The 125,135-nt window shown below is 46.8% G+C and overlaps 9 protein-coding genes and 3 long non-coding RNA genes across 15 annotated transcripts; 7 read left to right on the top strand and 5 right to left on the bottom strand.

The window, feature by feature from the left end:
• Positions 1 to 5,275: 5,275 nt before the first annotated feature.
• On the bottom strand, positions 5,276 to 39,936 carry gon4lb (gon-4 like b). Of its 3 annotated transcripts, none has more exons than XM_088014044.1 (31): positions 39,765 to 39,936; positions 39,509 to 39,622; positions 36,585 to 36,702; positions 36,327 to 36,469; positions 36,182 to 36,256; positions 35,793 to 35,843; positions 35,677 to 35,715; positions 29,020 to 29,115; positions 28,745 to 28,843; positions 14,496 to 14,627; positions 14,201 to 14,429; positions 13,010 to 13,111; positions 12,902 to 12,942; positions 12,722 to 12,804; positions 12,036 to 12,294; positions 11,825 to 11,911; positions 11,481 to 11,667; positions 11,250 to 11,400; positions 11,020 to 11,170; positions 10,829 to 10,945; positions 9,919 to 10,755; positions 9,624 to 9,843; positions 9,386 to 9,534; positions 8,832 to 9,029; positions 8,393 to 8,536; positions 7,980 to 8,279; positions 7,412 to 7,490; positions 6,112 to 6,234; positions 5,750 to 6,038; positions 5,571 to 5,673; positions 5,276 to 5,492 (listed from the first exon to the last, which is right to left on the bottom strand). In XM_088014044.1, exons 3-31 carry the CDS (start codon positions 36,700 to 36,702, stop codon positions 5,379 to 5,381), a joined length of 4,716 nt encoding a protein of 1,571 aa, XP_087870170.1. In that variant the 5' UTR covers positions 39,509 to 39,622; positions 39,765 to 39,936; the 3' UTR covers positions 5,276 to 5,378. The 3 variants fall into 3 exon arrangements, with proteins under 3 accessions (XP_087870170.1, XP_087870168.1, XP_087870169.1); XM_088014042.1 differs by having other exon boundaries at positions 6,112 to 6,232; positions 7,407 to 7,490; positions 39,765 to 39,934; XM_088014043.1 differs by lacking the exon at positions 39,765 to 39,936 and having other exon boundaries at positions 6,112 to 6,232; positions 7,407 to 7,490; positions 39,509 to 39,703.
• On the top strand, positions 17,288 to 19,942 carry LOC148154938 (uncharacterized). The gene is made up of 2 exons (XR_015765648.1): positions 17,288 to 19,130; positions 19,434 to 19,942. It is a non-coding gene; the product is annotated as an uncharacterized LOC148154938 (long non-coding RNA).
• Positions 26,263 to 27,481, top strand: LOC148154937 (uncharacterized). Its single transcript, XR_015765647.1, has 2 exons — positions 26,263 to 26,543; positions 27,183 to 27,481. It is a non-coding gene; the product is annotated as an uncharacterized LOC148154937 (long non-coding RNA).
• A 1,549-nt stretch (positions 39,937 to 41,485) lies between the features above and the next one.
• tmem79b (transmembrane protein 79b) lies at positions 41,486 to 47,634 on the bottom strand. Its single transcript, XM_015011545.2, has 5 exons — positions 47,516 to 47,634; positions 42,601 to 43,068; positions 42,331 to 42,525; positions 42,020 to 42,251; positions 41,486 to 41,905 (listed from the first exon to the last, which is right to left on the bottom strand). The coding sequence occupies exons 2-5, from the start codon at positions 43,064 to 43,066 to the stop codon at positions 41,701 to 41,703; spliced, it is 1,098 nt and encodes a 365-aa protein (XP_014867031.2). The 5' UTR covers positions 43,067 to 43,068; positions 47,516 to 47,634; the 3' UTR covers positions 41,486 to 41,700.
• Positions 47,635 to 49,292: 1,658 nt separating this feature from the next.
• arhgef2b (Rho/Rac guanine nucleotide exchange factor 2b) lies at positions 49,293 to 64,666 on the top strand. The gene is made up of 22 exons (XM_015011543.2): positions 49,293 to 49,493; positions 52,201 to 52,351; positions 53,416 to 53,483; positions 53,566 to 53,629; positions 53,704 to 53,836; positions 54,054 to 54,157; positions 54,237 to 54,380; positions 54,891 to 55,141; positions 59,800 to 59,925; positions 60,040 to 60,157; positions 60,229 to 60,477; positions 60,548 to 60,624; positions 60,728 to 60,900; positions 60,988 to 61,055; positions 61,154 to 61,363; positions 61,480 to 61,557; positions 61,626 to 61,681; positions 62,569 to 62,610; positions 62,724 to 62,774; positions 62,852 to 63,130; positions 63,198 to 63,351; positions 63,419 to 64,666. Exons 1-22 carry the CDS (start codon positions 49,434 to 49,436, stop codon positions 63,451 to 63,453), a joined length of 2,691 nt encoding a protein of 896 aa, XP_014867029.2. The 5' UTR covers positions 49,293 to 49,433; the 3' UTR covers positions 63,454 to 64,666.
• Positions 64,667 to 68,804: 4,138 nt separating this feature from the next.
• Positions 68,805 to 80,812, top strand: LOC106932708 (uncharacterized). The gene is made up of 9 exons (XM_015011541.2): positions 68,805 to 69,026; positions 71,939 to 72,082; positions 72,942 to 73,075; positions 74,760 to 74,877; positions 77,361 to 77,431; positions 78,195 to 78,270; positions 78,497 to 78,559; positions 78,721 to 78,790; positions 80,290 to 80,812. The coding sequence occupies exons 2-9, from the start codon at positions 71,948 to 71,950 to the stop codon at positions 80,370 to 80,372; spliced, it is 750 nt and encodes a 249-aa protein (XP_014867027.1). The 5' UTR covers positions 68,805 to 69,026; positions 71,939 to 71,947; the 3' UTR covers positions 80,373 to 80,812.
• Positions 80,813 to 81,167: 355 nt separating this feature from the next.
• On the bottom strand, positions 81,168 to 83,331 carry pmvk (phosphomevalonate kinase). The gene is made up of 5 exons (XM_015011540.2): positions 83,111 to 83,331; positions 82,321 to 82,384; positions 82,099 to 82,251; positions 81,844 to 81,973; positions 81,168 to 81,761 (listed from the first exon to the last, which is right to left on the bottom strand). Exons 1-5 carry the CDS (start codon positions 83,203 to 83,205, stop codon positions 81,586 to 81,588), a joined length of 618 nt encoding a protein of 205 aa, XP_014867026.2. The 5' UTR covers positions 83,206 to 83,331; the 3' UTR covers positions 81,168 to 81,585.
• A 127-nt stretch (positions 83,332 to 83,458) lies between these two features.
• On the top strand, positions 83,459 to 88,893 carry decr1 (2,4-dienoyl CoA reductase 1, mitochondrial). 2 transcript variants are annotated; one of them, XM_088014246.1, is made up of 10 exons: positions 83,459 to 83,476; positions 83,570 to 83,649; positions 85,731 to 85,927; positions 86,011 to 86,068; positions 86,140 to 86,226; positions 86,312 to 86,459; positions 86,525 to 86,624; positions 86,695 to 86,767; positions 86,947 to 87,093; positions 88,676 to 88,893. In XM_088014246.1, exons 2-10 carry the CDS (start codon positions 83,608 to 83,610, stop codon positions 88,733 to 88,735), a joined length of 912 nt encoding a protein of 303 aa, XP_087870372.1. In that variant the 5' UTR covers positions 83,459 to 83,476; positions 83,570 to 83,607; the 3' UTR covers positions 88,736 to 88,893. The 2 variants fall into 2 exon arrangements, with proteins under 2 accessions (XP_087870372.1, XP_014867025.2); XM_015011539.2 differs by lacking the exon at positions 83,459 to 83,476 and adding an exon at positions 87,618 to 87,680.
• Positions 88,894 to 88,969: 76 nt separating this feature from the next.
• On the bottom strand, positions 88,970 to 95,084 carry pnp4b (purine nucleoside phosphorylase 4b). Its single transcript, XM_088014247.1, has 7 exons — positions 94,999 to 95,084; positions 94,679 to 94,851; positions 93,888 to 93,991; positions 93,516 to 93,691; positions 93,254 to 93,438; positions 90,600 to 90,679; positions 88,970 to 89,185 (listed from the first exon to the last, which is right to left on the bottom strand). The coding sequence occupies exons 1-7, from the start codon at positions 95,019 to 95,021 to the stop codon at positions 89,048 to 89,050; spliced, it is 879 nt and encodes a 292-aa protein (XP_087870373.1). The 5' UTR covers positions 95,022 to 95,084; the 3' UTR covers positions 88,970 to 89,047.
• Positions 94,988 to 95,492, top strand: LOC148154936 (uncharacterized). Its single transcript, XR_015765731.1, has 2 exons — positions 94,988 to 95,070; positions 95,164 to 95,492. It is a non-coding gene; the product is annotated as an uncharacterized LOC148154936 (long non-coding RNA).
• A 276-nt stretch (positions 95,493 to 95,768) lies between these two features.
• ankrd34a (ankyrin repeat domain 34A) lies at positions 95,769 to 99,857 on the top strand. Its single transcript, XM_015011532.2, has 2 exons — positions 95,769 to 96,569; positions 97,360 to 99,857. The coding sequence occupies exon 2, from the start codon at positions 97,437 to 97,439 to the stop codon at positions 99,030 to 99,032; it is 1,596 nt and encodes a 531-aa protein (XP_014867018.1). The 5' UTR covers positions 95,769 to 96,569; positions 97,360 to 97,436; the 3' UTR covers positions 99,033 to 99,857.
• Positions 99,858 to 100,895: 1,038 nt separating this feature from the next.
• iqgap3 (IQ motif containing GTPase activating protein 3) lies at positions 100,896 to 121,928 on the bottom strand. The gene is made up of 38 exons (XM_088013736.1): positions 121,706 to 121,928; positions 120,493 to 120,580; positions 120,260 to 120,416; positions 117,694 to 117,771; positions 117,535 to 117,611; positions 117,395 to 117,462; positions 117,153 to 117,266; positions 116,904 to 117,082; positions 116,749 to 116,827; positions 115,893 to 116,056; positions 115,722 to 115,809; positions 115,492 to 115,655; positions 110,822 to 110,982; positions 110,623 to 110,738; positions 110,358 to 110,521; positions 110,192 to 110,282; positions 109,900 to 110,067; positions 109,688 to 109,830; positions 108,014 to 108,184; positions 107,863 to 107,946; positions 107,316 to 107,387; positions 107,164 to 107,233; positions 106,137 to 106,345; positions 105,907 to 106,059; positions 105,572 to 105,735; positions 105,266 to 105,490; positions 105,059 to 105,199; positions 104,840 to 104,924; positions 104,346 to 104,578; positions 104,139 to 104,271; positions 103,328 to 103,430; positions 103,077 to 103,200; positions 102,917 to 103,004; positions 102,630 to 102,842; positions 102,399 to 102,562; positions 102,193 to 102,318; positions 102,016 to 102,124; positions 100,896 to 101,711 (listed from the first exon to the last, which is right to left on the bottom strand). Exons 1-38 carry the CDS (start codon positions 121,731 to 121,733, stop codon positions 101,598 to 101,600), a joined length of 4,908 nt encoding a protein of 1,635 aa, XP_087869862.1. The 5' UTR covers positions 121,734 to 121,928; the 3' UTR covers positions 100,896 to 101,597.
• Positions 121,929 to 125,135: the final 3,207 nt, after the last annotated feature.

The following is a 125,135-nucleotide window of genomic DNA, read 5'->3' as shown; positions in this document are numbered from 1 at the left end:
TTAATGATCAAATTAATTTTAATGAAATTGGGATGATTATAAGTGTTATGCTGATTAAGTTATACATTGATTAACCCTCTTACAACCAACCTGTTGGCGCCGACGGGATTCAGCTGTTGTACTTCCATTACCATAATTTCTGAACAGTTCAACATATCAAAAAAAATTCAAAAAGTGCAGAAAAGATGACATTGTGCTTTCATGGCATATATGATATATTACGGTAGCCAGTCAGGAAAGTTTGATATGAGGTTGACCAATCACAAGAAAGATTCTCAGTTGTGTCATATTTGTCACCCAACCTACTCTGTACCGTCACTCCTGAACGGTTGGTCGCATTCAAAAGTTAGAAAATTCATAAAACAATCTACGACGGTGAATCACAAGTGCATGATGCAGCAGATGGAGTAAATATTTTCGTCAAGGAATTTCTCTGCAGAGCTTTGTACTGTATCAGCGGAGTAGCTGTGCGAGAGAGAGAGAAAACGGCAGAGGACGAGTTGAAATCAGGTATAAAATTATGGAAATGTCTAAAAAAAATCCAGACTTTTCAGAGTGTGACTAGGACCCAGACATTTTACTCCAATGGAAAAAGCACCCAGTGAAGGAAGTGCTGCATGTCTCAGTCCACGGAACAGCTAATGCCCATATCCCAGAGGCAGCAAACTTGAAAAAGGGAATGCAGAGTACAAGTGTCATGAATTGGAGTGCAGTGAGGAAGACGTCGTAGGACCAGGTTGAGATGAAAAAAGTTAGTTAATAAAAGCTATCCACAATGGTTCCAAAATGCAGGCAGCACAATTGAGCTGACAGTAAAGCTCTCACACTGGTAGCACTGGCTAACAAGGAACATATGATACATGGACTGACAGGTCCTTGTCTAAGTTGTAGTTCCAAACAAGGAACAAAGAAAACAGGTGGGTTTAAATAGAGAGGATAATCAGGGAATGAGAAACACCTGGGAACAATAAAGGGGAAGACAGAACATGGAGACTCACTAAAGAAATAAACCCAATATAAAGACAAAAAATCCCAAAAGCACATCAGAACAAATTGAGTGCAGTTTTATTTGCAAGGTGCTCTGCTTACAGGCAGATTGCAATTGTTACAAAGCTGTTTATATACAAGTGTTAGCATGATCCCATAAGGGGAAAATAGTTTGAAGTAGATTATTAAGACTGAATTAAATGTTTCAAGTGTCATATTTAAAAATTTTAAAACTGTTTAGAACAGCAGCAATGCAATTTACTTTGAGGAATTTTACTTTTTAGGGACCCATGTCTTCCCATATCTGTTGGTAGTATTTTGAATGTGCCACATTGCTGAAACAGTCACAACTACTGTGCATCATTGTGTTTCTGAACTCAGAAATAATGCTAATGTGAACAGAAACTAAAGAAAGGTTTTGGATTTCATTAATCAATTGTGAGAATGTTTGAAATTTAAATTGAGTGGACATAATTTTTCTCAACTACATCATGTAAAACAAATTTTATGAGCTGATCAGGACCTAATGATTGTAAAAATCAAAGGATTTAATAAAGGAGTTCAGGTCTTAGGAGGTCAAGGCTGTTTAGCAGACCTTTAAGCTGAAGATTTCCTGAAATGAACATTCATTCCTTTTGCAGTTGGGAGTGGAGCTGTAAGATTGAAGAGAGAATACCAGTTGGCGTGCATGTTGTGTGTGCTCATAGAAGACTGGACTGCATTTAAGACTCTTGAGTCCTAGAGTCACCTTTCCCACGTGCTGTTCCTATAGGTGGAACCTGGGAAGGCTGATACGTACCGGGCCCCTGGTTTCAAAAACACGCTATCCGTTAACACCGCAAGGTGGAACTAGCATGCCCAGGAAGCAGAAGCGTTCTCCGTTGATTCTGTCAGTCTGATCTCCATTGATTGCCCTGCCCCCCAGATGGATGAGCAAAAGGAGTAATAGCAAGGTGTCATCACCCAGCCATCCTTCCAGGTAATGAGAACCTGAACCAGCCACAGCAAGCTGCTTCCTTCCATGTCTCCAGACACTTGCAAGGGTTCAAACCATCATCCATAAAATTAGATCAAAGAGCAATTCTAGTGCCATCATACACCGCAAGACCTCTAGAAAGCTCATTATATGTGGTCCAAGAAGGGTGCATGACCACATTAACAAAGTGAGGAGACTTACCCAAACCTGCCAGCAGGGGAGACTCCTGTGATCAAACTTCCAGCAGGCAGCAGTTCAACATAGCACACCCTATTCTGAGTCATGGTGCTGATTTTCTACATGTCTCAAAACTAATTATCAGCCATCTAGTTTGACAGAGGTCATGCTGATCACAACGGTATATAGTTTGTTAGTGATTGCAGCAAAAACAGTCGAAATAGAAACTAAAATCTAAAATTAGAATGCACCATGCAATGCATTCTGGGTAATGCTGACAGAAATTTGAAAATCCATTTTTGGTGCCAACACACATTTCCTGCATCTAGCAGAAGCTCAGAGATTAGATTAGAACCTAAGTTGGAATTTCTGCCAGGAAAACAGATTTTGAAGAAAAATAAAATGACATTAAAACTGGTTAAAAAAGCAGACTTTCAAAACTAATTCTTATCTTTCAGAGCGGCATTCAGGAAAAAGTTAATCCAACAGGAGCTCAAAGATGAGATTTTAAAGCTGATCTGTGGTTTCTTTAAAAAGGGTGTTCAGAAACAAATAAAAATTAAATCAGATCTAGTAAAGTTGAGGTAAGAGTCTACTGAGGTTTGGGTTAAGTCCAGAAATTTTCAAAATAGAATTTTTTAAAATTCTATTTTGAACATATATCTATGTTCAAAATATAATTTTTAAACTATGGTAACTAGGGTAACTAGTAACTAACCCTAACATTAATTACTAGCTACCCTAGCAACTAATGTATTCATGCCTCAAAATATCAAACATTGACACTTTAGTAAAAGAGGTGCTACAAACACAGTGGTGCAGTTGGTAGCGCTGTTCCCTTGCAGCAAGAAGGTTCTGGGTTCGATTCCCGGCCCTGGTCTTTCTGCATGGAGTTTGCATGTTCTCCCTGTGCATGTGTGGGTTTTCTCCAGGTACTCTGGTTTCCTGCCACAGTTCAAAAACATGACTGTCAGGTTAATTGGCCTCTCCAAATTGCCCCTAGGTGTGTGTGCATGGTTATTTGTCCTGTCTCTGTGTTGCTCTGCAACAGACTGGCAAATGTAAAATATTAAAGCATACTTTTTTTTATACTAGGGCTGTAATTATTATTATACTGGCTTTTCACCTATTTATGATCCGTTAATCATATAAACTTTTCCAGGGACAGACTGAAGGTGGAAATTAGCATTTTTTTCTATAACCTGCTGCCATCCATCTATCCTTTTTAAATGTTAGTGTTAAGTTAGAGGAATAAAATGTTTGTTTTCCTCTACTGTCCCGAATTCAGGGTTCCTCATGTACAAAGTGGAAATCAGACAGAAAACAACCAGTCGCCATTCAACTTCAGACATATCTAGTTTTATTCAGACAATTAAATGGATAGAAAAACAGATCAGCATCACACCAAAATCATCAAGAAGTCCAAACCAGAAAACAGACATTAATTACCTGAGAAAAGTAGAAAAATTAACAAAATACAAAAAATAAGAGAAAAAGCAAAGGCGCCTTTGGGAACTGCTCTTGCTGCTGCAAACAAAGCAATTCGATTTGCTTCTGTGGAGTGGAGGTTTTTATTAAGAGGTGTAGTCCTAATTTTAATATATGCATTGAAGGTGTGTCCTCTCCTTTTAAACCTCTAAGCAGTTTCAAATGACCTAGATGGGATGTCTAAATGATTTTGTCACCTTCTTTGAGAACTATTCAAAACCAAAGATGAAGAGAGAGAGGTCATTCTCAGAGGATTTTCTCATGTCGGTTACATCTGGAATCTCTCCTGGTCCTCCCTTTCTAAACATCTGAACAAAGACCCTTTTTCTCAGAAAGAGATTTATTTTTCACCTAGACCTTGTTTTTTTCTCCAGGTTTTAAGTTTCTTCCTTACTCCTAGAAAATCAACAAAGAATTTGACTTGTGAACAGACAACTTGTCTTTCCATCCTGTTTTTTTCTGAACTGCCCAGCATCCGTTTCCTTTTCTGAGCGATTCATCAAAAAAAAAAAAAGATTCCTGCATTAAACCTAAAGTAACAAATAGGCAATTTGGAACCCAGTGTTCTTATTTTAAAACGCTGATGATTTGATATAATATTGTCCATATGGTTAAGTTTAAAACTAGCATATTTTATTTTCCTAACATTAGTAAAATGTTGTAAAATTGACTCTGGGTGAATGAACAGCATAAACAATATAATTTTATAGTTATATATATGAGTGTCCTTTTAAGTATTATATTTATCATTCAAAATCTAGAAATTTTTTGTTTCAAATTTTTTAAATTAAGTAAAATTTGGCCTTTGGCAGGTTTTTTGTCTGCTTTCAAACTTGCTTCAAATAGTGACTCGTACTGTACGCAGACCGTTGCATATATTAGTCACTATAACAATTTTATAGTTTTTGCAGTCATAGTTGTGCTAGAACCTGTTGGGATCTGGGTTGGTAGGGTCAGGGTCTGTTCTGAGTGGATCTTGGCCACAGCTCAGTTCCAGGGTGTCAGCAATCCTCCTGTAGCCTTGGGCGCCTTCATGCGGTGCAACAATTCGTCTTTTAGGATCCTCAGAGATCTTTGCCATGTTGGACCTTCAGTGACCAGGACAGAGTGAGAGCTGCACTACAAAACTGAACAGACTGGCTAACTATGCACAGCTGAGGCCTAGTAACACGACATTTTGGAGGGAAAATGACAAGCAGTGCTCAGTTTGGACATTTACGGGGTGTAGTCTCTAGGGGTGTACTCACTTTTGTTGACAATGGTTTAGGAATGTCTATATCTAGAGTTGTTTTGAGGGAAGAATAAATTTAGTCATAAGCTGCACACAGACAACTTTTCTTTGTGTCAAAGTGTCTTTTTGTCAGTGTTGTTAGTATCATCCCATGAAAAGACATGCTTAAATATCTGCAGAAATGTGAGGGGTGTACTTACTTTTGTGATACACTGTATCTACAAACTGCTCATTTATGGATTAGCAGTTTCCTGGAGAGTCCAAATTACAAACCGAGAACCGGGGGAACAGAACGGCGCCGGTCCCTAAAGGTTGTTCCCATCTCCTTCTACTACCCACAATGCATTGCAACCTCAACATTCACCTTTAAGAATTAGTGGTCGTCTACCATCAGAGTAAGCAAATTCACGACAAGCTTTTACAAAATGTTATTTATTGTTACGAAAACATCAACTTGATAAAAACAAAACCTAAATATTCAGATTCACAGACTGATCCTTCAAGAACTGCTCTGATTGGTCAGTCTGCAGTTTCATTGGCTGTTGGCTCAGTGGGCAGAGCTTCTTCTTCTGCGGTGGCGTGACGAGCTGCAGTCCGAAACAATCGCATCAAATCCCTAAACCTCTGAGAAACCTGAGAAGAGGTCAAAGGGTCAAAGTCTGAAAACTGACTGGCCAATCAGAGAGCTGCATGGAAATAACAGCCAATTACCTCACTGGGAGTTTTGTTGCCAAGCAGATTAGAAATGGCTTGAAAAGCATTCTGATTGGCTCCTTCCTGCTGACACATTGTCAATATGACACGATCCGCTTCCCTGAAGAAAAACAAGAATTATGAGGAAATAAGAGGAGGCGGAGCCAAACGGGGGCGGAGCCTAACTGGAGTCTCACCTGGTCCAGAGGATCACCTTCTCTCCACTCGCAGTCAGAGAAATGTTCTTGGCACAAACGGGGAGGTCAGGAGGAAGGCTGGGCCGAGGCGAGGAAGAGGACGAACAGATGGGAGGAGCGACTGAGGAAGAGGAGGTGTTGGCGGTGATGAAGGCAGCCGGCGGTCGGAGCTCTTCCTCTCTCCTCCTCTTCGAGGTGGGGCTCTCCTGCTCTTCGTCATTTAGCTGCTCCTCTTCCTCCTCCTTCTCATCAGTCATAGGAAAACTTTCCCATGATGTAGCACTCTGATCTGCTGACCCAACTGATAAAGTCAGAACACACCTGGGTCAGGGTCAGCCCAAACAGGAAGTGACATAACTCACCTGGCCGGGGGCTGCCGTGACCCCCCTTCAGCTGTGTGTCACCTGGCGGGTTGGGGGCGGAGCCTATCTGGGCGTAGAGAGGATCCAAACTCTTCAGAGCTCTGGACACACCTGGAGAGGTCTGGGAGGCAGCGGACAGGTGGGTCAGTTTCACCTTCACCTGCCAGACGACACCTGAGCTCCGCTAGAGTACGGCTCAGGGGGTCAGAGGTGGCTCAGAGGGAGAGGTTAAAGGTCACAGGATGAAAACGTCACAGAGGACCAGAATAATCAACATCAGATACAACGATCAAACTCTGAACAGGCTGAGGCTTTTAGCCTGAAAGAAACTCAGAGTTTCAGCACTTTTCAGTTTTCTGGAAGTTTGTTCCAGATCTGCGGTGTGTAGGAGCTGAATGCTGCTTTTCCATGTTTGGTTCTGGTTCTGAACCAGCATGTTGATGCAGCAGCAGCTCTTTAATCCATTCAGTAATTTATAAACTACCAGCAGTTTACTGTGGAACCAGGTGGTGTCTCTATCTTCCTGGTTTTAGTCAGAACGCCAGCAGCAGAGTTCTGGTTTTTTAGGCAGACCACACTGGAACTGGAAGTCATTTAAAATATCCAAAATAAACAACAGAAAAAAACCCCCTAATAAAATCAATTATGAAGCCTCTGTAAACAACATCATCCTTCAAAATAAAAGCAACACAATGAAACTATCATCCAATTTTTGGTAGAAAAAGAGAAAAACTAAAAACTGCAAATGTTTTTAGTTTGCACAGTGACATGATGGGTTAAAAGCTCAATAAATTAGCTTTTATTGAGCTAATTTTTTTAGCTCAATAAAATAATTATTGAGCTTATTTTAATTGACCATCTGTTCAAGTTTCAAGAGAAACCGATCAATGTATTGATCAGTTTCTCTTGATCAATCAGGAACATGAGTTGTTTAGTCTGGCAGAGTTCCCTGAACCTCTCCATCACTTATGATTCCCTCATTAAGTTAGTCTGACAACAAACATCTTCATCTTCATCAGCAGCTCCACTGCCACCATATTTGATGCTCTCTGAAATTTTCGTTAGAGGCAGGAAGCCCTCTAGTGGTCGCTCAGCTGAATAACGTTTGTTCACGGAAATAAGGCGGGACATATTTACGTGCAGAAAGGAAACATAAATAAGACCCTAAACCAGCAGAACTCGATCTGAGAACCTTTATTGATCCCCAGCTGATGACAAATAAGAGAAAATATTATTGAAAATTGAATTAAACTAATTTTAGCTAAAAGTCCTGTAACAGTGTAAAGGACTCAGACCTTGTTGTCATGGCAGCGAGAGCATCGTTTCCTCCGATGTCGGCTGATCGATGCATCGTGACAGAGGCAGAGCCAATCAGAGCCCTGCAAAAAGAAAAAAGCCTTTAAACACAACTAGCTGATGATGAAGACTCTGCACCACCATCAGGGGTTCTAATGTAGAACCCCTGATGGTGATGATGATGATGAAGTTATTGGATCGTCATCATCTCTAACAGCCAATCAGCAGCTTGGGTTTCGTCTGTCTCTGCGCCTCTAACAATCTTCTTCTCCTGCTGTTTCAGGGCTTGCTGACTGACGTTGATTATTTTCTGCCTCCTGGTGGCGCCACCTGCCTTTAGGGTGGAGCAGCAGCCTCTGGAGGCACGTGGCGCAGCGGGCAGTGCTGCTCCACCCTGAAGCTGTTTCTGAACTCCTCCTGTCCACTAGGGGGCACCGATCCTCTAACTCAGACTCTTGGGAGGAAGTTTAATCTTTGCTAACGTCAGCAGCAGATTCAAGTTTTATAAATTAAAATCAGGCCGTCTTTGAAGGCCAATCACAGCCTTCGGTCTCTGTGACATCACCAGGCACCTTGTAGCTGTGGTGGGACTCCATTTTCCTCCTCTGGCGCCGGCTCCTTATTGGTGGGATTTTATGCCCCTCCTCTTCCTCCTCCAGGTCCGGCAGCGTCACTTCCTCAAAGCCGGCTCCGCCTCTCGACACCTGACCGTTGGCCCCGCCCCCCTCCGCGCCGTCTCCTTCCTCCGGCAGGTGAGCCTCTTCGAACTGTTCGGGCCGAGCCGCTGGTGGCCGCAGGTCGTCAAAGAATACCCAGAATTCAGCCTGTAGGTGGGTGTGGCCTCTGAGCAGCGCCGCCATCTGGACCTTCAGCTGGGAGGAAGGTTAGGATTACGGAACCGGACCGGAACCAAGACCGAACCAGACCCAAGACCGGAACCAAGATGGGAGTGGAACCATCTGAGCGGAACCAGAAGCTCATGTACCTCCTGGATGTGGGCCGGGCTGGGGTCGGGTCCGGTCTGCAGGGCTCGGATGATCTTGTGGTAATGAGTCGGATTGTCTCCGAAGCTGATCTCCAGCTGCCGCAGGAAACGCCTGCTCCGCTCGAACGCCTGCTGCTCCTCCAACTGGACCAGAATCAGAACCAGGTAGATCAGAGAAATCAAGCTCTTTCAATGTATTGATATTTATTAACAGTTTTAATAATTTAGCATCCAAAGCTCTGCTAAAAGCTGCTTTATATTTAAAAAAAACTGAATATAAATCAAATGTAACATTTGCCTCAGAAAAATGAAAGATCAAAAGCTGTTAAATCTAAATAATTTAAGTTTTAAATTTTCTCTGTTTCTATGCCAATTCTGACATTTTAAAAGTCTCAGTGGTGCCCTCTGTGGGTGGAAACATGGTACTGCAGGCACTAACCAGCCCGCACTGCAGCGCCTCCTCAGGATGCAGGAATGCAGCAAAGTCCCGCAGCAGGTCCGTGTGTTCTCCCAGGATGCAGCGCAGCTTCCTGAACAGACTGGTCACTTCCTGTCCGTCTCCTACCTGTTCGAACTCGCCGAGCAGAGAAACGAACTCCTGCACCTGCTCAGGTGAGTCCTGCAGCGCCTCGCGCACCTGGACAGCAAGACATCACAGAGAGCAGTCTGGACCAGCAGCAACGCGGTTCTGGAAAGTTCTGGTTCAAATTAGTCACAGAAGCAGCTTAAATAATTTTAATGACCACCCCTCCCCTACCTACTGCTGGTCAGTTGACTGAAAGGCCGGTTTAGCGGCTCCAGCTCAGGTTTATGCTATATGTTCTGCTAACATTTAGGTTTTTAAATGAAAAAATATTTACATTATTAAAACAGTAATGTGTGATTCTGTAAAACTTCCTGCTGCAGCTTGGAGGTGGTAACAGCAGCTGGATAACTGACCAATCAGAGAGCAGCACTTCAGATTTAATCCAGGCATCGGATTGGGCCACCCACCCTGTTTAGGTAGCTCTGGGCGAACGCCGCGTCCTTGCTGTCCCTCAGCGGGTCATTATCCAGCAGTTTCTCATCATACAGCAGGGACAGCTTGGACGCATCCTTACTGAGACGCGTCCTCGCCAAGCCGCGCAGCGGACGGCTGCGGCCTGAGGACAGACAGGGACAGAGACAACATGGCCGGTGAGGTCGGTGGACTCGTATCGTCCAGCACAGTCGTCCCTGCGGACGGTCTCACCTCGTCCCCGCCCCGCACCCCGCCGTCCTCGGGGTGTCTTGTCTCCGGATGGCATATCCTTGTCCAGGCTGGTCTGGAAGCTCCGCCCCTTTGCTGGCTCCTCCCCCTTCGCCTCATCATCCTCCTCGTCCTCGTCCTCCTGCGAAGACGGGTCATCCTCCGAGTCTCCGTCGCAGAGTCGTCGCTCTGCTGCCAGCCAGGTCAGCTGTTTCATCGTCTCCTGCGGGGGACACCGCCGTTGTCATAACAACACGGCCGAAGAAGTGGTCGCCGACTCACCGACCCCTTCCCTCACCTGTAACTCAGGAACCGACAGGACGGACTCCTCAGATGCTGATGACATCACTTCCTCCTCGTCCTCATCTTGGGTTAGGTCGTCAAAGTCTTCTTCCTCCTCCTCTTCGTCATCCTCTTCCTCCTCTTCCTCGTCGTCACCACGACGATCCTTGTCCCCATTGTCCTCTCTCTCCCCCCCCCCGTCCTCCCGTCCCCCATCCTCATCATCCTCCTCTTCCTCCCCGTCTCCGTCCAGCTCCTCCTGCTCTGCCTCATCCACTGTCCTCTCCTGCCCCCCCCCCTCCACCGCTCCTCCTCTTCCTCCTCCTTTTAGACCGACTGCCATCTTTGACCAGACCTCCTCTTCTTCCTCTTCTTCTTCGTCTCCTGCGCTGGACGAGAACGGACTCAGTGATGATGAAGAATTGTTCCTGTCTTCCTCTGGAGGAAGGGCACAGCTCTCTGGTTCCTGCCGTCTGATTGGTCGGAGTACATCGGGCCCCGCAGCATGCTGGGAGGAAGAGGAAAGGGTCCACAGCTGCTGGCCTGCTGCTGAGAAAACCATCGTGGGGGCTGATTTCTGCTGGATGTCCTGAGGCAGGGAGAGACAGCGGCTTGGACGAGGGGCAGCCAATGGGAGCGTTCCGCTGCGGCTGATTGCCTGCCCTGCTGGGGCTTTGGCGAGCGGCAGCAGAGATGCATTATGGGCCAGCGTGAAGAGGCGGCGCTGGGTGCGGCGGGACACCTGGGACTTCCTGCCATAGGAGGGGTGGAGCCTGAGGGCGACGCCAGGGGGGAGCGACGGGGGGTACGGGCCGGCGCCTCTCCTGGTCCTCTGGATGATTGACTGGCTGTTCTACAGGGGACAACCATCACAGGTGAGCTGCTAGCTACAGAAAGGTACAACTGGCTAGTGGGTGACCTCTGACCTTCAGCCATCTGGGCATGGTGGAAGTGTCTCTGTCCACCGGGGGGCGCTGGTTGCCTGGACAGACCCTGCTGCAGGCGACGGGCAGCGGAGGAATGACGCCTTGCGTCACAAACACCTGGAGGAAATGCAACATCAGAGACCTGTGTTGTCATCATTCCTCGGTGACATCACACAGGTTAACAACATCACCTTGATCACGCCGTCCCGCGGCGCTCTGGGGCCGCTCATCTCCCGGATCCGCCTCCTGAAGTCAGAGCAGCTCCTGCAGAGCAGGAAGGAGCTGATCAGCTGGTCAGCCTTCAGCGCCCCCTGGAAGTGCTTCAGACCCAGCACCGCCAGCCTGCAGCAAGGCATCATGGGAAGAAGGTTACAGGACCCACTGAAACCCGCTCTGACCTGTGACCCACTCTAATCGTTACCCGTCCTCTCCGGCGGTGTAGACTCTGCGTTGGCGTCTGCTGAGCTTGGCGGGGTCCAAGCTGCAGACAGGAAGTAGTTCTGGGTACAGGAAGACGGGTCGAGTGGCGAACAGCCAGGCGGCGTCGGCGGGCAGCAGCGGGAAAGCGTGACCTGAATCGGACCAGAACAAAAACTGACACCCAAGAACTGGAACTGTAGCTGAGCGGTCAGAACCGAGGCTTGAGTCTTACTGCTGGTGGTGGGAATCATGGTGGGCAGCAGCCGCCTGGAGGCTCCAGAACCAGAACCGCAGGGCAGACTGGGCTGTCTCTGATCCACCTCCCTCAAAAGGTCCAGCGCCCCCTGCAGGTTACACGCTCTGAAGTGGCTGGAGGGACAGAGGTCGTCATGACGACCAGCAAAGTGCTGCAGCTCCTCCTGCAGGACGAAATGAGTACTGATCTGATCCACTCCACTGAAACATCGTCTAACCTGACAGGAGATATCGTGAGGGACAGAGACAGGACCGTCCTGGACACAGAGACATTAAGACATTAGGGCCCTGAATCCTGCCTTACAGGTCCACTACACTCACCAGGTAGCGTTTGGTCAGGTGTGCCTCGTGGTTCAGGGCGTGGACTCGGCGGCTCAGCAGGTGGACCTGAGTCAGCAGCTGGACGTGCTGAAGGACAGAACCATCAGAGGGTTAGGGGTCCATAAAGTTCTGCTCTGCTTCACAACTTAACATGATTCTGGTTCTCATCACTTCCGGTCCATTTTTTCTTTGATGGTTTTAGAAGACGTACCTGTTGCACCTGCTGCTGCAGCTGCAGTTTCTGGGTGCGGTCCAATCGGAAGGAGGGACCCGTCTTAGGGGCGGGGCTTAATCGGAGAGCGGGACCAGTCAGGTTTCCCAGGACGATGAGTGGAGGGCCGGGTAGACCCTTGGTGGTCCTGGGATGGTTGGTGGTGTCCTGCAGAGCTCTCCTCTGCTGCACGGCTTCGTACTGTTTCCGAACCGTCTGCCGCCGCTCCGTCAGCATCCCGGCTAACGGAGCCTCAAAGCTAAAGACGGCAACAAAACAATGAAACTGATCTAAACTAAAACACCATCGGCTTCAGGCTGGATCGGATCCGATCAACCCGGGGCTGAAACTGATGGAAATAAAGTCAGCAAACCGACTTGTGAACCTGGGTTCTGGGGAAAACAGACCCGCTTCAGCTAGAACCTGAGGCATCAGGATGTCCTCCTCTTTGCTCAACTCTTCTCTTGGCATCTTTAGTCAGAGAACCAGCACAGGACATTTCTATTCCTCCTGACCCAAACGGTGCCAGCACTGCTCTGCCGGACCGTCCCAACAGGAGGACCGGCTTTCACCCGTTGCTAATGACAACCACCCACCAACAGATCCGACACAATTGGACCTTCTGGCAGTTCGCCACCACCTCAGACATTCAGGAGGAACTACCCTCTCCTCAAGGTGAAGCTCACCGTAAAACCTGTGGGACGTTAAACTTGGGCACTGATGGGACTTCCTGCTCCTCCTCCTCAGCTAGAAGCTCTTCCTCCTGCAGCTACAGAGGACAAACCAGTCAAAGCAACATCTGGACGGGACCAAGGTCCACTCTGCATGTTCTCCAGAACCAGAACAAGAAAACCAGAAAGACACACCGTGTCAAAGAGTTCCTCCAGCAGCTCGTTGACCTCCTTCTCTGGAACAGAAGACGGAGTTCAGATGGACCAACCGATTCACAGCACCACCCCACCCTGAACACCTACTGGTGATCTGGACGGCTCGGTCCGTCCGGTAGTCCTCCCGGTCCGGCTCATCCTGGTCCTCCAGGAAGTTGTACTCTGGGTCATCGTCATCATCAGCTTCCTCTGAAAGCAACAAGATGGAGTTAAAGAGACGGATTGTCAATCATCCAGCCTGGTCCAGGTTCCACACATCGTCCCTACAGTCGTCCACCGAGGACACGTCCCACTCTGTCCACTGCTGTGAGCGCCACCTTCAGGCAGATAAGGCAACCATTTGCAGACTACAGAAAGATTTCTGACAGAACATCTCCTGAGGTCACCTGAAAATTCAGGCAATCTAACCCGTAAAAGTTCAGATGTTTCCATCGGAACTGAGACCGACCTAAAGGGTCCTGGACGGACGGTCGGGATGACATCAGTTGTCATCAGTTTCATTCTCACTGCAGGTCTTCGTGCTAAAATCAGATTTACTGATTAAATGTGACCGCAGTCAGACTTGTGTGTGAACAGTTTCCAACCCAAAAGAACGTAGCCGTCACCCAGGAGCTCCCTGCTTATGGAAGTAAAGATGGCCGCCACCGTCTACAGATGGATTTTAAAGTTGTTGGGAGCTTGACAGCATGGTGACCCAATCAGAACTAGACGAAGGCAGCTGATGAAACGAAAGCCCAGCAAACAGCAACAGCCTTCAGTGCAGCACTGACTGCAGCTTCTGTTTGGATGTGGAGAAAATGGCTTCAGCTGCACACTTTGAAAACCATCGGACAGCTTTTAGTTTCACACATGCAGTGGCGGTTTCTGATATGGGCGACATAGGCAACTGCCTGGGGCGGCATTTTGTGGGGAGTGGCGTGAGCGCCTCCCAGCCCACCCCTGCACCTTTCCCACTTCTTCCCTCTGCCTCCTCCGGCTGTCAAATCAGGGGATTTGACCGCAGTCAGACTTGTGTGTGAACAGTTTCTGACCCTAAGGTGACCAGCACTTAGCCCAGAGCGGGCTGGGGGTGAACATTTTAGGCTGGGACCGCCTCTGCACGCATGGATGGGGAACAGATTCACTAGAGCTCAGCTCGCAGCATCTGGGTGTGAAAACAAACGTCCTGCGACCAGGTGACGGCTGGGCTGCTAGAAAGGTGCGATTACAGCCGATGGTGGGCGCTCTGCCCAATACTGCGTCACTGAGGAACCCCCAAAAGATACCATGACCTCTGACCTTCCGGACTAGGTGCCAGGAGACCCTGCAGCCACTCGGTCCAATGACGGTCCTCCAGCTGGGCGGGGCTCTGGTCGTACATGTCGGCGGTGATGTCAGGGGGCAGAAGCTCCGCCTCTAGGCGGTCCAGAGGAACATTGACCAGAGGAAGCTTGGAGCGCGTCCGGAATGCCAGGCAGCCTTTATCACCGCCATCCTCTTCATCGGCCACTGGCTTCCTGTCCAGAGGCTGAGAGAGAGAGACGGGTGAGAGGCAGAAGGGAGCTCCGAGACAAAGAGACAGGTGAGATATTACCTGGTCGTAGGGGTAGGCGGAGCTACAGTCTAGCTCCGCCTCCACAGCGTTTAGCCTCTCTAGGAAGGAACTGTCAGAGGAACCAGCACCGGAGGAGCTGCTCACCTGGTCTGTCACCTGACCTGCAACACTCTGGACAAAAGGTCGGAGGTCAAGTCTGACCTTACATAAATTTGACTGCAACCAATCAAGTTTATTTGTGCATCACATTTCAGCAACAAGGCAGTTCAAAGAACTTCACATCATAAAAACACAAACATACAAAGTGAGAGAAACAGCAAACAACTGAAACATCACATTTTCAAATTGTTACACATCAGATTATTGATCATTGGATTTAAAGGATTTTAAGGTTTTGGCTGTTTTTCAGTTTTCTGGAAGCTTATCCTAGATCTGTGGTGCATAGAAGCTTCTCCATGTTTGGTTCTGGTTCTGATGCAGAAGCAGAACCAGAACCAGCAGGTTGATCCAGCAGCAGCAGATCAGTGATTTCTAAACTACCAGCAGTTTAAAGTCTTTCAGTGAAGGACTGTAGAACTGGGTGGTGTAGAACTGGAGCTGGTAGAAGGCCCACTTTGGAACCATCTTTAAGTGGCTCTGAAGGGTCAGGTCAGAGGTCAGAGGTCAGCCTGATCTCTGGTATCCAGCAGGAACAACTGAAACTGACTCCAGATCTAAAGCTCTAGATCTATATCTCTAGAAGTAACTTCAGCTTCTTTTCAGAAAGTTTTGTCTCATCCACACATCTCTCTGATCTCTGTTCAGTGATGGATGGGGTCAAAGGTCACCTGGTGATATACCGTAGAGCTGTGCATCATCTGCGTCGTCATGGTAACTGATCTTATTTCCTGCTGTAACCTGAGCCAGTGGGAGCTTATAGATATTGAATCAGAGGGTCATAGACTGGAGCCTTGGGGAACCCCACATGTGACCTCTGACCTCTTGATGGGACGTTCCCTATGGAAACAGAAATCCCAGTTCTTCAAGTCGGACTGGAACCAGTTGAGTTCTGGACTGGAGAGTCCAACCCAGTTCTCCAGTTGGTTCAGTGACATGATCAGAACCAGAACCAGAACCAGCTCTGTGGTTCTTCTACCGTCTGTGTTTATATGGATGTCGATGAACACTTTGACTAGGCCGGTCCCAGTGCTGCAGTAACCATGGAGACCAGACTGAAAGCGGCTGTTTAACTGATTTTCCAGTAACGGAGGCTGGAGATGGGCTGAGATTCATCCAGACCAATTCCACCAGTTTGATACCTGCTGTGTTTAACACCTGATCAGAGCCCAAAGTTCAGATCCGATCACTGAAGGCTGGACTTCCTGAAAGAAAGTGGTGGGTCAGATATCCAGACAGCAGGAAGAGGAGATTAACTGATCTATAATTTCTTTTAGGCTTTTATAGTTGAGTTTTTAAATTGAGTCATTTTTTCTGCATGTGTTATGTTTGGCTGCAGCATTGCCACTGCATTTTATGTGGATGTGCAGATTAATTTTCAGATTTTTATCATTTTCTCTGAAAATCCATTTCAGGTGTTTCAGTCTGGATTCTATCAATGTGGCAAATAAAGCTTCAGCATCGCTCATGTCTTGATTTGTGTAAAGAACGTTTCCATATTTTAGTCTTCATAGTGTTGGAAATATTAGTTTAATTTTGTTAATTTTAATGATGTTTAACTTTAGTGCATGTTGAAATAATAGATTGATCATGATTGTTTTGAGTCTTAATTTAAATTAGATTTAGATTCATGATTTAATGAATACATAACTTACCCAGATAGCACATGATGTTAAATCAACGTTGAAAAATAGTTAGAATCGTTGATTTTTGGTTGAAGTCGACAAATGACGGTGGATCAACCATCAAACAACCATCCAATCAAACCGTTGAAACTGTGACATTGAATCAACGTTGTTTGGTGGTTGAAATCTGATCACTGAAATGCCGAAGTCTGATTAATGGTTGATTTTTGGTTGAAGACGACAAATGACGGTGGATCAACCATCAAACAACCATCCACCTCTAGCCAAGTAACCAGTGTTGAAACTGTGACATTGAATCAACGTTGTTTTGTGGTTGAAATCTGATCACTGAAATGCCGAAGTCTGATTAATGGTTGATTTTTGGTTGAAGACGACAAATGACGGTGGATCAACCATCAAACAACCATCCACCTCTAGCCAAGTAACCAATGTTGAAACTGTGTCATTGAATCAATGTTGTTTTGTGGTTGAAATCTAATGAATGAAATGCTGATGTCTGATCAACATCTGATCAATATTGAATCAATGTCAGATGTATTGCCGCACCCCTTCCCCTCCTCTCCTCCTCATCAGCGCTCTGGGTCAGAGCATTTTTTTACTGAGTGGGGGTTATCACATTTAAATTAACCACTGCAGAGGATAGTCGGTGGTGATTCCTTTCTGTACATTTTCTTACTTGTTCATAACAATTCTCACTGACTGTGTGTGTGTGATATATTGACACAAAAACATCTACAACTTACTACAAGGAGTGGAGGGGTCCACCCCCACCGTTTACATGAGTGGGATGTCCCAAACACACAGCTGCTTTGCTGTTGGCTTGTTGGAAAATATGTTAATTCAATGTTGAATTATCATCACAAAGGTTGCATGTTTGGTTGAGGTCGACAACTGATGGTGGATCAACTATAAAACAACCATTCAATTCTAGCCAATTAACTAATGTTGAAACTGTGTCATTGAATCAATGTTGTTTTGTGGTTGACATCAAATAAATGAAATGCCAACGTCGAATCCAGTGTGTTTCAGCACTGGTCCTACAGGCCCTACAAGTTTTAGGCATTTCCCTAATTCAACACACATGATATTAATTGACGTCTGATTAACGGGGTTTTGCTGAACTGAAAAAACGCAGGTCAGTTTGATTGACGTCAAGGTTTGGGGAAGAACTACCCAGATAGCACACAATGTTAATTTAATGTTGAATAATGATCACAAAGGCTGCATGTATGGTTCAGGTCAACGACAGAAGCTGGATCAACCATCAAACAACCATTCAATTCTAGCCAATTAACATTCATTGATTGAAATGCCACATCGAATCCAGTGTTTTTCAGCTGTTACGGCTTCAGTGGGTCTCTGCCCTTTTTTCCTTTTAGGGTTCTGCAGACAGGTCTCTGCAGGTGATGCATGTTGCCCTGATTGGTGTTCTGCAGCTTTAAAACTGCCAGGCAGGCAGCAGTCAGGAGGCTTTTCCCTCCTCTCTCCTCAGAACCCCATTTGGTTTGGTTTGTATCTTTTGGTGGAGATTTGTTAGGTTTGTTTAGCATTTGTTTATTTCTGGTCACTTATAGGTTCTGCGTTAATCTATTTTGGTTTCTCATTACAGGTATTCTTTTTTCAGGGTTATTTCTTTAATATAATTTAATAAATTCTATTTTCATTCAGTTACTAAATCCTTGTGTGGTCTCCTTTTAATGTTACCCCATCAAACGAGCCTGGTGGACGTAACATTGTGGGAGCTCGTCCAATTTATGTGGACTAATTAGGCTTGTTTGGCCTCATTATTGGGTTCAGGTTGCAGTTACATGCCCCTGACTTTGGTTTGCCTGTATTGCAGGTTATTTGTAGGTTTTTTGGCTAGTTTAAGGTGTTTAACCTTACTGGATTTTGGACATTTTTGATGTTCCATATGTATGTTGTTGGAGGTCCATGAGGATTTTTGTACTTTTGTTGGAGGGGGGAGAGAGGATCTTGTTTTGTAATAGGTAAGTGCTGTCTGGTATTTATTGTTTTTGGCAACTCCATTTTAGACGACCCTGTTTGTTGTTTTAGTTTGTTATTTTTGGGTTGGACTCTGGGCTGAGGGCGCCGCCGTGGTTTGCTGCCTGAGAGGTCTTGGCCTGGAGGGATTTGCTGCCAGCGGTATCTTGGTGCTTAAAGTGCCTTGGCTCTTGGAGGAAGGCCTGAAGACTAGGCTAAGGTTAGTCAGGGTTTTTGGCATTTAGATAGTTGTAGGAAAATGGAGGTCTGCCATTTGTTGGTGCCAGTCATGCACTTCCTTGTGGTTGGTTAAATAATTTGGTATACTTTGACTTGTAGTATTTTTTTTGGAAGTGGGTTTGTTGGGTTAGTTTGGTTTGAGAATGGATACTGTGAGTTCTTTTTTGTCTTCTCCAACATTTGAACTCTTGGAAAAGCTTACAAAGGAGCAGATTCGTCAAGTAGCCGAATACTTTAAAGTTGATCTTGAAGATGTAAAAGGATTAAGATTACCTCCGCTAAGGAGTTTTTTGAAAGACGAACTTATAAAACTGAAAGTCTTTAATGTCTCTCTTTCAGATGCTGATGTGACAGATGAAACTTCCCTTGGTTCAGATTCTTTAACTGGTGCTCCAAGGTTGGAAGATGAATTGTCAAGCTCAACAGTTTCTCAAGCTTCTCAATTAAAGTTTCAGTCTAAGAAAACTGAGATGGAAATGCAGTTGGAGTTAGAAAAATTACGGCTAGCACATGAGCTTGAGGAGAGAAAACTAGCTTTACAGGAAAAGCGGCTGGCTCATGAGCAAGAAGAAAAGAGGTTAGCACATGAGTTGGAGGTGAAGAAACTGTCTTTGGAAGCTGAGCGTCTGAAGTTGAGGTCTGAGGGCAGGTTAACCTGTTGGTCTCAGGTTTTCATTCACAATGACAGGGGTGTCAAACTCCAGTCCTCAAGGGCCGCTGTCCTGCAGTGTTTAGATGTGCCACAGGTAAAAAACAGTGGAATGAAATGGCTTAATTACCTCCTCCCTGTGTAGATCGGTTCTCCTGAGCCTTGCTAATGACCTAATTATTCTTTTCAGGTGTGGTGCAGCAGAGGCACATCTAAAAGTTGCAGGACAGAGGCCCTTGAGGACTGGAGTTTGACGCCTCTGTCACTAGAGGACCCAAATTTGGGTCCTCTAGTGACAGACAGGTTAAGTGGTGGATCTGTTAATCTGTCTCAAGGTGGTAATGGGTTTTCTGGACATAACTTGGTTAACATGTTGAAGCTGTTGCCTAAGTTTAATGAACAAGATCCTGATGTGTTTTTCTCTTTGTTTGAGGACATGGCAGAGGACAATGACTGGAGTGATCTAGATTGCTCCATGCTGCTGCAAAGTGTGCTGGTGGGTAAGGCCCAAGAAGCTTATGTTTCATTAGCTTCAGCTGAAAGAAAGGTATACAAATCTGTTAAAGAAGCTGTTTTGAAAGCTTATGAACTGGTTCCTGAGCATTACAGACAACAATTTAGGAACTGCAGGAAAGCTGAAAAACAGTCAAATACAGATCTTGTTAGAGAATTAAACACCCAGTTTCATCGCTGGTTATCAGCTGAAGGTGTGGATGATTTTGAATCACTTTGTGACTTGATGGTGTTGGAACAGTTCAAGAACATTATTCCAGATCGGGTGGCCATATATATTAATGAACAAAAGGTAAAAACTGCTGCTAAAGCTGCTGTCTTAGCAGACGAGTATGTTCTGACCCATAAAGCTGTGAGGGATTCTAATTTGAAAGGTGACCACAGCCTTAAGGAATTTCATCACGACCGGTTTCCTGGTAAAAATAGATTGGATCCTACATTGAGATCTAAAGCGGACTTGGTTTGTAACTATTGTCGCCAGAAGGGACACTGGAAAAATGAGTGCCCTCTGAATACTAAAACTAAATCAAGTAGGGGTAAACAGGATCATCGAAAACCTGTGGCTTTAGCCAGTGTTGCACAGTCACATTCAGTGGAGTCTACACCTCTGTCTAAAGTTGAAAGTGTAAGACCAACTGTTTTAGCTGCACCTCTTGACTTCCAGTCTTTTTCAGAGCCGACTGATTCAGATCCCCAGACTTTTGAGAAGGATGTCGGACAAGATTACGCTCCTTTCATCACACATGGGTTTGTTTCTCTGAATGGAAGTTCAAATAAAGTGGCTGTAAAGATTCTGCGTGACACTGGAGCTTCTGAATCTTTCATATTGGATTCTGTTTTGCCATTTTCTTCATGTTCTGATACTGGTCGTAGTGTCTTAATTAGAGGTATTGGGATGGAAACTTTCTCTGTGCCTCTCCATAGGATCTACTTGCAGTCAGAACTGGTACAAGGAGAAGTAACGATGGGTGTTCGTCCTTCTCTGCCTGTGGAAGGTGTGTCTCTCATTTTAGGAAACAATCTGGCAGGTGGACGTGTGTGGCGAGATGTTGCACCTCCTCTAGTGGTCCGAGCGTCTCCATCTGTTTCCATGTCAGACAAATGTGCTCAAGACTTTCCTGAGGCATTTCCAGCTTGTGCAGTAACTCGTGCCATCAGTCGTGCTTTGGCTGATAAGGAGGTTGAGTTTGGTAAGCCTAGTTCTGTTGAGAAGACTGCCTGTTTGCCAACTCTTCCTGTTCCTTTGTCACTCAGTGAGTTGATTGCAGCCCAGCAGGAGGACACAACCTTAGCTGCTCTGTTTGACCAAGTCCAGACAGCTGAACAGGACACAAAAATGTCATGTGGGTATTTTTTACAAGAAGATCTGTTGGTACGTAAATGGTTACCTTACAGTGACAGGGATATTGTTGGTCCAATTTATCAAGTTGTTGTTCCAGTAAAGTTCAGAAACCTTGTTTTGAAAACTGCTCATGGAGAATTGTCTGGTCATTTTGGAGTCAATAAAACTTATAATAGAGTTTTACATCATTTTTATTGGCCGCGTCTGAAAAAAGATGTTGCTTATTTTGTGAAAACCTGTCACACTTGTCAATTAACTGGGAAACCTAATCAGACTTTGAAACCAGCTCCACTTTTTCCAATACCTGCTGCTGGTAAGCCTTTTGAACACTTGATCATTGACTGTGTTGGCCCACTGAGTCCTTCAAAATCAGGATCGGTGTATTTACTGACGGTTATGTGTAAAAGCACTCGTTATCCTGCAGCATATGCTCTGAAAACCATTACAACAAAGTCGGTGGTCAAAGCTTTGTCTAATTTTATTTCAGTGTTTGGAATCCCAAAGACCATTCAAACTGACAGAGGTACCAATTTCACTTCACACATGTTTGGTGAGATTTTGAAACAACTTGGTGTAGTCCATCAACAAAGCAGTGCTTATCATGCTCAAAGCCAGGGGGCGCTAGAGCGTTTTCACCAAACCCTGAAGGCATTGTTGAGGGCATACTGCACAGAGTTGAGTAGAGACTGGGAAGAAGGTCTGCCTTGGCTACTTCTGGCAGCTCGTGAAGTTGTACAAGAGAGCACAGGGTTCAGTCCAAATGAACTAGTGTTTGGACATCATGTGCGTGGTCCTCTTGCTATTTTAAAAACTAACTTGGAGAGGTCTGAGCCACCATCAAACCTGTTTGACTACGTCAATGGTTTTCGTCGCAGACTTTTCTTGGCTGGCAAACTAGCTTCTGAGAATCTTAAAAAGGCTCAGAGAAAAATGAAGCGATGGTTTGACCAGAAAGCTGAAAACAGAGTGTTTCATCCAGGAGCTAAGGTGCTTGCCTTACTCCCCATTCAGGGTTCACCTTTTCAGGCAAAGTTTTATGGTCCGTATTCTGTGTTGAGACAGGTGTCAGCCCAAGACTACGTGGTTTCTACCCCAGACCGTAAACGACCAACTCAGCTTTGCCATGTAAACTTACTGAAGCCTTACTTTGGTTGTACTTTGGAAGATAAAGATGTCAAGGCAGTTGCTGCTTCTGTGAAGGCAGACTTGAGCTGCAACGCAGGCTTAGATGAGGATGTGCAGACTCCAGATGACGCTGTGTTCCAGCCCAGACTTAAAAACTCTGAGATGTTGTCTAACATACAAACATTATTGAGTCATTTGTCTGCAGAAAGAAGTGAGCAGTTGAAGCAGTCCATTATGGATTTTCAAGCCTTGTTCAGTGACATTCCGACATGTACTAATTTAATCGAGCATGACATAGATGTGGGAGATGCGCAGCCCATCCGTCAACATTTTTATCGTATTCCTCCTGAGAAAAGTAAATTTTTGGAGTCAGAAATCCAGTATTTGCTGGACAATGGCCTGGCTAAACCATCTTGTTCCAGTTGGGCCTCGCCATGTTTGCTGGTTAAAAAACCTGACGGTACTTATAGATTCTGTACTGATTATAGGAAACTGAACAGCATTACAAAGCCTGACTCCTATCCACTTCCTCGGATGGAAGATTGTGTCGATCAGGTTGGAACTGCAAAGTATGTGAGTAAATTTGATTTGCTCAAAGGTTACTATCAAGTACCCTTGTCTGCTCGAGCCCAAGAGGTGTCTTCTTTTATTGTACCATCAGGATTATACTCTTACACTGTGATGAGTTTTGGCCTTAGAAATGCACCTGCCACTTTCCAGCGGTTGATGAATCAAGTAGTGGCTGGATTGGAAGGCTGTGCTGTCTACTTGGATGATGTAGTGGTCTTCAGTGACACCTGGAATGAACACGTGCTACGTATCCGGAAGTTGTTTCAGCGTCTTCAGGATGCTCGTCTAACTGTGAACTTGGCTAAATGTGAGTTTGCAAGAGCTACAGTGACTTATTTGGGAAAAGTAGTTGGGCAAGGACAAGTGAAACCAGTGAGAGCTAAAGTCCAAGCCATTGATGGTTTCCCACCTCCTTCCTCAAAAAAGGAGTTGATGAGGTTTTTGGGGATGGTGGGTTACTATAGGAACTTTTGTGAGAATTTTTCTACTGTAGTGGCTCCATTAACTGACCTATTAAAAGCTAAAGTCCAGTTTAGATGGTCAACAGCTTGTCAGAAGGCATTTGAAAATGTCAAGTTCCTCTTGAGCACTGCACCAGTTTTGTCTGCTCCAAGATTAGACCGGCCATTCCAGGTACAAGTTGATGCAAGTCAAGTGGGTGCAGGAGCCATTTTGTTGCAGACTGATGAAGAAGGGGTTGACCATCCAGTGTGTTTCTTTTCTAAGAAGTTCAATCAACATCAACTTAATTATTCGACCATTGAGAAAGAGGCCTTGGCTCTTATTTGGGCACTCCAGCACTTTGATGTGTATGTGGGTGGGGGTGAGTTTCCTGTAGTGGTATATTCAGATCATAACCCTTTGACCTTTTTGCACTCTTTACAGAGCCCCAATCAGCGGTTGATGCGATGGGCCTTATTTCTACAGCCTTACAACCTTGAAATTCGGCACATTCGAGGCACTGAAAATGTGTTGGCTGATGCATTGTCTCGTGCCATTGATGGACCAGACTAATGGGAAAAAATGCCTACAGAGGTCCTGGTTGGGATCCTCTGATTTAAGGGGGAAGGTGTTACGGCTTCAGTGGGTCTCTGCCCTTTTTTCCTTTTAGGGTTCTGCAGACAGGTCTCTGCAGGTGATGCATGTTGCCCTGATTGGTGTTCTGCAGCTTTAAAACTGCCAGGCAGGCAGCAGTCAGGAGGCTTTTCCCTCCTCTCTCCTCAGAACCCCATTTGGTTTGGTTTGTATCTTTTGGTGGAGATTTGTTAGGTTTGTTTAGCATTTGTTTATTTCTGGTCACTTATAGGTTCTGCGTTAATCTATTTTGGTTTCTCATTACAGGTATTCTTTTTTCAGGGTTATTTCTTTAATATAATTTAATAAATTCTATTTTCATTCAGTTACTAAATCCTTGTGTGGTCTCCTTTTAATGTTACCCCATCAAACGAGCCTGGTGGACGTAACACAGCACTGGCACCAGGCACACTGCCCTGCAAGTTTTAGCCATTTCCCTAATTCAGCACACATGATTTTAATTAACATTTGATTAACAAGGTTTTGCTGAAGCATGCAGGTCAGTTTGCCTTGAGGATAAGGTTTGGGGAAAAACTAGTAATCAAAGTGTTCAATCAATGTAAGGTGTTTTTTGCACCCCTCACCACCGCCTGCCATTCAAACGCCCAACCCCCTTCCCTCCACCCGCCAAAAACACACACACACACCTCTTTCCCCCCACCTGGGCCCATCTACCCCTCAATTGGGTGAAACAACTTTAATTTTAAGTGAGGGTTTTTAATTTTTAACATTTTATTTTTTAAAAGATTGTTTTGGCTAGTGGCCTTTATTTGATAGTTAATTGACAGGAAGGTGGGTAATGAGAGAAGGGGGGTAATGCAGCGAAGGTTGCCAAGGTCAGGAATTGAACCTGTGACAGCTGTGTTGAGGACTGAGGCCTTGATTGTGGTTTGTGCTTAACCCCTGCGCCACCACAGCACAACCCCTTTTAGGTGAGGGTTAATCACATTTTAACTTAAGCACTATGTGTTGACAACACTGAGTTGTGATTCCGTTCTGTACCCAGATTCACTAGCGGAACAAGTCAGCGTTGGGCCGGGGGGCGGGGCTAATTACCGGACCCCTAACGAATCACCAGGCCCCTGACGTTTATCGCCTGCGCTACCAGAAACTGTTGAGCGAGGGGCGGGGAGGTTGGTCTGCGTTTTTTGGTTGATCTTTACCCAGGAAACACATCGGCTAAACCGTGAGTGAAACGGTCACTGGGACTGACTAGTATATATTCCATTGAGGGAAAGTAACTTTAACATTAAATAGACCTTTCTCAACAGGCGGTAGACTTTCTCAGTCTATAATCAGATATTTAAGCCCCCCCCCCATAGCTCTGCGCCTGCCCAGATTGCACATGATGGCAATCCAACATTGAATTAACATCTTTTGCCAACAAGCCAACAGCGAAGTGGCTGTGTGTTTGGGACATCCCACTCATGTAAATGGTGGGGGTGGACCGCTCCACTCCTTGTAGTAAGTTGTAGATGTTTTTGTGTCAATATATCACACACAAATGGTCAGTAGGACTTTTTTATGAAAAAGAAAGAAAATGTACAGAAATGAATCTTCACCCACTGTCCTTTACAGAGGTTAATTTAGAATGTAATACCCCCCACTCACGAATAAAATGCTCTGACCCAGAGCTCTGATGAGGAGGAGAGGAGGGGAAGGGGTGTGGCAAAAGAGCTGACATTGATTCAACATTGATCAGTCGTTGATCAGACATTAGCATTTCATTCATTAGATTTCAACCACAAAACAACATTGACTCAATGACACAGTTTCAACATTGGTTACTTGGCTGGAGGTGGATGGTTGTTTGATGGTTGATCAACCGTCAGTTGTCAACCTCAACCAAAAATCAACCCTTCTGACTATAATTCAATGTTGATTTACCGTTGTGTGCAATCTGGGCAGTTTGTTGGATCCCTCATCACCTCCTCATCTCCCCCTACTCCCTCCCAAACCTCCCCCACCCAGTCTCTCCTCCCAACCTTCCCCTCTTTACCCCCTCTCATCCCTTCTTCCCTCCCCCTCCTTGAGCTCTGGGTCAGAACATTTTATTACTAGGTGGGGGTTAATCATGTTTCAAATTAAGCACTACATGTTGAGAACAGTGGGTTGTGATTCCTTTCTGTACATTTTCTTACTTGTCTGTAAATATTATTACTACTGTGCATAATGTGTTGACACAAAAACATCTACAAGTCTGTACTAGGAGTTGTACAGTCCACCTCCCCAATTTTACACTTGTGGTTTGTCCCAACCAAAAAGCCACTTTGCTGCTGGCTTGTTTGCTACCGGCTTCTGAATTGAATTCTCCGCTGAGCACTTTTATGGTAAGTTTTTCAATATTACTTTGATCTTAAATGTGTTTATTGAAAAATAAGGGCATTGTTTTGTGCCCATAGTAATCCTGGTTATTTTGGGGCAAAACAGATATTTTTAATAATTGAGGTCATGTCTCCTTTTGTATTATTTTCATCCTACCCACCACTCCACGCCTAAGTATGAAATCCTGCGAGATTTTGTGGGATTTGAGTTTTTAAAATAGGGCGGGGCCTATTGTTTGGTCTGGGAGAACATGTGGTGGACAAGGAAGTGTAAGGCTGGCTGGTCCAGGTGGGCTTTAAATTGTTGTGATAGTAATCACTTGTTTTTAACTTTTTATTATGATATGCTTAGGGTCGTGCTTAAATGAGCCTCTGTACCAGAACAGCTGAGTTGGATGATTACATGACCGTCTGCAGCCATCAAGAAGTGCAGAAGGTTGTTAATCATCCACAGATTCAATCCAGGTGAGGCAGAAGGGAAACACTTAACATGTAAGGCAGGTGAAACACTGAACTAAACCTGCTAATGACTGATTCAGTCTGTTGATCCTTGGATTGGTAACTGGTTAAATTGAACTGGACTATTGTTACTTGTGTGGGATCTTTATTAGCATATAGACACTTTTTAAGGAATTTAATCAACTTATTTGGAAATATTTGTAGTTGATGGAAGATTGAACCAGCTATTTGATGGAAGTTTATTCTGTATAAATTATAATTTTTCCAACTACACTATAAATCACCTTTTGTTCGATTTATTTGTCTCTGGTGTGTTAAATAAACCTGATCCTCCCTGAGTTTTATTGTTAGGTTTTCTGATAAACAGCCCTTTATTTTAAATATTGATTTAATATCAATATCATAAATCCTACACTATACTGCAGCTTGATGGGTAAATGCAGTTGTATATGTAAACATTAAGATAAATATTAATGAAAGATTAAGATATTAATTTAACAGTGAGTGTACATGGGGAACTATATGGTTTGTATTTGTTCTCAGACCTGTAACCAGTACACTGTTTAATCTTTCATTGTGTTTCAGAACTTTTCAAATGTTTATCATATTTCTAACTGGCACCTTCCTCACTTTTATTTTTTTCAGCTGTTGCTCTGCAGTTTGACCAAACGCTGACTCTTGAGGACTGCAGCAAAATTGTCAAGAAGTGGCTTCATTATGCGCCAGAATGAGAGGAAGACATCACAAGGAATCAAAGTGACGCCAACCAGAGTCAAACTGGGGTTACCACAACTTGTACTGTTTCCCTACTTCATACAGTACAAAGCTTAACCTCATGGACTCTGTTCTTCTGTGGACAACATACTGTTGTTTTGACAGTCAAAAAGGAATCAAATATGTTTAAAGATCTGTCCCTCTTTTCTTAAATAAAATGTTAAATCAAACCCATGTTGTCATTTTTAAACTTTTGTACACAGTTTACCCATCATCTGCCAATAATACAGTGTTTAACACCAGTGAAGAAACTTTTAGTGGCATGTTATGATGTAGACCTATCAGACGTAAAATGTACATAAATCCTGAGCTTTCATTCAATATAAAAACAACCCAAATCTGCATGTACATCCACAGTCAAATGAGTGTTGAATCAACATTGATTCAAGGTAGAATCAACACAAATCTGCATGCAGATCCACGTTCAGCTGATGGTTGAATGAACGTTGATTCCTAACTGATTCAATGTAGAATCAACACAGATATGCATGCAGATCCATAGTCAAATGAGTGTTGAATCAACATTGATTCAATGTAGAATCAACACAAATATGCATGCAGATCCACGTTCAGATGATGGTTGAATCACCATTGATTCCTAACTTATTCAATGTAGAATCAACACAAATATGCATGCAGATCCACAGTCAAATGAGTGTTGAATCAACATTGATTCAATGTAGAATCAACCGAAATCCGGATGCAGATCCACGTTCAGATGATGGTTGACTCAACATTGATATAATGTAGAATCAACATTGATTCATAACTGATTCAATGTACTATCAACACAAGTATGCATACAAGTTGACATACAGATGATGGTTGAATCAACATTGATATAATGTCAGTAATGGTTGAAACCCTAACGTTGATTCAACATACAAGTCACCGACCACTTTCAATGTTGTTTCAATGTCAGCGTTCAACGTTGATTCAATGTTGTTTCAATCATTCTGTGCTATCTGGGTTTATTTGTAGGCTTCATAATAAACATGAAGTTGAGTTTTACGTTCGGCCCTACAGCAGGTTAGATCTGTGGATTTCTCCATGGAGACACAACCTTCACTTCAATGGGAGCGATTATATCTGAAATTTTAGAGTGGAAATTATCTACCAGCTCATCTCCATGGTTACAGATGAAAGGCGAGGAGGAAGAGTATAACTACTAACTGCTGTGTTGCTTGTGAAAGAACGTTTTGTGACAGCAACTGTTTGAGTTGACAGATAAATTATTGGCAGCGATAGAAACGATCAGAGCCCCTGACTGACCAGCAACATCATCATCAGTTACCAAGAACATCTCAGCTTTTTGCCTCTGCCTTCAGATTTCTCAACTTGGACATTAAAAACTCCCACAATTGTTAAACAGTCAATCAGCAAGTGACCTGAAAAACATGGGACAGCAGGTCAGGGGTCAGAGGTCATAGTACCTCCTGAGGTTCCCAGGTCTCTTGGTCCGGATGTTCAGGTGGAGAGCACAGGTGCATTCTGGGAGGCGAGGCGAGGCTGTCGGCGTCACTGAGAAACATCTGCATAAAGGGTGTTAGTAACCCATCGTCATGGAAACGGTTTGATCTGTTGTTATGGTTACACTTGACAGTCATGGACTGTAAATGACTTTTCAGCCCTAATTATTGTGGTACCATGGCAACCCCTAACTCTCCATCCCATAATATAGAGGAGAGGATCTGACAGACTCACTCACCTCCTCAGCTGTGTCCTCCTCCTCTTCATCAGGACAGTACTCTTCATCAGAGGAGTCTTCTTCTTCCTCGAGGTCAATGTCAACAAACTGAGGAGGCTGCAGAGAGACAGGTAGAGAGAGAGAGACGGGTAGAGAGAGAGAGATGGGTAGAGAGAGAGAGATGGGTAGGAGAGAGAGAGAGAGACAGGTAGAGAGAGAGACAGGTAGAGAGAGAGGTAGAGAGAGAGACAGGTAGAGAGAGAGAGATGGGTAGAGAGAGAGAGACGGGTAGAGAGAGAGAGATGGGTAGGAGAGAGACAGGTAGAGAGAGAGAGACGGGTAGAGAGAGAGAGACGGGTAGAGAGAGAGACAGGTAGAGAGAGAGACAGGTAGAGAGAGAGGTAGAGAGAGAGACAGGTAGAGAGAGAGAGAGACGGGTAGAGAGAGAGAGAGAGAGACGGGTAGAGAGAGAGAGAGAGAGAGACGGGTAGAGAGAGAGAGACAGGTAGAGAGAGAGAGAGAGAGACAGGTAGAGAGAGAGAGACGGGTAGAGAGAGAGAGAGAGACGGGTAGAGAGAGAGATGGGTAGAGAGAGATGGGTAGAGAGAGAGAGAGAGACGGGTAGAGAGAGAGAGAGACGGGTAGAGAGAGAGAGAGACGGGTAGAGAGAGAGACAGGTAGAGAGAGAGAGATGGGTAGGAGAGAGATGGGTAGAGAGAGAGAGAGAGACAGGTAGAGAGAGAGAGACGGGTAGAGAGAGAGAGAGAGAGACGGGTAGAGAGAGAGATGGGTAGAGAGAGAGATGGGTAGAGAGAGATGGGTAGAGAGAGAGAGAGAGACGGGTAGAGAGAGAGAGACGGGTAGGAGAGAGAGAGACGGGTAGAGACAGAGAGAGACGGGTAGAGACAGAGAGAGACGGGTAGAGAGAGAGAGAGACGGGTAGAGAGAGAGAGACGGGTAGAGAGAGAGAGAGACGGGTAGAGAGAGAGAGACGGGTAGGAGAGAGATGGGTAGAGAGAGAGAGAGAGAGACGGGTAGAGACACAGAGAGACGGGTAGAGAGAGAGAGAGACGGGTAGAGACAGAGAGAGACGGGTAGAGACAGAGAGAGACGGGTAGGAGAGAGAGAGAGACGGGTAGAGAGAGAGAGACACGGGTAGAGAGAGAGAGATGGGTAGGAGAGAGACGGGTAGAGAGAGAGACGGGTAGAGAGAGAGACGGGTAGAGAGAGATAGAGACGGGTAGAGACAGAGAGAGACGGGTAGAGAGAGAGAGAGAAACAGGTAGAGAGAGAGACAGGTAGAGAGAGAGAGACGAGAGAGAGAGACAGGTAGAGAGAGAGAGACGGGTAGAGAGAGAGAGACGAGAGAGAGAGACAGGTAGAGAGAGAGAGAGAGACGGGTAGAGAGAGAGAGACGGGTAGAGAGAGAGAGATGGGTAGAGAGAGAGAGAGACAGAGAGAGATATGGTAGAGAGAGAGAGAGAGACGGGTAGAGAGAGATAGACGGGTAGAGAGAGAGAGAGATGGGTAGAGAGAGAGAGAGACAGAGAGAGAGATGGTAGAGAGAGAGAGAGACGGGTAGAGAGAGAGAGACGGGTAGAGAGAGAGAGATGGGTAGAGAGAGATGGGTAGAGAGAGAGAGAGAGACGGGTAGAGAGAGAGAGACGGGTAGGAGAGAGAGAGACGGGTAGAGAGAGAGAGACGGGTAGGAGAGAGAGAGACGGGTAGAGACAGAGAGAGACGGGTAGAGAGAGAGAGAGACGGGTAGAGAGAGAGAGACGGGTAGAGAGAGAGAGAGACGGGTAGAGAGAGAGAGACGGGTAGAGAGAGAGAGAGACGGGTAGAGAGAGAGAGACGGGTAGGAGAGAGATGGGTAGAGAGAGAGAGAGAGAGACGGGTAGAGACAGAGAGAGACGGGTAGAGAGAGAGAGAGACGGGTAGAGACAGAGAGAGACGGGTAGAGACAGAGAGAGACGGGTAGAGACAGAGAGAGACGGGTAGAGACAGAGAGAGACGGGTAGGAGAGAGAGAGAGACGGGTAGAGAGAGAGACGGGTAGAGAGAGAGACGGGTAGAGAGAGAGACGGGTAGAGAGAGATAGAGACGGGTAGAGAGATAGAGACGGGTAGAGAGAGATAGAGACGGGTAGAGAGATAGAGACGGGTAGAGAGAGAGAGACGGGTAGAGACAGAGAGAGACGGGTAGAGAGAGAGAGAGAGAGAAACAGGTAGAGAGAGAGACAGGTAGAGAGAGAGAGACGAGAGAGAGAGACAGGTAGAGAGAGAGAGACGGGTAGAGAGAGAGAGACGAGAGAGAGAGACAGGTAGAGAGAGAGAGAGAGACGGGTAGAGAGAGAGAGATGGGTAGAGAGAGATAGACGGGTAGAGAGAGAGAGATGGGTAGAGAGAGAGAGAGACAGAGAGAGATATGGTAGAGAGAGAGAGAGAGAGAGACGGGTAGAGAGAGATAGACGGGTAGAGAGAGAGAGAGATGGGTAGAGAGAGAGAGAGACAGAGAGAGAGATGGTAGAGAGAGAGAGAGACGGGTAGAGAGAGAGATGGGTAGAGAGAGATAGACGGGTAGAGAGAGAGAGAGATGGGTAGAGAGAGAGAGAGACAGAGAGAGAGAGAGAGATGGTAGAGAGAGAGAGACAGAGAGAGAGAGAGATGGTAGAGAGAGAGAGACGGGTAGAGAGAGAGAGAGAGAGAGACAGAGAGAGAGATGGGTAAAGAGAGAGAGAGACAGAGAGAGAGAGAGATGGTATAGAGAGAGAGAGAGAGAGAGATGGGTAGAGAGAGAGAGAGACAGAGAGAGAGAGACGGGTAGAGAGAGAGAGAGACAGAGAGAGAGAGAGAGATGGTAGAGAGAGAGAGACACACACACACAGAGAGGTTGAGGTTTAAAATTCCCTTTATTTCACACTCCTTATGTCAGACAACAAAAAACCAAACATAAACACAAACTCAAAAAAAAGGAAAAACTAAAGATGCCTCATCCAATGTACATAAAACATCCTTAATATCCCACTTGCATACAAAACCATCAATGTTCTTTGTCACCTTAAAAAACTCAAACTCCACACGAATTCGAGCGATTATCAGTCTCTGAAATAAAACACCAGCATCATCTGTTTGATGAGCGTTCTTTTTGTTTCTCCTCGACAACCATATTGCCAGTTTTGCAGTCCCAGAAATAAAATTCAAAAGAATGTAAATAGATTTCTTTCTCGCACAATACCTTGGGCCATAAATAAAAACAGTTAGAAAACTGTTCACCAAAACCACCAAACAAACGACCCAAAAGAACAAAAAGAGGCTTCAATCTTGAACATTCAACAAATAAATGAGATAAAGTTTCACCCTGAGAACAATAACAACAGGAAACACTAACGCCAGGATGAAGGTGTGCCAGATACCTGTTTGTAGCTATGGCCCCATGCACAATCCTCCACTGGAGGTCACCCACCCGCTTCTCAACGGGGGGTTTGTACAGGGACCGCCAACAGCCTCTTGGGGTAGAGCTGGAGTCAAAAAACTCAAGCCACTTCGACACCCTCACTTCTGCCAGAGAGCGTAGATTCAGCACCTTCACACAGACATGGTACAAAGCTTTCCTCCCCAGGCCTTCAAAACAACCCAAAGGTGTAGCTTGGAGAGACAACAACTTCTCTGGCTCATCCTGCCACTGATCCACTGCAGGAGAGACGATCAGGGAAGGAAACTCGTACTCATCATCCCATTGGTCAGACAGAGTACTGTTAACAGCAAACGCTCTGATGGAAACTGGCAGAGAGGCACACGTTTCTTCTTTCAGCCTTAATGCGAGTCTGTTGGACCGTATGTGTAGACTCTCCATCAGACTGACCACAGACAGCTTCATCAGGTGACCCAGCTTCACACAGCCTGCTTCCCTCATCCTAGACCTTAGCGTACCAGATGAGAGGAAACTGTTTTCAAACAGGGGCTCTTCAAAAACCCACATTCCAGGTGTTGAATCCACTGAAACCTGATTCAGTTATTTAGACCAGGAAGCATCAAACCTGATGATTTTATGATTTTAATATTTTAGTGTTTAAATGATGAAACTGAACTAGGGCTGTTGTAAACGAATATTTTAGTAATCGAGTAATCTATCGATTATTCTTACGATTAATCGAGTAATCGGATAAAAAAAATTATAAAATGAAATATTGGTAAATCTGGCATAATACCAGTGTTACTATCAGATATCAATATCAGTCCAATTTTTCATATTTGAGCATCCCTAACAGTTGCTTTTTTGTAGTTTAGAAAACTAACCTGTAACAATAATAGCTCACTTTCTAAGTTAACCTGAAGAAAAGTTATAGAAAAATCTGAAATTATATTGAATTTAATAACAAAGAGGCAGGCTCACAAATATGCTTATAAAAAATGTCTACAATCCAGCTTTTAGTTTATGTATTCATCTTCAGTGAGTTTAATAGATTAATTAAACTCACCTTGCCACCTAACCTGTCACGCTTTGGGTTTGAAAATACGGGAAATGCCGCCTGGAGTGGGAGGAGAGGGCGAATGAACGAACGTAAGATGGGGTGGAGGGGAGGAAATAGACCAGCGGACTGACGAACCGTTAGACCGGGGGACGAACACGGGGGGAAGCAATACGGGATATTTACGACACCTTCACTGGTCACACTCAGAAACTCATCTACCAGCCATGTACGATGCGCTCCGCCACCCGTTTCTTCAGACCGGGATATGAAATTTATTGTGCGGTTCGTCGGTAAAGCTACATTTACACGGTAAGCATCAGCTACTCAGCCGCCCGCCCTGTTCAGGCTATCCGCTCACCTCAGCGCTCTTCCCGCCGTTCGCTTTCAACCAGCAGCCCCGGAGGAGAAATGCTGCCGTACTCCAGGCATTCCCCCAGTCATTTTAAGGATGCTTATTGGTTCCCCAAAAACGATAAAAAGTCGGGCATTATCATCAATCAATAAAATCCCCACGGGCCAATCTTGAAGATTGGACTTTATGCCGCTGAGACTTAGCTTTTGTCAACAACTCAGAGGCGGAAGTGAGAGCTCCGCGCAACGCAAATGAAGTCCCGGCCGGAACACGGTGCGCTAACTAATAAAACATAAATTAACGAAGCTTCGAGGCAGGTACATTTTCCTCGAGGAATTTTAGTAATCGAGGTACTCGAATCATTCGAGGAATCGTTTCAGCCCTAAACTGAACCACATTTATCCTCAGACAATAACCTGAAAAATAAAGAAAATAAACTAAAGGAAGGTAAAACTTCCCTCTGAGTGAATAATAACTTCCTCAGTTTGTCTCATAAAGATGTAACTCATCGTCTGAAAGCATCTGAGGCTCATTTCATTCTGACTGGAGAGAAAACAGGCTGATCAGCAGATGGATCCACCAGGTTCGGTTCTGATCAGGAGACGATCAGGTCCATCAGCAGCTGATCCAGGTGAGCCGCTACCTGAGGAGCTTTGGCTCTGATGGAGGATTGATCACAGATCAGATCCATCTGATGGTCCATCAGCGTTTAGATTCATCCAGACTGATCATCCTGGAGCTCAGAGCAGAACTTAGAGCGGTACCAGCGGTACCGGTACCGGTCCAGCTGCAGCCGTCCTCCAGTGGAGCCGCCCGCTTTGTGAAAGCGCCTTATGGACAGAAAGCATCTCTACTCTGTGAATGCAGCTTCTGCTGCTGCAGCAGGTCCGACCCGGAGGCTCTGCTGCAGCAGCAGGTCCGACCCGGAGGCTCTGCTGCTGCAGCAGGTCCGACCCGACGCTCTGCTGCTGCAGCAGGTCCGACCCGGAGGCTCTGCTGCAGCAGCAGGTCCGACCCGGAGGCTCTGCTGCAGCAGCAGGTCCGACCCGGAGGCTCTGCTGCAGCAGCAGGTCCGACCCGGAGGCTCTGCTGCAGCAGCAGGTCCGACCCGGAGGCTCCGACCAGACAGCTTTACTCTTTACTTTCTAGGGTTTCTTTAATCGTTTTAGTTTTGTGAGGTGACCTCATGAGGCCTGAAAGCAGCTTTTAAATAAACTATATTATTATTATTATAGATGCTTATACTGCTGTTAGCCAGGATGGTTGCCATGGTTACTGCTTCAGGTGCCGGCAGACTTCCAGGTATTTATACTAATTTACATTAATATGTATTCATGGAGGCGACAGGCGGAGCAGCAGCTGCTCCGTTTCCCCCAAATCAGGATTTATAGAGGAAAGGTGAGCAGGTCTGATTGCAGCACGGCTTCATACATCTGGATTTTTTTGTTCGCTGCACTTTTCTAAATTTGTCCTACGCCAAGTTTCAGTGTGAAAACAGCGCAGGGTTTGATACACGAGGCCCCTGATGTTTCTGGAACAGTTTCAGGAAATCCTCATCAAGGTTTTCATAAAAAACTTCATCAGTTCTTTTTTCCCCTGAATCTGCATCAAAACTTCTCACAGACTGATCATGTTTTGTCTCACTCTGTGATACCAACTTTTCCTAAATTATACTTTTCATTAGAACGATAAGAAGTTATAAAAGATCAGACCTCAGGTTGTTCCTCTGCAGCTACAACAGAGAGGTCACCAACCCGGCTCCAGCAGCACCAAGACCCGAACCAACCACAGGAAAACCACCAGCGGCACCACGGCCCGCTTCAACTTACAGGTAGAGAGAAGGCTGGGTTTACCTTGGACAGGTTTGGAGCCGGCAGGGTCCAGTTGAGACTCTACAAACAGACAGAAAGATCAACATGCTGGTTCTGCTCAGCTGGTTTTGCTCAGCTGGTTCTGATCCAGTACCAACCTGTCCCTGCTGAACAGCTTGCTTCAGTCTGGACCGGGTCATCTTGGTCTCCTAGGGGAAAAGAATCATAAACAACATTCAGAACCAGAACTGAGGTTGAGAATCAGGATTTACTGCAGAATGTTCCGGATCCTTCAACAAAAGCGAATCTAAAATGGGTTCTGATCCGATTTACCAACAGCATTTACTGAAGGTTTGGATCATCTCCACCACTGCTGCAGAACCATTCCTTTCAGAAACGGTTCCAGTCGGTTAGAGTCACAGACTGACCATGAATTCAGGAACCCGTTCCCCTGCTGTTCCCAGAACCAGAACCCTCTGCTGTAATCTCTTCACTGTAAAGCATTGGGTCTGATGACTCCACAGCCTGTTAGCCAATCAGAACTCACAAACATGGGCAGGTCCTGGGTGTCTCTGATGGTAGCCTTCATCATGGCGACCACATGTTCGTGTGTTATCACCTCCTGTAGAAGATCAAGCCGTGTTACACCGAGCCCAGAACACGCCACCTTCTGGACTACCTGTGTTACTCACGTGTAGGATGGCTCGCACGTTCCTGGACGTCAGGTTGTGCTGTCTGGACTTCCTGTCCAGATCCAGGTCCAGCTGTCCCAGCTCCACATCGCTGCACTCACTGGCTTCCATAGCAACCAAGTCCCAGGTCAGCTCCACCTGGCCTGAATACGAGACAGAAAACAAGGTGTGAGCGACTGGCTCTGCCCACCACAGGCATTGCCCTGTCTGTGACCCCGACATCATGACCCGGCCCCCCTCCAGCTGGGTGAAACTTACCTGAACCAGGTGCTGCTTCCTCTTCCTCTAACCCGCCGTCCGCCACGTCTCTACTGGTCTTCGTTGATTTGACATCCAAAGGACAGAGAGTGTCTTCAGCTGGACGTCCCTGAGCCATCTGTAACGCAGAGAGCTTTACTTATGGATGAGGAGGAGTTCAGGGGGCCCGGTACCGCCCTGAGGGGGCCCGGCACTGGTACCGCTTCAGGGAAATCAGATTTGGAGAAAACCCATAAACCTTTTTGTTCTGTTTCACTCAGTTTAGAGCTGATCAGAGTGATAGGTTTGGATCCAAAGGACGGGTCGCTGGTGCTGAACAATATATCCTGTTACCATGGCAACAGCAGTGTGTGTAATATCCACGTCTCAAAGGGCTGTGTGGAGCAATACATGCTGTTTGATAGTATCTGCCTGATGTCAAGTTTGATCTCGAATCAAATACTAACGACATCACATGAAAGGTTAAAGGTCACGGACTGATGGAAGCACGCGTGAGAAAGAAATAAGAAATTCAGATGTGATATCATCAAAACAAGATTTCCTCCCATCATTCTCCAGGTTTGAACATTGCACAACCCGACCAAAATAGCTCCGCTGAAAAGAGGAGAAGAACCTGAGTAGAACCAGAACTCTGAGGTTCTGCTCAGTCCAGCAGCCAAACCTCCACAGACTCACAGCCCTCAGTCAGGACTTTATGACATTCTTCATAAATAAAAATAATTTTATTTATTTATTCCAAATAAAACTATTGGCACCCTCTTGAACATGATTTATGGGGAAATTTTCCTGCCATAATCCAAGAGCACATATGTTCAGTCTGAAACCAGGATTTCATGTCTTTCTTTTCAAAACTTGTAATGGTTGCTCTCGAAACTTCTCCTGCTGACACTTAGTCACTGCTTGGACCCGCTGCTCACTGACCAATCATGGACGATGTCAGCTTTCTGACATCTGCCAGCAGAGCTACTGGTCGCTAACAGCTACTGATCTTAGGCGGGAGTTTGTTGATCCAACCAGCTCCCTACATCCAGTGGGTGGCGCAGGTTACTACAATCAATAGCAGCACACAGGCTCACCCGCTATAGAAGGAAACAAACGCACCCAGCATAACACTTTCATTCTACTGGCTGAGAGGTTGCTAGGTGACTGTTCCAAAAGGCGCTTCCAAACGCGAGCAGGGACTGAGGCCCAGTCCTCCCCCTCTGCATCATGTTGAAGATTAAAGGTTGTAGTGTGTCCCACATTCTCCACATCCGCCCTTCACCCCACCCATTTTGGGTCCTATTCTGCCCTTATGCGAAGTCCGCATTTTTACAGACTTTGGCAAAGTGTATTACCCACAATTCATTGCTGCAAGTGACGTTTTGTGTTAAACGTCACGTGCAGATGTATGGCAATGTTTTGTTGTTTTTCCCATCTTTATAAAAAATTAAAAGAAAATATCATGACAAGGCACATTAGTAATAAAAAGTTTGATATGATAAACTGACCAGAAAGAGAAGAAATTTTTCAAATGTAGCATCAGACATTTTTATTATTTTTTATATATATGCCGTATGTTTGTCCTTAACCTGATCTTTGTTATTAGCTCCACTTTATACCAAACTAACTTTTAGCTGCATAAAACAGATGGTTTTATGGGTAAAAATACTGTCTCTATTAGTCAAATGGCAGGCTGATAAATTAAATATTAATGTATTTTAATGTGTAATATCTTGGAAATATGGCAAAGTTCACAGAGCGAGCCGTCTGTCGCAAAAAAATAGAATAATATCAGTTTTCAAAAGTAAAGTACTGAAATAATTTTTGTTCTGATGAACATGTGGGATTATATTGAATTTTCTGTATTCAACAAGTCATAACAGAACAAATATCTCCAACAAAAATACCTTTACTGTACATTTAAAATAATCTGTTTTGTTGTAGTTTTTAGCAGCAGAATGCCTAAGCAGTGACCAGTCCGCCATTTTGGATGTGACGTTACGACCCAGGGCCGTTCTGTCCCTGGTTCTGTCCCTGGTCCTGTCCCTGGTCCTGTCCCAACCCTGAACCCTGATGTGACTTTGAGTCCAGACTTCATAGGGGGCGTAGGGAGCTGAGCACCAGGCCTGAGTGGGAGCGCGATGGACAAGTTCTGAGAAGAAAGACATGAAGTCCTGCTTTCAGAATAAAAATGTGTGCTCTTGGATTATGGCAGGAAGATTCCCCCATAGTCATTACTTTATCGTGAGTAAATGAGGCAGCACTGGATGAAACTGTAGAACCAGATCTGGATGGTTCTGATCCAGCTGAGCTTTCTGGGTTTTTATAAATCTTAACTTCATCACCAATCAATTTATTGGTATTGATATTGTCTAACAGTCATTTTATTGTGTTTTGTATTGAATTTCTAATCATTGTGTGCTTAGCCGTGTCACTTATCTTTAAGCTCTTTTATCATTTTTTTTGTTGTTGTTTGTTTTGTTTTGTTTTTCTTTACGATGTTCAGCACAAAGTACAGATCCCTTTCAGGCTGTTTCGGTTCAGTTCGTGCCAGTTAAGTTGAATCCGGTGTTCAGGGTTGATTGGTCCTGGTATAAATGAGAACGGAGGATATTTATCTCTGCCGACACATTTTACCGCGCTGTTTCCATCCCAGAACCGTTTAATGATTTAACTCCAGGTTTTCAGCCAGATCTTTTTCAACATCACCCTCAGAAGACAAACTACATATTTGTTGTTGTTTTGATCCCGGCTTCACTGCAGCCATCCAAACTCACTGGAGCCGAAACACCAGAGCTAATATGGCTAAGCTAACGTGCACCGGGTTGCCCACTGAGCATGCGCTGGACGTGTTTCGTTTGGCGACACCATAACAATTAAAATATATGACTCGAACCGGACCCACTGAGCCCGAACTGGGCCGACAGTCGAACAAAACTCACTGCGTAACAGAGCTCCTCAGCTTCGGTTAATCCTTCATGTTGGCTTCTTCTTCATTAGTAAATAGGAAATACAGTTGGGGAACATTACCTCCACCTATCGGCTAGAGTATAGAACTGCAGGTACAAATAAAGGAAAACAAAAAAAAAACATTTAAAACGTTTGAATCTGATTGATTTTCCACATTACCATCTTCTGTTCAGATTTTTGCAACTGAAAAACCACTACGGATCATAACTGGAACAATCTCTTCCTCACCTAATCACCTTAATCATCCGTTAGATACCTGGTTGGTCCAGATGTTCCTATCAGAACCCTTCAGTACCAGACTGCAGCTTCACTACTGGTTCAGAGAGGTTCTGGAGTAGAATCCTTCAGCAGATGAAGCTGCTGAACTTAGTAAGTGCTCCTGGTTCAGTTTTCTGCCCCACCTCCTGATGACGTCACATCTGGCTGTAGCTAACAGGATGTTTGTGTCCTCAGCTTCCTGCAGGGTCCATTTCCTCAGAAGTTGCCATATTTGAATGGGTCGGTTCTCCAGAAACACTCATATTGTCTCGGATCAGGCAGAAACAAGTAGGAACCTTCAAAGCCAATCAGCCACTGAAACGTCAGCACAGAACCCTTTGGGCCAGAACCAGAACCTGGGTCCAGACCCAAACCAAAACCAGCTGGAATCTGACTGATTGAACAATCTGAAGGTCTCACCTGTTGGGCGTCTGTCACCAACTCACCTGCTGCCCATTTCTGACAACCCATGAAGTCCGGATAGAACCGGGTTCTCCCCTCCTTAACAATTGGAGGGCAGATAGGAACCAGCAGTTTCCTGTTTATCTCCAGTCTTGTATGCCAGCTTTTAGCTTTTTAGCTTTTAGTTTTTGTAACCTCAGAGTCTTAACGACTTGAGGAGTTTAGCTTTTTAGCTTTAGCCTTTTAGCTTTTATGCAGCAGGAAATATATTATTTTTGATTGGTTTATTATACTTGTTGGCTATACCTACAGGTTCTTTATGATTAATCAAAAATACATTATGCAGCCCATGTAGAGGTGGGCGGATCAATCCTAATATCAATACCAACGCTGGTATTGACATTTAACAATACTCAATACTCAGCTTCTTTTCTCTCCTGCCTGCATGGACTGCTGCACACACAGCTTCATCACACATGGCTGTCTGTAAGAGCAGCGCTGCTCCACCCTCCATTGTCTGTTGTTGCACCGTCATGTGACTCAGTGGCGCAAGCCAGACGGGAGGATGCATTCTTTCTTTCTTTATACTTTATTTAAATTTCTCTTATGCTTCTACTGAAGGAAAGAAATTCCTTATTCTTTTTGTTTTCTTGTATTGTTCAACTTGGAAAAAAAAGAATAAGTTTGAAAATGTTTACAGTATTTGTTGTGGTTTGTCAGCCCTGAAGCATTTTCTTGTCACATACAATGTTTGGCAAAATTTTATCCAAGGTCTTTTGGATCTATGAAGCTTAAATAAGAAAAAGTATCGGTATTGGTATTGATATTGGCAATACTGCCCTGCATTTCCTTGGTCAGATCGATACCAAAACTTCCAGTATTGCCATGTCGATCTTTTACCATTATTCAAAATGTTAATTATCAAGTAGATTCTTATCATTATTACTAGGAAACTGAAGCTTCTCCAGATTCAGAGGAAATCTCCTGGACCAAACTGAGCTGCTGTTGGACCCGGCCGGTGTCAGAGGCTGGGTCTCCAGGATCCAGAATCGTCTCTGCTCTGGTTGAGCTGGACTGCAGCATGGAAACCAGTAGATCTACTGGAGTTCACAGGGAACCTGCTGGTTTCTTCTACTACTCTCCTATTGTCTCTCTAAAGCCGTCTTCTGCTCTGGATGTGCCAGCTGGAAGTTTCAGCTGCTAGAAGGGTTTTTTTCTCTTTACTGTCGCCCCCTGCTGGTCAGTATGACGGCTTCCTGTAACAAACTGAACTGAGCTATAACGGGAAGTGAGTTTGATGCTTTTATTGTGAAACCTTTGATGAATTTTATACAAACCTAAACTATGAGCACAGTTGGCTGATAAAAATTTATTCAATGAAAGTCCATATTTACAAAATAGAAAGTTGTGTCCTTCCTACAAAATAAAAGAACTGATAAACTAAAAGAGGTGGGCGGAGCTTCCAGTTTCTACAGTCCATAAACATAAGAGAAAAGCTCAGGTATCATCCCCAGAACCTCTGTTTGCCTGTGGGCGGAGGCAACGGCTCGTCCGGCGGCGGTGCAGCGCCGAACACCGACCCCGCCGACTCCACCGTGAAGATGAAGTAGAAGTTGGCCGCCATCATGACGAGGCTGGGCAGGAAGGACAGGCCGAAGCCGAAACCACGGAGGCTGCTGCCAAATGCTGCCGCCAGCCAATACGCCAACCTGGAGGAGCAAAAAAAAACAACAACTTTGACCTTTGACCTTCTGGCGTACCGCCTAGAATCACTGTTGACCTTTGACCTTTGGTTCTGAGGCAGTTGCCATGGCGACACTCACCGGCCGAAGGCGAAGACAATGGTCAGCAGCGGGACGAGCTTCAGCTGCTCCTGGCTCAGGTACATTGCCATGACAACCAGCTGCAGGAAGTAGATCAGGAAGAGGGAGATGGAGTCAGAGATGAAGCGTCGGTGGACGGAGACTTCCTGAAGCTCCGCCTCCTTGATGACATCATCAACAACCGGCTGAGTGGATCCAGAGCGTAGCCGGCTGACGCCCAGGACCAGCCAACCTGGGTGGGAGGGGGCGACAGGTGAGACAGGTGAGAGACAGACAGGTAAGTCCCAGGTTATCTCTTCTCTCCGTCTCACCGAGGATGACGGGTGCGGCGGCGAACACAGAGCAGCGCAGAGTGTAGACCAGCCTGAGGGGGGCGCCGTCCAGCAGGGGGGCATCGAACGGTAGGAAGACGTACCCCCCCCACACCAGGAACGGGAAGAGCAGTGCTGATGTCATCAAGGATACCCCTAGCTTCAGTGCATCTCTGCCTGAACATCCCCCTTTACCTGGACACACAGGTGAGACAGACAGGTGAGTGCTAAGCCCCGCCCACCTGGAGCAGAGGTCTCAGGTAAACTCACAAGTGGAAGGGGGCGTGTCCTCGGGGAAGTCAAACTGGTAGCCATGTTGGTTGTAGTCCACTTGGCGAGGGCTCAGGAAGGGGCTCCTCTCAGATTCCATTTCCCAGAATGCCTCTGTGTCTCTGGAGGCGGCGGGGGAGGGGAGGACGGTGACGGCCGGGCTGAACACCTGAGCAGCTTTGTCTGGAAGCTGGTTCTCCTCCAGGCGGCCCCGCTCCTCACCTATAAGCCCCGCCCTCTCCATCCTGCGGCCGCGCTCGCTCTCCGTCCAGCTGGACGCGTCTGACCTTGTAATGACCCCATCTGTTTGTCCCCCCGTCCCCGTCTCTCTGTCCCCTGGCCACTGCAGGGTCACAGGCTCCAACATGGCCGCAGGCTTGTCTGCGTCTCGCTTTGTGTCCGTCCCACCACCACTCTCTGTCAGGACTGCTTTAAGGAACGGATCATTGCTCAGAGACATGTCCATATCTGAGGACAGAGAGAGGACAGTTGGACCCTGGTGGAACACTCAGTTGGTCCATCAGACACCAGCCGGCATTCAGAGGTCATGTGACCTTAATGGAGGTCACCTGATGATCTGGAGGACGGATTGTTCAGGTGAGACTGTGTCTGAATGTCTCACAGTAACAATCTGATGCAGAGGCATCTGGTTCTCCTGGTTCTGGGTCTGACTGGGTCAACATCAGGGCTAGGAAAATTTAAACATTTTACACAATCACTTTATTATTATTTTTTTAAGTCAAAAGTCCAAAGAGGAACCTTTGAATTGTGTTTCTGGTACAGCAGTAAATCTGACACACATCAGCTAGCAGCAGTGATGAAGCGGCTTTTCTCAGTTAATTTATGCTTTAAACTGATCTGATGCTAGAAAAGGCTACTGTTGTGCTAAAAGCAGTTAGCCTATGTATGCTAGCATAAAACGGCATAGACAAAATGTAGCTAATGCTAACGTCAGCGTCCACATTTGTAGAGAAATTGTGGAAAGATGAACTTTGCTCCAATCTGATGAAGAACCTGGTTTAAAATCTAGAGATAGCTCTGCTGCTCAACTGATGGATATATTAAATAATTTTGCTGCAAAGATGGTTTTTAAATTAAAAATCTTGTTGATTTTGTAGGTATATATTTTTTGATCAAAAATGTGATTAAATATTAAATATTTCTGGTTAAATATCAAACTGGTTCCATAGCCAGTAGAATCCGGAGCTCAGATTAATTTATGGGATGGAGAAGAAACTGATTTCTAGAAAATCCAGGAGGCCCAAATTTGTCAGATTTGTTTTCAACATTTTTAAAGTGTCTATATGGGTCACACCAGACAGTGTTAATTTAACTCTTTTTGGATAGCTGGTACCTTAACTCAAATTAAGTGTCAAATACCAATTCTGCTGGAGTTAGTATTTTTTTTTAACTTCATAAGAGTTATTTGTAATCAATATTAAATAGGTATTTACTGTTTTGAACTTAGGGTAGGGATAGGCTAACCCTACACCGAGCCATGTCTACCATACAGGTTGGCCTAAACTCAAAATAATAGTAATATAAACCATCTCAAAAAAAAAAATACTTACGAAGCGTAGTGAACAACTCAGACATGTGGAAAGAAAATTGTTCTGAAATGACTTGGCTTGGTGGAAACCTGTGACTATGGGGGCGGAGTCAGTAGTCAGTGAATTAACTCATTTAGTATGTGGAGAAATAAAAATGTAATAATCAAATATATTCGTTTTTGTGAGTTTTGCATATTTTGAATATTGTAATCACACCTTTTGAATATCAAGTATGATGCTTCATATTGCTAAATTATGCATTCTCAGTTTGAAATGTTTCAGCTAAGGATAAGATGAATAACCTTGTTTGCATGCAACAGTTAGATAAGGAGCACAAATTATGCTAGAACAGGATGTAGCCATACAGAATGTACTAACAAGCAGAAGTTTCTGGTAGAAAGGTGTAACATCTAGTACGTAAAAGAAAACACAACTCCTTAAATGATTAGCAGCCAAGAGCGGAGTGTTTTATGCAGGAGAGGATTTGACAGGTATAGTCTGCGAATGGGAATAACTGGTGAGGTTTGCGAGGATGAGAGATAAAAGTATGAAGGATGAGAAATGTATGGGGTTAAAGGTTGTCTTGTTAGTGATTTTACATTCTGGTTTGTGCCTAATTTTTGTGTCTTGCCTGAAATATCTAAGAGCAGGTAGAGACGTGTTTTTGAAGCGATGGTTAATTGAGTCTCTCAAGTGTTATAGCTGCTGTAAGAGTTCAGAGTTAGGAAGTCAGGAGTTATTGATTCCATTATATGACCTTCAGATTTGATACGGGAACACTTTGTTTTAACACTTCATTTTAACTACCAGTAATATACACTCCAGAGATGCATAAACAGAATGTGACTCTATTAGAGTAAAATTAACTCTGCTTTTGGACAGAGTCTCTAACACCAAAACATTTAACACTTTTGAATTTGCTTTTTCTGCACTCATTTATGGATTATTCTTAGTGTGATGGCGAGCCACACAGGATAAGATCCACACATCATCATAATATTATCATAATATTGCAAGTTATTTAATAATAGTAACTTTAACAGTGTCACTCCACTTATAACATTGAACTGAAGTGGAGATTGTTTGATGGTTACAACAGCACAAAAAAAACTTAAGTAATTTTTGGGTGTTTTTGTGTGTTGCATTATTCTCTGGAAAACTCTAAGTAGGATTTTAGAGTCCCCCCCCCCCCCCCGCCCCAAACTCCAGGTTCTGTGTTACAGCCCTGTGTTTGCTGTCAGAGTATATATATAGAGATAGATATTACTAATATTATAATACATTTATATATATTACTAAATAATATATTTTAAAAATTATGACTAGTTTTTTGCTTTGTAAAATACTCATCATACATCAATATCTAAATATTTTATTCCGAATCAATTGTTTTCCCCACTAAGAATATTTAAATATGCTGAACCATGTATCAATCCAATTCAAAAATACTTAAAAACATAAATTTCCTTGTAAATGTAGCTATAAAAGCTGTTTGAATAATCCTGAAAATATCTTTAATATTTAGCGAGTTATGATTAATCAAATGCGCTGATACGTCATTGCGCCTACATTGGATAGCAGCCACAGGCTCACCCGCTAGAAGGAAACAAACGCACCTAGCACAACACTTTCATTCTATTGGCTGAGAGGTTGCTAGGCGACTCTGCCAAAAGGCAGTTCCATGTTTCGTAAGCGAGCAGTCAGAGCAGAGACTGTCAGCTGGAGAAGTTTTGAGTACAAGCGTTACAAGTTTTGAGAAGACAGACAGAAATTCTGCTTTCAATATAAAAATGTAAGCAAAAGTATTAAAAGTTTTGAGAACAAAAGACACGAAATCCTGCTTTCAGACTGCATATGTGTGCTCTTGGATTATGGCAGAAAAATTCCCCCATACTCCTGCGGCTTCACAACTCAGATGGCTGTACAGATTTGTGACACTTATCTTAATATTAATGATCATAACGGCGTTTAGTTGCACAACTTTACGGATTCGTTCATTTATGGCTGTTTTCACGTTTATTGTGTTGTTCATATATTAGTCTTGATGTTTGTAGTTTTCTGGAGCGCAACGCGAAGCTCGACGTCATTCACAGCAAACATTTTAACTTGATATTAAAGACACAGCGGGACGGATCATCCGGGAAATGATGGACCTGGAAGGCCTGGCTAAAAGTAAACGGTTGTCAGTCAAATTCTGGGGCTTATTTCAAAACCCAAATGAGTAACTTCACGTTCAAAAACGAGTCCAAAAAAGCGCAACCCGCGACAGAAAAAACAGGCCCGAAGCCGCTCATAGTAACAGGACTGTTATTTTTTTTTAGTTTGAACAGAAACTCAAAATAGTTCCTGTTTTTCCAGCAACAAACTGTGCATTGCTCATGTTGCTGTCGCTCTGATGGGTCACTCGACACGTAGAGGAAATAAAATTAAATTACAAAAGAAAATAGTCACGCAAAGTGATTTCGATAAGTAACTGTAATCTGATTACTGGATTTTAAATAGCAAAGCGATTACTCCCCAGCCAGCATAGGTGGGACCCATGTGGGTTAAAGGAGGGCTGATATATGGGTCCCATATGGGTTTGTCCGCGGGTTCCACGATGGCCCCACATGGGTTTGCCCGTGTAGGGCCAGAGCCCACATGGGGCCTACACGGGCCCTAAATGGACAAACCCATGTGGGCCACCACCATATAGGGCCCATGTGGGCTCTGGCCCTACACGGGCAAACCCATGTGGGGCCATCGTGGAACCCGCGGACAAACCCATATGGGACCCATATGGTCTGCCCTCCTTTTCCCCACATGGGGCCCACCTAGGCATGCTGGCTGGGTCATTACTGAAAAAAGTAACGAGTAATCGCTACTTTGTTACTTGTAACACTTTCTAAGGTGTTCATTTGTAACACGTCACTAACGTCACTGTCTGTATTCTCTAATGTTGGTTTAAAGCTCTGATGATCTTCCAGTTGGATAAATGTGTTTATTTTAGATAAAACCCAACAGAACATTCACGGTCTCTGATCTGAGGAACCTCCAACCTGCTGCTGAATGGAGAGAATTAACTGGTTAGACCCTCCAGAACCAGTCCAGAACCAGTCGGTACCAGAATGATTGATCACATCTGCCAGCAGCGGGTTTCACTGGATCCGGATCAACGGGATCCAACTGGGTTTTTATTTTGTTTTCTCTGAATATTTCATCAAAAACAAACAGAACCTTTTGGACCTCCGGAACCACCCGAGTCCACATAAACAGGAAGCATGTTTGCAGTTTGACGTCACTGTGGTTCAGGTCCACCTGGAACTACCTACGTCACGGACGAATACCGAACCTGCTGACGGAGAAAAAAAACTGAAGGCTCTGACCTTGGTTCTGGTCCGGTTCTGGTCCGGTTCTGGCTCGACGGGTCTGGTTCTGGACTCGGCCTCTTCTTCTTCTGTTGTTGTGATACTTTGCGGAAGTTCAGCCCAGGTGAGGGCAGGACAGGTGAATTAAAGGGGAGGTCCTTTTAAAGGGAACGCATCACAAAATTAAAATTCGGCCGGCAGATAAGGCAACTTTGGAACCGGAAGTAGAACCAGGAGGCGGAATCAGCGGACCGCAATCGGAGGAGTTCTGCTGAGAAATATGAGATGAATAATTTTAATTCTCACTGACAATGAACCAGAATAACTTTATTTAATTATTTACTTTTTATTTATTTTATTTGATTCTTGGAGCACCGACTTCACATCATCAATGGTCCAGAACGCTGCTGCTGGAGTTCTGAATAAAACCAGGGAGATGGAGACACCATCCGGTTCTACACCACCCACTTCTACCCCTCCCAGTTCTACCCCACCCAATTCTACATCACCAATTCTACCCCTCCCAGTTCTACCCCACCCAATTATACACCACCCAATTCTACACCACCCGGTTCTACCCCACCCAATTCTACACCACCAGTCGGTTACATATGCTAAGGTTTCGGCGCCTTTAAGCCATCTGGGTTAGCTCAAATGATGATGTCATGGCTTTGTGAGCGTCTGATTGGTTTAGGTAGAACACAGGAGGCTCACCTGCGGAGGTAAAGCAGTGAATCAGACTCTTCCTCATTTTGTTGTATAAGAGAATATTGTAATAAAGACATGAGTCAAATCTGTTGATAGATGATGAATTATGGGACGACCTGTGGAAAAGCAGCCAGAGAAATTAACAGGAAATTTCACCTGTCTCTAGTTTTGTAAAGTGCTGATCAACTAGATATTCTTATCCAAGATATCCAGCTATGAAAGTCGACTATAACTGAATGGAAACAGTCAAGTGATGGAAATACCTCTGCTAATACTGATCTTTCTGACGGGAGGGGGCGCTGTGTTGAAATCCAACAATTTTACAAAATGGGTTGTTAAAATTTAATTTAATTTAATTTCCCTTTGGAATCAATAAAAGTATTTTAGTATATTTGTTCCAACTAATTTCTGTTGTATATCACTATTTTTCATGCTTTGCATATTATTTATGTTTTCAATGAATGTATGTAAAATTTTGTAAATATTCAAAATAAAAAGTTAATCATAAAGTTGAACCGCAGTTCGCGTTGCTGCCGGAAGGCGGCGTCTCCGAACGTGCCTCCTGTGCGTTTTGTGTGATGGCGGGTTGTCATGGTGACAGCGGCAGTGGCCGTCATTGATCCAGATCTGCGGTGATCAGTTATTGTTTATCTCGTGGTTCCGCTGCAGCTCCGTCATTTCTTTGTGTCTGAGGGGAGCCGGTGGAGGTTCGGGTCGTTTACCGGCGCTGCTCGCTGGGCTTCGGGGCGGGCGGGGTCGGATCCTTCACTTCCACGTCACTCGGTTGTCTGTTGTCCATGCCTCTGTCGGAGGGCGGAGCTAATCGATCCGGAGCGGAGACCGTTTGATCATCAGTCACGTGACTTCTAGTGACGCTCTGACTGGCTGATGTGGGTCATGTGACTTAGTGACACGTTGTCATAGAGACTAACCCCACCCAAAACGTCGACTGCGCTGTTCCAGCTCCAGAAACGAGTGCTCTCCTAGATGTGTTGGTAGGCGGGGCCTAAACTACGAGCAGGGACGGGATTAGCCGAATGCGGCGGCAGCGGGCTGCGCTCTGATTGGTCAGAAGTACAGAAAAGATCTGTCTGTCAGACTCAAGCCCCGCCCCCTACACAGACGGCGGAGCGCTCCGGACCGGGACCAGAACCTCCGGACTTTGTGGCTTAGAGTGAGAGAGACTGACCCGGATCGTCGGAACCAATCGGAACCGATTTGCGACTCGATGTCCCGGCTGCTGGAGAGCCGGAGGGAGAAGGACCGGATGAAGGAGAGCAGCCTGAAGGTGAGTCGCAACCCCGGAACCCGCCGAACCCCGCCGCGCGCGACCACCCACACTTTAATTATACACACTTTATTATGGGTCGAACCGAACCGAGCAGACCGGTTCCTGGTCCCGGTCCGAATCTGCCTGGTTCCGCTCGGATCTGACCGGGTACATCTGGAAAACACGGACCGAACCGCTGGTTTCGTTACGTCGGCGGAATGACTTAGTGAGCGGGCCAGGGTTCGAGTCAGGGCCCGGTTCTGGGTCCAGTTTAAAGGGAAACGCAGCAGGAAAGTTCGGAGATCAGAAACGGGAAACAGATTTTTTTTTTCTTTCCGCTAACTCAAACGAGCACGCGCGTGTCTTCTACTGCGCGTGAACAGGGTGCGTGCTTGCGTGGGTCACAGCGTGTGCGAGAAGCGTGGGCCGGTACCGAAGCGGTTCGGTGAGTTCGGACTTTTTAAAGGAGGCAGCGTGGCCGCTTTGTCCTGGAGGAGGAAGCGGGGTGGGGGGGAGGGGAGGATGCGCGCGCCGCGTGTGTTGGGGCGCGCGCGTGGCAGTGTCTCATACAGGAAGAGATGGGAAGGTCTGACCTCTGACCCACAAACCCAAACAACCTGAAGGAAAATCCGATCAGTTCCAGAACCAGGACCGGTTCTGATCAGCAGAACGGAGGTCCCAGAACCTCTGAAGAATTCTTTGAGGGTTCTTCAGAGGTTCCATGTTTGTGATCAGAACCGTTGCTCTTCTTCTGGGTCGGGTTGGTGCGGTTGAGCTGTGAAGCACGGTGGAGGTGTCATGGTGGTGGGGACGTGGTCACTGGTTTAACTGGGAATGCTGCTTCAAGGACAGTGGGAGTTTTTAGTTTTTACTCCAAAATCTTTCAGCAGAATCTGAGCCGAGTTCTGATTGGTCGCTGAAGCGGCGCTTAGTGTTCTTCATCCCAATGAAGATGAGGCAGAGCGGGTGTTCTCACGCCTACGCCTCGCTGAAGCATCCTGGCCGTTGCCATGGTTACCCGCAGGCTGCAGCAGCCCTGTGTGCCCACTCACTCCACTGCTCAAATATTGATCGAAGCTTGGTGATAAGACAGCCATACGAAGGATTTATTATCGATTTATGATCTATAATCTCAGCCACTTAATGAAAGCAGCAGAGCTGATCTGAAGTGGCTCTACTGATGAAACCTGCAGGTTGACTCACCTGGAGCTGCAGGTTGCTCCAGTCTCAGCTGTTTGATTGGAACCAAAACAGCAACATTTGTTGCTGTTGCTGCTTTTCTCTTTCTGAGTCAAACCAACCCAACCCTCTGAGCATCTGTTCACCTCTGTGCCTGTGGGGGCGCTGTGAGATCTGGTGGATCTGGTATCCATGGCATTGGAACAACTATCTCATCTTAAGTGGAGTTGGTTGGAGATTTCAGGGTCAAAGGTCAAACATCAGGTCTGTGGTGGGAGAAGAAGATGGTTGCTGGGTGCTTCAGCAACATGCTAACAGTGTTAGCTCTGCTGCTGGGGCTGCAGCATCACGACCAGAGTTGCTGGTTGCTCTGCGTCTCGTCACTATGCGTTTCGTCGTGCTGCATCTCGCTGTGTCTTGCTCGTGTCTCATTGTGCTGAGTTAATCTGCGGCTCGCTGGCTCCCTCTACTGGCTGGGAGCACTAGGGATGTGATTGGCTGTTACCACAATACCTGAACTAGAGGATTCCAGAACTTTATCACCTTGCAGACTTCAGCGGTCACATGACCTGGAACCACCTGGCTCCTCCTGACTCTCTCTCTCTGCTCTAAACCCAACTTGCTCGCCCTCCCTCCCCCTCTCTCCAACAGAGCTCCCTTTCTTCCTCTTCATCACTGAACTCTTTATTTATCCATCAGCTGATCACTGACTGTCACTGAGCGTCGCTTCTGCCCTGAGCCGGTTCCAACAGAACCGGTATGATCCATATGGACCCAGCTTAACCCAGTCTGACTCGGTCAGAACCAGTTTAACAAAGTCAGAGCCAGTCTGAACAGCTCACCAGAATAGAACCGTTTTCTTCCAGCCATTTGGGGTGCTGTTGGTGAAATGCATCCTGGGAGTTTGGAATCCAGGTGAGGATTAGAGACGGTTAATGATGCATGCAGGTGGGCGGCGCCAGTTTAAGGACCCCCCATCTGAACACAAAGGTTACAACCAGAACCAGGACCTGGGCTGCTGTCTGGACTCGGCGCCTTTACACATCTCTGATGTAATCCTGCGGCCGGTTCTGATGAATAAAGATGGACTTCCTGTTCCTCTTCCTGTTGAGAGAAACAGAACAGAAGAAAGCAGAAGTTCCCATAGCGATACAGTGACAGCGCTCTGACCCAGTTCTGATCCAGTTTGGTACCGCTCTGACCCGGTTTCCCTCAGAACAAAACACTGAACAGTGAGAGCTCAGGTGTTTCCAGCCTTCACCCCCCTAGTCTCCAGGTATTTGTTCCACCCTCTGCTTTCTTCCCTCACCTACAGTTCACCTGTTGGTGAACTGGTTCTACTGGTTTCACTGGTTCCAATGATTTTAGTAGTATCACTGGTTTCACTGGTTCCAATGGTTTTAACTGGTTCCAGTTGTTCCACTGGTTTCACTAGTTCTACTGATTCCCTTGGTTTTATTGGTTCCACTGGTTCCAAATGTTTCTGTAGTTCTACTGGTTTCACTACTTCTACTGGTTCCAATGGTTTAATTGGTTTCCTGTCCAGATCAAGGAGAAGGAGCGGCTGAAGGAGACAAGAGAGCGGGAGGCGCGCTCCAGCAGCGGCCACCTGTTCACCTCGCTCAGCGTATCGGCCACTACGCTCTGCTCCTCCTGCAACAAGAGCATCACAGCCAAGGAGGCGCTCAGCTGCCCAGGTAAACTCAGCTGCCCAGGTAAACTCAGCTGCCCAGGTAAACTCAGCTGCCCAGGTAAACTCAGCTGCCCAGGTAAACTCAGCTGCCCAGGTAAACTCAGGTAACTGTGTGACCACCAGGAACAGTTGAACCTGATTTTGATTCGGTAATCTAACTGCCCCCAACCCCCAGTTCAGAAAAATGTCCTCACTGTCCACAAGAACCTCAACTTGTGGGTGGAGGTGGTGGAGTTGGTTCTCTCTATGCACTGTGGGCCAGTACACACTCAGCCATTTTGTTGTTCAGTAATGACATCAGTTTTTCCACTGATGATGTCATTACTGCACCGAAATATACACACAGCTGTTATACTTCTGCTAAAGTGTGTGTCTGTGTTTTGGTTTTTCTCACGTTGTAAGGCCCATTTTTCTGTTGTGAGGACCCACTGCTCCTTATGGGCCCCAAAGCCTGGGACCCATAAGGAGAGCTACTGTTCTAGGGTCAGAGGTCAGGATTAGGACTGAGGTGTGAGTTGAGTCAATGCAAAGTCCTTATGAAGATAGAAAGGTGTGTGTCCATAGTGCATAGAGAGGACCAACTTCACTTTCAGAATCAGAATTTAATGCACGACATTTAAAAAACAGAACCTCTCACAGAAACACAGAACAACTGGGATGTTAAGAATAAATAGATGAATAAATAAAGGGGTAAATGTGTAGTTTGCACCCCCTAAAGTCCACGATCAGCTCCTTCGACTTGGAGGTGTTCAAACGGAGGTTGTTCTCCGTTCTCCACTTTGTAGTCGGTTTCCAGAGAGAGGCCCCCGATCTCTATGATGGTATCATTGGGTGGGTGGGGAGTAGGGCCTTGTGGAGAGCCGGTGCTGGTGCTCAGTGCTGAGGACAGGTAGGGACCGGTCCAGGTCTCGGAACTCCAAGTAGGGAAATGGACCAGGTCTATGTGGCAGCAATATCTCACCTGGCTACAGTGTTGCAGGTGAACCTGACCAGCCTATGTCATCACTACTGTGATTCCTGCAAAGCCAATCAGAGAGCAGATACTGAGCAGACTCTTTTCTTTCCCAGGATGCAATGTCACCATCCACAACCGCTGCAGGGACAGCGTGGCGAGCTGCGCTAAGATGAAGCAGAGGGTAACACCTGTCTACCAGAACACCTGTCTATCTGACCGCCTGTGTCTGACCACCCGTCTGTCTGTCTGTCTTTGTCCCACAGCAACAGAAGCTGACGTTAGTCAGAAACAATTCGGCTCTACAGAACGTCGCTCTGCGGACCAAAAGTGAGTCCATCTGTCTGCCTCCACCTGTCTGTCTCTGCCCACCCTACATCCTCTTCCTCTGTGCTCATCCTCAGCTCCGATGATGAAGGAGCGTCCGAGCTCAGCTATCTACCCCTCAGACACTCTGCGACAGTCTCTGCTGGGATCCAGGCGGGTTCGGTCCGGCCTGACGCTCGCCAAGAGCGTCTCCACCAATAACATTGCAGGGTGAGTAAAAACCAAGATCTGATTGGCTGCTGGGAGGCACGCCCAACTGCTAACAGGTAGCGCCTCCACTTCCTGTTCTGTTCCTAACGCTGTGGTTAAAAGCTAGCAGGTGATTGATTGGACCTGCAGGTGTGATCATTTGCACCACTGCTGAGTCCAGAGACGGGTTCAGAGTCCTGAGCTACAGTTTCAGCTGCTCTGTCTCTCTGTGTCCCAGGGGGACAGAGGAGTCCGTCGGTCTCCGTAGGATTCTGTCCCAGTCCACCGAGTCGCTGAACTTCCGCAACAGAACTCTGTCCATGGAGTCCCTGACCGACGACGGTGCGTTGAGCTTCCTTGACGGTCCGCTAGCGGCAGCGGGGAGTGCTGCGTCTGATAACGACAGGCTGTGTTGTAACAGGCGAGTGGTGGTGGAGCCCCCTGCTGGAGGAGCTGCAGGCGGAGGGCAGCTGCGTCCAGGCCGACAGCTGGAGCATGGCGGTGGACTCCAAGTTCCTGCAGACGCAACACAAAGACGTCATCAAGCAGCAGGATGTCATCTATGGTACGATGCAAGCCGCAGCCACCAGGGGGAGTCGCCGAGCCACACAACCACCGGACTGAGCAGAACCAGAACCAAATAAATGGAATAAACTTTACATGTTGTCTCCACCTGTCTGCCTCCACCTCTCTGCTTCCACCCATCTGCTTCCACCTCTCCACCCATCTGCCTCCACCCATCTGCCTCCACCCATCTGCCTCCACCTGTCTGCCTCCACCCTTCTGTCTCAACCTCTCCACCTCTGCCTCCACCCATCTGCCTCCACCTGTCTGCCTCCACCCTTCTGTCTCAACCTCTCCACCTTTGTCTCCACCCATCTGCCTCCACCTCTCCACCCATCTGCCTCCACCCATCTGCCTCCACCTGTCTGCCTCCACCTGTCTGCCTCCACCTTTCTGTCTCAACCTCTCCATCTCTGTATCCACCCATCTGCCTCCACCTCTCCACCCATCTGTCTCCACCCATCTGCCTCCACCTCTCCACCCATCTGCCTCCACCCGTCCCATGTCTCAGAGCTGATCCAGACGGAGTTCCACCACGTCCGGACGCTGCGGATCATGGAGGGTGTTTACCGGCGAGGGATGCAGGAGGAGGTGCTGCTGGAGGCAGGCGTGGTCCACACCATCTTCCCCTGCCTGGACCAGCTGCTGGAGCTGCACGCCAACTTCCTGTCCCAGCTGCTGAGCCGCAGGAAGGACGGGCTGCAGGAGGGCAGCGCCAACAACTTTACTGTCCGCCGCCTGGGCGACCTGCTGCTGCGACAGGTGAGCTCACCTGTGGAGTCAAAGGGGGTCAGAGGGAGTTGGAGTCTAGACAGAACCAGGCAGAACCTGGCAGGTTCACGTCTGAGGAACCAGTTAAATAGAATATTTTATTTGCACACAAAATCAATACAAAGACTAGCTGCTGGTGAGTCTCACCTGGCCACCTCACCTGAGAAGTCACAACATGAAGCCAGAATAAAGGTTCGGTTTTCAGTCTGAGGGAGACGGCTCCCCCTGCAGGGCTCCAGTAGTACTGAATTCAGCCGACCCACTTCCTCCGCCTGTGGACTGATGGAGGACGTCCACATTAGGAGGTTTTGACTGAACTAAAGACGCCTTTCCACCAGAGCGTCTCTAACCGGTTCGGTCCAGTTCTTTTCCGGTCCACCCCAACCAGATTCAGTTTCCATTAGCAGATCCGGCGCGGCTTAGTCCGACTGTTCTCAGACTTTCCTACCTACTCCAGGGTTAGCATTAGCAGCACAGCAGGGTACGGCACCGAAACCATTTGATTTGCTCGTGATTTACGTCACTGGAAACAGCAAACAGCATTATTTAGCAGCATTATATCTCGTTGGGACTGGAGGCCCAACAAGATGGAGGTGTTACAGAAAAATGTGTGACTGCAGGGGGCGATAGCTTGATTCTTCTGGCCAGAATAATCTGTGACCAATGTGATCCATTTCTTAATCGGTTACCGGTTTATTAAACAGCCACGGTTGGTTTACATATTTTAACGACAGCACATAGGGATGCGATGCAGTGGTCACTGTTCAGCCTCAAATACAAAGTAATACATTTTATTTTCTCCGTCACTGCGATGGTAATAAAGGAGACGTGAATCTTACAATCCCAGCTGTATCAGTATTTACCCAGTATCGCCTGCTGCGGTCACAGAAAATGATGGGTCACAGATTTTTCATTAGCAGCGGCGTGAGTGGTCATTCTTTGCAAGCTCTTCCCTACATCATAGCAACTTTAAAGTTGACGATAAACGAGAGAGCGGACGGTCTGCAAGCTAGCATAAATGATCTCATAGATTCGGTGGGTTATATTCATGCTGAAATGAAAGAAGTGCAAGAAAAGATGACGGAAACGTCAGGAGAGTTGAGAAATCAGAAAAAAGATGCTGCAAATGGAAAATAAGCTGCTCAAACTTTCACGTTATAAAAGAAGATGGGACTTGCAGCTCTCGGGAATAGATGGTGAAGAAGAAGATGTTCGTAGCAAGGTTGTTTCCATTTGCCAGAAGACAGCGCCAGGATCCAAAGAAAAACTACCAGATGCCATCGATATCGTATACAGGCTGGGTCGCTGGTTCTCCATGAGACACTGCAGGGATGTGGTATGGAAGGCGGTCAAGCAGTCATCGTTTCTGACCTACTTGATTGTCATGTATTTCTAAGTGGTCTGTAATACTGTAGAAATGGCAGGTGGTTTTTAAAACTCCTAATCCCAATGAAGCAACATGAAGGGATCAAGCTGAAGGAAACCATGAACAACTCTGTGCAGCTAATAATCCTAATTACTGCCATAGAAAAACTTTTCACCCTGATCCTCCTGGGCTTATTCTTTGAGGTCTGACATCTTCAGCTAGGCGACATTTCTACCTTACTTTCAAGTTGTCACCTGAAATTACATAGCAGAAAAATCCATCATAACTTTAAGCAAATCTATTAAAGGAAACATTCAAATAGTTATTATTAATAGTATGAAACACCAGTGATGTTCATTAAGGAGAAATATGAAAATCTCTGAGTTTCCTCTTAATTAGAAAAACAGTGTCTTCAGTCAGAAGCTGTAGCACAGACTGCTCAGCATCAACTACTCTTTGAAGGACCTTGAAATAATGAGATTTAGGACTTGTTGGTAATTGAATTACAACTTGCATTAAGCAGAACATCACTTAGTTTGTGCTGTGATACCAGTTAATGCCCTGACATTAATATGTCCAGCTGCATATTATTTTATAGCTGCTGATCCAAGAGAGAAGGAAAAGACAGACGGGGTTTAGTGAGGTGACAGTAGCTCAGGATAATCAGGCTCAACAACAACATGCTGTTATGGATCAGACTGAACATTTAGATTTTTTGTTCATCTACAACCATTAACTAGTTTATAGAAACTAGTCCACTTTGGTGCTTACTAGTCCTGTAGATTCTGCTGTTAGTTAGATTCCACCTATGGATCTAAAAATAATTCAATTCAAATATACTTCATTGATCGCAAAGGAAAATTAAATGGTGTAACTCCGATTACCAGCTGTCTCTTCTCATGGCTGTGTTGGAAAATGTCAGTAAGTTTTGCACACTTGACTATATAAACTTTAAGTATTAATTCATTTATTTTCTTTACCCCCCTTAACCCACACGGGAATGCACGCGTGCCGTTTTTCCATTGTATTTTCCGGGGCTGAGATTTAAGGGTTTAAACTCTGCCAGTGTCTATTATGACGCTTTTATTGGGCAGCCTAGAGCTCCCCTCCCTTTTGATTGACACCGCATTTGACCAATAACGTTATGAAATGGCTTTTTCCGAGCCAATAATATCCAGAGAGCGACTTGAGCTCATTCTGACATGCCTGTATTCTTTCTGGAATATTTCTGACAGGTCAACTGGGAAACTAAATCTAAAGCCACTGATGTGTAGCCAATACCTGTCCTGTCATAAGGCATTTTGGGGTTTGTTTTGACATGAATCCACCAGCTGCTTGCATAGCCATGTGTCAAAACTAGATGTATTTCTTCAGCAGAACTTCACAACTCATGGGAGTGGAGAATTATGACTGTAAGAGAGCGGACAAGTTTTGGATTTGAGAATACCGGAAGCTTTTAGTCATCCGCTGATACAGTCAGAGCGAGGTGGGTAGAGCGTACCGAAGAGCGAGAATGGGGGGCCGAGGGAATGGTGGCGGGGGGAGGGGTTCAAAGAAGGAGAGAAGGTGGGGGGAAGGAGGTCTGACTGTACGCTAACCCCCCCAGATATGCTATTTTATTTATATAATTATAAGTAACTTCCACTATCAGTAATGTTGTGTCTACCGGAGGATTCCTCTGGTCATCATCTTTCATTAGAGCCTCGTTGATCCGTTCCTCATTGAGTCATTAGAAGTTTGTATATTAGGTGTTGTCCTAGTGTACCATTTGGAGACACCAAATGGAAACTCCAAATGGCACACTTGGACAACACCTGTACATCCTCAAAATGACATTTCTTTTTGTGCTATTTTGATCCAACTTGAAATCCACAAGCAGAATACTTTATTCTACAGATTTATTGTATTTCCCAGTCCATACATTCAACACTCAATGTGTATTTACAAGAAATAAAAATGAAAAATCTGGGTGAAACAAAATATTGAAAAAATTTTGTGTTACAAACGTAATAGCTACAAACTACTTACAGTTAAAGTATTTTTTTGCCTGCTAAAATAGAAAATTTAGCTTGTGATCTTCATAAAGAAACCAAGCTTTTGCAGGTACTCCAAATTGTCCAAGAACAGCAGCTGATTTAATTTGGGTATGCCTTTTCAGCCATTTTTGGTGATTTAAGGGAGCAGGAAACTTCACGCAGAAATATATTTCTGGCCACATCAAACTTACAATCAAAGTTGAGAAGAAATGAGATAATGGCGCCAAGTGGTCTAACATGCTTGGTTAGAATATGATACAAATAAGTATGGAAGCCAATAACTGACCGAACTGATCCCATCGGTTTCATGTGAAATACAGAAGCGTTGTTTCATGACTGCAGAAATCCGAATACAATCCAGGTTGGGAAGCGACGTCACTCGGTAGACTATATACATATTTTCCAAATGAAAGTACTTTTAAATGACTTTTATTTAAGTATTACTCTCCTTTGATACATTTACACTACGTTAGAATAAATGCAATGTAGATTATGCAGGAAAGGAAATGAGAAAAATTGGACTTATCACCATATTTTGAATGGAGAGAATAATGTTTGGACAGGCGTGGAGCCCTCTACTGGCTAAATAAGGTATTGACGCTAGTAACCGCATTTTTAAACGTCGCACACGGACGTTCAGATGCAGACATTCTAAAAGAACATGAATAGATTTTGTTAAAAATATTAACCACCATAAAGGTTTTAAAGATATTAAAAGTGATTAAATAAAATTACAGCAAAAATATTTTTTTCCATAATGCACGAATGTTCAGAGTGAACATTCAGACGTTCGGCGAACATTTGCTTGCTAGCTGGGTAGGAGACATCTTGAGAATCAGAACTGCCAGTTAAGAAATGACATTTAAATACGTTTCCCAAAATACATTGCGGAAAAGCACTCGCAGCTCTGTTGTGAAAGGCTTCTCTCCTCTCTGCCTCTGTCTGGGCCCTTCGGACCCGTTACCATGGTAATTAACGACTGCAGCTGCAAGTTTGTGTGGGAGAGAAAGACACAGCGGAGCCTCCATTGACTTCTATGGGATTTTGTCGTTTTTCGCAATTTATGTCGTCATTTTAAACTCAGAATGCCACTAAAAATAATAATAATGGGAGTAAGCTGCACATTTTGATACACAGCAGCTAGCAGCTGCTCTGGAGACATACGTGAACATCAGCTTCAGAGTTCTGATGGGACAGAACATGTTTCTAATAACTGTGTGTGTGTGTGTGTGTGTGCGCGCACGCAGTTTTCAGGTCAGTGTGCCGAAGACATGAAGAAGCTTTACTCCGAGTTCTGCAGCCGCCACCCCAAAGCAGTGAAACTCTACAAAGAAGTGCTGAACCGAGACCGCAGGCTGCAGCAGTTCATCAGGGTGAGGAGCAGAACCAGATTCACTCCGGTTCACACTGACTGAACTGGAACTGGATTAAAGTGGGTGCTGCTGGACGGTATCCAGATTAAACCGGTTTCTTTCTGCGTTAATCAGCGGGTTTGTCGCGGTCCTCTGCTGCGTCGCCATGGCGTCCAGGAATGCATCCTGCTGGTCACCCAGCGGATCACCAAATACCCGGTTCTGATCCAGAGGATCCTGGACAACACCAAAGGTGAGGCTCCGCCCCCACACCAGGTGCTCCTCCCACCCAGTGGTGGCGCTGACCCGCTCTGCCCCCTGCAGGCTGTCCGGACGAGCGGCGAGACCTGCACGAGGCCCTGGTTCTTCTGAAGGAGCTGATCGGCTCGGTGGATCAGGAGGTTCTGGAGCTGGACCGGAACCGGAGGCTGCAGGAGGTCCAGGCCCGGTTGGACCCGCGGGCCCAGGCTGAGGTCAAGGGAGGCGGCGCGTTCAGAGGGGGGGAGCTGCTGAGGAGGAAGCTGCTCCATGAGGGGACGCTCACCTGGAAGGTGCAGGGCTCCAGGATGAAAGGTAGGCGGGGCGGGGACACCTGGCTGATACCTGGGGGACACCTGATGACAACATTCACTGCTCTTTCCAGATGTGCAGGTCTTGCTGATGTCAGACATCTTAGTTTTCCTCCAGGAAAAGGACCAGAAGTTCACTTTTGCGTCACTGGTGAGTCACACCTGATCTCACCTTTATCACTTTTAAAAACCTGTGAACTTGGGCTTGTCTCTGAGGGACCTTCTTTTCACCTGTCTGTCCTCCTGTGTCTCAGGACAAGTCCCCTGTGGTTTCCCTGACCAAGCTGATCGTCAGAGAAGTAGCCAATCAGGAAAAAGGGATGTACCTGATCAGTGACTCCGCCCCTCCAGAGATGTACGAGCTGTACGCTTCGTCCAAAGACGACCGGAAGACGTGGATGAGCTGCATCCAGAAGGCCGCTCAGAGGTCAGTGCTACGCCCAACTACATGAACCACAGTGACGTAGTTTCCTTCTTGTTTTGTGGCTGAAAACTCGTCATGTTTTCTTTGCAGCTGTCCTTCCAGAGACGAGTTTCCTCTCATTGAGACTGAAGACAAAGCTTTACAGCGCCGCCTCAGAGGTACATATGCTGCTCCTGGTGACCTCTGACCTCTGACCCTGAGTGAAGTTAGGTCCTAATACCCGTCTGTCCCTCCTCTTCCTCGCCTGTCTCCACAGCTGACATCCAGCAGAAGGACAAGGAGGTTCTGGAGCTCCTGCAGGAGCGGGCCACCTTGTTCTCCGACCTGGTCCAGGCCACAGCGCGACAAGACGGAGAGGAGCCACATGTGGAGGCAAAAACCTCCTCCTCTAACCGGAACCTGTTCAGAGCCGACACGCCGCACGCTCCCAAAGCAGAACCGCTCCTCCTGGCCGCCATTGGAGAAGGTGAGGAGGCCCTGCTTAGCTGGTTAGATAGGCTTGGACATCTGCTTGGTCCTTGTTGGTTCTGTTTGGGTTAGGGTTACCCTAATCTGACTTTCCTTCTCCGTTTCTTGTTTCAGTCGACAAACTGGCGGCGCTGCTGTCTGACACCAGCAATCAGAAATCCTCCATAACCAACGGCAACCAGGACATCAGCAGTGAGTCACACCTGTTCTGCTCTTTACCTGGGATGGTTCCGACCTCCTCTCACCTGTTTCTCTTTCAGATGGGGATTCAGGTTCTGTCAACGGTTCTTTTAAACTCAACAACAGCTCTTCCAAGGTAAAGCTCCTTCCACCAGAACTCTGTTGCTTCTACTCAGTCTGAGCCGGGTCAGGTCCAGTTCAGGCAGCCCCGGCTCCAGACGAGTTTAAGAGGGGGGCACCGACTTATTTTGGGGGGGCAAAATGAATCGAAGCTAAGACACCAACACCAGGAGCCTACAAGCTACTAGTTAATAAGCTTAAGGTGCTGTATTGATATTAGCTAGTCATCTTCTAGCTAACATTACCTGCATCCAGCAGCTTTGCTCAACAGGCGGTTAGTTTGGGGGAAAAACTGTTTAAAGTTCTTTGTGTTTTGCTGCCGTGATTCTAACACACCTGTAGCTCCGCCCAGCAGCAGCAGGTCTCCTTCACTAGCGCTCATGTTGCGTTTAAAGGCGGCTCGGAAAAACAGGTTACAGCATGTTAACAACGGATTAGACAGTTTTAAGTGCTGATAAAAGTGACAGAGGACACAGATATGGGACATGCGGAAGGCACGACTGTATCAAATCGATTTAGGAATAAATTGGCCATTCTGAGGTAAAAACAACAAACAGCTTCCAGTCCAGGGGGCCGGCGGACTCTGTGGGCGGACAAAGCCCCCCAATGCCGCTGGGCCTGAGTTCAGGTCCACTATAGGTTTGGTATAGGTTCGCAGATTATTGATGAAGGTTCTGACTGGTCCCAGTTGGGGTGTTGCCATGGCAACAGGAGCAGCTGCACAGCGGCGGTATCGCTCTGCAGTTCTGGGCGGGTCCGTTTTTCCTCGGCTGGCCGGCGATCCAAAATGGTTCTGTTTCAGCGAGTCATCTGGAGGCGGCAGATAAGAGCTGGGCTCGACCCGGTTCATCAGAGTGTGTGTGACTGTGAAGGTTCTGGTTCTGACCCGGTTTCGTGTTTCAGGACCGGAACGGAAACCAGCTGCAGGAACGGACCCTGAACGAGGTAACCACTACTTCCTGTTTCTGCTTCGACCAATCAGCTTTCAGTCAGCTCAGAGGTTAGGCTGAGCCGACAGAACGGGTCTGACCTGGTTCTGACCCGCTTTGTGTCAACAGGAAGTGCGTCAGCGGCTGGTCGGGCTCAGCACGCAGCTTCACGCCCTGCAGGTCCGTTCCTCCAGTCTCAAAGCGTTTCCTGTTGAAGCAGGAAGTGATGTAACAGCTGTGTTTGGCTCCGCCCCCAGGCGGCGGTGATCCGGCAGGACTCGATCCTGGAGCTGTCGGCGGGCGCTGCCCCCCCGGCCGGCCCGGGCTCCGCCCCCCGCCTGGTGCGGTCGATGTCGCGTGATGCGACGCTGGACGCCAGCAGCGAGGTGGTGCTGCTGCGGCGGCAGGTGGAGCTGCTGCAGGAGGAGCTGTCGCGGCTGCGTCTGAAGGCAGAGGAGGGCGGCAAGAAGGGGGCGGGGTCCGGGAAGAAGAAGAAGAAGAACAAAGGGAAGGGCGACGCCTCCAAGGACCAGCAGGTGCGTCCGGATAGCCAGGTGATGCGGCGCGGCGAACAGCGCTGATGTCCGTTGTGTCTCCCCGCAGGTTGACAGGAAGCTGGAGGCCGAGCCGCCCGCCGTCGCCCCGTTGGCCGTAGAGGATCCTGTCGACCAGTTAGATGGCCTGGAGGAGGGGCCTGAGGAGGAGGAGGAGGAGGAGGAAGTGATGAAGATCTCGCCGCGCTCCGACAGTCCCAGAGGTCAGTACCGCCGTCACCGCCGGGCGCCTCACTGTCACCATGGTAACCGCCACTCTGTGACCCCCAGATCTCCAGGACATTCCCGAGGAGAGCGAGAGCTAACCTCCCAGTGGATTTCGTCGCCATGATGTCACTGTGATGTCACCGTGATGTCACCATTGCTACCACAGATCCACTCGCTGTCGGACATTTTCCTTTAACATTTCCTAAATTTTCTGTTCGATACAGGAAGTGTAACCATGACAACTGTTTACTGATCATGTCTGCTGGAGGGGGAGGGGCTTGCAGATAGGGAGGGGCTTACAGAGGCTGTGGTCAGCTCTGATTGGAGGCCATAAGGCCTGTGGGCGGAGTTTGTGTGTCTCAGTCCAAAGATCAAAATCTTCTTCAAAAAAAACTTCAGGCGATCTGCCAATCCTGGGAGCTGGAGACCAGTACAGGTTACTGGGAGCTACTGGGAAGGTCAGGGGGAAAAGAAGCTGGAGTGAAACTGTGGATAAATTAGGAAATGCTGCTTGCCAGGATTTCAGATATTAAAACGAGAGACTGATCAATAAGTAATAATTGATTTGGCCTGATAGGAACGCTGATTCAGCAGATCTCAGAGCGGATCGTCCTGCTGAGCTTCACTGGAAGCAGAAACATTTCTGTTCCTGGCTCAGAGCCAAACATGAGACACATGAACGGTCACCACACTACATTACCCAGAAGGCCTTTGGAGCTGCAGCCTGACTGTGGGAACTTTATTTAAACAGAAGTAGTTTTAGAAACTTTTATTCTGTTTGTTACGTCTGAATATTTAGCTTCAAAATCTGTTCCAGGTTCAGGTGAAGCCAAAAAGTTTTTAATACAGCAGCAGGGTGGGGAGAGGGGACCAGTTAGAGATGGGGACTGGGAGGACTGGGCGGACTGGGAGGACTGGGAGGACTAGGAGGACTGGGAGGACTGGGAGGACTGGGAGGACTAGGAGGACCGGGCGGACTGGGAGGACTGGGAGGACTGGGAGGGAGGTCTGCATGGGTCACAGCTGCTGTACATTAGCATGTTAGCATGGCTGTTTTTTCAATAAGAGTTAATTAACCAGTTTGTGTCAACATGATGATGATGATGATGAGGTCACATGATGTAAACACTATGATGGACACAAACGACTCCAGCTGCTTCAGCTGATGAAGATGATGATGAAGGTTTCCTGGCCAGAACATTTCAGAGAATTTACAGAAACATCTGGAAGATCCAGAAGAACAACCTGAAACCTTTCAGGAACCGATTATTGATTATTGATTTCTGCTGAATATAAAAACCTCAGAAACTTCCTGTCTGCTGTTATATGGATGGATGGATGGATGGATGGATGGGTGGATGGATGGATGGATGGATTGATGGGTGGGTGGGTGGATGGATTGATGGGTGGGTGGATGGATGGATGGATGGATGGATGGATGGATGGATGGATGGATGGATGGGTGGATGGATGGATGGATGGATTGATGGGTGGGTGGGTGGATGGATTGATGGGTGGGTGGATGGATGGATGGATTGATGGGTGGGTGGATGGATGGATGGATTGATGGGTGGGTGGGTGGATGGATTGATGGGTGGATGGATGGATTGATGGGTGGATGGATGGATGGGTGGGTGGATGGATGGATTGATGGGTGGATGGATGGGTGGATGGATGGATGGATTGATGGGTGGATGGATGGATGGATGGATTGATGGGTGGGTGGGTGGATGGATTGATGGGTGGATGGATGGATTGATGGGTGGATGGATGGATGGGTGGGTGGATGGATGGATTGATGGGTGGATGGATGGGTGGATGGATGGATGGATTGATGGGTGGGTGGATGGATGGATGGATTGATGGGTGGGTGGATGGATGGATGGATTGATGGGTGGATGGATGGATTGATTGATGGGTGGATGGATTGATTGATGGGTGGATGGATGGATGGATGGGTGGATGGATGGATGGATTGATGGGTGGATGGATGGGTGGATGGATGGGTGGATTGATGGGTGGATGGATGGATTGATGGATGGATGGATGGATGATAAGGCCTGCAAATGGCACAGTTGGTTGCCTTGCAGCAAGAAGGCTCTGGGTTCGATTCCCGGGTGTTTCTGCATGGAGTCTCCATGTTCTCCCTGTGCAATGCTGGGTTCTCCCCAGGTACTCCGGCTTCCTCCCACAGTCCAAAAACATGACTATGATCTAAATTGGTCTCTCTAAATTCTCCCTAGGAGTGAGTGAGTGTTTGGTTGTCTGTCTCTGTGTTGCCCTGCGAAAGACTGGTGACCTGACCAGATGACCCCACCTCTCGCCCCAAACATTTGCAGGAGAGGCACCAGCACCTCCTGACCCACTGGGAACAAGAGTGGAAGAAAATGGATGGATGGATGATGAGAAGCTAACTGGCTAGCGACCGGTTCATGTTCCTGCTGTCTAGATGAAGCTAACAGAAGAACGGCCAAGGCGTTCCTCAAAGTTCAGCATCTGGAGCCCAGAAATTTCATTTAATGGCGCTGCCATTTTGTTCTGTTTATGGGGAATTATTAAATAAACTTATTTTGATTGAAAATACGTTTTTTTATATTAATGAACCTGAAGACAGATGGGTCCCACATGGATGGGTCCCTCTGAACATCAGGAATGCGCTGTTCCCAAACTCCAGCTGTTCCCTACGCCTGATAGATAAGTAAGTAGTGTTATTTTTAAGTAAGGGTGAGTTATTTTTAATTCTAAATGAATATCCTTGTTGGACTTTTATTTAAGTGCTATTCTCTTTCAAGACACATTTACCTAACGCCAGAATAAATGCAATGTACATTATGCAGCAAAGCAAATTAGAAGATCGGACATTTATCCATTACGGAGATGATAAGTTTTGGATGTGCGATGTGCCTCGTACACAGGGAAGAAGCTTTTCAGTTATCTTGTTTTGCTAACAAAGTCGTTAGCTAGCAGCTAGTGTAACCGGGTTCTGCTTCACTCCACTGTACCAGCCCGGCCCAAGTGACCCCTCCACTCTGCGTTGTGTAGTTTTAAAGAAGACCAGGAGTTTCTGGGTGATCTGCAGTTTATTTCCTGAATGAGAAAATATCGGGTTGGAATCAGTGCAAGGCTCAGCTTCAATCAGCTCACTGCAACAGAGCGTTAAGTTAGCTTTTTAACGAGCACATGAAGTGTTTTATAACGAAATTAAAAGTGCAGAAATTGGTGCCAGGCACGTATCTAGTAAATATTAATTGCACTCTATTTATCTAAGTTAATAAAAATGATGTTTTATCGATTGCTAACATTTTTCTACTCGGTGTGCTGAAGAATGAAATTCACCTCTCGTGCAGCTTTCAGACTGGCACTGAGTGCAGGAGCCAGCAGCATATAACCAGCCACACAGAGAGGGGGCGCTATTTCCCCGTTGCACTGATACATAAAGCAAGTGGGATTCTACAACCTAAACACTGTTACATTAGCTAATAGCACAACAACAACAGCCTAATGTCTGTATGATAAAAATCCTGAATGATAGATCAGAACAGTTTCTCCTCACCTGGCTGTCTCCTCCCCTCAGTAGTTCTTCAGAGAAAGGCAGACAGAGGCCTGTCAGTGTCTGTTGCATTTCATTACCTCTCTGCTTAAACCGCTGAAGCAGAAACGAGACTTCAACGTTTTCTGTCATCTGACAAGCAGCAGGTCACTTTATTCACTAAAAACGTTTTAATTCACCAAAAACTGATCTGTAATCTGGATCGTTCAGCTCCAGTTAGCCGCCTTATCTCACTGCGCGAGAGGCAACTGGGTCACGGGCAAAAGGTCAAAGGTAACAAGGTGACTGGAGGGCTTATTATGTTGTGCAAAAAAAACAAAACCAAAAAAGCAAATAATTTTAGTACATGTTTTTATGTGTCAGAAGAGGGCTTAGGAAATAATACAAAAAAAAAAAAAAAAAAAATTGACCAAAAGGGCACTTGGGGGCAAGGAGCAAAAAGGGCAGGTGCTCAAGCCCCCCCCAGACCCCCCTTCTGCACGTGCCTGACATGCATGGTCTCTTGTATGTTGAATCTTGGTTAGCCTTCATAGCTGAAACCTGGTATTACACCAAGCACTATAGCTAAAATTAGCTGGTATTTTGTTGGTGGATATAAATATAGTTTAGTAATATTCTATTCACAAAATATAAACAGTAATATGTCCATCTTTCTTGTGAAACGTTATCCCCAGAGATCTCACGTCAATAGTCTGTCGATCTAAACAAAAATATCCAGCTCCACTGGTCCTCAGCCAGCGGGCCTCATCCTCACCGCCTGTATTCTGCACAGAAATGGGCTGGACATTCACCGGCACGATGCAGGAGAATCCCTGTCTGAAACTGAAATACTGACAGAATAAATGCAGCAGTCTGACATCGGACCTCAGATTGATCCACTGCAAAATGAACGATGATCTACCAGCGAGTCACTAAAAGGCTCTGCTGGATGTCAGATCATTATCAGCTAAAAGGACCAGTTCACGACTCCATCACTGAACATAATGAGATGTTGATCTACAGCAGCATCTTCACATCAACCGTCCTGAACGCTGCTGCTGGAGTTCTGACTAAAACCAGGGAGATGGAGACACCACCCAGTTCTACAGTCTTTCACTGAGAGAAGAGACTTTAAACTACTGCTGGTGTTGAGAATAAATAATTCTGTGTTTTGATTCTATATCTGTTTGCTAGTTGCTAAGCTAAAGCTAAGCTAAACCTAAAGGAAATGACATGTTAGGAAATGTAAATGAGAGCTCAGCTAAGGGTAAGTAAGGGATGACACACAGAGGAAAGTACTCTTTTAGGGAGTAGCTTAGATGGAGGCTAACAAAGGAGATCACAAACCCATCAGGGATGCTGTTTTGTCTGTTAGCTCTTAAAGGTAGCAGGTCATAATGGACCAGCTGTATTTTGGTATTAATGAATGGAATTCATGAATTCAACTCACTGACTCTTCTTTAACCTCACACATCAAGAACTTAGCATGGACAACGGGTGACTCTCTACATAGTAGAAATCTCTGATCTGCTGCTGCTGGATCAGTCTACTGGTTCTGGCACCAAACATGGAGAAAGAGCATTCAGCTTCTATGTACCACAAATCTGGAACAAACTTCCAGAAAACTGAAAAAGTGTTGAAACACTGAGTTCCTTAAGTCCAGACTAAAAACCCAGCTGGCTGGAGCTGATTTGATTAATAATAACTGGAACATTAGTTACCATGGTCTGGATAAGAGTTTTTATGACTTCTCTTTATTTTGCCACTGAAATATAATGTGTTTCTGTAATTTGTTGTGTTTTTTATGTAAAGCACTCTGACCTGAAATGCTCGTGGTTCAGGCTGCAGTTTCTTCGGAGTCCAGCAGGGGGCACTGGTTTGACTGCTTCTTCCTCTTCCTCAAAAAAAAAAAAGAGCAGCTGTCGTCATTTCCAGCGGAGGGAACTCAACCCGGAAAAGGGTGTTGGCTGAAGGAGAGGAAGAACCAGAACCAGAACCAGACCCGAATCCTGAGCTGCATCTTGACCTGGACTCGGAATTGGACCGGAACCTCGACCAGCTGAGACCTGGGACACTGTAGCAATCCACACAGCCGCAGTTTGATCCGGAGCGCTCTGCTAGCCGCTAATAGCTAACATTCCGGTAAGTTCGGAGGGAGCGGAGTGGGCTGAGGTTCTGTTGAGGCCTCTGGACCAGAACCAGCTGGCTGACCAAACCAGGGACCGATCACTGAATCAGAACATAAAGGAGTCGGATCCGACGGGACAGGAAGTTACGTCAGCTTAACGGTTCTCTCGTTAAAGTTTTGATCACAGCTGGTTTAGATCCTCAGGGGCCCCCGAATATCTGAATGTGTTTCAGGGCCCCCCAGACATTCAGGAGCTGATCCAAAGCGTATTCTGAGCTGCTCACCGGTTCTAATGGATGACTGCTTGGTTCTGCTGGTCCAGAAGAACTTGGGCAGTACAGAGATCTTTGGAGGGTCTCAAAGTTAATAAACGGCACATTGAACAAGATCTTAAAACACCGCACAACAACCCTTACTAATCAATAATCTAATATTTAATCAGATTATTCTATATCACTGTCATCATATGGGGACAATGCAAAGTAAATATAGTCCATGTTTCCCTGATATAATGTTTCTGGTTCTGCTGAGCTGATCTGAGACTGAAACTGTGAAACAGACCAGAGGAGAGAAGGTCAAAGGTTATGAAGCTATGAAATAAGAACAGTTGATATTTTCCTAAATAAACCTTAATAATATTTGTTAAACTCCATAGCAACTTGGCTTCAGACTGTTTTAAAGATCGAAAGGCTCAGAGGGGTTAACTCTACATCAGTTTTCTATGTTAGCACCTCAGAGATCTAGAATTATAAGGCTGAGATATCAAGGCAAAGAAAACTCAGTAGCTGCTGGTAGGGGCCATCCAGGGGCCCTCCAGACATCCTATAAATGGTTGAATTGTAACAGAAACCATAGATCTAAACCTGTTGCATTCATTTATTGAAAATGTTACTGAATTTTATTTAATGCGTTGAGCTGAATTTTTTTTAAATAAATAGTACATTTAAGATTTAGAATCATCTTAATAGTCTGATTGTTGTGTTACCATGGCTACAATATGGTGCAATCTTTGTTTTAGAGCTGGTTTATTGATAAATACATCACAGGAAACAACCAATAATCAGTGATTGATTTTAACCTGGTCTCCCCCCCACAGACTTCATGAAATATATATTTAAACATGTTATTCATGCTGAGGTTCTTAGTAGGAGGGGCCCAAGGGCCTAAATCATGATTCTGTCTAAGCCTCGTATTACCTTGAGCCCTGCATGAAGAGCCGCTAAGCTGCGTCTCTGTGCTGGAATCTACCTGGAATCTACCTGGAATCTTCTGGTCTGCCAATCTGCTGACGCTTTTGGGGTGTCTTGATTTATTTAATTGTGGCATGTTTGGTTTTGGTTCTGGGTTGGCAGACTGGGGTGGTGGTCCCACTGTTCAAAGAGGGCGGCTGAAGGCTGTGCTCCAATTACAGAGGGGTCACACTCTTAAGCCTCCCTGGCAAGAGAACCTATTCAGGGTCCTGGAGGGTTCTGGGAGTTCTGGGAGTTCGCCCAACCGGTCTACATGTGTTTTGTGGACTTGGAGAAGGCGTTGAACCGTGTCCCTCAGGGAGTCCTGTGGGGGGCGCTCTGGGAGTATGAGGTACCTTTGATACGGGCTGTCAGGTCCCTATATGACCGGTGCCAAGGTCTGGTCCGCATTGCTGGCGTTAAGTTGGGATCGTTTCCAGGGAGAGTTGGACTCCGCCAGGGCTGCCCTCGGAGGAGTTTAAGTATCTGGGGATCTTGTTCACCAATGAGGGAAGAAGGGAGCGGGAGATCGACAGGCGGATTGGTGCAGCGTCTGCCGTGAAGCGGGCGCCGTACCGGTCCGTCGTGGTGAACAGAGAGCTGAGTCAAAAAGCGAAGCTCTCGATTTACCGGTCGATCTTCGTTCCCACCCTCATCCATAGTCATGAGCTTTTGGGTCATGACCTAAAGAACGAGATCCCGGATACAAGCGGCTGAAATGGGTTTCCTCCTCAGGGTGGCTGGACTCTCCCTTAGAGAGAGAAGCTCGGTCATCCAGGAGGGACTCAGAGTAGAGCTGCTGCTCCTCCACGTCGAGAGGAGCCAGTTGAGGCTCGGCCATCTGGTCAGGATGCCTCCTGGACGCCTCCCTGGTGAGGAGTTCAGGTCCCACCAGGAGGAGGGGAGACCCAGGACACGCTGAGGGACGATGTCTCTCTGCTGGCCTGGGAACGGCTTGGGGTTCCTGGAGGAGCTGGAAGAGGCTGGAGAGGGAAGACTGGGCCTCCCTTCTTAGGCTGCTGACCCCACGACCTGACCCCGGATAAGCAGAAGAATATGGATGGTTTTGTGCTGCGGTTCAAATTATGGGTCCCTGAACATTTTATTGATGTTTATGTAATATTTTGTGAACTCTAAATGCTCTGGGTAGAATCTTCTATTCACAGCCGCTCATCTGCAGCCCAGATCCCGTCAGCAGCGGCTTTAACCCGCCTGGTGGTAACGTTGGGGTGAAGCAGAGTGAACAGTGAGTAGGTGGTACCACCTGGTACCAGGGCTTTGAGGTGCAGTGTTAGCAGTGGTACCATTTCTTTATATCAGGATATCTGGTTCTGACGAGCACCGAAGAACCACAGACTGAAGTTCCAGCTGGAGCTAGAAGTTTACATACACCTGTCTGACATTCCACCAGAACCAAAACTCTGGTTTTGGGTCACAATCACCAGAATCATTGCTGTTTACTGAAAGCCTAAGTGATGACAGAGATAATATCAGAGATTATTATTATTAATGTCTTCAGGATCAGAAGTTTACATACAGAAGAAAATCATGGAGGTGTTCCAGTTCTTTGAATAGTTCCCAGTCTGGCTCATTCTGGGAACTAGTTCATCTGAACCAGACTGGGAACTGTTCAGAATGAACAGGTTCAGTCTTCGGTGCCGTTTCCTCTCGACCAATCAGCTGCTGTGTCTCTGCAGGAAGGGAAGATGAGTGGCGGGATGAACAGCATCGACGCAGTGAAGAAGAAGATCAAGGTTCTGCAGGAGCAGGCGGAGGAGGCGGAGGAGCGAGCGGAGCAGCTGCAGCGGGAGGTGGAGAAGGAGAAGAGGACCAGGGAGGAGGTATGCGCTCTGGTTCTGATCCAGTTCCTCTGGTTCTAGAGCCTCTTACGCTGTAGGAGGGTTTGAACACAGTCCGATCTAGTCTGGCCCGGTCCAACCTGGTCTGAACCCGGCCGATGTTTAGAGTCGGGTTCGTTGCTCCCTGGCCCGGTCCAAACCACTCTCTAGAACCCAGAGTGGTTCCGTTGGATCAGACAGGTGAGTTTGAAGCCAGTCACTGATTGGTTGATTGGCTGTGGGGGCGGAGCCCAACGTCCAGCTGTCTGAGGAGCGCTAGTTTCTTGATGTCCACCATTTTGACTGACGGCTTGCGATCCTTCCATTCACAATTTGTTGACTTGTCAGTGATAATAAATTGTTACTAACATGATGATGATGTTAATAATATGATAATATGTTCAGTAATATTTTATTTAATTCAGTTTAGTTAATATTCAACAATATGAACACAGGATCTTCATCAAATATTACAGAAGATAAACTGTGAAATTATGAACAATTCATCTGAATGAATAAACTGGTTGACCTGGAGCTGAGTTCGGGTCAGGTTAGTCCTACTGGTCCTACTGGTGCTTCTAGACTAGTGAACCTTTCTGAGTGGTTCTGTTGGGACCTGGAGATTCTGGCCTCATCAGGTTGACTGGCGTACCTGTCCAGCTTCTCCACCGGGCTGTGTGTGTGTGTTTGTGCATACTTGTATTCCTTTGTCCAGAGGACCACTTGCACCACTGCCACCCACTAGAGGAGGTCAAAGGGGACAGTGAGGACCTCCCCAGATTTTCTGGAAGGACCTGATTAGAACCAGGTCCTGACCCTTGACCCTGGGCTCTCACCTCTTATCCTGCTCTCTCTCTTGCAGGCGGAGGGAGAGGTGACGTCTCTGAGCCGGCGGCTGCAGCTCAGCGAGGAGAACCTGGACCGGGTCCAGGAGCGTTTGGCTGCTGCACTGCGCAAGCTGGACGAGGTGGAGAAGGTCGCTGATGAGAGCGAGAGGTCAGTGACCTAGGTCCACCTGTAGCAGGTGATGGAGAGGAAGAGGAGCTCATCTTCATCACCTGTTGCTGTCATTCTCACCTAGGGCCAGGCAATAAAGCAATAACAAAATCTATCACAATAGGCATGTGATCGATATCAATAGATAATACATCTGAGGTTGACTATGAGATAATATATTTGATAGAGGTGTGCCGATTGATCGGCCACCGATCATAATCGGCTGATTTCCGTGAAAAAGTGTATGATTGGTGATCACGGTCTCTTGTTGCCGATCACCTGCATCTCATTCGCAGCCTGCCTGTGCAGCTGGTCTCCTCTTTCCTTCACAACGCGCAGCAACAAATCCTAAGCGGTGTGGAACTATGACGCTCTGAGAGTGAATGTGGACGTTTGTGTGTTGCGCCAAATAAATACCTTGGGAGTGAAGCATGTCAAAATGCATCAACACAACGAATCTAATATGACGTTTAAAAAACAAACATTTGACGGAGTTCGGCTACATCGAGCCTCAAAGCAGGCAAATAAAGGGACATCTGGAGCGGCCAGTGAACAGCGCACAGCTACAAACACTCACCCGGATTAGCATGACGGTCAGAAAGCTAAACGAATAACCCGTAAAATGATTTAAGTCTCCGAGCTGCGATGTCAGACGCTGGTTCTGCTCCACCTGGTGGTGACTCTCACACCAAACCTCTGCTTAAAGCTGCAGCATCTGACTTAAACAAACAAAAAGAGATTTTACATATATATTAAAAAGTTTAACTTTGTAATACCATGAGTTAGATAATCTCTAAAAAAAAAAAATCCATCTCCTCCCTGATCTGCATAATTACTCCGCTCAGTCAGAAACAACCAATCAGAACTAGCAGTAATCAGCTAGCCGCCATGCTAACAGGAAGTTTTGAGTCAGTAACTCAGGATTGTTTATTTTGATGCAACCTGCATTTGATTCTGAATGAAAATCTAGTTTTTCTTTACATTATTTGATACAGGCAGTGTTGTGAGATTTTTTTGACTTATGCATAATTTATGGCACTGAGAGCCTTATTGTTAAATATTATTTTACTGATTGGAGGTTTTCAGTTGTCCTTTTGACTGAATAGCTGCTGGATTTTGGCTGCAAATATTTTGTAATTTATGTCTAGATTAGGTGAATTTGTTGCCGGATCATTTTTCCATTTTGCCAGATCATATAGCAGTATTTATATCTAAAGCGAAAAATTAACAGCCAATCCAGGTGATCGGCAAAGATCGGCCTCATGGGTGATTGGTATCGGAATCGGTAGCAAAAAACCTGATCGGAGCGTCACTAATATTTGAGATGATACAAATTAAATAATTTTACTGAACTCTGATCCAGACCCTCACAGCATTCTGGGAAATATAGGCAGAGGAAAGGCTTTAGCAAAGTTAGCCAGCTAAGCTAGCTTTGTGGCATCAACTAGCTCACTGAGCCCCATAACTGCTTAGAAATAAAAAAAAAACCACAGTGTGGAAAAACCTGGAAAGGTCATGGCATCGGTGTAGCCGTTTTTCATTTAAAACAAAACAAAAATGGATATTTATTGATATTGACTGATATGAAACAGTTGTATCAGCTATATCACCTAGCCCTGCCTCTAGCAGACAGAAACACCTGGACAGTGTCTTTATGACCCCCCACCTGTCTGAACCCCCACAGAGGCATGAAGGTGATCGAGAACCGGGCTCTGAAGGACGAGGAGAAGATGGAGCACCTGGAGGTCCAGCTGAGGGAGGCCAAGCTGATCGCTGAGGAGGCCGACCGTAAATATGAGGAGGTACCTGATTGGTCGGCTGGTAGTCACGTCCACACATGGTGACATCATCACATTAAACCCAGACTAGTTAACCCAGAGTAAATCGGAGTTTTCACAAATTGGCTCGATGATCCGAGATTCAAAGACTAGGAATGACCGAAAGGCAAAAAAATCTAAATTTGACCTGGAACGACGTGAAGGTGATCAAATCACACCGACCGGAGCAGCCGCCATTCATCAGCAGCGGTTGAGGCTCCACCGTGGAGCAGATCCCCGTTTCATGTTTTGGAGTGATGTAACTTCAAACTCCAGCTCAGCTACGAGCTGAAGTTTTACCAGCGACGCGTCGGGAGCTGCAGACCGGCAGCAGGCCTTGCTGCCTCTAAAGCCGGCGCTCAGAGCTGAGCTGCTCTGAATGCTGCAGCAGCTAAAGTAGGTTAAATAACATCAGCTGCACCGCCCACCTCTGCTGCAGTGATGGACATTATTTTATGGCGCCGTTTTCTGTTTTTAAAAAGTGATCCATAGAGCAATCGTTAATGTGTGGAGGTTCCCCAAAACTGTACTCCAATCAGAGCAGCATACCGTAAACACGTTTAATTAAGCAAGTGTAAACAGTATTTGGTAAACTGCTCAAGTACTGAGTAACTGATCATAGCACCTGATTTAATATTCAAAATATCCTCAGAAGTATTTACTGTGAATTTGTTAATGATTTGTTCTTTAAATGACCGTTAGTATTATTTTGGCTGATATTATTATACATTAAATAAGTAAATAATCAAACCAATATAGTCGACTAAAACCACAATAAGAAACTTAATCATAGCAAAATGTTCTGCACCATATCAGCCTCAGGAGATGTTTGAGGGATGAAGAGTCTCTGATTTCTGGTTCTTTAGGTTCTGACGGGTCTGCAGGTCCTGTCCTGATCCATTCTGTCTGGTTTCACCCTGCACCACGACGGACACATTTTTTAAAATTGCCTGTGTTCATCCTGAGTAACATTACTGTTGTATCAGTTCAATACGGGACGCAACATTTAACAGCCAAATGCGGGACGGGTGGCAACCCTATGTAGAACGGTTCCGGTAACTAAATGAAACCTTCTTAGAGCAGCGCGCCACAGCAAAGGGAAAATAACTCAGAAAAACCGTCAAAGAACAACTCAAAACCACTCGTATCCTCCTCCCCCCACTTTCCGTGTCGGCTAGCTACACGCAGACTCGTTGCCATAGTAACAAACAGCTCCTCTATATGTATGAGGATCCAACACCATAAAACCCACAAACGTTTCCAGGCTTGATGTTTATTTGGGTTATAACATGATGTGAACACAGCTGTGCTGCTCTGATCGATGATCTGGCAGAGTTGGTGTGTTGGTACCGAAACACTGAATTTCGCTGCACATGGACGTTTATTTATTTAAACTTTTCAATGACCTGTGAAATATGATACCTTGAACCTTATCGAGTTGTCCTGGTGTTGACAATTAGTAGCAAACTAATATTCTATTGAGAATAAAGCAGCGGCTTGTGAAACTGGAATGTCTTTGGATTTTACTGATATTCTTTAAAAAACAGATATCCTGAGTCTTATGGATTTAGGATAAGCCCTGAAAATACTGCTTCCTGTTTTTAACGTGAGGTTTTGGTCAAGATAAAGTCACAGTTAGACCTTCAGTAAGTGGGATAAAGTTTTACTGGTCAGTGAACCGATTGCAGCTTTCTCTCAGATCGGCCTGGTGGCCGGTCTGTCAGTCAAACCTGTCGCTGCAGAGCAGGAGAGGAAAGGGGCTGATTTTTAGACCTTTGCTGAAGTAGAAAAGACCAGAGGATGAGATCGGCTTCACCTAAATATCGACCAATCACCGATCTCCCAAAATTTTTGAAATCGGCATGAAATTGGCTCGATTTTATGTTGGTAGTAAAAATATTGTAGAGGTAGAAAAAAAGGAAGCAAAAAGTAGTAAATTCAACTCTGCCATTCTAGTATTTACCCTGATGATGTTAAAAAATATATAAACAATTTACTTTTTTTCATTTTTCTCCCCTCATTTTCCCTCCAACTTTCCTGAGACCCCTCTACCGCCCCCTGGTGGAATTACTAAAATGCATAAAAATCTGACCTTAGCATTCAGCAGTATTACTGCCTCATGGTTGATACTTAACATAAAACAATTTCACAATAAAAATAGCCTCTTTTATCATTCAAATCCTTTGAGTAAATTAAGAATTAGTCTTACATGAGCAAAAGCTAAAACTTCTGTTTATATGGGGAATAATGGGCACATAGTGACTGGCATTAGCATGTAGGCTAGCTGAGCAAAACAAACATTTGAATTGCTCTCTAGGGTTTCACTGTCAAACATCACTGAGATATTTACACTTCAGATTTATAGTTTACATCTATTATCTACTCACTCTATGAGCGTATATTTACTGCTGATGTCTTAACGGGATTTATTTATTTTACTCTGTCGGCCATTTTACCTGTAACCATAGGTCGCTCGCAAGCTGGTGATGGTGGAGGGAGAACTGGAGAGGGCCGAGGACCGGGCCGAGCAGGCAGACAGGTGAAGCCACTCACAACCACAACCATCAGTCCAGACAAACGACTCAGAACCACATCAGGGTCCAAATGCTGTGCTGAGTAGAGCTGAGTAGATCTGACCTTTGACCTTAGTGTGGTGGAACAGATTGAGCCAATAGGAACAGGCCTTATCATACTGAGCTGAAAGCAGCCAATCAGAGCAGCTCAGCGGGTTCTGTTGGTTCTGATGGTTTGGACTGCTACATGAAGCTCCGCCCCTTGATCTTTGATGTCACACTGATGATGATGTCACTCAGACTAACATCCTCCATGTATTTGTACCTGTTTGTTCTCATGGAAACCACTGCATGTGTTGCTGCATCCCCACCTGTCTGTCTGACTCCTCTTTGCTCTGCCATCTGTCTCTTCATTTGTCCTCACCTGTCTCACCACATTACCTGTCTCTCGCTCGCCCATCTCTCTTTCTCTCTCGGCCATCTCTCAGTAAGGTTTGGAGGCTGGAGGAGCAGCTGAGGGGTTTCAACCAATCACTGAAGAGCCTGCAGGCGTCTGAAGACAAGGTATTGCAGGTCATGTGACCTCTCACCTGTCGGTCAGAGCGGGGAAGCTCCTCCTCCTCGCCTCCTGTTGCCTCCATGACCTCTGACCTTTACCTGCGCTTCAGCCCCTCCTCCACCCACTGCGCGCTCCAACACACACACACACACACACACACACACACACACACACACACACCTTCCGGCAGGCCCCGCCCACACCTGTTTGACGCCATGTGTTCTCTGCAGTAAGTGTCGGCTGGTGGAGGAGGAGCTGAAAACCGTGTTCACCAGCGCCAAGTCTCTGGAGGCGCAGGCGGAGAAGGTAGGAGGGGGGAGGAGCCTGATCACTGATCAGTTCATCGATAACCTCACCTGGAGGAGGTGGAGGTGTGTTCAGTGGCGGCCAGAAAGTCAGACGTTTCAGTCTCCAGCTAACACTAATGACGGATAGAGTTGCTGGAAGGAGAGGTTAAACTGATCCGCTGACTCACCTGAGCTCCGACACCTGAACAGGTGAGCTCTGATTGGATGTTGTCTCTGTCTCACAGTACTCCAACAAGGAGGACCGCTACGAGGAAGAGATAAAAAATCTCAGCAACAAGCTGAAGGAGGTGAGCCACATTTCAGCAGTTATCTTCCTGTTAGTTTAGTCAGTTAGCCTCCTCAGAACTTCCTGTTAGCCTCCTCAGAACTTCCTGTTAGCCTCCTCAGAACTTCCTGTTAGCCTCCTCAGAACTTCCTGTTAGCCTCCTCAGAACTTCCTGTGTTCCAGGCGGAGACCAGAGCCGAGTTTGCCGAGCGTACGGTGGCCAAACTGGAGAAAACTATTGATGGCCTGGAAGGTGAGACTGGTCTGAGTGTTTTGGTGGTAATCACTAATCAACAATCAATCAAATCAAATTAAGTAACTAATTGGTAATTAATTTTATTTGTAAGTAATAGTTAATGAACTGTAAATTAAATTAATCCTTAATTATTAATTGATTGTTAATTGAGCCTTAATTGATCTGTAATTGTTAATTGATTCTTAATCATTAATTGATAAGTCAGTGATTCTTGAGAATAGGGACAAAACAGGTCCTATGGATAAAGCATGAAATTTGAATAAAATATACACAAAATATATATTTTTCAAATATCTGACTAAACTAACCTGGGTCATGTGAGCACAACAATGTATATTTTTCTTTTTTTTGCTGAATATTTTTTTATTTTAAACATTGTAGTCGGTGGATGATGCCTGTAAAAGCCCTTGTCCAGGAGCAGAACTCAACACATTCTTATAGTTTAAAACAATTAAAGAAATACTAAAATTATATATTGTGACAATTAAGTATAATAATTTAATATAAATAATTATAAAAGTATCAATAAATTGAATTAAAAATCATTTTTATATATTTTCCAACTCCATTGAAATTTGTCCTTAGTTTTTGTCAACGCCGTCAGAAATGAAAAGAATGTAAAAAAATCAGGCATTATTGGGGGGCACCAGAACTTCTGAGGACCCCATGACGTTGTCTTTTCTCTTCCTTTGCTAGGAGGGCTAGTTAGCTCCGGTTAGCTTAAGTTATTCTTTAGTTTTTTCTTCTGTTTTATTCCTAAGTTGTTTGTCACAACCATGATGTGTCAACTCCATAACTGACAATTTACAAAACTTTGATGAAATTTTGTGAAATAAAAGCTTAATTTTGGTAAACTGTAAAGATTTCATGGACCTGATGAGCTACAATATGGCCTCCTTCAGAATAACATATAAATTGAGGTAGTTTGGCTTTTTTTCAACTCCGTCAGTTTTTGATTCTTTCAGTGAAATTGTTGTCAAATCTCACTTAAATGTGCAGTTAATTCATTTTAATGTATTTTTACATGAATTGCATTACTTCACATGTACCAAGTTTTTCATTTTATTCACTAGTTTGTCACCACCTTCAGTTCTGGGTCAACTCCGTCAGATGGCCTTTTTGTTGTTTTTTGGTTTTAAATAATATTTCTTTTGTTTCTTGAGAAGCATTTGTCTGTAAAATGAGTAAAAATATCACTAATGGGGTCATTAAAAATTATTTTCATTTATTTTTGTCAGATGGTGATGACAAAGTTCTGGGTCAGGTTGATTAAAAATGTAATAAAAAAAAAAATGTTGCAACTGGGAGCCTGCACCTTAGCATCTTTACATTTCCTAAACATTATTTGTCATATTTGCATATATAAGGTTGAGAAATAACAAAAAAAATTATGGGAAAATTAAAACCCATTTTGTCCCTATTCTCAAGAATCACTGAAGTACTGGTAATCATTAATTGATGGGTAATCAATAACTGCCCGCATCTTCCTGTTCCAGACGCTCTGACCTCAGCTAGAAACGCCAACATGGAGCTCCAGGCGACGCTGAACCAGACCATGGAGGAGCTCAACTCCTGCTGAAGCTCCTCCCACTGTGTCACCTCCTTCTCCTTCCACGGGACAGGTGGAGGTGGGCCGGGGGGTGTGGCCTCCTGTCTGGATAAATCCTGATGTCACACATTCCGTCTGTCACCTTTGACCCCATCCCCGTCACTAACCGCTCCCCCGCGTTTATGACTAATTCAGTGTTTTCTCTGAATGTTCAGTTTCCTTTGATAATTGATTTGTTAATTAGGGCCAAATATTATTTCAGCCAATAACGTTGGAGGGGCGTGGCTTCAGTGTGTGATCAGCCAATCATGGAAAGACATTCCACTGCCAAATATGGTGACCCAGGGGCCAATCAGAGCTCAGATGAAAGAGTGTTTTTACCTGGTGATGTCATCACTGTGATGATGTCACAATTCATTCTAATGACCCAAAGCAAAGATTTTATAAAATAAAACCATCGCATGTAAAAACTGATCGACTGGCTCATTGATAACTGACCGGCTGCTAATTATTGGAATCGTTCTACCGTAGCGAGTTTGAATATTAAGTTAACTGGTTCAGCACCAAGGACATCTCCGTTTCCATGGAAACCTTGTTCCAAGTGGACTGGTTAGACTGGTCCTGACCTGCAGAACCGTCCAACGTGATTACCTCTGTAACCATGGAAACACAAGCACTGCAATATTTGTAATGAGGTCCTGAGGCAGAAACTAGAACTAGAACCAGTTCAGATCAGAACCGGCCTGGTCTGATCTGCTTGGGTTCAGATCGTTCAGCAGCGCCCCCCGCTGGCCCTGGCCAGAATAAAAACTGCAAGATGAAATATTTAAATTTTAAACAGTTTATTTCTAAAAGGATCCAGAAAAATCATAACTTCATTCATTCAGATTAAAATATTTTCATTCTTTGTCGTTCCTGCTGATGGTACTAAGCAGCCGGTCCGGTTCTGATCCAAATAGAACCCTCAGTTCCTCCTCCTAAACACTAGAGGGCCCTTGCTCCACAGGCTTAGCCTCCAGCGGGGAACTGCAGGGGAGTTGTTCCTTCAGCTTTCTGATACACCTGCTGATACCTCTCAGCCAATCAGAATGCGGCTCTGAGGTCAGGTGTTTCAGCAGGTCGCGCTGCCCACAGGTGAAGTGGCACATTCTGCACATGCTCAGTAGCAGTCTGTGATGTCATCAGTTTTAATAATTTCTTTTTAAATAACTATGATTAAAATTGAAGCTAATCAATAATAACTTTATTGATCATCTCGGAGCACTGCCACTTCCTGCGCTGCCGCCGCCGCTTCCTGTGCCGCCCTCAGGATGGGCTGCAGCTGCTGGTCCAGGGAGGGGGCATCGGCCTCGTTCCTGATGATCCAATCGAACTCCACGCCGCGGTCCAGCCCGCACTCTGACTCTGCATCATCCACACCTGAGGGACAGGTAAAAATCTGAGCAGGTAGACGGCTGCGCGGCACATAGAGAGAGGGAGAGAGAGAGGTGGGTTGGTGTACCTGGCGTGAAGCTCCACCCCCTCTGCCCCCGGGTCTCCTCCGAGCACTGGACTCTGACGCTACGGGTCTGACGGGGAAACTCGGACTGGAACCACTGGAGGTCCGACTGCCGCCTGGCATCGCTCACCACCTGACCAATCAGAGGGCAGAGAGCCGTCCTGACCAATCAGAGGGCAGAGAGCCATCCTGACCAATCAGAGGGCATCCTGACCAATCAGAGGGCAGAGAGCCATCCTGACCAATCACAGCCCTCACCCACACAGGTTGCTGGGCTCCTCTGGTTGCTAGGCGACAGAAGAAACCCGGGTCACGGTTCCGTCGGTCCTCCCCCCAGCGGATCATATCGGCTCGGTACCGCTCCTTGTACGGTCCGGAACCCAGCAGTCGGTTCAGGTCCAGGCCGCGCTCCTGAGGGACAGGCACAGGTCAGGTGGGAGTTACCATGGCGACGGGATGCAGCACATGGCGCGGTCTCACCTGAGCGTACTGCTGCTTCAGGGGCCCGGATAGACGCAGCACGGCGCACACCTCCGGGCCAAGACTGCAGAAGAAGAAGAAAACGTTAGACGGAGCAAGCCGATTGGTCCACCACCCCACAGGTCCCGCCTCCTGAGAGAGACAAACAGGACGAAACCTGAACCAGAACCAAGACCAGAACCAGGACCAGAACCAAGGCCAGGACCAGAACCAGGACCAGAACCAAGACCAGAACCAGTTACTTGAAGAGGCTCGACAACCTGATATAACAGGCTGGTTCTGTTGTGGTTACATTCTTGTAATGACTGGATCCAAATATGACCAGAACCAGAGGACCGGTACTGTGGTTGCTCTGAATTTTTGGACTTCATTGGTTCTGAAGGTTCTGTTTGACCCATCAGAACCTCAACATAAAACTCTTCACAAAAACATTTAAACCTGGACTTTCAAAATAAAAGCTTCACCTGCTTCAGTCAGACACTTGTTGTCATGGAGACGAAACCAGGTAAAAGCTGGACATGGAGGGACACCCCCCGACCCCCGGATCACAACTCTGATCAGAACCGGACCGGCTGGAGGAATCTGCTGGTGACGGATCTGATCCGAGGTTCTGGAAGGTTCTGTGAGGAACACAAACCGGATCACCTGATCAGAACCATCAGCGACCTGGAACCAGAGTCGTTCAGGACCAGGACCGCAGAGGTTCTGATGCTTCATTCATAAAGGAAACAGTCACGTGACTCCAATGTAAACAACCCGAGCCCGTGTTCTTATCGGAACCGAACCTTACCGATCCTGGATCATGTCCGTTATGTAATCTTTTCCTGACTTCCGCTTCCCGCTGAAGACAAGAACCAGTTCGGGTCCAGACGCTCGGTTCTCCATCTGTCGGTCTACCTGAGGCGCTGTTGATTCCGTTCTTGGACCGGACCAGAACCGGAACCGCACCGGGAAGCTCTTCTCCTCAGGAGCCAAGTGGACTAGGAGGTTCTGCTGGAACCGGGGAAGGACCGGTTCGACTCGGAGAACCACGTGACCATCATCAGATCCAGACCGAACCATAAATGGGGAACGGAACCGGAACCAGATCAGAAACTACAGGTTCTGGCTCCGAGTAAATGCCGGGATTTGTTCTGTGTTCATTAAACTATTAAAGGTAAAAACAATAAAAGCTTTTTTTACTTATTTTTATTGAAAAAAAAACATTAAAATAAAAAGTTGTTGTCCCGCCCCCCCTCATGTCGTCAAGGTGGAACGGTCTCTCATACGTCATCAGCTGAAACCAACATGGCGGCCGTCATGTTGAGCTCAGGAAGGAAACTTCTGCAGGTGAGATCAAGCAGCGTCTGCGACGTCAGAGAGTAAAGTATGACGCGTCATGTGTCGGACGGGAGGAACGTTAAAGTTTTAAGTCCGGGTTGACCTTTCACCCCGTTCACTCCGACATCGAAAAAGACCCCGACCAGCTGTAGTTTACATTTTCAGCACCAGGGGGCCACAAGTTTGACTTTTTTTTTTTTTTACTTTATTTACAAACAAACAATGTACAATTGCATACATAAATGCGCTCGAGGTGCTGGCGTAACAAATCAATACATTACATGAGAAAGAATTTTTTTTTACAAATTTAATTACAAAATTATAAGTTTAACATTTATTCGTTTTTTGACGGTGTTTGTGACGTCAGAATGTATTTCCACCAGTCCTGGCGTGACCCTCTCCGCCAGAGGGGGCAGCGTGGGGGCACAAGCCCCACAGATGACTGACACATAACCAGGGGATTACAAACACAATAAACATAAGAAAATGTATATAACTATATGTATAGTTCTGTTAACTGTTCCTGCTTCTGTCTTCTGATCGTAGTCTGAAAACACAGGGGAGATATTTCCTCCAGGGCAGAAGTAGGCCTTGTCTTCGGGGTGAACTCCCTCATTTGCCTGTAACGGGGCAAAGAACATGAACCTCGCGGTGGCACCGAGGTGCTGAAGAGATCAGTTAGCTTAGCAATTACAGGCCACACAAACTTTTCCTAACTGCCGCTGCCACTCACTGTGTCAGTCAGTGTTCTCCTTAGACCTCATAACGAGCCATCATTTGATGCAGGTGTGTTAAACCAGGGAGAACTAAAACATGCAGGATGCCGGGCCTCCAGGACCCACCTGGGGACCCCTGGTTCACAGGTTCAGTGACACAAAAATATTGTCAATCCTTTATATTTGAAAACTGTTTTTATTTTTTTAAAACAAACACAGCTTTCTCTGTGAACATTGCAGAATTTCCTAGACAATTTTTTATTGTATGATGATTTGTCAAATAATACACATTAAAATCTACTAACATTTAACTGTCTTAAAGGCAATTCCCCTGCAAATTGACTAATTATAGAAATCATTACATAATCAGCTGTTACTCAAAAACACATTTATTTTAAGTAGCTTGGTATAAAGTGCTAACAAACATCAAATAAAGGGCGAATATACAGCATCTATTAATGGAACTAAAATGTCCTTTTTAAAACAAACTATGAATGTTGTGACTTTATGAACCAAAAATGTAACAATAAATTCATCAGTTTGCTCCTCTGGTCTGAAGAAAACATTTGTTTAAAAATCATGATAAATTGAGACTTCATTAAAGTTTTTAGAAAGTTTTCAAAAGTGGATGTTGTACAATAAATCTATTCCATCTTTAGTTTTAATATAATAAAATTTGATCTTCTAACAGGAACGAAGAGCTACATTGATATATTTAATCCCAAGTTTTATTCTCAAATACTGCTTTCTAAAAATCACCTCCACTTTAAAAGTGAAATAATTTTATTATTATTTACAATCTTTATTCTAACATGTTAATATCTTAATTTAAGATTTGAAATTTATCTTTAATTTGTGACATTTTATTTTACTTTCCTCAGTCAGCTTGTGACTTTATTTCTTCTCTTTCTGGTCAGTTTATCATATCAAACTTCTGATTACTAATGTGCCTTGTCATGATATTTTCTTTTAATTTTCTATCAAGACGGAAAAAACAAAACATTGCAATAAATCCTCCTTTGAACTCAAAACGTCACATGCAGCAACGAATTGTCCACCTGCATGTGGCTTCGTGTGGCTTAACAGAAGGCCAGAAATATGACCAAAAGGGGCGGGGCTAAAGCAGGAAGTGAGAATTTGGACAGTGCAGGAGGAGGAAGGACTGCCCCCCCATGTATCACCATGGTAACAGGGTGCAGGTGCCCATTGCAGCAGCCACGCCCACCTGAACACCTGGATGGCAGAACGTGTCTCACACTGCAGGACGACCAGTTCACCTGGCAATTAACCGATTAATTAAGGAATCTGTTAATTGATTCATTGTAATTATTCTCATGTTCAGGCGCTTTAACTGAACAACTTTGTGTGTCTCAGACCCGGTTCCCCAGGCCGCCAGTCCGGTCCGGTTCGGCCCGTCCGTCCGGGTTCTTCGCTCCGTCCGAAGGCGCCATGCTGCCGGCGGGAAGCTTCAGAGACCGGCTGGCCTTCATCACCGGAGGCGGCACCGGCCTGGGCCGGGCCATGACCATGGTTCTGTCCCAGCTGGGAGCCCGCTGCGTCATCGCCAGCAGGTCAGAGGTCACATCAGAGGTCACATCAGAGGTCACATGACCCCATCAGGAAACGTTCCTGAACTTCTGCTTGTCTGGTTCAGGAAGCTCGACGTCCTGCAGGAGACGGCTGGTGAGATCAGCAGCCAGACCGGAAACCAGGTAACCGGGTCGTCCGAGAACCAGAACCGGTCCAGAACCCAGCGTCCGACCCGGTCCGTGTCTGTCCTCAGGTCCACGCCCTCCAGTGTGATGTCAGAGACCCTCAGGCCGTGGCACACTGCGTGGACCAGATGGTGGCGCTAAGCGGACTTCCTGATGTAAACCCGAACCAGAACCTGTTGCCGTCATGTGTTCAGAGCATTGGCGATGACATCACCCTGTCCTGTGTCCCCATTGGTCCAGGTGATCATCAACAACGCTGCAGGGAACTTCATCTGTCCGACGGAGCGGTTGACGCCCAACGGCTGGCGGAGCGTCACTGACATTGTCCTGAACGGGACGGCGTTCGTCACGCTGGAGCTGGGCAAGAGGCTGATCCAGGCCCAGAAAGGTCAGAACCAGAACCGGGTCCAGAAACAGAACCTGAGCCGTTTTAACTGTCTCCTTGTGTCTCAGGTGCCTCGTTCCTCGCCATCACGACCATCTACGCCGAGTCTGGTTCTGGTTTCGTGGTTCCGAGTGCAGCGGCCAAGGCTGGAGTCGAGGCGCTCTACAAGTCAGTCGGACCCCGATGCGTCGCCACGGCCCTGTCGTTGCCATGGTAACTGTGTGGCTCTTGCCCGCAGGTCTCTGGCTGCAGAGTGGGGGCGCTACGGCCACAGGTTTAACATCATCCAGCCTGGACCAATCAGGACCAAGGTACCGCCCACTTCCTGTCCTTTCCCTGGGCTGGTGCCATGGTGCCCAGGCCTTGAACTTTGACCTTTCAAGCCCATCGTTGTAATATGAGTTGCAGTGATTAGTAAGTTTTATTGCTGAGTTTCTGCTGGATTAAACCGATCGACCCATATTGGACTCTGGGTTCTGGTTCTGCTCAGGGAGCCTTCAGTCGTTTGGACCCGACCGGAACCTTTGAGAAGTCGATGATCGATCGGATCCCGACGGGTCGGCTCGGAAAACCAGCTGAGCTCGCCAACCTGGCGGCGTACTTGAGCAGCGACTTCGCCAGCTGGATGTCTGGAGCAGTGAGTTCTGACCCGTTTCTGACCGCAACTGACCAGCGTCCTGACCCGGTTCCCATCAGAACCGACTGGAGCTGGTTGACAGTTCTGAGCAGTTAAACCACAGAACCTGTCCAGAACCAGAACAACTGGACAGGTGAGACACCTGTCTCATGTCTCAACAAGCCCACTGCCTCCATGATGAGGTCATCGGTCATGACCTGCTCCGACTGGACAAAGAGAAGATTTTTTCATCACGATTTCTCTGAACGGCCATCTTGGTAGGCAAACGCAGCACAAAGCGTAGATGAACTAAATATAGATGCTCCGACCAATGAAGAGAAAGATACATGAACAAAATGGCTGCTGCCGAGATCCGCCGTATTGTTATAATAGCAACACCATGCAAATTGTTAAGGCAGTTAGTTTTGGATACCTACCAAGATGGCCATCAGCTACAAACTTCCCAGAAGTTTGACATCACATGAGAACTTTGTAGTTCTGAACTTAGAAGAAAAGATGTGACCTCCACCTGACTGCGTCCACAGGTGATCCGTTTTGATGGAGGCGAGTATGTATCGATGGCGGGAGAGTTTAACGAGCTGCGCAAGGTGAGTGGAGCTACTCACCTGTCTCATGTCTAGTGATGGCATAGTTACTTTGAAAAAGTAACTTAGATTACTGATTACTTGATTTGGAAAGTAACTAAGTTACATTAAGAGTAACTTTTTTAGTTACTTTCAGCAGCTGCTGACGACGCTCTGCACCTGTGAAAATTACATTGAGCTTAATGGTTACAACAGTACAAAAAAAAGTTTGTAATTTGTGTTGTGTTTTTGTGTGTCTGGAAAACTATAGATAGGATTTTAAAGCCCCCCTCCTGCCCCGGCCTCCAGGTTCTGCGTTACGGCCCTGAGCACAGCGCTCCTGCTGCGGCTCCACAGCTCAGATGTCCCGCTGCACAGATTTGTGACACTTATCTTAATATTAATAATTATAACGGCGTTTAGTTAAACAACTTTACGGACTCGTTCATTCGTGGCTGTTTTCACGGTTATTGCGCTGCTCATATTAGTCTCCATGTTTGTGATTTTCTGGAGCGCAGCGCGAAGCTCGACGTCATTCAGTATATTAACTTCACATGAACAAAAACACAGCGGGACGGATCATCCGTCCTAAAACTAACTGGATGACAGACAAATTCTGGAGTTTATGTCTGCTTATTTCCAAGCCCAAAAGCTCAACTCGTCACATCTGCAAGCGACGTTAGAAACAAAACGATCCCAAAACTGCTTTTCATAATCGGACTTGGCGAGTAAAACTTAAAATAGTTCCTGTTTTTCCAGCAACAAAATGCGCATCTCTCTCCTCCGTCTGTTGTTTATGTTTCTGTCGCATAGAAACGGCGGTTTTTCCCCAAGACGCGTAGAGGGAAAAAAATGAAATTTCAAAAGAAAATGGTAACGCAAAGTGATTTCGATAAGTAACTGTAATCTGATTACTGGATTTGAAACAGCAACACGTTAGATTACTCTTTACTGAAAAAGTGGTGCGACGTCAGTAGCGCGTTACTGACGTCACTGCTCATGTCTCACCTGTCCTCCAGGTGACTCCGGATCAGTGGAAGATGTTGGAGGCCATGATCAAAGGTACAAAGGGGTCGTAGGAAAGCTGACAGCTGATTGGACCACAGAGGCCCCGCCCCCTGCTGATATCTCTACATCTGATTGATTGATTAATAATTGTAACTAATGTGGTGCAGTCATGTGACTGTCTGCACATGCTCAGTGTGAACCTTGTTCGATAATAAAAGATGAAATGAGAGGCTTCATGTTTCATTAACTGACAAACTGCTGGGTCAGAAAGTTCTGGAGGTTCTAAAGAGACGCGGAGACCCAAGAAGGTTCTTCACTTTTATTGTGAACAGAAATCGACTGGAAACCAGGAGCAGCGACAGGTGTGTGTGTGTGTGTGTGTCTCAGTGTGTGTTGATGTTCTGCTGACAGCGGCCAATCAAAGTGGAGACCAGCTTCTGCAGAAGCTCCGCCCTCATCTTGCAGATCTCCAGGACCTCATCATGGTTCACCTTCTCCTCACGGCTGTAGTCCAGGGACACCTGCAGAGGGACAGGCAGAGACAGGTGAGGACAGGCAGAGACAGGTGAGGACAGGCAGAGACAGGTGAGGACAGGTAGAGACAGGTGAGGACAGGCAGAGACAGGTAGAGACAGGTGAGGACAGGCAGAGACAGGTGAGGACAGGTAGAGACAGGTGAGGACAGGCAGAGACAGGTAGAGACAGGTGAGGACAGGCAGAGACAGGTGAGGACAGGTAGAGACAGGTGAGGACAGGTGAGGACAGGTGAGGACAGGCAGAGACAGGTGAGGACAGGTAGAGACAGGTGAGGACAGGTAGAGACAGGTGAGGACAGGCAGAGACAGGTGAGGACAGGTAGAGACAGGTGAGGACAGGGAGAGACAGGTGAGGACAGGGAGAGACAGGTGAGGACAGGCAGAGACAGGTGAGGACAGGGAGAGACAGGTGAGGACAGGGAGAGACAGGTGAGGACAGGCAGAGACAGGTGAGGACAGGCAGAGACAGGTGAGGACAGGCAGAGACAGGTAGAGACAGGTGAGGACAGGCAGAGACAGGTGAGGACAGGTAGAGACAGGTGAGGACAGGCAGAGACAGGTAGAGACAGGTGAGGACAGGCAGAGACAGGTGAGGACAGGTAGAGACAGGTGAGGACAGGTGAGGACAGGCAGAGACAGGTGAGGACAGGGAGAGACAGGTAGAGACAGGCAGAGACAGGTGAGGACAGGTAGAGACAGGTGAGGACAGGCAGAGACAGGTGAGGACAGGCAGAGACAGGTGAGGACAGGTAGAGACAGGTGAGGACAGGCAGAGACAGGTAGAGACAGGTGAGGACAGGCAGAGACAGGTGAGGACAGGCAGAGACAGGTGAGGACAGGCAGAGACAGGTGAGGACAGGTAGAGACAGGTGAGGACAGGGAGAGACAGGTGAGGACAGGGAGAGACAGGTGAGGACAGGCAGAGACAGGTGAGGACAGGGAGAGACAGGTGAGGACAGGGAGAGACAGGTGAGGACAGGTAGAGACAGGTGAGGACAGGCAGAGACAGGTGAGGACAGGCAGAGACAGGTAGAGACAGGTGAGGACAGGCAGAGACAGGTGAGGACAGGGAGAGACAGGTAGAGACAGGCAGAGACAGGTGAGGACAGGTAGAGACAGGTGAGGACAGGCAGAGACAGGTGAGGACAGGCAGAGACAGGTGAGGACAGGTAGAGACAGGTGAGGACAGGCAGAGACAGGTAGAGACAGGTGAGGACAGGCAGAGACAGGTGAGGACAGGCAGAGACAGGTGAGGACAGGCAGAGACAGGTGAGGACAGGTAGAGACAGGTGAGGACAGGGAGAGACAGGTGAGGACAGGGAGAGACAGGTGAGGACAGGTAGAGACAGGTGAGGACAGGCAGAGACAGGTGAGGACAGGACAGTGTCCTGTCAGAGACCTTGTTGGTGACGAGGGTCAAACCCAGAACTCTGAGTCCGCAGTGCTTCGCCACGGTGACTTCAGGGACCATCGACATTCCTGGACAGACGAGCAGACGTCACTATGACACCCAGCCATCATCTAACATCCAACCATCGTTGACACATTTCCAGACGTTCAGTGAATCAGTCAGGTGTGGGACTGCAGCTCAGCAGGTGAGAAAAGCACATCATAACAAGCGAGCGTTAGCCACAACGACTCGCTGTCTCTCACTGACAGAGGACATCAGTCTCTGTTCTGCTCCACAGGGGTATGGCCTAGTCAAAGCACGGGTCTGTGAGTCCCAGTTGATTAATTTCAGCATCTTCTTGCAGTATGTTGGATCAAAATCGTCCGTCTGCTTTTTATCTCCACTTTCAGATTCACGTTTCATGATTTGGATCTTTGGTCAGATTGTGATGGACGATAGAACCGGATTCAGATTCAGAACCGGAACCGGATCGCAGGGAGACGCAACTTCTGTCTTCAGATCAGGTTCACTGTAAAAATTATCTGGATGGACTTTTGATCGGTTCTGGTTCTGGTGTTGTGAAGTCAGAGGTGCAGGAGGACAGAATCCAGGATGTTGGATGTTGAGCTTTAATAGATTCATGATGTTCTGTTCCTGGACAACCCATCTGATCTCCAGAACCGGCTCCATCTGGGCCAAGATCAGGATTCATCAGGGGCCTCGTGTATCAAACCCTGCGCTGTTTTCACACTGAAACTTGGCGTAGGACAAATTTAGAAAAGTGCAGCGAACAAAAAAATCCAGATGTATGAAGCCGTGCTGCAATCAGACCTGCTCACCTTTCCTCTATAAATCCTGATTTGGGGGAAACGGAGCAGCTGCTGCTCCGCCTGTCGCCTCCATGAATACATATTAATGTAAATTAGTATAAATACCTGGAAGTCTGCCGGCACCTGAAGCAGTAACCATGGCAACCATCCTGGCTAACAGCAGTATAAGCATCTATAATAATAATAATATAGTTTATTTAAAAGCTGCTTTCAGGCCTCATGAGGTCACCTCACAAAACTAAAACGATTAAAGAAACCCTAGAAAGTAAAGAGTAAAGCTGTCTGGTCGGAGCCTCCGGGTCGGACCTGCTGCTGCAGCAGAGCCTCCGGGTCGGACCTGCTGCTGCAGCAGAGCCTCCGGGTCGGACCTGCTGCTGCAGCAGAGCCTCCGGGTCGGACCTGCTGCTGCAGCAGAGCCTCCGGGTCGGACCTGCTGCAGCAGCAGAGCGTCGGGTCGGACCTGCTGCAGCAGCAGAGCCTCCGGGTCGGACCTGCTGCTGCAGCAGAGCCTCCGGGTCGGACCTGCTGCAGCAGCAGAAGCTGCATTCACAGAGTAGAGATGCTTTCTGTCCATAAGGCGCTTTCACAAAGCGGGCGGCTCCACTGGAGGACGGCTGCAGCTGGACCGGTACCGGTACCGCTGGTACCGCTCTAAGTTCTGCTCTGAGCTCCAGGATGATCAGTCTGGATGAATCTAAACGCTGATGGACCATCAGATGGATCTGATCTGTGATCAATCCTCCATCAGAGCCAAAGCTCCTCAGGTAGCGGCTCACCTGGATCAGCTGCTGATGGACCTGATCGTCTCCTGATCAGAACCGAACCTGGTGGATCCATCTGCTGATCAGCCTGTTTTCTCTCCAGTCAGAATGAAATGAGCCTCAGATGCTTTCAGACGATGAGTTACATCTTTATGAGACAAACTGAGGAAGTTATTATTCACTCAGAGGGAAGTTTTACCTTCCTTTAGTTTATTTTCTTTATTTTTCAGGTTATTGTCTGAGGATAAATGTGGTTCAGTTTCATCATTTAAACACTAAAATATTAAAATCATAAAATCATCAGGTTTGATGCTTCCTGGTCTAAATAACTGAATCAGGTTTCAGTGGATTTATGTGAGTTTTGACTCTTTGTAGTTTATTATTGTTCATAGATAAAGTTTGCATGGCTGCTGCACAATCTCACGGCAGGTCAAAAGTTTGCGTATATTTACGCAAACTTTCATTTTTATGCATGCCGACTTGTGCATAAAATATGGCACCGCACAGTTTTTGTGCGCATGCTGCTTTAGACATGAGGTCTCTGGACACCAGAACAAAACGACAAGCAGGGACATTCAGAGAGACGTCGGAGGACGGAAAGATGATAGAGAACCCTAAACATGAAGACATCAATCACAGACATGGACGAGTTGAAGGACGATCTCACCAGGACATTACGCCCAGAACCAGTGGCGCAAAAAGTGGGCATGCAACGCATAGGGGCGCTGCACCAGAGGGGGCGTCAAAACCCCGTCTGGAGGGGGCGGCGCCCCGATGATGCCTTCGCTTCATCGCGCCCTGACGCTCCTTCACCTCGCGCACATGTAAAAATGTAAATGTAGCGAGTTTAACCTTTCACGTGTCTTCGTCTGGGGGGGGTGGGGGGGGGTAAACATACGATCGCTCATACGAATAGAGCGACCGTATGTTTTCTACGCCCCTTCACCCTTACGTACCTTCCTTGGGGGGGAGGGGAGGGGGGCCGATTTATGTTTTCGCATCCACCTGAATAATATGTAGTTGCGCCCCTGCCCAGAACCATGTCTGCCCCCGACCCCCGTCCCTGTCTTACCCACGCAGTCGCAGCCCAGTGTCAGCAGCATGCGGGCCTCGGCGATGGTCTCGAAGTTGGGTCCGCTCACCATGCAGTAGACGCCGGTGCGGACGCTGCAGCCGAGGTCAGAGGCCACGTCCAGCGCCAGCGTCCGCAGTTCTTTGCTGTAGGCGTCCGACATGCAGGGGAACCGCGTCCCGAACCTGGACGGGGGACAGAGGACAGGTTTACTGTGACGGAATAGGGTTGGAGCTGCGGTCGCTGCATCGCGGCGCCTCACCGCTCGTCGTTGGGTCCGCAGAGAGGGTGCTGGCCGGCGAAACCTGGCAGGTTGATGTGATCCCGGATCACCATGATGTCCCCAACCTTGAAGTCCGGACAGATCCCCCCCGAGGCGTTGGTCACCAGGAGAGAGTCCACACCCAGCAGCTTAAAGATCCGAACTGGAAAGGTCACCTTGTGGTGAACAGGGGGACAAGACGGGGATGGGGGAGACCAGAGGGGTACGGGGAGGGGGGAAGAGGGTTAGGGTTAACACAAAGACAAAACTCTCAACCAGCAATACTTTGTTTGGACACAGAAGTAGAATCAGCCGTAGGCATCTGCCCCGCCCCGCCCCAGTGCATGCTGGGTAGCAATGAGGACGACCCACCTGGCAGAGGGAGTAACCTTCGTACAGGTGGAAGTGTCCCTTCATGAAGACACAGGGCGTCTCCTCGATCGTCCCAAACACCAGGCATCCTTCATGGCCTGGGACTGGAGAGCAGAGACAGTGGTTACCATGGCAACAGCTCAGACACATCGTCATCATCCAGGATTGAACTAGGTTGGGGGAAGCAGCTCCCAGTGAGATTAGCCAGAGGCCGCCAACAGGATGAAAAGTTGGAGAAAAGGGGCGGAGCCTCGGGAAGGAGGGAAGATGGAGGACGGAGGACAACTGGCTCTGCATCATGAATTCATTTAATTTAGTTTCATCATCATGAATCCAGTCTAGATTCAGAGATTGGTTCATTTCTACCAGCTGACCACTGGGAGGACTGGGTTTATTGGGTTTACTGGGTTTGGTGTAGTAACCAATCAGAGCGGAGGCGAGACCTGCCAAGAGACTCATGAAGTACAAACTACCAGGATGGATTCTGCCTTCAACCTTCACATCCTGGGTGAGAGCCGATGGAGACATTTGGTCCTCATTCCTCACCAGCAGGTGGCGCTAGCATATTGGGCTAATGCTAAGCAGTTAGCAAGAATAAGAACAACCACTGAGTCACTAAGCAGCTAAATGAATCTGATTCCATTTAGATGACCCCGCCCACTCATGCTGCGACCCCGCCCACTCATGATGTGACCCCGCCCACCCTTGCTGTGACCCCGCCCACTCATGCTGCGACCCCGCCCACCCATTCTGTGACCCCGCCCACTCATGCTGCGACCCCGCCCACTCACCTGTGCTAACGGGGAAGTTGGGGATGTCCTGGTACCTGAAGGTCTGCTTGTCAGCGGCGGCTTCAGCCAACAGGCCGAGTCCGGACCCGCAGATCACAGCCACTTTGGGTCGGTGCCGGGTCTGGTTCTGGAGCCATTCGGTGGTCAGCTTGTAGTCATCAAAGGAGCAGCAGCTGGAAGCGGGTCAGATGAGCAGAATCAGGTTCTGTTCTGAGCTGCAGTCAGTGTGAATTGGACCGGCTGCAGAACCTGTTCAGCCTGGACCACCTGGTCTACAGAACCAAACAGAACCAACAGAACCTGTCTGGAGCGGGTCTCACCAGGAGCTTCCTTTGCTGAGCATCGTCAGGCTGCAGAGTCACCAGGAGGAAGAGGAGGAAGAGGAAGAGGAGGTCAGTGTCCTCTCCTCTGATTGGCTGATTTCAGTCACACAAACACTCTCTGGTGCATTGACTCCATGTGACTTTGCCCTTTGACCTCTACAGTTTGTTCAGCCAGAACAACCAATCAGGTGAGGTCAGCTGGCTCACAGGGGAACTGGACCTACAGCAGACCTGGTTCTGGTTCTAACCCAGCACAGGTCGGTACGGGTCCATCCAATCAGCAAAGCCCTCCTGCGCACATTCACTGAAACCGGGTCAGAAGTGGTTCTGGAGGGACGGAGCCAACCGGACCCATCAGAACCCATCAGTTTTACTTGTTTAGGATGAAAATGTTTAATTTGTTGAATCAAGTTTGTGTTTAGTTTGTTCAGCTGTTTTACCTAAAAACGGAGAAATTAAAAAACAAAATAAATGTTAATATTTTGACTTAATTTTCAAACATTTATAAAACATGAACTGAATGTGATATTTGTTTTCTGTCCCTCAGTCTGTCCTCCAGTCTGTCCTCCAGTCTGTCCTCCAGTCTGTCCTCCAGTCTGTCCCTCAGACCAGCAGGGTGTGTGTCACTGTGGGAACCTTCTGCAGAAATCCAGCTCTGGTTGCCATAGAAACTGGGAATCTACAATAGCAACAGAGTGTGTGCGCGTGCGTGTGTGTCTGTGTGCGTGTGTATATGTGTGTGTTCTGCAGTATTTTATTTTTAACTTCAGCAGCTCAGTGATCAGGTTGACGCTCCATCAGTCTGAGGGTTCCTGCGCTTTGTGACATCACCAGGTGATCCATGACCTGCGTTGTCCAGGTGACCTCCAGGTCCTGATCGGATCCTGATCCTCCATCCAACTGATTGGATCTGGACCAGAACTTTCCCTCCAGGGTTCAACATCCCATCTGAAAGCGTCTGAAATCTGACTCCCCGCCTCTCCATTGCTTTCATCTTGGCAGAACCTGACAGAACCTCTGCTGGCGCTGCCAGCTCCTGGTTCTGGTTCTGCCACAGGACTCCTGGGTCCACAGCAGGTGTTTAACTCCTCAGTTGTTCAGGCTGTGTATCAGAACCCGGGTTAGAAACAGAACTGGATCCAGGAAGACCTCAGTCTGGCCCGACGCTGCTCTCTGCTGCCACCTGGAGGCCCAGCTCCAAACGGGACAGACGATCCGATTGGTCGTGTGTCAGTGGTCAGGTGTTTCTGCTGCTGCCACTCGCTCCCTGCGCCGCCCCCTGCTGGACGCAGAGGGAACTGCAGCTACAACTGCAGTTCTGCTGAGTTCTGGTTCTGGATGTTTACGTGCCTGGACCAGAAGTCTTCGGCAGGCACCAGGAAGTGAGTGTTGCTATGGAGACAGTAAGGCTGCTTTATGATCAGCTCAGATCTGACTGAGCTCTAAGGGTTAATTAGGGCTGGGAGGAAGAGGAGGACGAAGAGGAGGAGGAGGAAGAGTCGCGCAGCGGCTCCGTCAGTCGGTCGAAACCAGCTGAGGAAGAGGAGGAAGCCGCTTCTTCAGCTGCGGTAAGACTAGCCTTCCTCCTTTTCATCCCTCCGTCCTTCGTCATCTTCATCACCCCCTTATTGTCATCATCAGCTTTAACAGTGGGCGCGTGCCCGAGGTTCTGCTCGTGCAAATGTTGAAATGGTGATGAAGAAACACCGTCCATCTCCTCCTTGCGTGAGTGTGAGTGCGCGCGCTGCTGCGGTCAATTCACGCGCACACGCTCGTGCAGGTGCTGGGTAAATATAGAAAGTGATGCGTCAGAGTGGCGCGGTGACGTAGCAACGGTGACGCCGCATTCCTTCACAGCTTTATCATTATTATCATCATCATCATCATCATCATGTGGCCGATTGAACACACGCAGGACAGGGCGCGTTTTGACCCGGATTAATGCTGCAACTCCAGGTCTGACCAGTAAGAGACCAGTCACGATCGATGAAGACAGTTACCATGGCAACAACCGTTGGATGGATGAACGGTTGGATAGTTTGTTGGATGAATGTTGGATGGATGGACTAACTGTTTTGTAATAAGCAGAAGAAGAAGAAATTCTGTAAAGTGTTGTTAATTGATAGAGCGCCCTCTGTGGTCGAAGTGGGAAGTGCATGACTTGTATCAAATGAGATCAGCTGCTCAGACATTCAGGACCATCATCTCATGATGATGATGATGGATCTGCAGAGCAGCTGGGATAACTCCTGCATCACCATCTGATGATGTCACAGATCATTCCAACCAATCAGACGGCAGCAGTCTTTTCTGTCTCTGCAGATGTTCATGTCTAAGTGCCGTGTCTTTCTCCTGCAGGTCATGTGACTTCAGAGAGGATGTCTAGTCTTGAGCGAGCTTCCAGTGGACTGCAGGTGTAGGAGAGGCAAAGGATCATGGGAGATGGAGGGCCCTTGCAGACAGAGGGGAACGCTCTCCTCAAAGCTGTGTTCCAGGGAAAGCTACGCCTTGCCCGGCTGCTGCTGGAGGGCGGAGCCTACATCAATGAAGGCAATGAACGGGGAGAGACACCCATCTCCGCCGCCTGCCTGGGGAGCTATGACGACCCGCAGACCCGCCAAAGGATGGTCCGCTACCTGCTGGAGAAAGGTGCTGACCCCAACATCCCAGACAAGAGCGGCCGCACGGCGCTAATGCATGCCTGCGCCGAGCGGGCAGGGCGTGAGGTGGTGGCCCTGCTGCTGGAGAACGGGGCAGACCCCAGCCTCAGAGACTATGCCGGTGCCTCCGCCCTGGTCCATGCCATCAACAGGGGAGACCGCGACACGCTGCAGGTGCTGCTGGACGCCTGCAAGGCCAAAGGCAAGGAGGTGATCATTATCACCACTGACACATCTCCATCGGGCACCAAGAAGACCAAGCAGTACCTGAACTCGCCACCCTCGCCTGGCATCGTGGACAAACTATCCCCTGCTTGCATGTCTCCTTCAGAAGTGGAGATCGGCACTGCGTCACCTGCAGGGGACAAGACCAATGACAAGGAGGGAATCTTCAGCTTTGCGCTCACCTCGGCCTTACCACTGCCTTCGGCTCGGCCTCCAGGTGAGAAGCGGCCCCCGCCGCGGAAGCTTCTGAAGAGGCTGAACTCGGAGCCCTGGGGCCTGGTGGCACCCTCGGTGCTGAGTGGAGTTCCTCCAGACCGACTGGACCCGGGTCTGGGGGAAGAGGGCAGTAGCGACCTGAGCAGAGCCACAGCCAAGATGAACGGCCTATCCATCTCGGGGCTGGTCCAGAATCGGTTGTCACGACGACACAGCATCGAGACGCACGACCCCTGCTCTCCCAAACTCATTGACCGGTCCTGCTCCGAGGACTGCACTGGCCTCTCTGCCACGTCCTGGGCCGACAAGGTGCAGCAGCACCAGATCCTGTACCGGAGAAACACCGCCCCTGAGCCCCAGGAGAACGCCGGGGGGCCTGGGGGTATCCGGCTTCTGGTGCACCCTAAACTGAGCCGCATGGAGCACTATGAGTCCGACACTCATCTTTGTCCAGAGTCCATCCCTGGATCGCCGGACTCCGGGCGGGTGTCAGTGGAACGGCGACGGTATAACGCCTCCCCATTGTCCCTAGTGACCAGCTCATCCAGGGAGTCTCTTGAGAACATCCCCAACTCGGTGTCACCCATCACCGTGCGCCGTCGGCCCCCAGGTCTGCTGGAACGCCGCGGGTCTGGGACGATGCTGCTGGACCACATCTCCCACACTAGGCCCGGCTTCCTGCCTCCTCTCAACATCAACCCCCACAGACCCATTCCTGACATTCGCGCCAATGGAAAACCCACCTCCCCCATTCACAGTGGACACAAGATTCTGGTCCCCATTGCCCCGATATCTCCCAAGCGGGGCCCCGAATTCAAGATGAAGAAGAAGTTGATGAGGAGGCACTCCATGCAGACAGAGCAGATGAAGCAGCTCTCCACCTTCCAGGAGATCCTGGCTGAGAAGGTGGTTGAGTCCAATGGGGACTGATGACAGGAGGCAACAAAGCATGATGGGTAGCTGCTGAGTCCTAGCTGACACCAGATCCTGGTGACTGAGGTGAGCTTTGTTTGACACCACCTGACTGGATCAGTTCTGTTCACTGAGGTTTGGGCCAAAGTGACGGTTCTGATCCAATGGGATGTTCCCTGGAGCCGAATCAGAACTTTTCCCCATCTAAAACATCAACTTGGAGGTACGTTTGATTCAGGGATGGTCCTGTATGACGACATCTTGGTGCTGGGCACTCGACAATCAGGTGGATCCTGAACCTCCAGGTGGGTCACAGGGACACAGTGGCCCCTACAGGACCAGAACCTTTCAGACCAAACCCTCCAAGATCCAGCCAGTGGTCAACCCTGGGTTCTGGTGGCATCTCTGCTGAGGTGTGGGGGCATCTCAGAGAGTTAGGGATGGTCCTCTAAAGACACACCATCCAAAGCATGGAGAACTGAATGAACCTCCTCTCATCACTGTATTCTGGATCAGAACCGGTCCTGTAATGTAACCGGGTCGATTTCTCTGATGTGGATGATCTTCAGGACCTCTCCAACCAGGATCAGAGGCTACATGGCTGCAGGGAAGGTACTGAACTGCTCAGAATTGGAACTCTGGTCCAGATTTTCTGCAGATCTCAGCAAGAACCTGAGGAGTGTCTGATGCAGGCGAGGTGAACCCTGACTCCTGAGGATCAGAGGCACTTCTGGCACAGAACCAAACTCTACAAGAACTTTTTCTTTAACAACCTCAAACCAAGACAGAGCAACTAAACCCCCAAATCGACTTGATTTTGCTGATAAACTCTCTATAACCGGTTCTTAAGAGTTCTGTCTTTATTTATCTGTACAGAGATTTTCATGCAAATTTGTTTAATTCTGCATTATTTCTATCTAAAGCAGTGTCAGTGCTGCCCTCATTAGGCTGAAGGGTAGCTACTGCAGTTGATTTTTCCTGTTGGTTCCAGCTTTACGTCACTCAGCTGGCATCAGTGCTTACCCCTCCCTTATCCCCACACTTGGCTCCGCCCACTTTGGTGACATTTTCATAAATTTGTCAGGGGGCGGGGCTTTGCTGTCTGTCAGTTATATTTTAAATCAGCCTGAAGGTGACGCTTTTTTGTTCACAAACTGAATGCTCCAATCTCATTTTAAGGGTTTGCTGATGTGCAAAGACTGACCCCTGGTGGTCACAGCAGCGTCAGCAACAGGTCTCTTGCAGGTTCATGGATCTCAAGTCATTTTCCTCTGCAGCTCAGTAAATTAAAACTAAATCTGACGCTTATTTTACAGACTTTTTCCAGATTGATATCAAATAATCTATATTTTAAGTGTTTCAGTTAATGTAGATGTTCTGGTTTAGTTGAAACCTGAAGTTCAAGTTCCAAGAAAATCAGATCAGACCAATAAATAAGGAACTTTTCTGAAATGGATGGAAAACTGAGTGGAAGGAAAAAGTGTGAGGACCAAATCCTATGGGAAGGTTTTAGAGATGTTTTCTGGTTGGCTGCCCCAGCAGGACTTGGTACCAGTTCTGATCGCTGTGGTTCTGTAAATGTTTGGTGCAACCGATTCTCTGAAGAGGAGCTCATGTTGCTGTCCGGCCGATGAAGGACAGGAAGCTGCTCTTTTCCTCATTCCTCCAATCTTTGGAGGAGTGACACGACAACCTGACACACCGAGGTTCTGATGGGGAGGGACCCGGTTCTTCCACATCAACGATTAGAAAATAAAACACTGATTTCTGGATCGGGTCGGAAATCTCTGAAACCGACACCGATTTCAGAACGTCGCCGTCCAATGACCCAAGCCCAACCACCGGGTCAGAACTGGTTCAGAAACTTGCTGAGACACAAACTGTGAAACATAAAGACGTTTATTGAAGATTAAAATATTCTTTTAGACAGGAAGTGACATCATAGTTACAGATCACCTCTCAAAAACAGTCATCACTAAAGTGACCAATGAAATCTGTTCAACTGAACTAAGCTCCGCCCACACACGAGTCTGCAGGAACTGGATCAGATTTTCAAAATAAAGTTTCAGCTGGTGTCCGGTGTTAGTCTGTAGCTTACACAGATAGGCGCGTAAGAGGAGATGGCTCACGCTGATCAAGTCCTCAGATGCACCAATGGAAACTTTAAAGTGCAAAGATCAGTAAAAATGGGATGTATTACTATGGATCAAAATCATATAGTGCGATCTAAAACAAAGATGTGTTTGGGCAGATGATTTACTCTGCTTAAAGTTTACTGATACGGAATGTTTAAAAAAAATCCGCTTATACAGATAGGAGAAAGACAGAGCTCTCACTCTGTTATGTACTGAGGTCCATTTTAAACAGATAGTGTAGAACAGACATCTCACTCTAATCAGTGACAAATAAAGATAGGAGTAAAAAAGAAGCCTCACTCTGATACATACTGAGGCATATTTAAAACAACAGATAGTAGTGCAGAACAGATGTCTCACTCCAGACAAAACGGCAACAGGTGTTCTTTTAGTCAAGCAGTGAGACACCAGACAAAGATAGGAGTGAAAAAAGAGAGCATTCATTGGTTTATTTTTTGAAGAACTTCTTGTTGAGCAGGAAGATGAGCAGATTGACGTTGACTTTGGCTTTATCGAACATCTTCATCACCGCCACGCCCTCGTACTGAAGCTGCAGCAGATCCTGGGAACAAAACACAGCAGCTGGAGCGCAGCAGGTCCAACGAACCAGAAGCAGAAGCAGAAGCAGAACCAGGCAGGACCTGCACTGGGTCATTTATCACTCCACAACAAGAATCCCACAAAGAAAGTTAATATTTCAGAAACTTCTGTTCAGGTTTTCTGTCTGTTAATATAGTTGTTGAAACTCGTTAATCTATGAATCGTAAAGAGATTCAGGAAGTGAAGAGGTTGTTCAATCTGAGATGTTTTCCTAATGTCAGGCAGACCTGGCCTGTGTTCTGGTTCTGACCCGGTTCTGGTGGTACCTGGTATCGGAGCAGGAAGTCCTCCATCTGGACGCCCAGGAAGCGGGCGCTGACGCTGAAGCTTCCCGTCTCTGGTCCAGGTGTGATGTCGAAGACAACGTTCCTGAACCTGGAAGAGGTCAGAAGGTCAGTGGTGGTGATGTCATGGTGATGTCATGCTCCCCCATCCCGCCTCACTGTGTGGCCGGCAGGTCCTCTATCTCCAGCAGCACTCCCTTCTCCTGCAGCCGGGTGGCGCTGTAGCTCAGAGAAGGAAGCTTCTTCTTCCCTCTGCTCTCTGCTGCATTCCTATTGGTCCCTTTGCTGCAACAGAACAACCAATGATGGCGCCGTCAGGGCCTGAGAACCAATCGGGTCTCTGGAAGCGCGGCAGGTCGTCTCACCTGCCGGTGGTCAGGTTGTCCAGACAGGAAGTGATGTAATGCCTGTAGAAGTCGACCTGCTGGCAGTGGAAGCTGCTCTTCTCCTGCAGGCGGCTCAGAGTCTGCTGCAGCTTGTGAAGCTCCGCCCTCCGCCGCTGGCGACACACGCGCTGCTGCCGGATGTCCTGGAGGGACAAACCGGGTTCAGTCTGGGCCGAAACCGGATCAGGCTGGTTCTGGTCAGGCTGTTACCTTGGCAACCATCTGCAGGACCTGCTCCTCAGCCCGCGGTGGCCGCAGAACGCCAAGCGCCTCCAGGCGGCGGAGGCTGCGTACGATCTTCCTCTTCTTCTCCTCAAGGCTCAGGTTGCCGTTGGCGACCAGAGACGGGTTCCTCTTCATCTTCTCAGGTGTCTGAGCGTCCTGCCGTGCCCGGCGCTGCACCAGCCAATCGTGGCATACTTCCTATTTGGAAACAGAACCCGGTCAGGCGAGCGTCGCGCGGTCAGGCGAGCGTCGCGCGGTCAGGCGAGTGTCACCTGGTCAGGTGAGGTCTTTGTTTTCAAGATGTCCCTCAGAGAGTCGCCTGTCTGAGTCCTGATGACGTCGATGATCAGCTGCTTGGTGCTAAAACCAGAACCACAAGTGAGCAGAGCAGAACAACGTGCTGACCTACCTGGACAGGTAAGGCAGAGCTACCTGAGGAGCAGTCCCCGGACATCCGGTCGGTCTGAGGAGTCGTCAAAAACATCAAATTTGTTGGTGAGCGTCAGAGAAACTTCCATCTTACTGAACTCTGACCCTGGATCAGCTGATGCCTCACCTGAGGAGCAAAAACCCCAAAAACTCGTCAAACAAGGCGCCAACACCTGGACACCTGGGTCCAACATCCAAACCCAGGAGGACCAGTTTACACCTGTACAGTACTATGCTGCAGCAGGTAACGGTACCATTGAGCTCCTTCAGGGAGGGAACCGGTCCGAGGTCATTCAGGATCAGCCTCAGTGGGTCCAACGGGTCGGGACACAGAACCTCCTGGTGCTCCAGCAGCAGCTGCAGAGACGTAGGGCAGCAGGTTCAGGAGTTTAATGTCTTAAAGCGACAGTACGTATGAATCCTCCAACAACCATTTTATAGCCAGTGTGTATTACATATACAAGACATGATTTAAAAGAAATTCAGCTTCATAGTTTAATGTCTTGAAATTGGGCCTCTGTCTCTTTAAGAAGCTGCTACTCTTTCTGACGCTCCGCCTTCAGGAAGTCATCACAACAGTGTTTCTTCTCCATGATGCTGTTTGCAACTGGACTGACTGGAAACTGGAGCCCAGAGGAGGAGCTGCGCCTCAAAGGCGGGGCTAAGTCCAGGTGTTTAGGCATGGTCTCCATGGCGACCCGAATGGTTTCTCAACCAAAGGATTTCTCAACATGAGGGAAAAAAAAAAAAACCCAACCAAAGCAACACACCCGGTCCGTAACATGATGTAGAACCTCTTGATCTTACATGATACTGCCCCTTTAAGAAAGGCAGCAGCGCTGCAGTGACACGTCGAGATGAAACGAACGCGACGATATTCTTCATTCACAAAGACAATCGGCTCACATCAGTCTCACTGGAGATTCAAATATAACATCAAACAGAGACAGGTAGCAACACTAACGCTAGCTAGCACGCTGCCCATCTATCCTTGGCTCAGTGGCGCGTCCCCGGAACCACAGGAACCTTCTGGACCCAAAGAGTCTTGGTTCTGCTGCGGCTCACCTTGTGAGTGTTGAGCAACTCGCTGACGGAGATGTAGATGATCGGTCTGTTGACGATCAGCTGCTCAGAGAACTCGTCCATGCTGAACCGCTCCTCTGGTTCGGGAACATCGCAGACGCTGTGCAGGAACTTCCTGTCCAACAGAACATGAGCGGCAATCAGCAATGCCTTCCCTGACCTTTGACCCAAGGCTTCTGGCATCTGTACCTGAACCTGCCGTGGGTCTGGGTGATGTACTGGTTCAGGATGTGAACGTGGTAGCCGTCTCCGTGGAAGTGCTTGTTGGCGGCGGCGTGCTGCAGCATGCGGGCTACGGATCCCAGGATGTGGCGCTGCTCCGGCTGCAGGGCGGATCCGGCCGACCGGTCCACCACGTCGAAGCCGTCCGGAGCCACGATGGCCGGATTCATGTAGCGATAGTACACCAGGTTTCCCACAATCTGCAGGAAGCATCCCGGTTAGAGGTTCTGCTTGGAGGGGAAAGCCAGACTGATGGACAGTAGAACTTTATAAAAGTCTGTTCTAGAAATTCATCGGTGCCACATCCTGAAGATGCTTCTGGCCTTGTTCAATCCAGACCAACCTGAGCTGAACATCCAGATTTTTTTCTGAAGGTTTGATTATTCAGTTCTGAACAGATTTAAATCCAAAGAGGCATAGTAATGATCCAGTCAAACTGGGAGCATTCCAGTACGACTCGCCTTGTAGAGCTCGGCCTCACTGGCTGCAGGGAACTTTGTCTTCAAGGCGTCTCGGAGAGCCTTGGCTGTGTAACGTAGGCCATACCTGCCATCAACAGAGACCAGCCATCAGAAACTGTTCGTTTCAAACTGTCCAGCAATCAATCAGCAAAAATAAGTATCAGGATGTGAGGCTGTGGGCGGACGCCGACAGGAGAGAGCAGGAAGTTGGGGACCTACGGGAGTTTGTTGAGGTTGGAGGTGATGGCTTTGAGGACGCGGTCCGTCAGGTTCTTCAGGTTGATGATCGCGATGTCAATTCTTCGTTGGACTTCCGGATGGGACAGGGCATCCTCCGCAGAAACCTCATAGGGTAGAGAGCTGAAGGGACAGAGCCGGTCAGGTGAGCCCCTCTGTGACCTAATGACCTTGTTCTTGGTGTCTCACCTCTTGTGTCCGGTCTGGGTCTCGGTCTGGTTGATCCATGTCTTGTAGACCTCCAGTGGGTCGGTTCTGATGCTGAGGGTTTGGTCCAACAGGATGTCCCGCAGCGCCGGACCCAGGAAGTCCCGCAGGGAGTTCTGCCCACGAGCCTGCCGGTAAAAGTTCACCAGCATCTTGATGACGGTGGGATTCCCGGTAATCACTTCCTGCGGCTGCTCCACCTTCAGTCTGACAACACACAGGTGTGTCCAGGTACAGAGTGACGTCACAGCCTTGAGACAGGTGCTAGATGACATCATAGGAAGTTACCTGATCTCGTATCGGAGCGCTTCGGTAAAGAGCTGCAGCAGCAGGAAGGCGTCTCTGCGGTCGGAGCCGTAGTTGAACAGGCTGAAGACCAGCATCTCCACGAAGCAGGTGGAGCGACTCTGCGGCATCAGGAAGATCACATGGGCCAGGTAGAGGGGCTGCGTCTGGAGCAGAGCAACACGTGTTACACCTGCGGCAGGTAGAACAGGCCGGACTCACCTGCGGCAGGTAGAACAGGCCGGACTCACCTGCGGCAGGTAGAACAGGCCGGACTCACCTGCGGCAGGTAGAACAGGCCGGACTCACCTGCGGCAGGTAGAACAGGCCGGACTCACCTGCAGCAGGTAGAACAGGTGCTGGTAGGCCTCCAGTTTCTCCCTGCGGTCGCGGCTCAGGGCCTTCAGCCCTTTGCTTTTCTCCATGTCCATCAGGTCCGACAGGTGATCCTTGTTCTTCCCGGTCAGCTTCTTGCAGTGGGACACCACTTCCTGTTGGAGGCACGAGTCATAACCAGCAAAGCGGGACGGAACCAGCAAAGCGGGTCCAAACCTGGAACGGCTCAAACCTGCAGCGTGGCCCGGTTCCGGACCAACAGGCCGATCTTCAGGTCCATCAGGTCGAGGTCGGACTCCAGCCGCCGGTTAGCGCGGATGCTCCGCACCACTTCCTGCCGCAGCCGCAGAAGCTCCGCCTCCTCTCTGATGTCACCGTCTCCAAGGTCGAGCAGGTGCAGGAACCTCCTGATTACAGACAGGGGGGGCGTGTCCGAATGCACTGGGGAGGAGGAGGGCCTAGTTAGAGACGGTCACCAGCAGTAGAGGCTGCACCGACTAGTTGATTCTTTACTCCGCAATGACTTTTACTGAGCCAGTCCACTAGTCGTAAACACCTGACAAAACTAATTTTTCCAAGAAAATGAAAGATAAACTAGGTGAGTTTGTCAGACAGCTTGAATTGTATAAAAATGTTAATAATAATAATATCCCTCCAGCTGATCAGCGTCGCTCTGCGTGCTGAAGCTTCCAACCTGGCAGCTTTACGCTTTTCTAAAATACGTCTAACGTCTGGAAACAAAGTCCAAGCTTCACTCTGAGGGTCTGATAGAGGCGATCTCTGCCGCCGTCTGCATGTGGGTCAGAGAGCCGCTGCTGATCGGCGGAGCATCGGGAAGCGGCGCTGGGTTCAGCTGTAACCAAACGGATCCGGTCATGATTAGTCTGGTTGGTGATGTTCCACTGTGGTCAGTGGGAGAATTTAACTCCTACATGTGCAGCTGTCCAGAGATCAGCAGCATCAGCCGGTGTTTGAAAGAAAGTCAGACCCGACTTTTCTCTGCTGCTCACATTTTCACTATCATGAAAAAGTTTGTGATAATGTTCTGTTTCTTGTTCTTTTAATTTTGCATAATAGACTTAGTGAAAGTGGGTTTTTACCAATATTTGCCGTGAATTTAGCTGATAAAGCCTCCAAGTTGTTTAGCGTTTTGTGCTTGCGTCATTATGACTCACTGCGACTGGTCTACTCTGATTCGACTGTCATCGTGTTGTCGTCGACCTTAAGAAATATGAAGTCGTTAGTCGTTTAACCCCTACCCAGCAGGTGGTACTGGTGCCGGGCCCGGCTGGCCCGGAAGAACGCCTGGATCTTCACCACAGCATCCACCTGTGGGAGGGATCACACCATTACCATGGAGACGTCACACACACCTGGACACCGGGTTCGGATTAGAACCACGGAAACTCACATTCTGCCTGAAGAATCGGAGCCGGGTCAGAAATCTCCTCCTGGCGAGCCACATCCTCACCAGCGCCTGGATCTGCACAACCACATCGCGTTAGGGTCCACTGCAGGCAGCAGCTAACGCTAGCATCCACATTGCTAAAGAAGGATCAGAGAAACTCTGGAGACTTTGCTCTAATCTGATGAAGAACCTGAAGATTAAAATCTATGATTATCTTTGATGTTGAGCTCATGCAATAATTTAGCAGCAAATGGGTTTGAATTGAAAATGATGATTGTGTTGATATCTAGTTTGATTAAAATGCGATTCACTGATTACAGACCCTGGATTGAACTCCATTATCCATTTTAATGTAGTCTGACTGCTAATCTGAACACATGAATCTGTTCATCTGGACATGCAGAACTGATTCTGGTTTCCAGAACCATCGACATTCTGTGAGGTTCTGCTGGGTCGGATGTCTGGACTCCACCAGGTGAGTAACAGTTTCGCCTGAGAGTCTCGGAGTGAAGATGTTGTGATGGCCCAGAGCGGTAAAACCATCTGTTACCTTGACGACGGACCTCCAGTTCCTGTGGAGAAGCTGCAGCCGGCGGCGGTACGCCCTCTGCTGGATGAACCCCCTCCAATGAGACTGAAGAACAGAGAGAGGCAGTGATGATGATGAAGATGAAAGTGATCTGAACAGCCGCAGCTCTCACCTGGATGACGACCACAGCAGCGCTCTGACCAATCAGGTAGCGCCGGCGACCCTCTAGCTGCTGCCTGACCAGGAAGCCCCGACAGCACGCCTGCAAGCCGACCACCAGGGCGGCGCTGCTGCGCCACAAGATGCTGCGGTTGTAAGATGCTGAAACGCTGCTCACTACTTCCTGCAGGGGGCGACAACAAGTCAGGCTCCAGCCAATCATGTCACCTCGCAATAAACCAAAAACTATCAGACACGATCAATATCAGTAGCCAGAATATTCAATATTTTACTGATGCGCACAGCATTCTGGGAGGCAGAGGCGAGCTAAGCTAGCTGGGTAGCATCAGCTCAGTCACTAATACAAAGAACGAACCAATAATTATTGATAACGACTGAAATGAAACATTTCCAACCACAATGTCCAGCCAATCGGAGACAAACTCATAAAGCTCCAGCCAATCAGAGCCTCTGAAACTAGACATGAATCATGTCTCAGTCTACAGGCGCTTTTCCACCAGCCCCTCTAACCGCTACGATCCGGCCCGGCTGTTCTCTGATCTTAGTACCATCTGATTGGCTGCTGACTGCATTCATTGATTGGCTCCAAAACAACCTTAAAGTTTAGCTGTAGAGCGACATGCCGTCTTGGTTAGGCTGGTTCCTGCTCAGTCCAGGGGCCTCATGCAAAAAAGGGTTTTGACACCAAAACTTGGCGTTCGGGAAAATGTAGAAAAGTGCGGCGCACAAACCAAATGGGATGCATGAAGCCGTGGCTCTGCACCTTTCCTCTATAAATCCTGATGTGGGGGAATCATGTGAATAAGTTGTACAGTTACAGAATCAAGATGCTTTATGTCCATAAGGCGCTTTCACAAAGCGGGAGGCTGGATGGCTGCAGCTGGACCGGTACCGGTACCGCTCGGCTCTGTCTTTAAGTTCTGCTCAGAGCCCCAGGATGATCAGTCTGGATGAATCACCATCAGATCAATATGATCTCTGATCAATCCTCCCTCTGTTCTCCATCAGAGCCAAAGCTCCACATTACGGCTCACCTGGATGCAGCTACTGAGATCCGTGTGACTGCAGACACACCTGGATCACCTTAAATAATCAAACCTGTTGATTAGTTTTACTCAGCAGGTTGGAGTTAATCTGCTGAGCCTGTTTCCTGTTTTCAGTGAGAATGAAATGACCCCATAGATGCATTTCGGCTCACAGATCAATGTGTTACATCTCTGAGACACAAACTGAGGAAAAGTGCCATTTACATTAGAGCGAGGTTTTCACATGCTCTTATTTTCTTTATTTTGTGTTCGTGTTAGCTTATTGTCTGAGGATGAATGGGTTCAGTTTCATCGTTTAACAATAAAATCATGAAAAACATCGGTTTGGTGCTCCTTGGTCTAAATAACTGAATGTCCTCAGACTTCAGTGCATTTATGTGAGTTTGACGCTTTGTGGTTTCTTATCGTCCACAGAAAAAGTTTGTGTGGCTGCTGCACATTTTCACCCAGCGAAAACGTCTGCGTATATTTACACACACTTTGACGCAAAGTTAATTTTTATACATGCCGACTTTTGTGTAAAATATGAGACCGCACTGTTTTTGTGCACACGCCGCTTTATGCACGAGGCCCCAGGTGTTTAATCTGACCAGTTGCAGCTACAGGCCCCGCCTCCTCACCTGTATGTCCTGCCGGGTCAAGAAGCAGCCGCGGTTCTGGAAGCCATCGGGTACCTCCCAGCTTCCCTCCAGTCGGCTCAGGTGGAAGTAATAAAACGACCCGTCGTCCAACCGAACCCGGACCCATGGACTCCGCTCCGCACCTGGACACAGCAGAACCTTCGCTAGAGTTCACGCCTCACCTGGACGAGCCTCATCTGGACGAGCCTCACCTGGACAGGTCCGGTCCACCAGCCGGCCACTTAGCTCCTGCTGGTACTCCGCGGCGCAGTCTGGCAGAACGCCGCGCAGCTGCAGGTCCGGCAGACACAGAACCCGCAGCGTCTGCTGGGCCCGGTTCTCCTTCACTGCCTGGTTGGCGGCCGCCAATGCCAGGCACACTGCAGGAACGGGTCAGAACCACACAGGTGGGTCAACAGGTTCTGGGCCCTGAGGCCTTCAGCTAACCGAAAGGTTCTGCAGATGGGATCGAAGCGGGTCGGGAGCGGTTCTGATCGGACTCACGCTTTAGGGCGTTCTGGCTCTGCTGATTGGCTCGCTTCACTACTTCCTGGATATCAGCCAACCACAGCTCAGCTCCTGGGTCTCTGCTCGTCTGATTGGACAGAAGCAGAATGTTGAGGATCCCTCCGTAAAGCGTTGCTTACCTGTTAGCTGTGTGTGCGCTCACCTGGGCTTTGTCGTGCCTGCAGCTGGTCAGCAGCACCAGGTACCTGCAGGCGTTGGCAGGTATGATGTCCTCCAGGCCACCAGAGGGCAGCAGCAGAGCAGACAGCAGCTGCTGGACGTCTCCTCTCATCAGCGCCTTGTTTATCAGGTCGACCACCTGGAGCTCTGTTACACAGGTAAACACAGGTAAACACAGGTAAACACAGGTAAACACAGGTCCCCTGGTGCATCAGCATGAGTAGTGTGTGTGTGTGTGTGTGTCATACGCTGATGTTCGTCTTCGGCGCAGCTGTTCACGCTGTTGATTCCTTCCTGCAACTGATTCCAGGTGAGCATGGCTCCGCCCCCCTGCTGCTTCACACCTGCCAGGTGCTGCATGTACCTGGCCAGCACAAGACATCTTCATCATCATCATCATCATCATCAGGTGTTGTGGAGCTCAGCAGGCAGACGACCTGCTCTCACCTGTCCATGAGGGCGCTATCCACATCACAGAGTCCTGCAGACGGACTGACCAATGAGAAGCTGAACTGCTGCAGATGCCCCGCCTCCAGGCTCTGATTTGTCAGAGCAACCGCTGACAGCATCTCCACAGCAACAAACAGCTCTTCCTGGTGCAACTCCCCCTGGAGGACAGAAGAGGAAAGGAACAGGAAGTGCTCTGGCGAACTGCCAGGTAGCCCCTCCCCTCTGCTTGTTACTGATGAGGACCAGGTGGACTCAATGTCCTAGCAATCAGGCTGTGCAGGTACTTTTGATGTGACTGACTCGTCACTCCTGTTTGAACCAACGTGGAGCAAGTCAGGCCGGAGCTACATGGGGTGGCAGCCCCCCGGCCCGGGCCTACGGGGCCTGGATGGGAGGCAGAATATGACTTAAAAGATTCAAGTCTGTATCCTGTCTGAGAGCTGGAGCAGGCGGGTCCTCTCCTGCTCAATATGGGGTTAGGGTTATATAAGTGGGGTAGCTTATACGGCAGGCTGCCCCAGTCATTGTTCACTCATGGCTGCTAAAAACTTTATCAGACCGACTGATTTTAGTGACATTGTGGGTGTAAAATATTGAATAAAATGTTGTGCTACATGGTCCGTGTATTTTCTGGCAGTTCATTTTTTCGTTTGAAATGAAAAATGAAAAAACTTATTTTTTCGTTTATTAAGCCAAAATCGTAAATTGGATTTGTGGCTCGTTATGCGATTTCCCATTTAGTGCACAAAACAAAAATGGAAAAAACCAATAACAAGCGCTCAATTTGACCAGGAAGCTCTCTGTCCGCCTTACACAGAGCCGTACCGCACATTGTGCAGGCTGCAGGCAGACAAGCTTGATTGTTTCACGCTATACATTTTCTGCCAAACACAAATCAGTTTAGGTAATTCTCCTGTGAGAAACAAATAATACCGGACATCTGGCCAGCAAGAAAAATGGTTAGCCTGAGTTTTTAGTTTATTTTTTTATTTTGAAAGGCCAGAGCACCGGGGAGTGGCTTTCCACTGCAGCCATGCCCGTCTCGTCTCTGGACCAGCAAGATGGCCACCATTGCACTGCACCACTAGCAGCGGTCAGTAAGCTCACTATTAATTTGTCACAAAAAGTTGTTTTAAGATGTTTTTAGGCTAGAAAGTAGCCCTCATAGCTTCATTTACGCACTTAGTTCATGCAGTTTCTTTGAAATATACTGTAGTGTGAAAGATATTCTTCCCTTTGATTGGCTTCTTAGGTGCATTGAGAACTGTTTTTAATATTTATTTTTTATTGTTTCATACAGGTGGCTCTTAGGAGGAGAGGCCTCAGCTTCCCAGAATCTCCCAGTGATCCTCTTCCTCCTCCCGACATCGTCTTCTTCACTGTCTCCTCATCTTTTATACAGTCATCCCTCGCTATTAGTCGGTTCACCTTTCGCCGTCTCGCTGCTTCACGGATTGTTTTGTGCAGTTTTTTTTCACAGTGCGTTGTGTTCTGCGTCCTGATTGGCTAAGTACAGATTGGCCATTCAGGAGATGAAAGCTGAAAACTTTGAATGCCTGATGGATAAAACTGGCCAGAGGCAGCAGAACCCGACCGGAGGCTCAGATCCGTCGCCCTGCCGTAGATCCAGCTGTGAATCTCTGGGGCAGCTTGGAGGAGACGCTTTGATGACACGACTCCGGATCACATTAAGGCCGATTGATGAACATCAGCTGATCTGAAAACAGGTTTTATTCTTTGGTTTCAATGTATTTATTTACGCTGTATAATAACTGTAAAAACTAAAGGTAACTACTTCACGGATTTCACGTATCGTGGTTATTTTCAGAACGCCACAAAGAAAAACGAGGGATCGCTGTATACTTAAATTATAGGAATATTTTTTCATGATTCCCCAAACATTGGCTGAATATCTGCTTGTATGTTGTTACAAATACATTTTTATGAAAACATTTTCTCTGTTTATTTTGTAAGATTTGAGTTTAAAGCTCTGGCTACATACAGGTTGATACAAATTAAATATGAAATAATTCTTTTAATGTTTCTTGCTTATAAATCCAGAGATAAGAAATAATGGAAATAATCAACTCAAAAGTTGTTCATTATGTTTAGTCAGTTGAGTCTAATAAGTTGTAATAGTCTCATGAAGGGGACAAAGGTTTTCATTTCTAATTCGACAGACATACCTCACTTATAAAAATATTAAAAAATACTGTGTGCTAAACCACAGAAGAGGATGAAGGGCCTATGACATTTTTCTAACACCAACTGATGTGCAAGATATTTTTTAGATTAAAGTCAGAATGATGACCGGTTTTCTTTCCCAAATCCTCTTCCGTAGGCAAACATTTATTTAGTTAAGCTTTCAATAATCTAATTGGCACATTATTTCAAACATTTCCTGGTAGAAATGGATACATTTTTATATTCTGGATAACCTTTTCTGCATGCTTGTTCATCACATACCGGATTATAATCGGTATGCTAATGCTATTCAGAAAGGAAAAACTAAAGGGTTTGAATGACGGGCAGAATGTTCTAGTCGCGATTTAAGAGTCTTTTTAAATCAGAGCAGATTAAAGGTTGGTAAAAATTTGGCGGATTAGCCCTTTAGCTATTTACTGAATTGGAAGCTGCATTTAGCAGCCATTAGCTTCATATAGCATAAGGCTTTCTGTGTGAAGGTGTCATGATCAAATTAATTACATGCCGATTTGGACAGTTTACAAAAACTAAGTGTGCGGAGCAGAGAGAACTTCTGGATCAGACCGCTTGTCAAAAATGAAATGATGAAAATCGAAATGGAGCGCTGGTTATCCGTGTTTTCCATTGTTGTTTTGTGCACTGAATGGGAAATCGGACAACGAGCCACAAATCCGATTTCCGATTTTGGCTTAATAAACAAAAAAACGAACTGCCTGAAAATACACGGACCCTACATGACTGACTTTATTTACATTTAAACTTTATGACATACAAAATTACAAGAGGGTCGTCCTTATTGTCTCCAAGTGCATTCTGGGTAAAACTTGTCACCAGCCGTCCACCAACGTCATCATCAGTTTCTTGGCAACAGACTGCAAACTAGAATATTTTTACAAGTTAACAGGAGTGGAGCTCCATGGAGCGGCAAGTGAACAGGATGGGGGAAAAGCCAAACTGGACACATCTTTTGTTCGTGGTCTTGGAGATGAAGCAGTTTTTTGTTGGCAGCGATTCAGAAACCTGCCAGCCCAGCCAGGGAGCCGGGAGAGTTTCAGGTAGCAACTCTAACATATTCACAAAGTGAGAGTTATAAACTGCATCAGCCCAGCCGCCAGGCTCACCTCCCCTTTTCTCTGTCGGTGGTACAGCGGTGATGTCAGGGACTGAAGGCTGAGTTATAGTCGCGTTTTTAACAGTTCTGGTTGAGCGTTGTGAGCCGAGACGGCAGCATGGCGTTTATAGGTAAGGTACATTGGAGCCGCCTGGCAGACAGTGGTGGAGCTAGACTTTTAAAGTTGGGGGGGCCGAAGGGGGGCCAGGACCACCTCTGGCTCCGCCTCTGCTGGCAGACCATCTTCCAGATCGTCCAGTTCCCGCGATCCGCGCCGAGTTACAAACATCCAGAGGAGCACGAGGCGCCGCGTCCCCGGCTCAACGCGGCAACGATGAGCTTCAGCAGCTGCTAGCTGCTCCAGGCTCTGAGTTGAAACTGATGAAGTGTCAACATGATCCGATCGCTCTCCGTGGTTCTGGACTGATCTGACTTTGTGTCGTTTCATCGTTAGTGACCAGCAGCCTGATGTTTCTGTTCTCTTGGTTTGTTGTACTTCATGTCAGATGGATTTCAGAATGACAGAGTCGCTCTCTGTGGTGGTGAAACTCGTTAGCTCCACTTTTACAGGCATGTCTATGTTGTAAAGTTAAATTATAATGAGCTTTATTATTTGGGTATAAAGGGCCCGGTCATTAGCCCCGCCCCCCGGCTCCACGCTGACTTGTTGCTACTGGAGCAAGCAGTGCTGGTAGCATGTAAAGTCAGAACTTCTACAAGCTGAAGGACAGCCGGCGAGCCTCACAAAGCTGTTGCTCATTTCCTGAATCTCATTGGAGCAGCACATGGACTGATTGTTGTACCTAATAGTTTTAATCTTATTGAAGTCAAGTTAGTAAGTAAAAAAATAAAAAAATACACTTGGTGTTTATTGATTGAAGTAGAAAGTGAAAAAAATGAGACTAAAAAAAGAAAAAGAATAAATGTTGGTCAGAATGTTTGACTATGAAAATATATTTCACAAAATGTTGATACATATGCTAATTTATTTATTGGTGTTGAATTTTACTATAAAATATTTGCTATTTATTATACTTTTGGAATAACTGGTCTAAAGGGGTGGAAATCTTTATCACAATGCATTTATCTTGTTAATTTCAGAATGTAATGGATGTGTTTGTTTCTCTTGAGGTTTTTCACCCATGTGGCTGAAAGGCCAAATCACTATGGTAACCATCATACAAAAATAAAGATGGATCAGCGAAATTAGAGGCTCTTTGAGTGAAATCCAGTTAAAAGTTTCATTGTAGAGACTAAACCTTTCAAGTGGGGAATCGCACAGTAAAGCAAACCTGACAAAATGTGACACCAACAGAACTGACCCGCTTCCTGCTGGTCCAGGTGTGTCTACCTGAGTGGTGCGTCTCTGCAGCAGCTGCAGCTCCCGATGGTAAAGCGCCGCCGCAGCTGGAAACACTTCAGGCAGCTGGAGGTCAGAGTTCATCAAGCAGCTGATGGTGCACCTGGGATCACTTCCCCGCAGCGACGCGTTGACGCTCTGCACCGCCAGGAGAACTGGGAGACAGGTGAGACGAGTGAGACAGGTGAGCAGGTGTTTCCTCCTGCAGCAACAGGACTTACGTCTCGCGGCGCTCTGAGCTTCCTGGTTGGCAGCAGTGATGCTCTCCTGCAGCTCGGCCGGCTCCAGAGGATCCGTGGAGCCCAGGTCCTGGGTCAGGGGTCAGAGGTCAGAGCGGTGAGCCACAGGTAAGCAGAACATCTGGACCCAGAACGTCAGAGTGCGTTTTATACCAGCGCCTTCTGCTGGCGGTCCTCCAGCAGCTGATCCAGGTACCAGGTACCGTTGGAGCCACAGAGGCCCCGGAGGGCCAAACATGGCTGCTGCAGCGCAGCAAGCAGAGAGAGTTCATTGGCAGCGTCCAGAGCCTCGTCCACCTGCTGCACCGCACACCGCACTGCCACACACAGGGAGGACCAATCAGGGCCCGGCGGGACCAACCCGGGCCCGGCGGGACCAACCAGGGCCCGGCGGGACCAACCAGGGCCCGGCGGGACCAACCAGGGCCCGGCGGGACCAACCAGGGCCCGGCGGGACCAACCAGGGCCCGGCGGGACCAACCAGGGCCCGGCGAGACCAACCAGGGCCCGGCGGGACCAACCAGGGCCCGGCGGGACCAACCAGGGCCCGGCGGGACCAACCAGGGCCCGGCGAGACCAACCAGGGCCCGGCGGGACCAACCAGGGCCCGGCGGGACCAACCAAGTGTTTTGTGATTTTATTGAGTTTAATCTTAATTCCAGTTTGTAACTCCAGGAATTAGAACTGAATCAAATGAATTGAAATTAATTATTCATATAAATATCTTTAGAATCCAAAACAGTTAAAATCAGAAAAGGGTTAAAATATTTTTGGCCAACAGCGGCTGCTGTCGCAGTAAAAAGAAGGGGTGGATGTTGGTGCTTCACTGATTCTAGTTTTTTGGGGGGAATCATTGCAAACTAAATTAATTATGTCTTGGTTTTCATTCAAATCAGATTTTGTCATTTTCTGATAATTTCCTGATTGTCTCATTTTGACCGGGCCGGGTTGGTCCTGCCGTTTTTCTCCTGTTGTGATGGCGGTCTGGGTCAAACTGCGATGTTCTCACCGTTGACGCCGTCGATGAGCTCCTGGATCTCCCGGCGGCTCAGGAACTCCTCATACATGTCTCTGTCCTCCCGGCCTTCCTGCTCACACACACTCAGGTCAGAACCAGCAGCTGATTGGACGGCAGCGTTCCGTCTTCGACCACTCACGGCTGACCTGGTGAACCGCTCGCTGCGCCTTCCTCCTCCTGGCCTCCTTCAGAGCCTCCTGGTAGGCGGCCATCAGCGCCTCCTGCAGGTCGCAGAGCAGCGCCACGGGGTTCCTCAGAGCCGCCGCCGTGCCGCTCACCTCCCCTCGGTCCACCGCCTCGTTAATGGCCGCCACGGCTGCGTGCACTGAGGGCGGAGCATGGCGTCAGTCCCGTACCTCTACCTGGGAGCTCCCAGCCAATCGGAGTGCTCCTACCTGCGGCTTCGTCTACAGACAGCTCGTTGGCCAGGATGCCTCCAATCTTACTGAAGGCCGGCATCTGGATCCCGTATTTATCCAGCTCCAGCTCCATGTTGCTGATCTCCTCATCTGCAGAGTCACATGTCACCAATGCTGCTTTCTGATTGGTCCAAATATACACCAAGACTCAAGCTGGCTGCTGATGCTACCTGGAAAACACACCCAAGTCCAACACTCACCTGTCTGTCAACATTTACCTGTGAACTTTACTTTTCCATAGAGGTCATAAATAGGTGGAGCCAAGCCCAGTCTGTGCAGGTAGAGGCTGCAGAGACAAGAGACAGACAGGTGAGCCCACCGACAGACGGATGGACGGACGGACGGACGGCAGGTGTACCTGAGGGCGTGGATGCAGTAAACTGCTCTGGGCATGTTCTTCTTGTCATAGACATCTGTAGTTTCAGGATGGAAGATCTGGAAACATGAACAGCCAATCATGAGTTGTGAAGCTGATCAGCTGACCAAGCAGCGACCAATCATGTGAAGGTTCTCTGACCGCCGGCAGGCCCAGGGTCGTCATGGCGTTCCTCCAGTGGTTTATGTTGTCAGTGTGACGAAACTGGAGACCCACAGCCTGCACAGATCAATGTTATCCATTAGAGGAATCTGTTCTGACTGGTTTCTGGACCGGAACCAGAACTTGTTAGAAACCCAAGGCTGCATGACAGCCAGGTTTTCTGGTCGAATGGCGCATGATTCAATAATTCAACTCAATCTTTCACCTGCGGACAGAAGAACCTGGCCTGGCTCAGGGGTTAGCTTACCTGAAAAACAGCCAGCCACTGAAACATTCAAGATGAATCCCGATTTTCAAGATGGCCACATCATCATGACAATAACATTTTTGTACTAAAATTGCTAATTGGATGAACAGGGTAGTGTATCACAAGTTTGGCGGCCGCCATTCTTTACTAGCCCCTCCAGCAAGCTAAGGGCTGGGCTAAGCTTAAAGCCGGATTGCAGGCATCTGTGTTGCTCTGAACTTTTCACTGGCGCAGCAGATTTATTCCTAAAAACAAATCTGCTCTGATCAGTTAATAGTTTATGCATTTAAAGCCGGCAGAGCGGACCAATCGCACCGCTGGAGCCTCAGCGCGCTGCCGCTGCTTGATCTTTTAAGTTTACCTCAGCGCGGATCAGGCGCTCCTCTTTTCACTCAAACTGGACCCAGGCTGACCTGTATGGATATTTACATCAACCACTGTGAGGAATTATGATTCTTTGGAGAACTCCACATCAAGGTAGGAGTTTAAACCCACCGTGTTAGCTCTGGTTGAGCAGCTCTGTGTGAACCACAGGAATAACGTGGCGCTGTCTGCCCTGTAAAGTTCATGTCTGTGATCCTGGTTGGTTGGAGCGTTAGCGGCTAACAAACCAGCGCTAACCCCATCTTGCAGGTTCAGCCCAGTGAGGAGCTTTCACGCTGATTTTATTTTATTATTATTCTTCCGGTTACACGAAGCATCAAACCATATCAGATGCTTTGTCCACTTAGTCAGCCAGAGTTAATGAGCGAGGAGATCTGAGGAACTCGTCCCATAAACTCCAGCAACCAGAACAGTTTCTGTGACGCTTATTAAAACTCAACAGACATGAAATGTCAGAGCTGCTAAAGCCACATTAGCAGCATTGAATTAAATCTCCTGTTTGTTGCGCATCTCTGCTTAGTGCAGCAGATTTAACTCATCCTGCAGGGCCGGTCCAAGGCTGCATGAGGCCTGGAGCAGAATCTGACTGAGGGGCCCCATCAGCACCTCTAACAGCTTCTGTGTTACATTTAATCTGGGAGAGGAGGAGGAGTTTAACTGCCCAAACTAAAAACAATCAGTTATAATCCAGTTTATTCATTTGTATTTGTGAACAAACAGAACAAAAGATTAAACTCACAGCATCAGATTGTTGCTATGGTAACAAAACAATCTAACTATGAATATTGTTCTTTGAACTTTTACAAAGTAAACCTACCAGCTCCTTAAAATCTTACATTTAAATATTAACCAATTTAAAATAATTTATGCTGAAACCATTAAATCAAATTCAGCAGCATTGATCATCTCAATAAATAAATGTTACATTTATGTATCTGTGTTAAAATATCAGCATTTATGGCCCCTGAAGCCCTGGGGGCCGATGGAGCCGCTGACTTAATTTGGATTAAACAGAAGTGCAAATAATTGATATTCATTTAAATTGTATTTTTAATTTGTTGTTTTTAAGATTCTATAGTTGTGGGTTTAAATAGCGTTTCACTGGAGATGTTTTCCTGTAACATATAATTACCCAGTAATATTTTTACGTTTCCTGTCAACTTAACATCTTTAATACAAAAACACGGCGGAGCGCCGGGCTGAGCAGGTTTACTGGGGGAAACCCTGGATATATGCGTTTGGTGTTAAATTATAGCCTACATATTTTAAAAACTACACATTTTCTTGATTTTGACTTTTTTCCTGGTGGACTTTTCTCATGGTTGCAATGGTAAATATATGTTTGTACTAAAACTAGCAGTAGCCACAGCTAACCAAAAAGTTAGGTTCACTGATCAGCAAACAACAATTTTACCTCGGCTAATGCTAATCTGCTATACACATAAAAAGTTACCGGAAGCTAACGCCACTAAACATAGAAAAACTTAGCAGAAGCTAATGCCAACGTTAAGACATTGGTCTTTCTTCTTCTCCTCCTTCCTGGTCTGAGACTCGCTAACAGCAGAGTCCTCCGATTCTGATTCTGCTGCATTTTATCACTTTAACGTTTCATGAACCAGACGACTAAAACAAGATGTGACATAAAGTTCATCCAAGTCATGAAAATGGGAAACATTTTATGGCAATAACTGGTTTAAAGTGCTAAGCTGTCTGCCATCTTGAAAAATGACCGTCATCCTGAAATCCAGGTGACTGATGAGAAATATGAAGTGTGCGACCTGGGGGGATAGCATGCTAATGCTTGTATCCACATTTGAAAGACATTCACAGTAAAATGCTGAACTATAAACACAAAAACCTCAGATCATCATGTTGTGGTCTCTGGACCAGACCAGAACAGAACCACTACCGAACCTGGTATCGGAACTGTTCTGGGTCATAGATCTTCTTCAGTGGCACGGTGGTCGGAGCGAAGTGCTGACCCAGTTTGGCCAGAATGACTCCATTACGCAGCGCCTCCTCCAGCTCAGTCGGGGCAGGAAGCTCCTCCCCCAGACACGCCTCCATCCACCTGGGCAGGAAACGGGTCCCAGTGAGAAAACCCCCACATGGAGGCACCAGGCCCAGTTCTGGCTCTGACCACTGACCTTTTAGCCTCCTCCAGCCTGCAAAGGTACTGATAAGCCACGTTCTGAATCCTCTGCTCGTCCATCTGCTCTGCTGTGAGACGCTCATCTGGGAGGAGAACGGAACCCAAACACACCTCAGTAACCGGTCCCGGTACCAGAACATTAATTTCTCTGAAACCATTCAGCCATTTTGGATCACAACTAATGCAGAAGACTTTTTCCTTTTGATGCTCAGCTCTCACTCTCAGTAGCTCTACCTCGCTCACAGCAGAGCTAAGCTTTGACTGGCAGCACAGCAGCCTTGTGGCCAATCACATGAGGACATGGGATCGTACCTTTTTGTGAAAACAGAGGGAGAGGCCAGGTGAGTCCATCCCCTCAGTCAGTAGACAGCAGTGAGGAGGAGACCCCTAAATCTGACCGACACCTTTAAATAAAGCAGCATCTGGCTGCAGTTTAAACTAGTTCAGTAAAATTTATTTGTACAGCACATTTCACTGATAAAAATCACAAAGTGCTTCACAAAAATCACATCAAACTTATCATATAAAGGTATTACATAACAAATTATTATTATGGTTTTTGAATTCATTTTGTATTCATTTGTTTTTGCGTTAAAGAAAAAAAATTAAAAGTTAGATGTTACACAAAACCAAGACTGTTTTCAGGGCGAACACATCAAATTAGTCAAATACAAGGTTTTTCATAAAACACTGAGTGCAGAAAAGATTTATTAACATAAAAAACATTCATATTTGCCCAGTAAAGCTAAAATATGAGGCAGGTGAGGATAAAATCTGAGAAGTTTGGGAGCCGAAAGAATCGGCTCTTCTTTGGGAGCCGTGCCAAAAGAGTCTACTCTCTGAAAAGAACCGAACTTTCCAACACTAAAGGCGGTCAGATACGCAGCAGAACCAGTCCACAATCAAGAACACACATGAATCAACAGAACATGATCTGAATAAAACTGCAATGGCCCGAGAGGGTCATATTCAGCATGAGTCCACAACCAGAATCGAACGACCAGAACCCTGTTTTAGTTAAGTCTTAGTGTTTTAGCGATTCTGGGTTTTAATTGTGTTACATTAATTCGGTTCCGCTTCCTCTGAAGCGGAACTTACAGCAGAGACTAACTATAAAGTCATTCCATGATCACTAAAACCACATTTCGAACAGATCAATAAAACCACGAACGACGAGAAATTGATAAAACTGGTTTTTAGAGACTCACAGCGGCTCCCTGCTGCTGGTTCCGACATGTTGCCCCGGTTCTTTGTCCTCTGGCAGGTGAAAAACCGCCTACCGGTTCGATCAGAAGATAAAACTGGACCCGAATGTATTCGCAAAGCCTTATACCAGAAAAACAAGCTTCAGCGCTCCGAGCTAACTGACCGCTGCTTCTGGCTACTTCCTGTCTGAGGTTTGAAAGCTCCCGCCGCTCTCCGATTGGCCCAATCATCAGCAGCTGCTGCTTCTTCTTCTTCTTCTTCTTCTTCTTCTTCTTCTTCTTCTTCTTATTATTATTATTGTCGGTTTTACTTGCGGTTGGCAACAAACAGCTAGTAGTACTTACTGGTATGGAGTGTGGTTCATGATGGTCTATCTATTTATCTATATACATACATATATTCTACCATAAATAATATAACTATAGATTATATTATCTATAATCTATAGTTATAGATTATAGATCTATAACTATAGCACCTTCCTGGTGCTCAGCCTGTTGACTCTGACAAAATGACACTCTGCAGAGTGTCATTTTGCAGAGTATATACATACATATATATATATATATATATATATATATATATATATATGTGTGTGTGTGTGTGTGTGTGTGTGTATGTGTATGTATGTATGCTTACGCACAACTTTGTATACTATCCTTCTATATTATGCTCTCATTCACAAACACACCTACTATAATCAAATTCTATGAAATAATTCAGTTTTCTTTAGAAATCGAATAATTATTTGCATGTTTACTCCCCAAATTCTTCCTCAAAATATCTAATAAATTAACATTTTCCTTCATACTTTCAAACTCTCGCCTCATTTATCTTCTCTTTTTCATATTTATGACATTCTAATATAACATGCTCTATAGTTTCATATTTATCACAGTAATCACATTTGTCAGTTTTGTGCTTTTGAATTTTAAAAAGTGTATAATTAAGTCCTGAATGTCCAAATCTTAACCTTGTTATCACTCTTTCTTCCTTTCTATTTATTCCTCCATTTCTTATTGGTCCTACAATCTTCTGAATTTTATGAAACCATCTTCCCAATCATCAGCCTATCGTTTCTGCTATTGGCCAGAAGATTACCGCGTTGGATTCTGGTCTATGTAGTTCTGTGTTGTCAGTCAAAGCGAATTTTAAACTTATTTTAAAGCCTCATTAATCCCCAGAACAGGAAAGAGAGCATTTCTTTCTCCGTAAAATGACTTAGATCAAATGGTAATTTAATTTTTCGATGTCTACGCTTGGTTTGGTTACCATAGCAACCGAACCAAACTAACAGTGTCGGTAGAATGTCAGCTCGCTGTTTCCGATGTACCTTGTTTCCAGAAGTTTCCATCTGTGACCAGGTGGGAAGCACCACATTCAGTAGCAGGTGAGTTTCTGGTGATCATCTGGTTAACCAGATGGTAAGCTGTGGTTAGTTATTATGGTCTGTGTTTAGGAACAAAATGTTATTTTTTATTTATTTATTTATTTTTAAAAAAACCTTTTTGAATCCGTTCGCAGTTATCGGAGCAGCCCTGCGTCAATCATTCAATCTTTATTTATATAGCACTATAATCCAACATAATAGATTGGCAAAAAACAGCAAAGTACGAGAAATAAAAACACAAAGACAGAATAAAATAAATAATAAAAGCAATAATTATCCAGCTTAGCATAATTAAAGGCCAAAGGTAAGGTAAGGTAATTTTATTTATAAAGCACATTTTCAGCAACAAGGCAATTCAAAGTGTTTTACATTAATTAAAAGAAAATACAAACAAAATAAACCAAAGGAAAGAAAAATGAGAAAAAGAGCAAAAGAAGAAAAAGAATCTAATGAATGTTGATCTAAAGTCTGTAAACTAGGTGCTCCTGTTCAGGGTTGCCAAGTTTCCTCTGGTCTAATTCCATTTCGGAAAACTGGAGTCTAAAAAGTAATCTAATAATGTTGATCCACAAGTTTCCTCTGGGCTTCTGGTCTCTGAATCTAAATTACGGTGGCCGACATACGGTGGCCGACAGGTGCAAATGCGCAGCAAAAGAGAAAACATGCAAACAAAAGAAAAGACACACCCCCGAATCAAATGCAGCAAACAAAAAAGAAAACACCCCCGAATCAAATGCAGCAAACAAAAAAGAAAACACCCCCGAATTAAATGCAGCAAACATAAGAAAACACCCCCGAATGAAATGCAGCAAACAAAAAGTGTTGAAAACGGAAGTGCTCCAGACCACTAGGGGGAGTCTAACAAAAAATAGCTGTGTCCGAATTCAGGCTCTGCATCCTTTAAAGCGGGTGTTCAGAAAAGCAGCAATGGCGACAAAATAATTTTTGCTGTATTACACTTAAAATTACACAAATTTATTTTTTACAATGTTTTTAGGCGAGAATGTAGATGTGTAGATCTGAAATATCTGCTCGGTTCATTAATAAATCACCTACTTCCAATATTGCTCCGACGTTTTCGGAGATGTCTTCTCCCGCTGCATTAACAGCCAGCTTCACTCGCAAGCTGTCAGCTGGCCGGGCGCTCCATGTAGATATTAATAAAGTATTTAATTTATTCCTGAGCAAATGGGTTTGACTGATTAAAGTTAAGCCTTCAAACATAGTTTATTTAACTGTAATGTCTTACTACCTGAGATCTGGAGAGTATTTGAAAATGAATAATATCCCTTGTATACATTAAACATTTTAGAATCAGACAGATTTTCTTTTTACTATGGAACAACCTTTATTACAAAAGGTGAAGAATAATACAGAAATAAAGAGTAAAAAACAACTGAGTCCGTTTTTTTCCTTCGCTGCTCTGTGCTTCACGTTGTCACGGTTGCTAAGCAACATAACGCCGAGATGGAGGCTAGGCAGCTAGCCGGAGGCTACAGCTTCTCTCTTCTGGTCGTCCATATTCGTGGCCTTCGAAGGATCCGTCTTCTGTAGATCGGGCCGTTTCTCACATAGACATAATAAAAGGACAGACGCCTAATGGACCGCTCTCGTCTTATCAATACATACTTAAGTATATAAACATAAATAAATAATCATTAATACTGAATAATATAGGCTATGCATGGTTATGCACACACACACACACACACACACACACACACACACACACATATATATATATATATATAATGTTTTCCAGCCTACGAGTTCTGGTTTAAGAGTGATTCAGCAGCTGAGATTGGGTCCAAAATCCGATACGAGATTCATCCGTGCTGTGCAGTGAATCTGTCTCTCCCTTCTTCCTCACGTCGTAGGAAACCTTCAAAACAAAAACGGGACATTTTCGAGTTATCCTACGTTGACTGAGTTAAATAATTAAATAATAGCCATTGTCATCTGTGTAAACTTTGCTGGTGAATGTTATGATTTTTATAATATTGTTTCATTTCTATAGTAGGCTCTTGTATCAGATAATCTAA

The sequence above is a fragment of the Poecilia mexicana genome, unplaced genomic scaffold (genome assembly GCF_051168715.1).
Source record: "Poecilia mexicana isolate PSO_F unplaced genomic scaffold, ASM5116871v1 scaffold_16, whole genome shotgun sequence".
In the NCBI taxonomy this organism is placed as follows: domain Eukaryota; kingdom Metazoa; phylum Chordata; class Actinopteri; order Cyprinodontiformes; family Poeciliidae; genus Poecilia; species Poecilia mexicana.
Note: the sequence above shows the minus strand (reverse complement) of the source record. Positions and strands in the feature narration are given on the sequence as shown.

Coding starts and splice junctions, on each gene's coding strand:
- pmvk (XM_015011540.2), bottom strand. CDS start 83,205: ATGGAGAACCGAGCGTCTGGACCCGAACTGGTTCTTGTCTTCAGCGGG. Junction 82,385..83,110: donor ACGGACATGATCCAGGATCG/GTAAGGTTCGGT, acceptor CTTCTTCTGCAG/TCTTGGCCCGGAGGTGTGCG. Junction 82,252..82,320: donor TGAAGCAGCAGTACGCTCAG/GTGAGACCGCGC, acceptor CCTGTCCCTCAG/GAGCGCGGCCTGGACCTGAA.
- tmem79b (XM_015011545.2), bottom strand. CDS start 43,066: ATGGACATGTCTCTGAGCAATGATCCGTTCCTTAAAGCAGTCCTGACA. Junction 42,526..42,600: donor GGACACGCCCCCTTCCACTT/GTGAGTTTACCT, acceptor CTGTGTGTCCAG/GTAAAGGGGGATGTTCAGGC. Junction 42,252..42,330: donor CGCCGCACCCGTCATCCTCG/GTGAGACGGAGA, acceptor CCTCCCACCCAG/GTTGGCTGGTCCTGGGCGTC.
- arhgef2b (XM_015011543.2), top strand. CDS start 49,434: ATGTCCCGGCTGCTGGAGAGCCGGAGGGAGAAGGACCGGATGAAGGAG. Junction 49,494..52,200: donor TGAAGGAGAGCAGCCTGAAG/GTGAGTCGCAAC, acceptor TTTCCTGTCCAG/ATCAAGGAGAAGGAGCGGCT. Junction 55,142..59,799: donor GCGACCTGCTGCTGCGACAG/GTGAGCTCACCT, acceptor GCGCGCACGCAG/TTTTCAGGTCAGTGTGCCGA.
- LOC106932708 (XM_015011541.2), top strand. CDS start 71,948: ATGAGTGGCGGGATGAACAGCATCGACGCAGTGAAGAAGAAGATCAAG. Junction 74,878..77,360: donor CCGACCGTAAATATGAGGAG/GTACCTGATTGG, acceptor CTGTAACCATAG/GTCGCTCGCAAGCTGGTGAT. Junction 77,432..78,194: donor CGGGCCGAGCAGGCAGACAG/GTGAAGCCACTC, acceptor TGTTCTCTGCAG/TAAGTGTCGGCTGGTGGAGG.
- ankrd34a (XM_015011532.2), top strand. CDS start 97,437: ATGGGAGATGGAGGGCCCTTGCAGACAGAGGGGAACGCTCTCCTCAAA.
- decr1 (XM_015011539.2), top strand. CDS start 83,608: ATGGCGGCCGTCATGTTGAGCTCAGGAAGGAAACTTCTGCAG. Junction 83,650..85,730: donor CAGGAAGGAAACTTCTGCAG/GTGAGATCAAGC, acceptor TGTGTGTCTCAG/ACCCGGTTCCCCAGGCCGCC. Junction 87,681..88,675: donor AGTTTAACGAGCTGCGCAAG/GTGAGTGGAGCT, acceptor CCTGTCCTCCAG/GTGACTCCGGATCAGTGGAA.
- iqgap3 (XM_088013736.1), bottom strand. CDS start 121,733: ATGTCGGAACCAGCAGCAGGGAGCCGCT. Junction 107,388..107,862: donor ACTGGAGGTCCGTCGTCAAG/GTAACAGATGGT, acceptor GTGGTTGTGCAG/ATCCAGGCGCTGGTGAGGAT. Junction 104,579..104,839: donor GTGAGGCCGAGCTCTACAAG/GCGAGTCGTACT, acceptor TGCTTCCTGCAG/ATTGTGGGAAACCTGGTGTA.
- pnp4b (XM_088014247.1), bottom strand. CDS start 95,021: ATGCTCAGCAAAGGAAGCTCCTG. Junction 93,992..94,678: donor CAACTTCCCCGTTAGCACAG/GTGAGTGGGCGG, acceptor TCTGCTCTCCAG/TCCCAGGCCATGAAGGATGC. Junction 93,439..93,515: donor TGCGGACCCAACGACGAGCG/GTGAGGCGCCGC, acceptor TCCCCCGTCCAG/GTTCGGGACGCGGTTCCCCT.
- gon4lb (XM_088014042.1), bottom strand. CDS start 36,702: ATGGCTCAGGGACGTCCAGCTGAAGACACTCTCTGTCCTTTGGATGTC. Junction 28,844..29,019: donor AGGAGGACACAGCTGAGGAG/GTGAGTGAGTCT, acceptor CCCTTTATGCAG/ATGTTTCTCAGTGACGCCGA. Junction 14,628..28,744: donor AGACCTGGGAACCTCAGGAG/GTACTATGACCT, acceptor CCTTTTGTCCAG/AGTGTTGCAGGTCAGGTGAC.